Genomic DNA, 121896 nt, shown 5'->3' with positions numbered 1-121896 from the left:
TAAACATGAATTGGGTTGAAACCCAGTCCCAAACGTGGAATCACAAAAGGAAAAGGGTGCAGGTTGGCTCTGGATATCTAGCCAACCCATAGTCTCGGCCTGACTGGCTCTGGATGCAAGCAACTGGCTCATGAAAAGAACAAATTGTGTGTTCAACCAATAAAGCTGCAACCTTGTATGTCAGAGCAGATTGGGGTGGGGCGGACATGGGGCTCAACATGTTGCCAAGGTGCTTTCCCCGAAACTGCGGGAAATTTTTGACCGTTGCGGTGGGCGGGGTTAGTTACGTTGGGGCGTGGTTTTGTGTGGGAAATTTTTTTTTTCGATCTCGCAGCACTACAAACTTTCTCTATTCAGCTCCAGACTCACCCCCCTTTCCTCCCTGCACACTACCCTCTGCTACCCCGGAGTCTGAAAAGTAGTGAAACTGCGTCGCGGGCCGATCCCCCATTAGAGCGCTGAGGATTCTATTTTGTATCATTCCTTCAAGCCTCCAGTATATCCAACCTCCTTGAGCAGCAAGCACAGCACACCCTTACGAAGCGGGCGAGCTACGCTCAGGTGGGCAACCCTTCCGGCTTTACTCTTTACTCCGCCCACTCTCTGTGCTCTTCACCTTCTCATTGGCTTCATCCTGCTCTGCGCTCACCCATTGGCTGCCACCTCGGCCCGGCTTTTCCTGGAAAGGATGCGGGAAAACCTATCGCGGCTCAACTACTCGCATTCTGATTGGGTTGAATGGTGGCCGGGAGGCGTGCTTTGCCGGAAGTGACGGCAGGGGCGGAGCGGATGTTTGCTGAGGCCGGACTCGTAGCGGGACAGGAGCTGCTCAGCTGCACTGGAGTCGGGTCGGGTGGTGTAGAGCAGGCCTTACTAGGGGCGGCGGTAGTGTGCGCTGCTGTCCGGTGTGTATGTGCGTGATCTTCCGGTTCGGGTCCAGCCCGCGTGTGTGAGTGTTGATTTAGGGTCCGTGCATATGAAGTGGGGGAGGAGATGGTGTGTACGGGTCAGTCCAGGAGCTGTAAACACAGCTTAGGCTGGAGCTTGTCGGTAAGCAGCTGGGTCTCGTTAGCAGGCCGCCTTGCGCCTGGCCTCCCGTTTCGATTATGTGGCATTGCTTTTTAATAATCGCACATACGTTCCTCTGTTTACTGTTTCACTGCTCTAACGAGGAAAAGAGTGGCCAGGTTCGACCGAATTTATACCGAAAGCTTGTAGGTACACTTTTTGACTTGATTCATTACTGTTTATTCGTGAAAAGTTGAATCCTGTCCCTGCTTTCAGGGTTGTGAAGGAGTCGGTAACTTCTCTTCCCCCTTGTGTCCTTCTTCCAGTTTGTGACTCGGATTTAGACTAATCCAACTGAGACATTTTTCACTCTACTATTTGCGAACTGCCAAAACTTCACATCGTTAGGTATAAGATTATAGGCATGAAGCATCTTCCACTCCTTGGTCCTCATCTGACCTCTTCAGGTTACACTTAGACTGAGAAAGAAATGAACTCCTGCGTTTTCTTAGACTGATTCAGGCTATTCATTTCAGAATTCTTGAGATTTCACCTTGACGGGGACAGTAAAGTGATTTCAGGGATGGAAGAGATTAGAATGTAAGGGGGAGACCTTTGAAGTTTGCCCTACACAGAGTTGTTCAGATCACAGTCCTTTGTTGTTGTCGTTTGGATTTCTTTTGTTGAAAGGTTGGTGTGATCAGTGTGTAGGAAAATATTTCATAGCCTCATTTCAGTCCTCTTATTTCTTCCATTCAGGCACAGGTTGGGATGCGGACATGGAAATTGAGAGTTCCGATCTACAAAACCAAGGAGAGATGGGGTCCTCGGAGGAGCAACTAAACTCTCTTTCAGTAGGGGAAGGTGAGGAATCGGAAGGTTTTTTTTAGCAAGGGCCTTTCATGCCATTTTTATTTTCTTGTGGGCAAGGGTATGGAAAATGACATCACAAAACAGCCTAATCCTCTGACTCGGTTGTTAATGAGGTTGCAGTGAATGATATCGTGCATGCTGGTTCTGCTTGTTTTGTTCATTGCATGTACTATGTAAATGAGCTGGCTGCTGGTGTATGCACATGTATGATGTTTTTAGCACTCTTTTCAAGATGTCTTTCCTCACCAGCATGTAAACCTAGGATAAAGCAATGGGCTAGGACAAATATGTTAAGTCTGAATATGAATAAAACTAAGGTGTTACAGTTTGACATTTGATCAAGGAGTACCTTCTACAATACCATTAGATGATAATGAATGTTTTACTGTGGATTATGCCAAGGTTCTTGATATATTCTTAGACCCCGCTCTCTCTTTTGAACTTCACACGTATAGTATATTTAACATATTTCTTAGGCATACAGTATAAGGTGGCCCAAAGACATTCATTTGGCACATTATAAATATAGCAGTCCTTAACAATACATCATAATCCCGATTCTCTCATGCCCAGTAAGTGCTCCAGGCATCCAGGTATTTGTGCACTTTGGCTTATGTTTAAATATCTTTATTGATCCACTTAAAAGTGCAGAAAATATATATAATTAGACATCAAAAATTAAAAAAGTGTACATCCAAACGATTGAACAAAAGTGGTATATTATTTTATAATAAACCCCCAATCCTAAAATCCTGTCCTCTGTCCTACATATCCCTACCTCTGATATGCTCCAGTTTCAACAACGTTCCCTCCCTCCCTCTTCCCTACCAAATGGGAACATATTAAAGCTCCAGGTTATTTAATAAAGCAGATCGAACCCTCATCGTTAAGGTGTCCAATAAGGAGTCCAAAGGCTTAAAAACTTCTTGGTCGTAAGACCTGCCATTTCCAGTGACATGCACTCCATTTGCAACAGTTCATGCATTTGGTTATTCCACAGTAGCAAAGTAGGCGAACAATCCCTTATCCATTATAGCAAAATGCAGTGCTTTGCATAAGTAATATTCTTTAAGGAGTCTCCTCCATGCATAACGTCCAAGTGCCTCCAGTTATTCAAAAAGTTAAAAATAACTGGACATTCCCAGATAAAATGTTTAAAGGAGGCACTTGGTGCTCCACACTTTGAATAGTGTATTTAAAAAAAGCGTTTTTAAGCTTAAACATCTCAGGCTTCTTTGACATTTTTTTTGTTGACTATTTTGCTTTTAGTGCAATATTTATTAATGTTACAGTTGGATTATTGCAATTCCTTAAAGATCCAAATTGTATACAACACTGCTGCCAGCTCTCTGTTGCTGAAGTGTTTTCTGGGCAATTCACTTAACACTGCATTGCACCATGTACGAAATTTACCCCCCCCCCCCCTCCGTTCAAAGGCGCACCAGGTACGAAACTTCCCCTGTTTGAATGGGCTGTGTCAGCATTGCCGTGCGGCTTTGTAAATGGGGGGGGGGGGGTAGCCTACTAGGTACACAGAAAGTACCTGCATGTAAAAAATATATATATATATATATACACATCTCAAATCTTTGACCATTTAATCTTTGTGCTGTTACTGTAGCTTTTACTGCAACTAAAGATTTCTGCTCCACTCTCTAGGTGCCCGTGGAAATCTTACCAATGTGGAAGAAAAGCCTCAGACATCCTGTAGTTGTGGACCCCAAGAAACAAATGCAGGAGGGACCCTAGAGTCTTGTAGTCAAGATACCCAGGAAAGTAAAACTGAGCACTCATCAGTCCAGACTGTAACTATTGAAGGTGGTTTTTGCAGAGGTAGTCATACCTTGAGTCCTGTGTCACAAAAGTGTAAACTTGAAACTAAAGCAGATGATGACCCCCAGAACAATGGAATTGTGGTAGGAGATGGTGAATGGACCACAGCACCTCTTTGTAGTAGACCAGGAGAAGCTCAGTCAGAGGAAACTTTAGTATCTCATAATGATGAGGTGATGGAACTCAAGTCTGGAGGAACCACAGTATTCCAGGATAACCAGCTGGAGGATTTGGAGAGAGGGCCTGTGTCCTTAAATGAGTCTGAAGAAGAGGAAGTGATTCTGGTAGCCCACAATTGTAGATCTGAAGAAACCAAGGTCACTGGGGCACCTTGTCCCCAGATTAGCACACCTGAGGAAGCTGAGGTCACCAGTGCCCCCTGTCTCCAGATTAGTGCCCCTGAGGAAGCTGAGGTTACCAGTGTCCCAGTATCCAGTAACAGTGGGCCTAAAGTGGCTGATGTGGATGGCATCTTACCCCAGGAGCTTGTAGAGAATTTGAGCGAGACTAGAGACACTTCCAGTGACAGAGATCTGTCTGACTCTGCCTCCACAGACAACACTCTGGAGGATTCTAGTGAGTTCACCCAGCGCCCTCTGGTGGGACATGACAGCCTAAACCATGAACCTTCCCTAGTGACAGCATTGACACATAGAGATGATGATGTGACTGCTGAGGAATGGCGTGCCCACCGCAAACATGTTTTTGTCCTGAGTGAGGCTGGAAAGCCAATCTATTCACGATATGGGAACGAGGAAGCTCTCTCGTCAACTATGGGGGTCATGATGGCATTAGTAAGCTTTGTACAGACTGGGAACAACTGCATTCGGTCCATATACTCAGGTAATGTCCAACCTAGACCAAGAGAGCACCATGACCACAATGTACAACTCCATTGATTTACACAGCAGTGGCTACAGAATTGGGAATAGAGAGAGAACTATACAGCAGCAAGTACAGAAAAGGGAGTAGAGAAATTTTTATGTAACCAGGAGAAGATAATTCTTCTCAACTTATATACCTCGGGTACGTCTTTGGTGTGCCTTGATGGTGACAACCAGAGTCTTCGCTTTGCATGGCCTCATGAGGCTCTTGCCCCCATATCTGTTGGGAGAGTACCCCAGAGAACAGTCTTCTGCTTCCCACTATAGCTGTTTGCTCCTAGGCAGCATTTAGGAAACAAATACAGCAAAGAGCTAATGCTTTCTAATCTGCCCCTTCCCTCCTGCCATTCACAGGTAGGAGGGGATGAGTGTGACTGGTGGAGAGCAAATAAAAGTATTACTGTAGCTGCCCCAGCTGGGGAGGAAAGGCACCAGAAATTAGGAGATTGATGGAGAAGCAGCAGCCCAGTTTTAGGTGGTGGATAGCTGAGAGGAGCAAGTGTTGAGAGATCTGGGTATGATTGTAGATTCTAGTTTTGAGTGAGAAATTGCATTGGCACAAAATTGTAAAGGATGTGTTTTTTTTAAGCTGCAGGTGATTAGACATTTTAAAAAAATGTTACCTTTGCAAAATGTGTTTTGACTTTTGTAACGGTTTGTCACTTGGTATATCTAAATCTCAGTTAAAAGCATTGCAAACAGCACAAAATTCTGTTGCTAGAGTATTAGTAAGTGTTAATAGACATGAGCATAGTTCACCAGTCTTGAAATTTTTGCACTGTCTACCCATCGAATACCTTATTAAGTTTAAAACTTTGTTTATAGTATTTAAAATATTAACTGGTCAGATACCAGAAGTGTTGGCAGCAAAATTGCATGTGTATCAGCCTTAGAGAGCTTTGAGGTCTGCACAGAAGTTATATTTAGACTAGCCGTTAAGCCCGTTAAAACGGGCGAGATTTGTGTTTTGCAAACCATCCTGTCTCCCCTGGCCTCACCCCATCCACCGATTTTTTTTTTTTCCCCCCGTCCACCAACTCTGCCCTCCCCCCATGTCCAGCAACCCTCCTCTCTGCCCTGCTCTCACCCCATGTCCAGCAACCTTGCTCTCCCCCCATGTCCAGCTACCCTCCTCGCCGGTGCTCCCTCCCCCTCCGTGCTGGGCCCCCTGCACTGACCTGGCAGCGCCTCTCACCTCCGTGTGAAAGCGCTGCAGGCAGCAGCAGATCGCTCTGCTGCTGCCTGCAGCGCTTCCACACGGAGGTGAGAGGCACTGTCAGGTCAGTGAGGGGGGCGGGGAGGGTGGAGGTTGGTGCACGCGATGTTCGTTTCCAGGCGGCAGCGTTCGACAGTCCGACTCCGTTTCCCTCTCTGTTCCGCCCTCTGACATCATCACGTCTTGACGCGAGGGCGGAACAGAGAGGGAAGTCTCTACTGCACATTTGCAGGTGAGTCGGTCACTTGCCATTTATATGTTTGATGTACCGTCATATCGGGTTGAGAGATTGAATGAATATAGAGAAAGCATTTTGTATGTGGCAGGCTCTATTATATGAACTAGCCTATTGTTAAGGCTTAGAAATCTCCAGGAAGTAAAACAGTTTAAGTGAGATTTAAAGACCTATTTTTTAAAAAAAGCGTATGGGGTAACAGAAGATCAAAATTGAGTTGGATGAAATATTGTTATTTGAGTGATCAGAATGAAGCCTAAAAAATTTTTGTTTTGGATTTTAAATGTTTTAGTTTGAACTTTTATGTTTGTAAGAATTAATGTTTGTTTTTTAATATATATACATTTTGTTAAACACTGAGAACATTTGGATTGTGTGGTATAGAAATGTTTCAAGTAGAGGGTTGTAAGGTGGTAAAGGAAAGAAGCAAAAGAAAAGAGAAATGAGATTCATTTGTGACTGCATAAAGTTTGAATAGGTCATGCTGTAAAAGAGATTTAGAGAGATGAAAAAGAAAAGAGGAAGATGAGAGTAAAGGAAAACATTGGTGAAAGGGATAAAGGAAAAAGGGATGAAGGCAGATGAAAAAAATTGTAAAATGGAAAGGAGAGCAAACAGATAACATAATAAAAGAAAAACCAACCAGACAAAGGATAACAATTTTTTTTTGTTAGTATAGGGATCAGGATATGAAACAGTGATCTAATTCTATATGGCTGTTAAAGTAAACTGGATGCATTAGAACCCAGCTCAGAATTTTTAAACTCGATATATTGAATGGGGAAATAATTGGGTTGTATGTTTTGGGGTTTTTTTCCCTCACTTTTTTTTCTGGTACATACTTAAGGAGTGGCCTGGCCTAGTGGTTAGGGTGGTGGACTTTGGTCCTGAGGAACTGAGTTCGATTCCCACTTCAGGCACAGGCAGCTCCTTGTGAGTGGGCAAGTCACTTAACCCTCCATTGCCCCATGTAAGCCGCATTGAGCCTGCCATGAGTGGGAAAGCGCGGGGTACAAATGTAATTTAAAAAAAAAAAAAAACACTTATATTTGCACATTGCAAAAATTTTGCATTTTCAAGGTTAAAAAGGGTGGGGGACCTATATGTAAATTTACTAACTTTTCCTACCATCCAGTGTATCCCTGGTCCTGCTAGCAGCACGGCAAGCATGGTGTCCGCCTTCCCTTCCCCATGCAACTGCTTCCAACCATACCTCTTTCTGATGCTGTAAAGCAGTTTTAGCGTCTGCCTGGAACCTTCCTCCACATGCCTGTGCTGAGGTGCGTTGCTGGGTCACACCCTCTGCTCAACAGGAAGTGCATCACTGGAGCTTGACTGATGCACTTCCTGTCTGGCTGGCAGAGCGGATCTGGCAGTGCACGAGCACAGGCCTGTAGAAGGACAGGTATGGCTGACAGTCATGGCATGGGGACGTGAAGGAAGACACTCTGGGGCAGGGGGGGTTGAGGGGAAGGGGAAATGCTGGAACCAGTGTGGAGTGTGGGGGGGGGGGGGGGGGGGGGGGGAAGAGAGAGAGAGAGACTTGGTGAAGGCTAGGAGTGTCCCCAGAGTGCTGCTACCCTGGGTAAATGGAGCAACCTGTATGTAAGTCATCACATGAGCATTGAATTTAAGAGAGAAAGTAGGGATGTAACATAGAGGCAAATATGTACAGTAATTCTCTTGTCGGAAGATGTTCAAAAGACTTGGGACTGGTTTGTATTGAACTTAGAAAGTATTATGTGATGACCAATAACATTTTAACAGATGTGGTTTTAAGTACAGTTTGATTGTTGGTTGCACAATCCTCCCTCCCCCCCCCCAAAAAAAACAAACAAACTGCTCATTCATTGCTGGTATTACAGGGAGCATGTTTCAGGTTAATCTTCTTGTATTGTCCCTCCTTCCTTCTCACTGGCAGGAGGAGAGCAGTGCTTTTCTACTTCTTGTCGCCTTTCCTAGTTTGTCTGATATCAAAGCATGGGGTCCTGTAGTCTAGCCTGCTGGCTACATAGGTAAAAATAAAATGCTGCTGACTTTCTGCTGGAGGGAGGGAATGTGATTGAGGATCTCACAAAATATGGTTTGGTTTGCCATGACAATTGAACAAACTCAAAGGTGTGCTACAGAATAAAAACAAGGCTAGGAAATACTGCTTGTTGACAATTTCACAAGGGATTTTAATTTGTGGTAAAGTGGAAGTTTATGTTCAGCTGTGTTCTCCTTTTAAACTGGATCTTTGCTCTGCTGATGTCTTTTTTCCTTTCTCGACCTCCAGAGGACCGCAAGGTGGTGTTCATCCAGCAGGGTCCGCTTGTGCTGGTCTCGGTCTCCCGCACTCTACAGTCCGAGCAGCAGCTGCGCCGGGAACTTATGTATGTTTACTACCAGATCATCAGCATGCTGACACAAGCCAGCATTTCCCGCATCTTTGAGCGCAAAAAGAATTATGACCTTCGCCGACTCCTGGCGGGCTCTGAGAAGATCCTGGACAGTTTACTAGACTTACTGGAGAGGGATCCAGGTTTCTTGCTGGGAGCTGTGCAGTGTCTATCCTTGCCAGCCTCCCTACGGGACTCCCTGAGCACCATCCTGCAGAAAGCCATTACTACCAACCTGGTCTTCTCCATCCTGGTGGCCCGCTCCCAGCTGGTCACTATTGTGCAAGAGAAGGCAGTCATCGAGGACTGCAGGCTTGACCCTGCTGACCTCCACCTCCTGCTCAACCTCATAGGTGCTTCTTCTGCCTTCCAGGCTGGTGAGATCTGGACACCTATCTGCCTGCCTCGCTTCAACCCTGATGGTTATTTTTATGCCTACATCTCTTATCTGGACCCTGAGTGTACTGTCTGCCTCATCCTGCTATCCACGGACAAGGAATCCTTCTACGCTGTGTCCGGTTGCAAGAAGAGGGCAGAAGAGAGCATGAGGACTCAAGGCTCACTGCAGGCGCTAACAGATGGCCTGCAGAGACACTCCTACAGTGTTGCCATGGTGGGAGTTCCTGACCTGTGGCACTTTATGTACAAACCAATGGACATTCCAGATAACTACAGACAGCTCGCTCAGTTCACAAGGTGAGGCGTGGGGCAGATTGACTTTAAAGGGAGGCTGGTTAGCAGTAGTTTAATTTTCTTTCCGTAAAGACTTGGATAAGGTATATTTTCCCTAAAAGGGGAGCACAACAACATAATGCATTTTGGAGCTGCAGTTTTTAGGTAGTAGAAAGACCTGGGGCCCCGTTTACTAAAGCTGCGCTGTAGGCGTTCTAACATTTTTCTACGGGCTAATGCTAGAGACACCCATAGGAATATATGGGTGTGTCTAGCATTAGCGCATATTAAAAAGCACGCCTACAGTGCAGCTTAGTAAACAGGGCCCCTAGTTTTTAAATGTTCTCAGAATCTGGGATCTGCTGCATTGCTGATTCTCTTCTCTGTCCCTGCCCATGATTCTGTTTTTCATTAGCTGAGAATCAGCCCTGTTCATGGATACGTTTAAAATGTCTCTCTAAAGTACACGTTTTAAAATATTTTTTAGAATGGAAGGAAAACAAAAAGTGCACATAGTAAGAATCAATAGATGTGAGCAAAGATCGTGATTTGAGGTTTGGAGGGAGGAAGACTCTGAAAAAATATACAAAAATTTAGCCGTTAAGCCCGTTAAAACGGGCGAGTATTGGTATGTTCTATTTTGATGTCTAACTCCCCCCTCCCAGCTGCAAGGCCCCCTGCCCTCCCTCCCTTCCCTGCCAGTTCCAGGGCTCCATTCCCTCCCAGCTCCAAGGGCCTTCCTCTGTCCCTCCCTCCCAGCCAGCACCAAGGCCCCCCTGTCCATCCCTCCTAGCTCCAAGGCCCCCCTCCTTCTGACCTCCCATGTCCAGCATCCTCCCTCCTTCCCTGCCAGCTCCAAGGCCCTCTGTCCCTCCCTCCCAGCTCCAAGGCCCCCCTCCTTCCCTCCCAGCCAGCTCCAATGCCCCCCTCCCTCCCAGCTCCAAGGCTCCCCTCCGTCCATCCCTCCCAGCTCCAAGGCCCCCCTCTTTCTGAGACCTCCCATGTCCAGCATTTCTCCTGACCTCCTCTCCCTCCCCTCCCCCCAAGGTCGCCGCTCCCCCCTCCCCGGGCAGGGCCCTCTCCTCTCCATTAAACGTACAGTGCCTCACCTCCGAAACCGCAGCAGGCAGATCGCCTCCCATCGGCCTTCCTTCCCTGCCTGTGTCCCGCCCTCGTGTGACGTAACGTCGGCGAGGACGGGACACAGGCAGGGAAGGAAGGCCGACGGGAGCTGATCTGCCTGCTGCGGTTTCGGCGCTGTAAGTTCAATGGAGAAGAGAGGCCCTGGCCCGGGTGGAGGGGGGCTGGCGGCGACCCCGGGGGAGGGGAGCGGTAGCGACCTCTGCGGTTCCCTCCCCTTCCTTGTGGTGCACTCCTCAGCGCAGTTTCCCTCTTTGTTCCGTCATCATGTCTTGGGGCGGGGCAGAGAGGGAAGTCTCTACTGCGCATTTGCAGGTGAGTCGGTCACTTGCCATTTATATGTTTGATGGCCTTGAATTACTACTGGCAGATGATGGCAGTAGCCAGTACTATGACAGAATTTAAAGGTGTGGGGCAGGTACAGAGGGTGACTATGACAGTAAATGAGTCCATTAAGCAGCTGGATTTTTAAAATAGCAGAAAGTTAGCCTCTAATTCAGGGTCTTAGCCCAGTCCTTTGGACTCACTAAGCCAGTCTGGTATTCAAGATGTCCACGATGAATATGAATGAGAGAGTGCATGTACATTTATCTCATGCATATTTATAGTGGGTTTCCTGAAAACCAGACTGATTTGGTGTGTCTTGAGGACTGGGTTGAGAACCTAGTTTGATGATGATTATTCATTTCAGGGCCCTGTTCCTGACATCAGAAAAATTCTCATGTTAGAGTAATAGTTGTGACCTCTGTCTGTGATCATCCCAAAGTTAAAATCAGTTCACGGGAAGTCGAAGAAAAAACCAAGTTGGTTGAAGGGGTAGTGGTGTGAGAAAATCCTTCCATTATCAGTGAATGGTAGCACTGCCGTGGCATTACTAGTTTCATCCATCCTGATTGAGGCATGTGCCGATTTTTCTCTTGCGAAACAATTGGTGTCAGTATGTGTTTTACTCAGAGCTGCTAATACAGCATATGGTAAGATCTTGTTTGGCACACACTGCTCTACAATCAGTCTTAAAATACTTCTGTACTTAAACAGTCCTTCACATTATTCTTCATAGGCCCCTCTTAGAGACTTATGGGCTGTGGTTACTGTGCCAGTCCCCCTCCTCCTAACACTTGTCTTTTTTTTTTTTTTAATCATTTTTATTGAAATTTTTCAAAACTTAAACAAAATATATTTGCTAAGTAAAATACAGCCAATAGGAACAATTTATAACAAAATCAGCGACCATAACATATACTGGCTTCCTTAGACCCCTATAATAAAGGCGGGGGGGGGGGGGGGGGGGGGGGTGGGGGGGGAATAAAATTTAGTGAAGATTATAGTTCGAACATTTTATACATACATTGAAAGTAAATATGTTGCCGTGTTTCTCATTCTACTTCTCAATGTCTCTATCGTTGAGTCTAGGAAAGACTTAAGCTGTTCAGGAATATAAAATACATGCTTAACTTGATTAAGCCTCACAATACATTTACATGGATATGCTAGGAGGAAAGATCCTCCCAATTCTATTGTTTTTAATTTCGTAGAAAGAAACAGTTTTTTCTTCCGTTGAGTTACTTTAGTCCTATCCGGATAAAGCCATATTTTCTCACCACCAAATTTATGGTTCACTGATTTAAAGTAAAGTCTCATGATAGAATTCAAGTCTTGTTGAAAGACAAAAGATACAATCGGCGTCGCTCTTTCGGTGACATTGTTCTAGAATCATAGTAAGGTTATTCACATCAAGTGCATTTCCTGCTTCAATATTACTCTCTTCATCTGCTTTTTCAATTGTATTTGGTATAAAATATATTTTATTTAAAGGGGGAATTACCTCTTGCAGATAATTTAAATTCTCTTTAAGAAATCTAGTGAACATTTCTAAGGGGGAACCCCATATAATCTAGGAAAATTAAGCAGACGAAGATTCAATCTCCTATTATAATTCTCTTTGTTTGAACTTCCTTCTGATATCAATATTGTCTTTCACCACTGCATCTTTGAATTCACTTGTTTGTGCCATCTAATTTTGTAAAGTCTCAATTTTTGCAGAAAAATGTTGTTTAATCGTTTCTACTGAATCTTTCAGTTCTTGCATTTTAGAATTTAAAGCTTTTACCTCTCCCGAGGATTGTTGTAAGGTTTTATCCATATCTAGTAGTTTCAGCCATATCTTCCCTAGGCTGACCTCCGAGTCTCTCCCTGCAAGCGTAGATATTACAGCTGAGCCAGTCGCCCCATAGGGTCAGCCAATTTCCACTCTTCCGGTGTCCGTTGGGTTCACCTCTCGACTCGCTAACATTGCAGGGCTTGGAGGGATCATAGAGAGTGGCGGGGGGGAGAGAGATGTTTCACCTTCCAGCGGGGGAGTCGCTTCACCGAGTCCTCCTGCTAAGGAATCCACCCCGCTTACCACCTGAGAGAGAGCGGCAAAGAAGCGCTCCAGTCCCGTTCTCGCTGGCGTGGACGTCCTGGTAGGTGGGGGTACTACCCGCACGACCCCTTTTCTTTTCGAATGGGGCGTTATTTATTTATTGCATTTGTATCCCACATTTTCCCACCTCTTTGCAGGCTCAATGTGACTTACAATACATCGTGAGTAATGGACATATATCAGTAAATGGGCATTTAGTGTTGCAGCAGGATTTTGATAATGATAAATCATGGTATTAGTATAAGAAACAGTTATTGTAAGTTATTATGTAGCAAGAAACAAGAAAATCTTAGCGAGACTAGCTGGAGCTAACTCGCAAAGCATCCACTCTTGGCGCCATTTTTTACTCTCTTGTCTTTAAATTATATTAAAGATTTATTATAACCATGATTTATATAGAGCTGTGAAGTGTACACAGAGCTTTACGAGCATGCATAATAGCAGTCCTTACCCCTTGGAGCTTATTTTCTAGCAAGACAAAACATAAAGACAAGAAGGAACTTTGAGTTAAAACGGAGAAACCATGAGTGAGAAGATCTGAATTAACATGGGTTATAGGTGGGAATAATTGAGAGAGGAGTAGTTTCCAATGAGTGAAATTGCAACGACAGGGTTAGGATTTGGATTTAGCTTACACGCTTTTCAGATGTAGCTAGAGGTGAGTTAGATTCAGGTATATTAGGCATTTCCCTGTCTCCAGAGGGCCTACAGTTGAGGCTTATACCTAAAGGCAATGCAGGGTTAAGCGACTTGCCCAAAATCAGTGTCTGGGGGATTTGCACAGGGCAACCAAAACCATTTTTTAAGGTTTCGTCCAAAACTGAATTTGCAGCCAAAATTTTCCACTGAGTTTCAGCACTTCCCCTGCTCCTCCCACCCCCGGCCTGCCTTAAGATTCCATGGTGGTCTAGTGGCTAGTCGGGGCATGAGTGATCCCCAGTTGCTCTTGCCCATTCCTTCCCTGTCATCAAAATGGCTGCCATGAACTCCAGCGACAGTCTTGCAAGACTGCTGCTCAAGGTTGCGACAGCCATTTTGACGCTGGAGCAACTACTGGTGCCAATCTCAAAATGGTTGCTGTGTCTTCTAATGGCAGGCTTATGGTAGCCATTTTGACGGAGTTGAAGGTCTATAAAATCCTGAGTTGATTGGAAAAGGTAAATGCTAATTGATTTTCCTTTTTCAAAATGTTATAAAGACTAGGGAAAACGAAGTTACATAGTAAGAAAATAAGCGTTGCCATACTGGGATAGACCGAAGGTCCATCAAGGTAAAGAAACTTAAGCTAGAAGAAGGAGAAAATCTGGCTGCTGCAAAAAAGGAAGCTGAGATGGCAGCTGAGACCGCTACTGCATGCAAAAAGGTGGAATTAGAAGTGCTGTGGCAAGAGAGAGAAGCAGTTGCTATTGAGGTCCAAGTTAAGGTTCTTGAAGCAGCTGCAAAACAGGATGGTGGGGAGAGCCAGCTTAGTCACATTGCCTCCGAAGAGTCTGCGCAGCGAACTGAAGCATGTGTAACAGCTCATGCCTCTGCACGATCTGAGCCAGAAGAGCCCTCAGATTCTGAAGAAGCATGTCCTTCACCAGAGGCTGTCTTGCTGCAAGAAGCAGGCCTAAGGTGTAGAGTGCCATGCGGATGCACTATGTCACGAAACGCCTAGCCACTTGTCTGGGGCTACCCCATGGGCACTTAGAAAGTCTATCCCCAGCAAAGCTCGTCTGCCTGCACCTGCCACTTGTGCTGTACACTAGCACCCTCCACCCCACTGACTGGGTCACAACTGCTCTCGAATTATCCCCATTGATTTCTAGGTTACTGGAGGCCACACTCCCAGTGGTCCCACAGTTCCCAGAAAGCACTCACAGACCCAACCCACAAACTACCAGGATTCTTTATCAGCCCAGAACAGTGAAACAGAAAAAGTGCAATCAGCAAAACAATAACAGGTTACTGAAATATGGATCAACAGCTTTTACCACATTCTCTTGCAGTGAATTCCAGAGTGAAGAACTATCTTCAAACCAAACATAAATGAGACAATATCTATCTATATATAGATATAATTTATTTTTAACTCTGTGCATAGTTAAGCCCGTAAACTCATTGATGGGTGATATAACCAGCGTAGCCTGGTGCAGGAAGCACAACCCCAGTAACTTTTCTAGAAACCTTCTGAGTAGGTTTTCCATGTGTGCGCACCTGTCTTTGCTTACTGGTGTTGTGCAGGACTTCCTTATCTAAATTTTCCCAAGGAGCTAATATAACCATTTTCCTGTGTCATGGTCACCTCGGTGCCAGATTTTCCAATTTTCACCTTTTTTTTCCAATCTGTAAGTCCCGTTGCTGTTGTGTGGTTTACTTTCTGAGATTTCTTGGTAGTTCCTTAGGGGCCCTTTTAGCACATGCTAAGCCCATAGGTTTAAAACGGGCTTGTTTGGTATTTAGTTCATGCTAATTTTGTTAGCGCATACAAAGCTTTATTAAATGGGCCCCCTTTAGAGGTTTTTGTTAAAGTTCAAGGTTTGTGGTTTTTTTGTTTGTTTTTTTTAATGTGTGTCAGCTCGGTGTGGGTCCGTGTATAGGCTTCGAGCTTTCGGTCAGGCAATTTTTGTCAGTCCAATTTTGATTTTGCTGCAGCTATTTTTCTGGATATGTCCTAGAAGAAGACTTCAGTGGTTTCAAGAGATTTGTGGTGCAACAGGACCATATCCATTAGATACCTATTCCTGCTGCCTGCAATGTCTGGAGACTACTCAGAATCCCTCTTATTGTATCTTTTGTTCATAGATGTCAAAAGAAAGGGATTTGTGGCATAGAAATGCAGCGTGAAAAGTTTTTTTTTCGCAACAAGACTGATCCATTGTCATTGGAAACATTGTGTTCAATGGATCCAGGGGTTGTCTCAGGCTGGGGATGTATCAAGATCGAGAGGCTCTCGATCACCCTCAACATTGAAGATTGTTAGAGCCCACTGGGAACGCTTATTGTCCAATTCTCATCTGACAAAGAGGAAGCATTTGTGATCTGTGTGCAAGGGAGCCAGATGTAAGACATTGTGTGAAGGCTGATACTTCTCGGCATTGCTCACTATTAAATCATGGCACAGAGAGCACTGAAGCGCTAAGGTCGTTGTGTCAAGAGTGCTTTGAGGACACCAAGGACTATTCGTCCTCCATGCCATCTGAGAAAGTGCAACAGGTTTCAAAGACCTGAGACCCTGGTTCTAATACTGTCCAAGTGATTCAGGAGGATGTACCTACTCCTGCTGTGATACCTATTCCTTTGCAAATGGCAGCCTTCAAGGAGAAGCTCATACAGAAATTAAAGGAGTGGATGGAGCTTGACTTTGCTCAAAACAATGCTGCAGCTTCGAGGACAGCTGGAATCAGCTGATAGTCAAGACTTAGGCTCAGCGTCCTTACACTGAGGCTTGGAGGGGAATTGGAGTTGCAATCCACTACACTGATTTTTTTTCATTTCCATTGCTTTGTTGTGGAAAGCCCTGTTGATGCACTGGGAATCTTCGGCGTCTCAGTGCTACAGAATCCAGCAGTCAGTGGTGTTAGGCAACTTTGACTAATTTCTTATGCGAATCTGAGTCAGCGCACTTCCTGGATTCTGAAGAGGAGCCAGGGAGCTTATTGGAGGAGAGATCCACAGGTTTTCCTCGCTACCACATGAGAGATGCAAATCACCACCAGAGAAGCTCATGCTTTTTGGTTTTGTTTGGGAAATGGTTCAGGCTGTCCCACTTCAGTTAGAAACCTAGGAGGAGCCCAGGGCAGAGGCATTGAATATCCTTCAATTCTTTTACCCTCCCCCCCCCCCCCCCCCCCCACCCCAAGGAAGTTGTGACACCAATTCAAAGAAGCTTGGAGGTTGTACAGATGAGAATGTGGGAGACCTCCCTCTCTCTGTATCTTCTTCTCCCCCCCCCCCTTTAAATGTTTATTATTTGGTAACTCGAGCAACAATTCAGTGTTACATTTCCAAATTCACATTCAACACAAAAATGCTCTGACAAGAAAACAACCCCCCCCCCCCCGCCCCTAACCCTCCTTCCACGTAATCTACACGAGTGCAACTATTGTGGCGCTCACCGTGGTTCCTTCATTGCACATCTCTACTAGTTTAAAAAACAAAAAAAAATCCCCCCCCCCCAAACCCATCAGTTCTTGGATTTTGGTCCAGTCATCCCTTGTTTAGCAGAGACCTTTTTTGCTTGTCCATAAGTTGTTGTTTGGTTTTTTTTTGTTGTTGTTGTTGTTTTCCCCATTTCTAATAAAAGTTTCATCTGTTTCCATTCTGAGTGATGGTCCCCAGTCACTATTAATCTTGTTGCTATTTCACATTTTATAGCTGGCAGTATAGAGCGCTGTAAGCGACGTTGCCATCGCAATCCTTTTCTGATCCCTAATCCAAGCAAACAAAATTTGGGAGTGGAATCAAAACACATTTCTATCCAACCAGTTAGTGTCCTAGTTACTCCTGCCAAAAAATCTTTCAACTTTGCACATGACCACTACATATGTAAAAAGGATCCTACCTCCTCCCCACACCTCCAGCACAGACCTGAGACCCTTGGAAACATTCTTTTTGATTGCTCTGACATGTAATACCATTGAGTTAATATTTTATAAGCAGTTTCCTGGACTGATACATGAGGATGCTTTTTTAACTTCAACAAATATTTTTTTCCACTCTCCTGTGGTAACATTCCGTCCCCAAATCCTTTTCCCATTTTACCATAAAATTACATTTCTTAAAGTCAAAAACCCCTAAAGCAGGAGAGAGGACTTTTTAATTTTCCCAGGGCAACCCATACATTTTCTAGTCCCTGTGTTTTCTGGATCCTCTTTGAGCCATCAAATATTATAGCTGCAAATGTGGGGAAAAAAATCTCCCATTGATATATTGTAATACTCCTCCTGTAATTCTTTAAATTGTATTAACATCCCACAATCCACTAATTGTCAAAAGCACACTGTTCCTGCCCTTTTCCAGTGCACAAATACTCTTCTATCCCTGCCTTGAATGCATGTTCCCACCTTATGGGTGGTGTTTTGTATATGCATGATGCATGTTTTTGTTTAGATAATTTTTCCTTGCACGTTATTGTTTGTATACTTTAGCTGCCCTTGTTATACATCTAAGAAATTTGACTTGAACCATCTCACTTATACATATTGCGTTATATTGAATACGCTCTTCTATGAGTTCCTATGTGGATTGTCTTCCCCCTATTTCAGATCCCACTATGTCCTCCTCCTCATCCCCTAGTCCCCTGGACAGAGTCCTTAATTTCTTTCCCGCTGATAGAAAAGAACTTACCCGCTTATGTCAAACCTGGCATACCGGTTGGTCCGCTAAGGATCAAGGACTGGAATGGCCATCTAAGGGCTCATTTGATCAGGGCAAACTCCAAGCTTTGGTCTGCTACAATGAGTCCCACAAAACAGGAAAATCTAGGGATAAACATTTAGCTGCCATTAACAAATTCATACTTATTGCACAAAACCAGAACGATAGGAGTTTAGGTAAGTCCGATTGCGACCAAGCCCCCTACCAGGAGGCAGTAATACCTACTGCCCCACCACCTTATGATGCTGCTACCGCTGCAGGTACGACAAAGCTTCTACCATGTGCAGTGGGATATACCCCGATACCCCCAGGATATTGTGATAAACCGGTCACAAGTCCTCTGCTGCAGAATTCTCAAGGATCTCAGACAATGACACCTCCGCTGCCTGCGGTATCTCCCGCTCCTATGATATTTGACCCACCCACTACCGTGCACATTGCCGGTGTTGTTGATCTATCTCTTCCCTCATCACAACAAAACTCAATCCCAATATCTCAGGGGTCAGCACAAACTCAGACGCCCTTAACCCCTTCAGCAATACCAGTGGCTCAGACTGTTGCTCAGTCGCCCACGGTCACGACTGCTCCAACGATGCAAGTATCTACCCAGACCCAGACCCTTACTCCACAGACACGTCATGTCTATCGTACTATTGGAGGTAATGAGATTGACAGGCCCCCCCCCATTATTGAACATTACCCTTGTGTCCAGGACCCTTTGGTTCCGGTCACCATTCACCACCCGGCTACCAGTCAGATTGATGCGGTTGCCCAGACCTCCACCTGTCCTGTGCCAGGATCAGGATTGACCTCACACATGACTACTCAAACGGCTACCTACCCATACATGGGACATTCAACTCGGACATCACCTCCACCGCCACATTTGGACTCCTCTGTCCAAACTGGTTCCTTACCTCCCGCATCCCTACATTACCCTATCCTGTCTCAGTTACGACAGATGGGCTTCATTCCATGTAGTCCTGCTACACAGACACGGGCTATTTGTCAGGAACTCTATGATCGGGGTTTCATTAAAGCGCCCCCTGTTCCAGTGAACCCTTCCATGCCCACTCTAGAACCTGAGTGTTCTACTCCTCCTAGATGGGATCAATTGGGTGCGCGACCAAAGGCTAGACCCTCCCCATTAGACGAAGCATGGGCAGTTTTACAACAACAACTCCCAGCTAAATCTGACCTGGAGGATATTCGAAATGAACCTCCCCCTGTGCTAAATTTCTCCTCCTCGGTGGAAGGAGATTCATCGCACCTTGAACTACCCAAGACCCGTCCCCCTGACACTCACATTCCTTCAGGGGCATGTTGTATGCCACAACATGGCACCACATTGGCCAGTATGGGAGATGACCTCGCATTCGTTTCAGAAGGACTTCGTTCCTTACGTAAGTCCATTTCAGTACTCCCGGATACTATTGCATCTGCTGCATTAAAATCCAAAATACCCCAACAACATGATGTTATTTCACATCATACCAGACAACGCCACCCTCAAAGTTATCTTACTGACGAGGGATCTAGTCGCTGCCTTGCAGTCATTGGCGGTCCCCGTCACCCTACAGGTCTGAACATTGATACAGAACCTGGCTTATCTGGTCCACCTAGCACACCCGCCCAATATGTAGCATTACATGAAAATTCATGGTATTATGTCCAGCCATGGATTGATACTCTTGCAGGATGGTCTGAGGCGCTTCAGCCCCAGTCCGCCCTCTTCCCACGTGAAGGATCCTTGCGGTCTGACAAACTCTCACTAGTGAGAGATCTTATTTATGACCACCCTGACCCCCATTGGGATCAGAAAACAACCCTCTACCTAATCCAAGGTCTCCAGGTTTGGAAAAAGTACGAGAATCAATTTCCCCCAACCGCATCAATCGATCTCCTCACATCTTCATTGATTAAACCCTTTGAGAAAGTAAAACTCTTTCCCTTGTTAAATAAAATGTCAGGTGGTGTTCCTCATATGGAATACACTCCACTTTCAGCTGTTGAATTAAATAGCCTCATACTGCAACTCCCGGATATTGCAATGGGAGGTAACCGATGGTTACAAAACTAAACACACACCAGACACTCATTTGGTGCATAAAATACTGATAGATTCTAACAGACTATATGTGGGAACATAAATGGCCCAGAATATACTTAGATCCAGAAAGACAGAAAGCCGTAGTTATGGGAATTAGTTTCGAATTGCGGCTGTTGATGCCTGCCCAGACCAGACCCCCATGGGACTGGGTGACGATGGAAGTAAGAAAACAATTCAGAATCTTCTGGATGAACTTAGTACGTTCAATCCTCCATATGGAATAGCCCAAGGAGGACGAAAACGAGGTCAAACAAAACAGTAGCAAAACAGTGGTGAGCCCCGGTCGCTGAGCGTACTCGCTGACCTTCCCCCCCATTTGAACGCAAGAGGGGATGTTTAATCTGTGCGTTCAATGTCCTATGTTTTCTTTCTGTCACCTTAATTTTCTTTCTATTTCTCTCTCCTACTTTTCTGACCTATTTCCCAGTGGCCAGTATGGAGACTCCTCTACCTACCCTACTGTGGCTCTGCCCCTAGCCCCAAATTTCCATTAAATTGTAGGAAACTGGATTTATAAGACCCCCTCAACTTCACTTTGATAGCTGATTCCCACAGGAGGTGTTTCAACGCGAAAGAAGGTTGTGTTCTGTTTTAGTAGCATGAACCGTTCATTAATAATTGCATTGGTATAATGTTGACAAATCCCCAAGTAACGAATGTACTTGGAAGCCTTCCTAAATGAAAATGCTTGCACCAAAGACAACTCCTCCACAGATTTAGTAACTCCTACAAGTTCGGACTTGGCTATGTTGACCTTGAACCCCAATAGGATGCCATAGCGCTGAAGTTCTTTAAGAACAATTGCAAGAGTCAACATTGGCATTTGAATTTATATCATTGGCAAATAAAGCGATCTTATGCTCTACAGCCCCAATCCTAAAACCCCGTATATCCTGATTATCCAAACTGCCAAAGGCTTTATAGACAGAGGAGATAGCAACGGGGATAATGGGCAGCCCTGTCAAGTTTCCCATCTAATCTGAAATGGAGGGTACAACTGCCTTGATTTTCTCTCCTCACATGCTATTCTTGACCCATTACAATCTGGTTTTCGCCCTCTCCACTCAACCGAAACTGCGCTTACTAAAGTCTCCAATGACCTATTACTGGCTAAATCCAGAGGTCAATATTCCATCCTCATTCTTCTTGATCTTTCCGCTGCTTTTGACACTGTCGATCACAGCATACTTCTCGATACCCTGTCCTCACTTGGATTCCAGGGCTCTGTCCTTTCCTGGTTCTCTTCCTACCTCTCCCTCCGCACCTTTAGTGTTCACTCTGGTGGATCCTCTTCTACTTCTATCCCTCTGCCTGTCGGCGTACCTCAGGGTTCTGTTCTTGGTCCCCTCCTCTTTTCTATCTACACTTCTTCCCTTGGTTCATTAATCTCATCCCATGGCTTTTCCTACCATCTCTATGCTGATGACTCCCAAATCTACCTTTCTACCCCTGATATCTCACCTTGCATCCAAACCAAAGTTTCAGCGTGCTTGTCTGACATTGCTTCCTGGATGTCTCAACGCCACCTGAAATTAAATATGACCAAAACCGAGCTTCTCATTTTCCCCCCCAAACCCACCTCCCCGCTCCCCCCGTTTTCTATTTCTGTTGATGGCTCTCTCATTCTCCCTGTCTCCTCAGCTCGAAACCTTGGGGTCATCTTTGACTCTTCTCTCTCCTTCTCTGCTCATATCCAGCAGACCGCCAAAACCTGTCGTTTCTTTCTTTACAACATCCGTAAAATCCGCCCCTTTCTTTCTGAGCACTCTACCAAAACCCTCATCCACACCCTTGTCACCTCTCGTTTAGACTACTGCAATCTGCTTCTTGCTGGCCTCCCACTTAGTCACCTCTCCCGTCTCCAGTCGGTTCAAAACTCTGCTGCCCGTCTCATCTTCCGCCAGGGTCGCTTTACTCATACTACCCCTCTCCTTAAGACCCTTCACTGGCTCCCTATCTGTTTTCGCATCCTGTTCAAACTTCTTCTACTAACCTATAAATGTATTCACTCTGCTGCTCCCCAGTATCTCTCCACACTCGTCCTTCCCTACACCCCTTCCCGTGCACTCCGCTCCATGGATAAATCCTTCTTATCTGTTCCCTTCTCCGCTACTGCCAACTCCAGACTTCGTGCCTTCTGTCTCGCTGCACCCTACGCCTGGAATAAACTTCCTGAGTCCCTACGTCTTGCCCCATCCTTGGCCACCTTTAAATCTAGACTGAAAGCCCACCTCTTTAACATTGCTTTTGACTCGTAACCACTTGTAACCACTCGCCTCCACCTACCCTCCTCTCTTCCTTCCCGTTCACATTAATTGATTTGATTTGCTTACTTTATTTATTTTTTGTCTATTAGATTGTAAGCTCTTTGAGCAGGGACTGTCTTTCCTCTATGTTTGTGCAGCGCTGCGTATGCCTTGTAGCGCTATAGAAATGCTAAATAGTAGTAGTAGTAGTAGTAGTAGCCATTCATTCATAAATGAGCAACAGCATCTACATACATAGCTTGCACCCAGGTGTAGAATTTCTCCCCTAGTCCAGTCCTCTTCATGACAACCCATTGGAAAGTCCAGCTCACCCTATCAAATGCCTTTTTGCCATCAATTGCTTGTAACACCATCTTGGTTGAGCCAGGCTCCCCACACCAAGTGTGAAGTTTGCTGAACATTGTCCCCTACTTGTCTTTTAGAAATAATGCCAGATAGATTTGTGTCTTCCATATAGTGAATTGCTCAGGGACAGAAATCTTACCTGTCCCTGCAAGAATTTAATGGTATATAAAATAAAAAATTCTGTTTGGCTCTCTGGGTTTGAGCCACAGCACTGCAATCAAGGAAGGAACAGAAGTTAGAACTTGGGAACACTGGTGCACACATGTAAGACTTGTCTGATTCACTGGGACTGTGCGCTGAGAGGTTGCCACATGCACACGCCAGTAGGTCAGGTGACATCTGATATTTGTGCCTGTGTCAGAGCTGAGGTTTGCACATCAGCCTGGGAGCAGAGAGGATTATTAGTATATGACAGCAGATAAAAACCTGAATGGTCCAGTCTGCCCAATTCATAATTAAATCAACAATGAGTGTGATGATATATACTTGATTATGGTCTTTCTTTGGCATTTCTGGGACATAGACCATAGAAGTCCACTCAACCCTATCCTTATGTTCCAACTGCTGAATTTGCCTTCGAAGCCCACTTCAGCCTATTTGTCTTCTCATTTGCAGGAAACAGACTGTAAAAAGTCTGTCCAGCACTGTCCTCATGTTCCAGCCACTAAAGTTGATGTCTAATCCTTTTCTAGCCCATCCTAAACCAGATTGCCATATATGAGAGAGAGACCATATAAGTCTGCTCGGTATCGGCCCTAGTTCATGACAGCCAGAATCACCATCCAAACATCACTCAACACACCCACACACATGCAGCCATTTAAGTTTAGGTTTTTTATAACTTCCATTTTTTAATTAGAGATCCTCTGTGTTCATCCCATGCCTTTTTGAATTCCGCCACCATTTGTGTCTCTACCACCTCCTTAATGGAGACTTTCTGTGCTGTTACAGCGAGGAGGAGGAGACAGCACTCATAGAACTTGGTACTCGGTAAGTGAGAGGCTGGCACAAGTGCAGTGTACAGTTCCATGGGAACCCCGCAGGAACGGCTTCCGTCTCCGCAAACCCCGTTCCCGTGCAAGTCTACTTCCATACTGCCCAAATAGGAAAACATGTGCATCCCAGGGATGGGTAAATATGCTGTGATGACCGCTAAACATTTTGTTAACACTAGTAACATAGTAACATAGCAGATGATGGCAGAAAAAGACCTGCACGGTCCATCCAGTCTGTATTCCTATTTGGGCAATTGGCTGATCAAGTATGCAACTCAGGAAGGGGTGGAAAGATTCATTCGCTCAACCATTCAGGTGTTAGAGTTGTTAGGGTTTATCATAAATTATCCAAAGTCGCATCCAAGTTTAACAGAACAATTGTAATTCACAGGAGCCCTGTAAAAATGACTTGAACATCTGCCTTTTCGTCCACAGCAAAGGATTTCCAATTTCATCTCTTGTGCAAGAAATTCAGAAGAGTCAAATGTTGAGGATGTTGGGCCATATGGCGTCAACAGTTCTTGTTGCTCCAATGGCACAAGCTCAATAAACCCTATCCATTGGATTCAGGCCCTGGGGAATTTCCAGGACATCTTATCTGTCACCAGTCCTCCACAGGACTCTCTGTTCTGTTGGATTAATCATTCCAATCAGGTGAAGGGAATCCCCTTCCAAGTGCCTCTAGATTCAAACAACTCTTGATGACGTATCCTCAGATTGGGCTGAGGGGCTCATACTATATGGAAAGATAATGGAATCAGAACAAAACTTATTGTTGCTTAGATAGTAACTCCAGTAACTGGGGGGAAAAAGGCCAGTGACCACAATCTATTTGGTGTTTTGAATCCAACTCCATTCCCCTTTAGGCCCTTCTTTTCAGTTCCAGGCTGCTGCCTTAAACAAAAAAAACCCGGCTTCCTTAGCATCCCTCCGGACCGGACCAGGATTGGACTGTTGGGTTGTGTCCGTCTACCAGCAGGTGGAGACTGAGAAAAAACTCTGACTCTAGAGAGCCAATAGGAGCCCTGGCCATGTGACCTTAGCCTCAGTATTTTCTCAGTCTCTCAGCAGGTAGGAAGTGAGCCCATTAGTCTCTCTCTCTCTCTTTTTCTCTATAAGATATTACAGATATATTTATAATACTTCTTCTGTGCCTGGAATCATAATTAGAGGCTTGACAGGGTTTCTTTTCTTTCTTTGACAGCCTCTGGGGTGTTAAACTCGGGTGTCTCGAGTCCACCCCCCTTCCTCCCCATCTCCCTGGCTTAGCAGGGAAGGGCCGTCCCTTTCTCTGGAAAGGTGTACCGTCTTTGGGAGAGGCAGCCACTTTTAATAGGCAGCTGTTTTTAAAGAATTAAATCAAGTAAAAGAAAATTAAAAAAATTAATTCAAATGAAAGGAATTTAAAGGAAGTAGTTTTTGCTTTCCCCAGTCTTATAACGAGCAGGTAGCTCTTCTGTCTTATTCTGTTTGAAGAGTCTTTATTTTCTTTTCTGGCGGAGCTATTTAAAAAAAAAAAAAAAAAGTGAAAAGTCAGCGTCTGTGACTTTAATCGGTGGTTTTTTGTTATCTTCATTATTTTTCCTCTGCTATCCGGCGTTGTTAGCGGCGGTAGTTGTAAAAAAAAAAGAGAGGCGCGAACTGTTAAGCGCGTGCTCGCTCTTGGACAGGTCTGTATAGCTTGGGAGCTGTATTGACGGTTCCTGTCGGGCCAGAGGCTAAACCATGTTTTGTGCGGCATCGGAGGTTATCTGTTTTTCAGCGGCACGGATTTCCTGCTTCTTCGTCGGTCTGGTCAGTGGTTTTCTCCCCCAAACTTTATTCTTCTCATTTTGGCGCGCTTGGCCGCCATTGTTTTGCCTGCAGCTGCAATTTCCCTTGATGCGGCAGCGTTTTTCTGCTTTTACTGTGTTTGGCTGTTTGTGCAATGGAAAGGAGATATTGTTTCTCCGGTAGTTGGGGCGATTGGTAGTATATTTTCCCCGCAATTAATTTTTACATGTATTTTTCAAGCTATTAAAAAAAAAAAAAAAAAAAAACGAAATGTTACGATGCGAATGGCGCTCATTTTGTTTTTCCCTCTGTTTTTTCTCCGTCGGGGACTTTTTGGTTGCTAGCAATGTTGTGAATTAAAGTGCAGCTCAGTTGGCGATTTCTTTGTTCTTGGCAAGACTCTGATTCAAAGTGCAGCTCAGTCGGGAATTCTCTGTTTTAGACAATGGGGCGAATTAAATTATATCTCAGCTCCAAAATAACCAATTTCCTATTCCTTTCCCTTGTGTGTGATGTTTGGAGGAAAGGTCTTTGCTATTGTCTAGCGCAGTTTTTTTGGAGGTCCAGTGTGTGTCACTCTGTGTCTTTCTCATTTCCTGGTGAATAGGACTACATTGTCTAATAGTCAATTGACTAGTACTTTACAAATCTGGCCATAATATCTTAGTTCCTTTCAAGCATTTCCCTTCATGGCTATGATGTTATACAGTGTTTTAAGAACTTAACAAACATTTTCTATGGCATAGGCTATCTGGTTCAGGTGCCATTGTTTGGTACTTTACAGTGCTGGACATAAGATCTTAATTCCTTTCAGGAAATTTTCCTCCATGGCTATGTTCTTATACAGTGTTTTAAGATCTTAACAAATGTTCTCTAGAGCCTAGGCTATATGGTTCAGATGCCATGTGCAATGAAATACATTGTCTGATACTCAATTGTTGCGTACTTTGCAATTCTGGACATAAGGTCTTACTTCTTCAGCAATTTTCTTTCATGGCTATGCGTTCTCTTTGGCATAGCAGATGACAGCTGCATAGGCTACATGGTTCAGATGGTTCTCATATTCTAGGAGACTCAGTCCTGTCTACCGAGCACCCAGTTTTCTCAGATGCTTTAGAAGGCATGTTTTATTCACATCTTCTCTACTTTCCAACTGTCTTGGAGTTTCTCATGTGTTATCTTAGTTTTCTTCTAGGACTTACAAGATATATGTCCACTTAGGGAGTAAAGTTATCAGGTCAATTTGCATTTTCTCCCACTTAAGGATAGTGGGAGGTCCTCACGCCATCTACTTGTATTTTTGTTTCCTCTATCTATTCAGCCTGGGCACATGGTAAACATTCTGGTTTTGTCCAGTATGACCATCCATAACATCTGCTATCCCTTTCTCTTCCTTACAGATTTTAGGGTCTTGTTTCAAGCTTTCTTGACGTCAGGTACAGTCTTGTCTCCTGTGGCACAAATTCACCACCTTTTCCGTAATAGGTATTTTCCAAGTCTATTCCTTTTCATATTCATTTTATTCTTCCTCTCTCCAGAGTTTTTTTTTTCTCTTGGAAGGAGATTCACTCATTTTCTGTGCATTTTTTGCCATAAGGGCGTAAGTGTTGCCATAATGGGAAAGGCCAAGAGTCCCCATCCTGTTTTCAGATGGGGTCAATCCAGATTGCAAATACCACATTCATATCTTGTGAGTGTGCATCTGTTCATCTCTGTACATCTCAGTGAGGAAGGAGGCATGACATGATACGAGGTTTGGGGAGATCCGGTAAAATTAAAGGCCAGTGTGTCTCAGTCCACACTCAACATATGGTGATCCTTTCATTTTCATTCTATATGTCCTCATTCCAGACCTTCCTTTCAATTGGAAGGGGATTCTTTCACTTCCTGTGCATTTTTGCTATTAGTATATGAGTATGGTCATACAGGGAAAATCTAAGAGTCCATTAAGCCCAGCATCCTGTTCTCAGTTGTGGTCAATCCAGGTTGCAAGTACCACATTCATTTCTTATGGATGTGGGTCGGTACATCTTAGTACATCTCAGTATAGGAGGAGTAATGTCCGTGATACGAGGATGATAAGGTCCTCATTACCAGTTTTCTTGCCCTGCTCTTCGGTCTCGCGTCGGCTCCGCGCACTTTTTTCTTAAGTTATGGTTGTAGTAGCAGCGGCGCTCATGAAACTACAACTCGTTGTTTCATCCTTTCCATAGATGTCTGGTTCATTACAGACAGTCTTATTGGCAGAGTTGTCAGGTCAAGCAACGGGTGGTGCATTTCGGGCACACCCTAGGTTATGGGATGCATGTAGCCAGGTCTCTCATTTGAGCTCTCTTTTGAGCTCTCGTGTGATCTCATTAGATTTCATAGCATGTTTCTATTTTTTCTCTCTTTGTTTAGTCAAGTTGGCGCAGACTGTTTTTGTCTTCTCTACAAGCGTCCCACTTTCTGTTTTCTCTGGATGTTCTTGGGCCTTCGGCCATTACCTTGCTCTATTTTGCAGAGTAAAATTTTACTTTCTAGCTCCCAAGAAGGAATTTTTTCTTCATTCGCTTTAGAGTCTCGGTAGTCTTTTTTGGGCAGCTTTTCACTCTGTCAATTTCGTGACCATTGAAAAAAAAAAAAAAAAAAGAGTTCTCAGTGGATAGTACCTTAAGGGGAGGTCCCAGTTCTACAACTATTTCTTTTCGCTCTGACCTTCCATGTGCCTCGCTTACTCTCTTGCTAAAAAGACTTGTCAGCGGCAGAGATAGATGCCCTCTCGTATCCAGATATTTATCTCTGATGGAATCCCTCCGCTCAGTTGGCCTCTGTATTCTCACTAGTGGTCTGGTGGTTGAGATTGAGCATTCTTCCTGCAGGTATGCCGGGAGCATATACACAGTGACCAGTTTTTTGATGGCTGCATCTGTGAAAATATATATGTATATTTATAGTTCTACTACATAAGTACATATGTAATTCCACACTGGGAAAAGCTCAAAGGTCCTATTGAGCCCACCTTTCTGTCCACGGCCAATCCAGACCATGAGCACCTGGCTAGATTCCTAAACGTACAAACATTCTATACATGTTGTTCCTGGAACTGTGTAGTGTTTTATGTTTCTAACAGATGAAAGGTACTAACAAGTGTCTACTGTTGATTTATTCCCGTTTTCACTAATTGGGGTCTACAACAAGAGTCTCAGGTGATTGGCTTGCAGAGGCAACAGCTACAGATGATTCTTTCTCTCTCAGTTGAATTGCGCTCTGAGATATGTTTTTTTTTTGTTTTTTTTTTCATGTTGGGTAACTGCAGCGGCTGTCAGTTTATTTGGACCTTCAGTCTAGTTTGCAGCAAGGATTTAGGTACCTTCTTCTGCATAGTATTTAACTGCATTCTTGTTTTTACCTATTTAGCTTCTAGTGATCAGGTACTTTCTCACTGACAGGCTTTACATACTTCCAATCTGTTGCTAGGTCAGCAATAGTCTACAATATCTGGAGTATTGTACTTCAGGATTTCGGTTTCCACTTTCTCAGCTGAGGTAGATTCATTGCAGTTTTTTGTTGCCAGGCGGCTCTGCTTCTACCTTTGTCATCCTTCTTTCAGTCGTTTTTTCTCGAGTCTCTCTGTCCTTTGCGCTGCACTGATGCGGTAGGGGACAATATATAGTGGTCACTTGGTAGGGGACAATGTTCAGCGTCGCTTGGACTTTTCAGCTTCAGCTTCTTTGCTTTGTAGTCATTCTATTTAGTTTATTGGCGGTTCTTGGATCGTCAAGCTTTGGCTTCGTATTCATTCTAGTTTGGGTGTCTTCAGGGACTCTACCACATTCTCAATGTCTGTCCCTCCCGTAAGATTACTGCTTTGGTACTTCCCAACAGTCCAATCCTGGTCCGGTCCGGAGGGATGCTAAGGAAGGAGAAATTAGATCTTACCTGCTAATTTGCTTTCCTTTAGTCCCTCCGGACCGGACCAGGCCCCTCCCATGTCCTGTCAACTCTTTAGATTCTTTTATTAAGTTTGGAAGTGTATTCGTTCCTTTACCACATGTGGAATGTTTAAAAAAAAAAAAAAAAGACTTTGCGTGGTCCATACCACTTCTCTGGTGGTTGCTGGTGAGCTCGGTTGCTGGAATATATATAAAGCCTTAAATATGTCATACCACTTCTCTGGTGAGAGTTGCTGGTGAGTTCAGTTGCTGGAATATATATAAAGCCTTAAATATGTCATACCACTTCTCTGGTGAGAGTTGCTGGTGAGTTCAGTTGCTGGAATATATATAAAGCCTTAAATATGTCATACCACTTCTCTGCCGAGAGTTGCTGGTGAGCTCAGTTGATGGAATACAGTGGGGGAAATAAGTATTTGATCCCTTGCTGATTTTGTAAGTTTGCCCACTGACAAAGACATGAGCAGCCCATAATTGAAGGGTAGGTTATTGGTAACAGAGATAGCACATCACAAATTAAATCCGGAAAATCACATTGTGGAAAGTATATGAATTTATTTGCATTCTGCAGAGGGAAATAAGTATTTGATCCCTCTGGCAAACAAGACCTAATACTTGGTGGCAAAACCCTTGTTGGCAAGCACAGCGGTCAGACGTCTTCTGTAGTTGATGATGAGGTTTGCACACATGTCAGGAGGAATTTTGGTCCACTCCTCTTTGCAGATCATCTCTAAATCATTAAGAGTTCTGGGCTGTCGCTTGGCAACTCGCAGCTTCAGCTCCCTCCATAAGTTTTCAATGGGATTAAGGTCTGGTGACTGGCTAGGCCACTCCATGACCCTAATGTGCTTCTTCCTGAGCCACTCCTTTGTTGCCTTGGCTGTATGTTTTGGGTCATTGTCGTGCTGGAAGACCCAGCCACGACCCATTTTTAAGGCCCTGGCGGAGGGAAGGAGGTTGTCACTCAGAATTGTACGGTACATGGCCCCATCCATTCTCCCATTGATGCGGTGAAGTAGTCCTGTGCCCTTAGCAGAGAAACACCCCCAAAACATAACATTTCCACCTCCATGCTTGACAGTGGGGACGGTGTTCTTTGGGTCATAGGCAGCATTTCTCTTCCTCCAAACACGGCGAGTTGAGTTCATGCCAAAGAGCTCAATTTTTGTCTCATCTGACCACAGCACCTTCTCCCAATCACTCTCGGCATCATCCAGGTGTTCACTGGCAAACTTCAGACGGGCCGTCACATGTGCCTTCCGGAGCAGGGGGACCTTGCAGGCACTGCAGGATTGCAATCCGTTATGTCGTAATGTGTTACCAATGGTTTTCGTGGTGACAGTGGTCCCAGCTGCCTTGAGATCATTGACAAGTTCCCCCCTTGTAGTTGTAGGCTGATTTCTAACCTTCCTCATGATCAAGGATACCCCACGAGGTGAGATTTTGCGTGGAGCCCCAGATCTTTGTCGATTGACAGTCATTTTGTACTTCTTCCATTTTCTTACTATGGCACCAACAGTTGTCTCCTTCTCGCCCAGCGTCTTACTGATGGTTTGTAGCCCATTCCAGCCTTGTGCAGGTGTATGATCTTGTCCCTGACATCCTTAGACAGCTCCTTGCTCTTGGCCATTTTGTAGAGGTTAGAGTCTGACTGATTCACTGAGTCTGTGGACAGGTGTCTTTCATACAGGTGACCATTGCCGACAGCTGTCTGTCATGCAGGTAACGAGTTGATTTGGAGCATCTACCTGGTCTGTAGGGGCCAGATCTCTTACTGGTTGGTGGGGGATCAAATACTTATTTCCCTCTGCAGAATGCAAATAAATTCATATACTTTCCACAATGTGATTTTCCGGATTTAATTTGTGATGTGCTATCTCTCACTGTTACCAATAACCTACCCTTCAATTATGGGCTGCTCATGTCTTTGTCAGTGGGCAAACTTACAAAATCAGCAAGGGATCAAATACTTATTTCCCCCACTGTATATATGAAACCTTAAGTGAGTCATACCACTTCTCTGGTGAGAGTTGCTGGTGAGCTCTAATATGAATGGGCCATGCCACTTCTCTGGTGAGAGTTGCTGGTGAGCTCTAGTACTCGGTTTTGCCGAGGAATTTGTGGCTGCTAGGATTCCATACGGCACAGAAGTTCTTTCTTTCTTTCCTGCTTTGTTATTCAAATACTGAGGCTAAGGTCACATGGCCAGGGCTCCTATTGGCTCTCTAGAGTCAGAGTTTTTTCTCAGTCTCCACCTGCTGGTAGGCGGGCACAACCCAACAGTCCAATCCTGGTCCGGTCCGGAGGGACTAAAGGAAAGCAAATTAGCAGGTAAGATCTAATTTCTCCTTATTGCAGCTAGGGAAAAAAGAACAACAAAATTGGTATTTTTCTCTTATGGTGCCACTTGTTATATTGCTTTTCTGTTGAAGACAGCCTAAAGCTAGGGAGTCCAATAGGTGAGTATTTTGAAGACAACCGGGACTAATTATTTATTTGTAGCAACTGTTCTCCAAGGACTGGACATCCTTACAACCCTCTCACCTCCCAAGGAGTTGTATTCCTTTCACTTGTAATGGACTGAGTAAGTCCTGCGTGACAGGGAGAGGTGGAAACAGGTGCACATGCACAGTGAACCTATTCAGAGGCTTCTAGAAAAGGAAGGGCTGGGCTCCTCCATCAGTGACATCACCCATATATGAAGATTTAATATCTGCTGCCCTTGGAGAACCTGCTGCAGGTAACTTTGTTTTAGTGTAGCTAGGTTTAAAAAATGTTTGTACAGATTCCTGGAGGTAAAGTCCCCTAAACTGTTGCTGTAGACCTGGAAAATGCCACTGCTTATCATTAGGGGTAAGTAGCGTGGAATCTTGTACTGCTTGGCATCCTGCCAGGTACTTGTTACCTGGATTGACCACTGTTGCAAACAGGATATTGGGTTTGATAGTATGACAAAACTTGAGTACAATAGAATGCTTTCTAATACAGTCAGTCTCTTGGTTTAGTGTAGTGTAAAAAGGCAGGGACTGTGCAGAAGGGCTGGCTATCCAGTTATTTGTAGTTTTTCTCAGTCTGTCTCTTTTTGTTGTTATAGTCCTGAAACTGAAGGCCCGTATGCTAGGGAAGAGGAACGCCAGCGACTCTTCGACCTCTACCGGTACCTGCACAGTCGCCTCCACAGCACCTCTCGCCCCTTGAGGCTAATTTATCACATGGCAGAGAAGGAGACGCTGCTTGCATGGGTGAGGAGAGATGATGGCTTCTGAAACTCGGGCTCCACTTATGCTGCTTGCTGGTGATTGACACATCGTGCAATCTAATTTATCCAGATTGCTGCTGAGATAATGTTTTACTTAATGTGTCTGTGCTGAATAGTTCTTTTCTGGTTGTTAATCTGCAGCTGATGTGTAATAAGATCAGAGTGCTGAGGGAGGCCCTGCTTTGTGGGTGAGCCTGAAATGATGTCATTCTTAGCACTGCTAGCCCACAAAGTGGATCCTCCTTGTCAGATGTCTGATCAGCATATGCAGTCCTGCACAGCAGAAAGCCAGCATAGCTGTAAAGTAGTGTTGTTGCCTTAAAATTGGACACACTGATTCCAGCTTGAGGGAAAGACAAGTCTTTTATCAGTACGTACACAACTGTACAAAAAATCCCCATGTATAGCTGTGATTGCTGAACTTTTCTCTTTTGTCTCTTCCATCCTATTTCAGGTGACTAGCAAGTTTGAACTGTACACCTCCTTCAGCCCACTGGTGACCAAGGCCGGGGCTATCAGTGTAGTCACCAAGCTGCTACACTGGCTGAAGAAAGAGGAGGACCGCCTCTTTATCCGCTACCCTCCTAAGTACTCCAACACACCAGGCCCCAGCAAGAGCGCAAAGGCTGGCCGTACCAGCGACAGGACTGACACCAGCAGGGGCGAGAACAGTTTTTTTTTGGGTCTTTAGCGATGGGGCAGAACTTATTCAAGACCATACAATGGCACCTTTTTGCCACCTTGAATGCTATAGAGAGCAGTCGTGTTGGAGATTCTCTCTATTAATCGCTGCTGCTTCAACTTAGAGCTCTTGGGGCAGGAACATCTGATCTGTTAGGTTTCTCCACCTGCTGTGTCCATACCTTTCCCCATCCCCTCTTGGTCTCTCTGCTCCTTGGTATCTACCAGCCTGCCCTGATTGTCCTTTCCACTTTTTCTACTCCTTGTGAGCTGACTTGGTTAGGGTTTCCCCTGAACTGGTTCACTCTTTGTAACCTGTCCCCTTGCTACTCTCAGTTCCTGCCCCAAACAGCTCTGATTTCCTGAACAATGTTTCTGCCTGAAGGTGGATTTCAGGCTGAACCCGGTTGGCCTGTGCTTTACTGTTTAATACTAGCTTGTTTTCTTTTTTTTAATTATATGCACAGTTGTACAGATAGTTTGTACAGAGAGAACAGAAGTGTGTGGGATCTGACCGATGCAATGGAAGAAAACCCCAAACCTGTAACAGTGGGAATGGGTGGAAAAAAGGTAATTATTGTTTATACCTACACATAGGTTGAGGCTTCCAGCCCTCACCTGGTGAAAGCGCCTCTCTCTCCCTTCCTTTCACCTCCAGGATCCAAAACTGTTCCCTTTCTCCTTGCCCTCCCAGTGTACCTGCAAAAGTAGCTTCCACAGAACTGTGCCAGTGCCCTTCCTGCCCTGCCCCCTCTCTTACTCACTGTTTGGCAGGATGAATCAGAGAGAGTGCTCCAGGGCAGGAAGCAGGCAGCTTAGGAGGATTGCTGCTCTGCCATGATCAATGGAAGCTACTTTTGCAGGTACATAGGAAGGGAGCTGGAGATTAACAGGCTGAACCTGTAAAGCTGGTGGAGGGAGGGGAAAGTGAACAGTTTTGGTCCCCCTGAGGTGGAAGGGTGAGAGAGAGAAGTGCTGGCCTAGGTGAGGGCCTCATGAATAAGATGACTCTGATTTATTTATTTATTTGGGGGGGGGGGGCAACAACATATCTCGGCTTATAGTCGAGTATATGTGGTAATATTAAAATTGAAAGGCACAAGATGGGTGCCAGATTTTTCTGGATCAGTTTACACAAATTTATGTTGAAACTCTCATATCTTGAAAGGTGGTTACTATAAGCCATGTTCTTGGAAGACTGTGTATGATTTAATACTGCTAAAAAAAAAAAAAAAAAAAAAATTATGATCTGTGCCAAATAGTTGATACTGGCAGTCCCTGGGTCATTTTATCCTTACTTCCTAGTCAAACATCCATCTGTAATGTTTTGCTGGTTTCCTCTGTGGGGGTGGGTCTGTCAGCTAAAAAGTGATTGCGGACGGCCCTCCCTGTCCCCTTGGTATAACTGGCTGCCCCTATCTTCTTACAGCTGGCTTGCATGGCAGAGCAGTCTTTGGTAGCGAATGGTACATGCTCTCTGTATTTTATTCTAAATAAGAAATGTATTTATTTACAGATAAAGCTGAACACTCAAACTGGTGGAATTGTGCATTCCATTGTACTTTCCTTGCTCTATCATCAGCTTAAAACAGCCTTCTGTCTTTTTGGGGGGTTTTTTTGGAGGGGGGCAAAATTGGAGTATTGGTAATAGAAATTAAAGACAGAGGGTCGTCACAGAGTTGACTTTCTTGCCTCCTTTGTAAGGAGATTCTTTTTAAAAAATCTGTTGCACATCTTTTCAATAATCTTCTGATCCCTTCTTCAGCTCTGTCTCCCCTGTCTTTGTCCCTTTTGAACAACATAGCTCTGCTGTCCCTCTGGACAGGAGAAAGGAGAGGCCAGAGACTGATTCAGTTTTTGCCTAGTGGTGGAGAGGATTCTTCTGGCCTTTGAAACGGTGTGCCTCTTACCATAGTTGGTAAGGGGTGAGCTGCAGCCTCCTTAAAGTCTCAGGGGATGGGAGGTTGGTTTGTAAGGGTTTCTAAAGCTATTACACCTTATTTAATTTAACTGCCCCAGACTTCATGTTAAGTAGCCCATCTCCCATAAATTTTCCTGCTTATACTCTTTCCCTCCACTTTATCATGTGGCCCTGAGTGTCACAAGATAATTGAAGTACTTCCGTGTTTGTCTTCTGGTGCCTGATAATTTTATCAGATGGTTCCTAGGTCCAGACTGTGAGAGACAGTAAATGGCAGTTCCCTGTTTTGCAGACAACATACACCTCTCTTATTTCCCCCTTGATCTCTTCTCCAAACTGGGATCCTTTTTTTGTGGAAGTTTTAAATTTGTTTGTAGGAGTGAAATTTAATAATGTTTTTGTTTTGTTTTGCAAATTCTCCAACCTAACTACTTCCTCATTACAGGCTTAAGTATGTTTTTTTTCCTCCCTGGAAATCATATGGGGGAAAGAAGTGGGAGGGAGCAGGGGCAGAATACACGGAAGGCAATGTTTACACACTGCATGGTGTTTTAATGCTAAAGGGCTGGACAAACACTTGTCAGTCCTATCTATGAATAGTCAACAAATCAAAAACAAAGTTTATTTTTCTTGCTTGTATTGAAACTGGAAAATGCATATGAATGATGTTTCAAAATAAAAAAGAAAAAAAAAGTCATGTCAAGGTGATGGAGGTGGCATTCAATTTTGTTTTTTGTTTTTTGCTATGTGTGATGGCTCTGAGGTAGCTTCTTTGGGACTTAATGATATTGCCACTGCTGATCAGGGAAATCTGAAAACATGTTTCTTTTCCTCAGTATAGGGCTCTTGGTGCTTCTGTCTGCCATAGAGATAACATCACTATTTTTTGTTGCAAGGAGTGAGCAGGCAGGGCAACTGCCTGAGGCCTAAAGCTAGGGTGGAGAGAGGGAGGCGCCACACTCAGACAAGCTCATAAATCCAGAAGGGAAAGGCAAAGGCAACCCTTGCTCTATGCATCATTTTGTTTAACGTCTGCCCTGATGGTTCTGACTAATGGGGGGGCATACTTAAAAAAAGAAAAAAATATATATAATAATGAAAAGCAGTACAAAAGCCTTTTTTTATGTACTGCTATTTATTTTTGCTTGCTTTGCATTATATTGTAGTAGAAATGCTCAAACAGCAAAAGGTAAACCATGCAGTCTGGACCTTGCCGCACAGCTTAGTAAAGTGGGGGAATAGTATTTTAACATTCTTTATTTGCAATATTTTGTGTGTGTGTTTATATAGAATTCCCTGTTTCCATATCATCAAGCTGATCAATCCATAGACTGGTGGGTTGTGTCCATCTACCAGCAGGTGGAGATAGAGAGCAATCCTTTTGCCTCCCTATATGTGGTCATGTGCTGCCGGAAACTCCTCAGTATGTTCTCTATCTCAGCAGGTGGTGGTCACACACAGCAGCAGCTCTGGCTAGGCCTCCAAGCCTAATTTTTAGGTTTTGTTGAGTGCCTGGGGTTGAGGGCTTTAGAAATGATAAGTAGTAGTAGTAGTAGGGCTCTTCTTGAGCAAGTGCAAACCTGGTGGCGCCAGGTCCCTCCTTTTCTCCCCCCTCCCGCTGGCTCCGTTAAAAAAAAAAAAAATTTGGACGTCCTTAAAGGCGTTCTTACAATCCTCAGCTTTCATTCTGCTAAGTCTTCTCTCCCCCCCCACCCCCCCCCCAAAAAAAGCAGTCTTACTCCCCAACTTATCTTCAAACCCTCCTTTGACTTGATCTCCCTCGTCCCCCAATAAGTCCAACCTCTAGTTTTCTCTGTCCCCTCTCCAGGTGGACAGCCTGCAGCTTGTTTACTTTCTTTTGCCACCAAGACCCCCCTCCCAATTCTCTCTGCTTCTCTTTCTTTACCCCCCCCCCCCCCCTCCCCACACATACTCTGCTGTCTCTCACACTTCCCAGCCCTGATCCCATTGGTTTATTTCTGAAACCCCCCTCCAGTCTGCATCACACACACCTCTATAATGCACTCTCCATCCACTTACACCTCACCATCAGTGTTGCCAGGTGGGCGGTTTTACCGCCCAATTGGGCGGTTTTCCGCGACCCGCCGCGGGAAATTTTTGCCCGCGGCGGGTTGCGGTTTTTTGGGCTGGTTTTTGTGCTTCGGGCGGTTTTTTTAGGTGGCTTTTTCGGCCGCGGTGGGCGGGGTTAGTGACGTTTTTGGGCGGGGTTAGTGACGTGGGAGGCGGGGTTAGTGACGTGGGAGGCGGGGTTAGTGACGTGGGAGGCGGGGTTAGTGACGTGGGAGGCGGGGCCGATGACGGCGGGGGTGGGGTTGATGACGGCGGGGGCGGGGTGATGACGCGGGGGCGGGGGTGTCAGGGGCGGGGTTTGAGTTTGGGCGGGTTTTGGGCTGGATTTTGGGCTCCTTTAGGCTGGAAAAATATTTTCCACCTGGCAACCCTGCTCACCATAGTTCGCTCTTAAACTCCCTCCCAGCACAAATACCTCCACAGCGTGCTGTCATACTCACCCTCCATGGTTCTCTCTCCTGAATGTCACCAGTGGGACATACCCCTCCAGCTCTCTCTCTCCTTCCCTTCAGCACAGATCCTCATGCAGGATTGATGCCCCCACCCCCCTCTGAAGAGCAGAGTTAGGTTGCACTATGGCTGGCCTACTCTAACACCCCCCCTCCCAAACATCATGACACAAAATGAGGAAGAGAGTGGCTACAGTTTCGGCTATATCGTCATCGTCCTCCTCTATTACCCAGGGCCAACTGCTGCATCTGAAATGTGGGAGATACCCTAGACTCGGAGCCTCACAATTCAAATCTGGCAGTTGGGCCTTAGGTGACAGAAAATGAGGAGGATGTGGCACAACAGGAAGCTGCTCTCTACTTGTACAGTTAGGCTGGGTAGGGAGGGCTTAGGATTAGGGGAAGACTGGAACCTGAGTCTCTCCGATAGTGGTGGTGGCGGGGGTGGCTGCATATGATGGTATATGTGGTGAGGGAGCAATGCACTGACTAGAGGCTCCTGATTTTCTCCAGAGTAGAGACTAGCACGGGGATGGGAACAGAGTTTATGGGGGTGGGGACGGGGACAAACTTTGTCCCTGTGTCATTTTCTACTTTGAAGCCTGTTAATGAACTGGACTTTGTTTGACTGAAGCAGATGACAATATTTTGATTTTTTGGAAAAACAAGCAAACATGCTGGCCACAGCTAGCAAAATTTGCATGCGGATCCTGTACATTCCTGCTACCAGCACATCTTCTAAGAAGACAAGTTGTCTGTTTTTATTATTTTTTTCTATTTGTGATTTATAAACAACTAGTAAAAAAGGCCCGTTTCTGGAAGGAATGAAACGGGCGCTAGCAAGGTTTTCCTGGGAGTGTGTATGTTTGAGAGAGAGAGCCAGAGTGAATGTGCAGGTGTGTGACAGAGTGAGACTGTCTGTGTGACTGTGTGTGTGAGAATGAGAGTGTGTGACAGGGCCCCCTCCCCTGTTCCTAATGCCCCTCACCCCGTTCCCGTTCCCTCCCCTCCTTTTCCTCCTCCTTCCCACACTTTGGGTTCCTTAAGGCTTTCAAAAGTCTATGTACCCCCGTGGCCCTAATGCCCAGTATCCGGATAACCCACCACTTTCCTCCTCACCCCTCCCCCAAGATGTAATACTTTCACGTCCTTCATTTTTTAAAAAAAAAGTGTCCTGTCCTACCCTGTGTACAAATGCCCGGCATTCAGATTGTGTTCCTCTCGTAAATTTTCATTTCTTTCATTCATTCAGAACTTGCCCCCCCACTGAACACTTTTGGTTCCTTCAGTCTTTTAAAACTGTCCTATGTACCCTGTGTGCTAATGGCCAGCATTGAGATTGTTTTCCTGTCCCAAATTTGCATGTCTTTCAGTCATTCACAACTCCCCCCCCCCCCCTTCTCCAGTTTAACACTTTCGTTTCCTTCAGTCTTTTAAAACTCTCCTATCTACCCTGTGTCCTAATGGCCAGCATTCAGATTGTTCCCAAATGTTCATGTCTTTCAGTGGTTCAGAACTCCCCCCTCCCCCCATTTAACACTTTCGGTTCCTTCAGTCTTTTAAAACTCTCCTATCAACCCTGTGTCCTAATGGCCAGCACTCAGATTGTTTTGCTTTGCCAAATTGTCTGTCACTGATGTCACTTAGGTCAGAGCATGCCTGCCTAGCAGACCACTTCCGGCAGGCACGGTCCCAAGCACATCCTGTTGGAGGTGAGAATTATTATATAGGATAGTGGCACAGTATATTGTTCCTTTTCATACTTTAATAAAAAGATTTAAATATAAACTTATAAGTGTTCAAGGCTTCTGCATATGAGGACAAAGCCCATCGGGATGGGGTGGGGACAGAATTTACGGGGTGGGGAAGGAGGCAGAACCCATGGGAACAGGGACAAACTTTGTCCCCGTGTCATTCTCTACTCCAGAGTTCTGTGTACCAAGTGTAGGATCCTGCACAGCAGGGGACTTCTATGCAAAGTCTGCAATGCACAGGAGTGTGCAGTATTTCCACACACATAGTAATCTGTTCAGCAGCCATAACTAAAGCAGTTTAGTGCTTGGGTGCTGACTAATAAGAAGCTCAGTGTACTGTACAATGGAGCAGTAAGCCCCCCTCCCCCAATCAGCTATAGTGAAGTGGATTTTGTCAACTAATTTGTTTAGATAGGACCACAGAAAATGCAGTCCTAAAAAGATGACATCCATTTAAAATTAAGACTGCTGTTTATTCAGTCCATGTAAACAAGTGATTCTCGGCCTAGTCCTCGAATCATACCAGTCTGGTTGGCTTCAGCACTATTTTCCTTGACTCTTTCATAATTGTATGCAAATCTGTCTTATGCATATTGATTATGGATATCTTGAAAATCACTTTGACTGATTGAGGACTAGGTCAGGAATCACTGAACTTAACAGATGGTGCTATCCTAACATCAGCTATCAGTGCTATCTGCATAACTTTCAGCTTCACCCTTGGCCTCTTTTCTGCTTAAACACATACATTTAAATATCTCCAAAGATGGGGATTTTGGAGGGGGGAGTGGGGACAGTCTAGCAGTTGGGGGTGGGGGGAGGGATTGTACTTTAAAAGCCTTTGTCTTTCTGTTTTATTGGCTATGTGATATTTGGATTGTATGACTTTGTTGTTAATGAAACATATTTCCAGATAAATATCTCCAGATAAATATCTTCAAAGATAAATACACAGTGGGCAGACACCTCCAATTGAAAGGAAGTTCTGGCACGAGGAGTTACAGGGCAAAGGTAAAAAAGGATATATAGTGGAACACCATTATAATGTGATGTGTGGGATCCATAAAATATCATTGCGTTAAATGCAGGGTTGCGTTATATCGGGGTCAATGGAACCATGAACACAAATGAAGCAAAAATCGATCTGTTGCAAAAGATTTGCTAAAAATGGAGGCATTCATAGCATTGAGCATTATGGCTGAACTACTGTATATATACAACATTATTGAAACAGCGTACTGTACTAGTACAGGAACTTGTGGTCTGTTTTCTTAATGCAGACTGTTGGCTTCTTGCAAAATCAAGAAAGTTTTGTAGCTGTGACAGTTTGATGCTGTCCACATCCTAAGTTTCTAGCCATCTCAGACTTGCCTGAAGATGTTCTATAGCCTCTGACACTTTTGGTGGAGGAGCAGGAGGAACATGGTCATCACTAGCCACTTTTTTTTCCTATGTGATCTTGCTTCCTCTTTCAGATAATCTCTGTTTTTCTTCTTCTTTCCTCTACCCTCTTAGAGTAGATTCGTTAATGCCTAGCTCTGGCTAACTGAGTTTGTTGCTTACTAGACATCAGTTGATTGAGTGCAGATAACTTTTCTTGAGTAGTGAAAGACTTCCATTTATGAGATGGTTTCTCCATGGAGAGAACTCACCCCAAGTTGTGACAAAGTCCACCTGAACTTGTTTTCACACCGGGACTAGCCAAAGCCACGTTGAAAATTCCACCTGTTTTCGCACTGGATGTGGCCAAAGCTGTGTACACAGAGTTCACCCATGGTTGTTTTCACATTGGCACTGTTCACACTGGCACTGGGTGCAGCCAAAGCCACATTGAATGAGTTCACCCGAGGTTGTTTTTACATCAGCATCAGGAGCAACTTAAACTACATACATATAGTCCACCTGAACTTGTTTTCACACTGGCACAGACAGTGCTCACCTGGGGGTGGGGCCAAGCCCACCCCAACGTAGCTAGACATTGGCAGGAATGGTTTTCATGCAGGGAAGGGGGTGGGCAACACCCTGCTATAGCTAGATATTGGCTGGAGTGGTTTTCAAGCAGGCGTGAGGAGAGGGCATTGTCAACAAAGAAAATGTAAGTAAAAAAAAAAAAAAAGGAAGCCAATACACGGTCATGTTATGAGCGGATTCATGTTATTGCGGGGTGTGTTATAATAGGGTTCCACTGCAGCCTAAAGAAATATTTTTTTTACGGAAAGGGGTGGTGGTTGTTGTGAAATGGCCTCTTGGTAGAAGTATCTAACTTAAGAGTTGCCATGTTGGGATAGACCGAAAGTCCATTAAGCCCAGTATCTTCAATCTATCTACTTTTTATATCATCGAGCCAATTGGACACCTTGCAAACTAGCCAGAGCCTCTGTTCTTCCTTCAGATAAATGCTGGCATTCCTCTAAAAAAAAACAGGAACTCTACTCCATATGTTTTATGAATGTGACCATGTATTTAAGTTCTGGCAGTCAGTTTGGTCCACAATACAAAAAATTTATCGTTGGACTGTGCAATAACATCTTAGATAGTAATTCTCAAATCATGCTCACAACAATTAAACCTTTCATCTTCTCAAGCAAAATTGTTGGATATCTTGCTAACGATAGCTCAAAAGCACATTCTACTTAATTGGAAATCGGCTCATCTACTCAATCTTCATTTTTGGTGGAACTCAGTCCTTCAATATCAAAAACTGGAATTTTCTATTGCGGAAAAGCAGTTTACCATTCTCTCTAAAAAGAAAATTTGGAATCCTCTGGAACTCTATTTACAAACGCTTTAAAAAATACTCTGTTGTCCACTACTTTTTGGCTGAATATTGACAATTTCTTTTGATTGAAAGGGAGGGGTTCACTGTTCCTTTCTACTCTTAAAAATAGCATGTTGTCCTGAAAATAAGGCTGAAGGTCATTAAATAACAGCTTTACAAAACTGAGAACCATAAGACAGATGGGGGAGGGCATCCGATTACTGCACCAATATGTGTAAAGTCCACTGAAATACTAGGAAGGTTGTCCCAGTTGGTTTTGCTGACTCCTGCCATCCTCTGCTATGGCTGCCACAGATGGTTGTTGGAGGAGCAGGAAGCATGGCATTTTGTTTTATCCGAGAATGAAAATTAGGGCTGCTGAATTCTCATTTGCACAGCATGCTGGCCAAGTCTTCACGCTCCATTTCAAGCATTAGGTTAAACAGTCGTCCCACAGTTGCCTCATTTTTCACCTGGGGATCAGAAAATACCAGGCAATAATTAGCAGTGACTTGTAGGTAGGAGGCGTTAAAAATATCTGTTTCTCAGCCAGGCTGACAAGTAAGGGTAAAGTATAATATGAGAGTGGAGAGCTCGCCTAGGGGCTGCTACTCAAAACTAACGCCAGTGCTGAAAGGGAGTTAGTGCCAGGGGCTTAGCCAGACTGGTGGGAAGGGGGGTCCAGAGCCTGAGATGAGGGGGCACATTTTAGCCCCGCCGCCACCAACTGTTCCCCACCACCGCCAGGTACCTTTGCTGGCGGGGGTCCTCAACCCCGCCAGCCGAAGTTCCCTTCAGCGCCGGTCTCCGAATCCAGTGCGTTCGCTGATCTGGATTCTGTTTCTGCGAGTCCTGACATCCTGCACATTCCGTGCAGGACCTCAGGACTCACAGAAACAGAATCCAGATTAGCAACACGCTGGAGACCAGCGCTGAATAGGACCGGCTGGCGTGGGTTTGGGTCAGCTGCGGGGGTGAAAGCAGGGGGGCCAGGGCTAAATCTGTGGGGGCCCTGGTTAGCGCACACGTTATTGTGCACTGAATGCTCTAATGATTTCAGCATAGGCGCTGAAACCACTAACGCAGACCATATTTAAATGCGGTCATTATACACCCCAAACCAATGCTCAAAAAAAAAAAAAAAAAAAAGTTTCCCTAGCAGAGGTTTGGAGCAGCGTTGGAAAGGTTGGTAAAGAAGAGAGATGTCTAGCGGTACCCCTTCTCTCCTTCCAACTCACTGGTCCCCTCCCAATCAATGGCCTCCCTTCTTCCCCTGTATAAAAAAATATATAGCATAGTGGTCCAGTGGCCCCCTGTCACGTCATCCTGGTGGTCTAGTAGAGGCCCACTTCCCCCATTGCTGGTACCTTAAGTTGGAAGCAGAAGCAATGCCCTCCGGACACCTATCTAGAAAATGGTGGTGCCCTGTCCCAGGCAGTGCATTCTGGGAGGCACTGGGTGGGTCCTAACTACCATGTAAGCAGGGGTGGGCCTCAGACCACTAGGGTGATGAGATGAAGAAGGGCCCTGGGCCTGGCCCGGGGGAGGGTACTGGACTATCATGGCATGTGTTTTTTTTTCTTTTTTTTTTTTTCTTTAAATGTCAACTTTCCTGTCAGTGTCTGAGCAAATCACTGCTCAGGCACTGACTGGAAAGTTAGCGCAGAGCAGCAAATTACTGCCAGGATTTTAACCAAGTCCAAAATATCACAAGAAATAAGAGATCCCAATTTACTGAATTAGAGAATTCTATTTTTTTACAACTATCAGAAGGTAGGTAACTCCAATTATTTCACACTATATGTGTATATTTCCTCACCATTTATCCTCATTGATACTTTTGTTTCTTGTAATTAAAAAAAAAAAAAGTCAATAGCAAGAACATATCTTCATAATGACTTGTCTATTACTGCATCATAATCTTCATCGATAATCAAATAGATACTTTACTTATCTCAAACTTTTTTTCACTTTAAATTTTTATTGAAAATTTTGTTTTTAACCCATAACAAGAAGGAAAACAGATCAAACCCACCCTCGCATCTATCAGCAACACCCCACCCCAGCCCTACCATCCTCAGCTCCCCCTCTCTCCCTCAATAACCCCCCCCCCCCCCCCTCTGGTACACAGGTTCCTCCATACTAACAACAGTACCTAGTGTGATACCTGGAGATCCCAATCCAAGGACCAACCCACCACATTGCTCCTGCCCCCCTTCATTGTACCCTCAAGCATCCACAGTTGCTGTGAATTTGTTGTTACATTTGTACCCCGCGCTTTCCCACTCATGGCAGGCTCAATGTGGCTTACATGGGGCAATGGAGGGTTAAGTGACTTGCCCAGAGTCACAAGGAACTGCCTGTGCCTGAAGTGGGAATCGAACTCAGTTCCCCAGGACCAAAGTCCACCACCCTAACCACTAGGCCACTCCTCCCTGCAGCTCTTGAGTAATCTTGTCAAACAGGCAAATTTCCCAAACAGCCATCTGCCACCCCTGCACAGTAGCACCTCCCCTCTCATGCCAAGCTCTAGCTATACACATCTTGGCAGCCAGAATCAGCAAGTGTGAAATCCTTTCTGGGACACATGTTTAGGTCAGTAAGTCTTTTTTTTTTTATTAATTTCAATTTTAATATCAAGCAAACGCTTGTACAGAAAAGTAGTTAAATACAGAGTTACTTCTGCTAAGAAGAGTAACAAAAAGAAAATCACTTCATTGAGGATCATTATACATTTTTGTTTTTAACATACTCAAGTCCACTATATGTGATTCAAGATTTAGAAAAGTGGAGAAGCAGAAATATAACAAAGGTAATCAAATTAAATCTGTGTAGATACAAGGGAGTATACTTTTTCAAGACTTTTAGTTCTCACTTTCAATTCTCTTGGTTACCAAAAACTCAGTGAGCTGCACAGGTTCAAAGAAAACATATTTTGTTGAATGAAATCTAACTATACATTTACAGGGGTAATGGAAAAAAAAAGGATGCTCCCATCTGTAGCACTCCCGGTCTACTGAAAAGAAACTGACGTCTTCTTTTTTGGGTCTCTTTTGTCACGTCCGGAAAGAGTCTTATTTTTAATCCAAGAAATTCCTTATTCCTACTTTTGAAGAAAAGTCTCATCATCCACGCTTTGTCAAGTGATAAGATGACAGCAGCCATCAATTTAGAGGAAATAACCATTTCTGAATCAGAAGATTCTAGAAGTGCAGACACATCCAAAGGGGAGTCTGAGATCTCTTGAATTTCTGTCGATTTAACAGGTAGATAATATATCTGTGAAAATGGAGGTATTGATTCTTCAGGAATCTGAAGTATCTTTTATATAGCTTATTAACATTTCTTTAGGCGAAATTGTTTTGACTTTAGGAAAATTAATAAAACGAAGGTTGTCTTTAATCATTACTATTTGTGCTTTTTGCATTTTTTTTTCTTTCTGATCTTGACTTTGTACTTTTTCATTCAATTAACATCGTCAGTCATCTTTGCCAAATTATCCGTTAAAGTCTGAGTTCGTATTTCCAGCTGTTGAATCTGTGGGCATAAGACCTTACCAAGATTGGCAATCAAGGCCCACAAAGAATCTAAAGTAACTTCAGATGGTTTTTCTAAAAAAAGAATAAACCTGTATAGCTTGATTATTTTGTAAAGAAGTACTTATCTCGCTGTCCGTAACCAAGGGATCTCCCGCAGATGAAGTTTGTCTCGCAGCATCTTTGGTGTCCAAAACCTTGGAACTCCCCGAGTCAGCTCCCAGCTGTTCCCGTGCCTCATATCTACCCAGTTCCGCCATGGGTGATATCATCAATGGAGTGCTCGCTTTCTGGGGTTGTGGGGGAGGAGTCCTCTGGTCTGGGCTCAGAGAAACTTCCAGCACCGGTGTCGACTCTGGGCCTCCACTCACTCCAGTAGATGCAAGCGTGCCGCTCACAGACCTTCTCTCTTGAGTTCTGTACAAACGAGTCCATGGGTCCAATCATTGGGACGGTAAGCCAACCTGAGGCCACTGCGGAGGTCTATTTGCCCCTTCGCTTAGGCATTGCGAGGCCTAGGATGCGAGAGTAGAGAGCTCTTGCTACCATAGATTCAGTCCGATCCGCCATCTTGAATCACATGGAAATCAGTAACTCTTTCCATGTATGTCCTGTTATGTAAACCCCCTACCATTTTAGTCGCTTTTCTCTGAACTGCTTCGTCTTTTTATATCCTTGAGATAAGGCCTCCAAAATTGAACACAATACTCCAAGTGGGGCCTCACCAACAACTTGTTACAGGGGCATCAACACCTCCTTTCTTCTGTTGATTATACCCCTCCGCAGCCTAGCATCCTTCTGGCTGCGGCCACCACCTTATCGCACTGTTTCATCACCTTGAGATCTTCAGACACCATCACCTCAAGGTCTCTCTCCTGACTTGGCCAAGACTACCAATCTCTTCCCTCCTATCTGGTACATCTCTTTTGTATTCCTGCACCCTAAGTGCATCACTCTACACTTCCTGGCCTTAAATTTTAACTCCAGAACTATGCTCAGAGTACTCCTTATATACAAAAGCCTCAAAGGATACTCATAAATTGACTGCTCACAGAAGTACTATTAATGTGCTCAGTCCTTACCTATTCCAACCATTATATCCCTAAAGGAATTTGTGGCAGTGACATAGATGGAACCATCATAGCACATTAAGTGTTCCGCCTCCTTAAAAAATGTATGTACATACAATATGGCTCAATTTAACTCTTCCAAGGGAAATACTAGCTATTTTATATCCGATGTTATCACAGGCACTATATACATGTAAGCATACACAGATTGTATGTTAATGTACACTCCTTATAAGAATATTTTGATTAGCATATGTATAGCTTATTACATACCCATATCCTACATAAGAATACAGAGATGTAATCATACACAAACATAGGGAGATTTGCAGAGCAATTCTTAATTCACTAATCGACAGAGACACCTGCCCATTGTCAATATGTAGTTCCCTGTATATGGTGATGCAAATATGCTCATATCCTCTAATACAAACATGCACAGTTCTTCACAGCATACATACTGTGATGTTCCTGAAAATAAAACTGAGGCGAAAGAAAAAGCAAGGAAGGTGGAACAAAAAGATATGAAGGTACCCAAAGAGAAAAGACACCCCCAAATCACTAAAACCGAAACACATACTAGGAAATGTAGATGGAAAGCGATGACCACAAATGCTCGCAGTCTAAGCAATAAAGTTCATGACCTTCATGCCCTGATGTTGGAGGCAGACTTGGACATAGTTGCAATCACGGAGACATGGCTCAATGGTTCCCATGAATGGGATACAAACATACCAGGCTATAATCTTTTTAGGAAGGATAGAGGGGCGTAAAGGTGGAGGAGTAGCTCTGTATGTGAGAAATGATATCACAGCGACTGAAATGACAAGGAACTGGGGAAAGGAAGAAGCGATATGGATCACCTGAAAAAGAGAGGATAGAACCTCTGTCCACGTGGGTGTTGTCTACAGACCCCCGACACAATTGGAGGAACTAGATAAAGATCTGATCGCTGATATTCAAAAGTTGGGGAAGAAAAGAGAGATGCTGTTGTTGGGAGATTTCAATCTGCCGGATGTAGATTGGAAGGTTCCGTCTGCGGAATCGGAAAGAAGTAGAGAGATCGTGGATGCTTTTCAAAGTGCTTTGCTCAGACAAATGGTGACGGAACCCATGAGGGAGGGAGCGACACTAGATCTGGTACTCACAAATGGAGATAATGTGTCAAATGTCCGAGTGGGTGCCCACCTAACAGTTTGGTTTGATGTGACGGCTGAAGAGGAGGGTGGCTACTCAAAACTCAAAGTCCTGGATTTCAAGCATGCTGACTTTAGTAAAATGGGGGAATACCTGAGGAAGGAGCTGATGGGATGGGAGGAAATACAAGAAGTGGAAGGACAGTGGTCCAGGCTAAAAGAAGCTATAAATAGGGCCACAAACCTTTATGTAAGGAAAGTAAATAAAAGCAAGAGAAAAAGGAAACCGATATGGTTCTCCAAGCAAGTGGCTGAGAAAATAAAGGCTAAAGAGTTGGCGTTCCAGAAATACAAAAAAACTCAAGAAAAAGAGCACAAGGAGGAATACCGGATGAAACTGAAAGAAGCCAAGAGAGAGATACGTCTGGCGAAAGCGCAAATGGAAGAACAAATGGCTAGAAATGTAAGGAGGGGTAGCAAAATTTTCTTCAGGTATATTAGTGAAAGGAGAATGACTAAAAAGGGAATTGTGAGACTAAAAGATACTGCGAACCGCTATGTGGATAATGATGAAGAAAAAGCAAATTTGCTAAATAGATACTTCTGTTCTGTTTTCACAGAAGAAAATCCTGGAGAAGGACCGCGATGGACTGGGAAAAAAAAAGTACAAATGAGATTGAAGTGGATAGAGCACCGTCCACGGAAGAGAGTGTGTATGAACAACTTGAAAAGCTAAAGGTGGACAAAGCCATGGGACCGGATGGGATCCACCCTAGGATATTGCGGGAGCTCAGAGAGGTTCTGGTGGGTCCTCTTAAAGATTTGTTTAATACATCCTTGCAGACGGGAGAGGTTCCGAGGGATTGGAGAACAGCGGTGGTGATAGGGAAGAAGCTGGAAACTACAGGCCGGTAAGCCTCACTTCAGTAATTGGAAAAGTAATGGAGGCGATGCTGAAGGAAAGGATAGTGAATTTCCTGGAAGCCAATAAGTTGCAAGATCCGAGACAACATGGTTTTACCAAAGGGAAATCATGCCAAACGAATCTCATTGAATTCTTTGATTGGGTGACAGGAGAATTGAATCAGGGACGAGCTATGGACGTAATCTACTTAGATTTCAGCAAAGCTTTTGACACGGTTCCCCACAGGAGGCTCTTAAATAAACTGGATGGGCTGAAGATAGGACCCAAAGTGGTGAACTGGATTAGGAACTGGTTGACGGACAGACGCCAGAGGGTGGTGGTGAATGGAATTTGCTCGGAGGAGAGAAAGGTGAGTAGTGGAGTGCCTCAAGGATAGGTGCTGGGGCCGATTCTGTTCAATATATTTGTGAGTGACATTGCCGAAGAGTTAGAAGGTAAAGTTTGTCTATTTGCGGATGATACTAAGATCTGTAACAGAGTGGACATCCCGGAGGGAGTGGCAAACATGAAAAAGGAGCTATGGAAGCTAGAAGAATGGTCTAAGGTTTGGCAATTAAAATTCAATGCGAAGAAATGCAAAGTGATGCACTTAGGGAGTAGAAATCCACGGGAGACGTATGTGTTAGGCGGGGAGAGTCTGATAGGTACGGATGGGGAGAGGGATCTTGGGGTGATAGTATCTGAGGATTTGAAGGCGACGAAACAGTGTGACAAGGCGGTGGCCATAGCTAGAAGGTTGTTAGGCTGTATAGAGAGAGGTGTGACCAGCAGAAGAAAGGGGGTGTTGATGCCCCTGTATAAATCGTTGGTGAGGCCCCACCTGGAGTATTGTGTTCAGTTCTGGAGGCCGTATCTTGTTAAGGATGTAAAAAGAATTGAAGCGGTGCAAAGAAAAGCTACGAGAATGGTATGGGATTTGCGTTACAAGACGTATGAGGAGAGACTTGCGGACCTGAACATGTATACTCTGGAGGAAAGGAGAAACGGGTGGTATGATACAGACATTCAAATATTTGAAAAGTATTAATCTGCAAACTAACCTTTTCCAGAGATGCAAAGGCAGTAGAACGAGAGGACATGAAATGAGATTGAAGGGGGGCAGACTCAAGAAAAATGTCAGGAAGTATTTTTTCACGGAGAGAGTAGTGGATGCTTGGAATGCCCTCCCGCGGGAGGTGGTGGAAACGAAAACGGTAACGGAATTCAAACATGCGTGGGATAAACATAAAGGAATCCTGCTCAGAAGGAATGGATCCTAAAGAGCTTAGACGAGATTGGGTGGCAAAGCCGGTGGTGGGAGACGGAGATGGTGCTGGGCAGACTTATACGGTCTGTGCCAGAGCCAGTGGTGGGAGGCGGGACTGGTGGTTTGGAGGCGGGGATAGTGCTGGGCAGACTTATATGGTCTGTGCCAGAACCGGTGGTTGGGAGGCGGGGTTAGTGCTGGGCAGACTTATACAGTCTGTGCCCTGAAAAGGACAGGTACAAATCAAGGTAAGGTATACACTAAAAGTAGCGCATGTGAGTTTATCTTGTTGGGCAGACTGGATGGACCGTGCAGGTCTTTTTCTGCCGTCATCTACTATATGTTACATGAAGTAGTTAGGAAAATACATAAAAGTTCTTCTTCCCTTGAGGATAGGTTGTACTTGAATTCAAACTTATCGTATATTCCTTTCTCCCAACACCATGTTCACAGCTTCAAAGCTTCATTTCCCTTTTACTCTGGCTGAATTTCGCATCCGCACGGATGATGGGGGGTGGAACCCTGACTTGGACCCATGTGAGATTTGTGGCTGCGACAGCGTTTTCAATTATACTTTTGGTTTGGCTGATTCCCTTTCTGATGACGCGGGTATAATCTGTCTTCGGTGGCACTTTCAATTGGGAGCTGTAGACAGCGTTTCCCGCACATCTTCACTATTATCGGTTCCTGCAGGGTTGTTTTTTTATAGACCAAAATGGTGTCACCACTGTGGAAAACTGATGTCTTTTGCAAATCCATCTCCACAATGCTCCCAGGGGATGCAAGATCACATAGAGGCTCATTTTCAAAGCACTTATCCTCCCAAAGTTCCATAGAAACCTATGGAACTTAGCCTCCCAAAGTGCTTTGAAAATATGCCTCATAATCTTTCAGTAGTTTGGTGGAACTCCTGCTGCAGTGTACAGAAGACAACTGAAGTGGCTTTAGTAGATAGCCTAGCCTCAAGCTGTGTGACTGAAAAGTCATGGGTGCCTCTTTACTATTCATTAATATTATGGCTATACATAGATTACAATTGTTAATCGTATTATTAATAGCATGATCCAAATGGGCACTATGCCCCTCACCTATCTCCTCCTTTCTCTTCCCTTCCTCTCCACTCCACTCCATAGGCACCATCTCCTCCCCTCCTTCCATGGGCACCATTTCATCCCCTCCCTTACTCTCCCCTCTGCCATGGGCACCACCTCATCCCCTCTATGGGCACCATCTCCTTCCTTCCATTACTGATCACCATTGTATCCCTTCTCTTTCCTCCCCTCCTATCTTCCTTCTTTGATCCTTCAATCCTCTGTTTCCATCATCTTTCTCTGCCCCCTCTGCATCTCTTTCCTCTTTCTCCCGCCCCACACCCATGGTTCGCATCTTTCTCTGTCTTTTTTTTTTTTTTTTTTTCTGCTTCCTCTTTCTCCATGGCCCCACCTCCGCCATGGTCCCTCTGTCTTCTTTTTTTCTGCTTCCTCTTTCTCCCGTGCCCTCTTTCTTTCTGTCCGGCACCTCTTCTTACCTCTCCTGGTACAGTATTCTAGCAGCCTCCCTCTCCTCTGCGGCTCCTTCTCCATGCTCCTCATGGCTGCACCGAAAACAGTGCTGCTTCTCACCCGGCCCAAGGTATCTCTCTCTCTAACGGGAAGTTCTGAGGCGGAACTTCCTGTTACAGAGAGATGCTTTGGGCAGGGTGAGAAGCAGCACTGTTTTCACTGCAGTGGTAAGGAGCAGAGAGGGGAGGGCCGCTGGAGTGAAGTGCCAGGAGAGGTAAAAAGAGGTGGTGGAGGGATAATGACGTTAACGAGTTCAAAATTTTAATGTGAATTGTACATTTAATGTGTTAATCGCATTATTAACACGTTAAATGTACAGCCCTAATTTATGTCTCATAACATACACTAGTCCAAATATCTGAAATTTAACAATCCCAAACCTCCCTGGTCTTTTGGTGTTGGGATATACGATAGATAATCCGGCACATTTCCCTTGCCATAAATATTTTTGGACCACCCTCTGTATTACTACTTTTTAAATATTTAAACATCTGTATAATATCCCTATCCCTTCTTTCCTCTAGGGTATACATTCAAGTTTTCCAGTATCTTTAAATACGTCTTGTGGCACAAACCCCATACTATTTTTGTCATTTTTCTCTGAACAGCTTCAAATCTTTTAGGGCCAGATTCTATAAATCTAAAGTTGCATGTGCAAATCTTGCTTGCGCTTTTCCCCCTAGTTTTAAAACTTGAACTTTGCACCACAGCGTTAACAGCCTCTAGCAGGCACAGCAGGGCCTAGTTTAGTCTTAGGGGAAACAAAAGAGAGATGCAAGCATTATTAACTAGTTTCCATAGTGTGCAACCCTTTTCCCATAGTTTTAAACTGAAACTTTCTCTAGAGGTAGAAACTTAACAGCCAAAAAAACATTAAAAAGGACAGTAGCAAGGCTCAAAATTTGTTCTAAAAGACAGTTATTTTCTGCTCTTTGGCTGCTGGAGCGGTGGCACTGCTACGGACCTGAATAAGGTGTTAATTAAGGTGTAAGGAAGTAAAATATTTGCAAAGGTTTATTAAGGGCAATCTGATTACTTAGGCCCAGATGCACAAAGGTCCCTGTCAAGAATCTGTGTATTTCCAAATTGTTAAAAATTACAGATTTGGAAATTGAGATTCCCAAAGCAAATTGCATGCAAATGAGCTGCTTGCTGCTTTTGCGAACGGGGCTTATTTGCATGTGATAGGGGGGGAAGCCAGTTGGTCAGCTGAGCATGTTCAGAGCAGCCAATCGCTAAGCTTGGCTGCTCTGTGCATGCTTCAGACGTCTGTCATACATGCAGACAAGCTGCGTGAATGAAAGAAGGTTGTAGCTGTTTTTTTTTTTTGTTTGTTTTCTGCTGGATCTTACCTATGCCGCCTGCAACAAAAGGAATGGACTGGCTACAACACACCAGAGAGAGGGGAGGAGAGAAGAGGGTGGGCTACATTGTCTGACCTCGTCCCTGCTATAGAGCAGTGACAAGAGGAACGGCCCCACCTCTTTCCTGGTTCTCCTCTTACCTCTCACTTCATTCTTTCAGTGTTCACTCTGGTGGATCCTCTTCAACTTCCATCCAGCTTTCTGTTGGTGTGCCTCAGGGTTCTGTCCTTGGACCCCTCCTTTGCTCCATCTATACCTCTTCCCTTGGTACCCTGATTTCAACCCATGGCTTCCAATACCATCTTTACGCTGATGACTCTCAGATCTACATCTCCACCCCTGAAATCTCAACCTCGATCCAGGACAAAATCTCAGCCTGCTTGTCCGACATTGCTGCTTGGATGTCTCAACGCCATCTAAAGCTCAACATGACCAAAACTGAACTCATTTTTCCCCCTTTCTCTATCTCTGTTAATGGCTCTCACATCCTCCCTGTCTCCTCGGCTCGTAACCTTGGAATCATCTTTGATTCCTCTCTCTCCTTCTCTGCGCATATTCAACAGATCGCCAAAACCTGTCATTTCTTTATCTACAATATTAGCAAAATTCACCTCTTCCTTTCTGAATACGCTGCCAGAACCCTTATCCACACCCTTGTCACCTCTCGCTTGGACTATTGCAATTTACTTCTCACTGGTCTTCCGTTCAGCCATCTCTCTCCTCTCCAGTCTGTCCAAAATTCTGCAGCACGACTTATTTTCCGTCAAAATCATTATGCCCACTCCTCAAGTCACTTCACTGGCTCCCTGTCCGCTTCTGCATACAGTTCAAACTTCTCATACTGACCTTTAAATGCATCAATTCTGCTGCCCCCCACATTACCTCTCCACTCTCATCTCTCCCTACATTCCTCCCCATGAACGCCGCTCGCTGGAAAATCTCTCTTGTCGTCCCCCTTCTCCTCCACTGCTAACTCCAGGCTTCGCTCCTTTTCTCTCACGGCACCTTATGCCTGGAATAGACTTCCTGGACCTATACGTCTAGCTCCATCTCTACCTGTTTTCAAATCTATGCTGAAAACCCACCTTTTCACTGCTGCTTTTTAGCTCCTAGCCCACTACTCAATTGCCCTCCCCTTGTCCCTTCCTTCCTTCTCACCCATTACTTCCCTCACCCGTAACTGTCTTGGCTGTCTGTATTATTTAGATTGTTAGCTCTTTTGAGCAGGGACTGTCTCTTTGTATCAGGTGTTCAGCGCTGCGTGCGTCTGGTAGCACTATACAAATGCTAATAATAATAATATCAGGCCTTCCACTTCCTCCTCACCTTCTTCGCAATCTCAGCAGCAGCAATACAGCCGGTTCACACGTCCAACCCCTTGAAGGTTTTGCTGGCCAGTTCTTTCAGGGCACACAGTGGCGAGGTTGGGGAGAGGGAGTTTCAGCCGTGGTCTAGAGATGAGCTGTCCCGCAGACGGTTTTTGTATATGGCTTTCGTACATGCAAAGAGGCTGCATGTATGAAAGCCGATGTAGCTTTTTTTTTTTTTTTGTGCTTGGGGCTGCTGAGACTGCTCGCATATAGCCTAGGAGGTTACAGAAAGGGCACTCGGCTGTAGGGCAAAGACTTTTCTGCTCTTGTTCCCTCTCCCTCTCTTCCTCCTCTCCTTGCTTTTCTCTTGAGGAGGTGTGCTGTAGGCATGGATCGCTGGACTGTTACAATAATGTGTTGCAGCCAGTGGTGTGCTGGAGCCGGCTCGCACAAGCCGGTTGTTAAATGTATTGGCATCTTGCGCGCCGGTTGTTGGCCCCTGCGAGCCGGCTCGCCTCTGCTCCCCCGGTCGTCCATCATCCGTCTGCAGCTCTGTGAGTCCCCGATAGCCGTTTCCTTCTTACGCCGCACCCCTACCTTTAAAAATTTTATTTTCCCTCGAGGCGCGCTGGCGTTGAAGGCTTGAAGCGAAGGCAGCAGGCTCAGCTTGGTTCCAGGCCTTCCCTTCGCATCATGGCTCCGCCCTCGCCTGACGTATTTCCTGTTTGTGCAAGGGCAGAGCCATGATGCGAAGGGAAGGCCTGGATCCGAGCTGAGCCTGCTGCCTTCGCTTCAAGCCTTCAACACTGGCGCGCCTCGAGGGAAAATAAAATTTTTAAAGGTAGGGGTGCGGCGTAAGAAGGAAACGGCTATCGGGGACTCGCAGAGCTGCAGAGGGCATACAGATAATGGACAACTGGAAGAAGGCAGATGGAGGGGAGGAGTGCAGGGGGAGACGAGGGTGGATGGATCATGGAGGGCAGGGGGAGAGCAGGGTTGCTGGACATGGGTGGGTGGATGGAGGGCAGGGTTGCTGGACATGGGTGGGTGGATGGAGGGCAGGGGAGAGGAGGGTTGCTGGACATGGGTGGGTGGATGGCGGGCAGGGGAGAGCAGGGTTGCTGGACGTGGGTGGATGGAGGGCAGGGGAGAGGAGAGCTGCTGGACGTTGGTGGATGGAGGGAAGGGGAGAGCAGGGCTGCTGGACATGGGTGGGTGGATGGAGGGGAGAGGAGGGTTGCTGGACATGGGTGGGTGGATGGAGGGCAGGGGAGAGCAGGGCTGCTGGACATGGGTGGAGGAGAGGGAAGGGAGAGAGAAGAAATGCTGGACATGGATGGAGGGGGAGGGAAGAGTGAGGAAGGAGATGGGAAAAGGAAGAGAGGAGAATAACTGCACATGGATGGAGAAAATAGGCACAAGCTGAGGACCAGAAATGAAGAAGAAAGGAGGAAATAAATAAATGGAAAGGAAGCCCTGGAAACGGAGTTAAGAGGACAGATAGCAGCAGAATCGGATACTGGGCCAGCATGATCAGAAAAACAGTCACCAGACAACAAAGGTAGAAAAAAAACTCATTTTATTTTCATGATAGACAGTGTTTGGAATATGTTCACTTTGAGAATCAGGTGCTCAACATTAACAGTTTATATTTACTTATTTATGGCATTTTATCCCACATTAAACATGAATTAGATTGGAACCTGGGATCATTTAATAGTTTTTCCCTGGTGAGAGTAATGCATTGCCCCCCCCCCCCCCCGGTTATAGCCAGCTCTGCAATTTTGGGGGGGGCACCGAGGTGGATGGGGGGGCGCCGAGGTGGACCGGGGAGAGAGCCTGTTAAAAATTTACCAGCATACCACTGGTTGCAGCCTTTGCTGACATTCTACAAGGGAGTTATATAGCACTTTGCTGTCACGTCTTCTGCACAAGAAGAACATATGGCTGTGGAGTACTAGCAAGAACTATCAGGACTGACTCCGTACCGCCCGTTAAATTTTCACCATTTAAAGGTAGGGGCTACTTCTGTGCATCGGTTGGAAAATGGCTGTGCATCACTTTGCATGCTCATTATAATAGCTTTACATCCAACTTTCATTAGCTGTTACCGTGACAGAAAAAGAGCTCAGAGAACCCTTTTGTGCATGTCTAGTTGTACTCCTTGCTCGCTAAACCGGCTAGAACTGGTGTAAAAACCACGTTGCTGGCTCGTTAGATTTTATTTATTTACTAGTAAATCAGGCCCGTTTCTGACACAAATGAAATGGGTGCTAGCAAGGTTTTTGTCAGAGTGTGCATGTTTGAGAGAGTGTGTGTGAGAGTGTCTGTGTGTGAGAGAGAGAGAGAGTGAATGTGCGAATGTGTGTGTGTGACAGAGAGAGTGTGAGACTGCTGGGTGTGAGTGTGTCTGCTCTGTCCCCTGCAACCCCTCCAGCCACCCAGCAATTCTCCTCTTTCCCCTGCTCCACCTCCAGCAACCCAGCGATTATCCTTTTTCCTTGCCCCCCCCCCCCATATGCACCCAGTGATGCTCTTCTCTCCCCTGCCCCCCCCCCTCTCGCCACCCAGTGAGTCTTCTGTGTCCCCTGCTTTCCCTCCAGCCACCCAGTGATTCCCCTATCTCCCCTGCTTGTATGTGTGTGAAAGGAGGGGGGAAGTTGATCTGAGACTGGGAGGCTAAATGGCAGATGACGTTTAATGTGAGCAACTGCAAGGTAATACATGTGGGGAAAAAAGAACCCGAATTATAGCTACGTCATGCAAGGTTCCATGTTAGGAGTTACGGACCAAGAAAGGGATCTGGGTGTCGTCGTCGATAATACACTGAAACTTTCTGCTCAGTGTGCTGCTGTGGCTAGGAAAGTGAATAGAATGTTGGGTATCATTAGGAAAGGTATGGAAAACAGGTGCGAGGATGTTATAATGCCGTTGTATCGCTCCATGGTGCGACCGCACCTTGAGTACTGTGTTCAATTCTGGTCGCCGCATCTCAAGAAAGATATAGTAGAACTGGAATTGGAAAAGTTGCAGCGAAGGGCGACGAAAATGATAGCAGGGATGGGACGACTTCCCTATGAAGAAAGACTAAGGAGGCTAGGGCTTTTCAGCTTGGAGAAGAGACGGCTGAGGGGAGACATGATAGAGGTATATAAAATATTGAGTGGAGTGGAACAGGTGGATGTGAAGCGTCTGTTCACGCTTTCCAAAAATATTAGGACTAGGGGGCATGCAATGAAACTACAGTGTAGTAAATTTAAAACAAATTGGAGAAAATGTTTCTTCACCCAATGCATAATTAAACTCTGGAATTCGTTGCCGGAGAACGTGGTGAAGGCGGTTAGCTTAGTAGAGTTTAAAAAGGGGCTAGACAGTTTCCTAAAGGACAAGTCCATAAACCACTACTAAATGGATTTGGGGAAAATCCACAATTCCAGGAATAACATGTATAGAATGTTTGTACGTTTGGGAAGCTCACCAGGTGCCCTTGGCCTGGATTGGCCGCTGTCGTGGACAGGATGCTGGGCTCGATGGACCTTTGGTCTTTTCCCAGTGTGGCATTACTTATGTACTTATGAGAGGGTGTGGCAGGGTGCTTGGATGGGTGTCAGTGTTTGTTGTGGAGTGGGTGGTTCAGCCGTGTTGGTGCTGGCTCGTATTAGTGTGGTGCTGTTGGGGTTTTTTTTTTGGGGGGGGGGGGGGGGTTGGGGGATGTCCCGTGCTGTCAAAGTGCGATGAAGTGGTGTGTGGCTTTGTGGGTGGTTACTGTTGCAGGGATGATATATAGAGAGAGATAGATTGAGTGTGTATCTATCCATGTTGTGCATCAGTGTATGTGTTTTTTTGTGGGGTTCTGAGGGGGAGGGGGCGGTGGTTGTCTGTGTGTGTTAGTGAAACTTCATGTGTGTCACACAGCTACATTGTGTGTGTGTGTGTCACAGAGAGAGTTTGTGTGTGTGTAAGTGAGAGAGGGTGTGGTGGATTGGGAGGTTGGTGCCGAGTGTCTGTGTTTTTGTGTTGTTGTGTGTCTCACAATGAAAGGGGGGTGGGGGGCAGGGTGTGTTGATCTAAGAGGGTTTTGTTTTTTGGGGGGATGTCTCGTGCTTGCAAAGTGGGATGATGTTGCGGTTGGCTTTGAGGGTGGTTTTGGTTGCATAGGTGATATAGATAGAGAGAGTGAGTGTACATCTCTCCATGTGCTGCATCAGTGTATGTGTGTGTGTGAGTTTTTTAGTGGGGTGTTGGTGGGGAGGGCGGCAGAGGTTGTGTGTGATAGTGAAAGATCATGTGTGTCACACATGTAGTTTGTGTGTGTGTGTGTCTGTGTGTGTGTCAGAGTTCGTGTGTGTGTGTGTGTCAGAGAGTTTGTGTGTGTGTGTGTGTGTGTGTGTGTGTGTGTGTGTGTGTGTGTGTGTGTGTGTAAGTGAGAGCAGTTGGGAAGCAGTGGGAGGATGGGGGCAAGTGCCTGATTTTTTTTTATATTGTTTGTCTTAATTTAAAGAGGGAGGGGGTGGGGTGGTGAACTGAGAGTGTTTTGGTTTTACAGGGGGCGGTGTGTTGGTGGGGGGGTTGGGGGATGTCCCGTGCTGGCAAAGTGGGAGGAAGTGGCAGTTGGCTTTGTGGTTGGTTATTGTTGCAGGGGTTAGATTATCAATCACTAGCCCAGGCGTGGAGTATGGACCTGTCAATTAAGATAACACCACAACTACTCAACGATTACATATACTCGATCCAGAGATCTTCAAAATTGATAGCCTACAGTGAAATGGAATACAAATTTGCGTTACGAACATATATCCCGCCAAGGAGGGCATTCCATATGGGGGTCTCCCCGGATGGGGCATGCCCCAAATGTGCAGCTCCTGGAGCACTCTTGGGCCATATATTTTGGTCCTGCCCACCAATTCAGCAGTTTTGGAAAACACTTCTGCACGCCATAACAGCAATGTGGGGTGCGACATGGCGAAGAGAAGCTAGGCTGTTGTTCGCACAAGTTACAGTGATTAGACCCTATCCAGCAGGATTTAAGAGTTTTACACACAGAGCCACAGTAGTGGCGAAGAAGATTATTCTCCGAGAGTGGATTACAAATAAAGCGCTTACTTTACAGCAATGGCGTAGCTGCATGATGGATTTTATGAAATTTGAACGACGATTGGCAGAGCTCCAACAAGACTCCAGTTTCACAGAGAAAGATTTCTCTAGAATTTGGCACCCATTTTGGCAGACAATACCTAAGGGGGGCAGAAATCGTATTCTCAACCTCTGACTGGCGACTAGAGACATTAACAATGAGTTAGTCTAATCAATCTCCCGGGGTGGGGTAGATAGAGGGATGGGTCTTGGGGGGGTAAGAAATAGGGAGGGGGGGAAGGGAGGGATTGATGTGGGGTAATGGTTGTACACAGTTTAGTTTGGTAGGTTACAATACAGGTTAGATAAGGTGGATTACTTCTTAGCAATTTTGCTGTCCACAGTATATAAGTAGATGAGATCGTCAGTAGACTAATCAATGGGCGAGTTATTATGTTTGTACAAAGCAACAATGTTTCAATTAACATGTAAAACCACCTTTACCACATGTAAGATGAATGACAGCACCTAATAAACAAATTTGAAAATAAATTGTTGCAGGGGTGATATAAATATAGAGAGAGTGAGTGTGCATCAGTGTATGTGTGCATTTGTGTTTTTTTGCGTGGTTTTGGGGTGGAGGGGGGGGGCGGTGGTTGTGTGTCTGTGTTTGAGACTGAAAGATCATGTGTGTCACAAAGCTAGTTTGTGTGAGTGTGTGTGTCACGGAGAGAGTATGTGTGTGTGTGTAATTGAGAGAAGTGGGGGGGGGGGGACTGGGTGTTTGTGGACGAATGTCTGTGGATTTGTGATGGGGGGGGGCGGGGGTGGTGGTGAAGTGAGAGGGTGTTGCTGGGGGCTTGAAGGGGGTCAGCGTTTGTTGATGTGTGAAGTGGGTTTTGCCCGTGTTGTTGTTTGCTCATATTAGTGTGTTGATGTTTTTTTTTAATTGTTTTGGTTTTTGAGGGGGGGGGTGGGGGATGTCAGGTGCTGGCAAAGTTTGAGGAAGTGGTGGGTGGCTTTGAGGGTTGTGGAGCCAGCACAGGGGGAAGGAGGCTAGTGAGTTCACCCGGACCACAGGGAAAGCCCTTCTGCCGTCCTCAGGAGCTACAATCCCTATTGGGAGGGCTGCACTAACTGATAAGCCGTTGGGCACAGGAGGGGACTGGAGCCCTTTCTTGTGCTCTGGCTCTTTAAAACCTCCACGGTCCTTGATTTTCTGTCGGCCGAAGCGTCTGTGCCCCGAAGCACCTGCACCCTTAATTACACTGTCTGTCTGAGAGAGCACGCAAGTGCGTCTGGTGGGTGGCGTCACGGGCATCAGGGAGCGCACGCCCCGGCCGGAGCTATAGTACTGCAGAACAGCAAAGTGAAAAAAAAAAAACAGAAACTGCAGCAGCGCCGGCCTGGAGTCCAAATCCCAGTGCAGACATGTGAGTGCTGAGGAAGGGGATAAAAATCTACTATCAGGAGGGAGTGGGCGGGAGAGCCATAAGGACAGTGTCTGTCAATGCAATATCCGTGCAGGACGGGGGTTACTGCGGCAGTGCCATCCCATGTAAGGGAGAATGGAGGAAACGGGTGGTGCCATCTCGAGTGGACCTGGGGGAGTGAGGGTGGGCTCCTCTTTGTCCAGAGTCATCATGGGAGGGAGGAGAGTATGGGGGGCTGGGGGTTGTACGGCGACGCGGGAGGGAGTCGGTCAGGGAGGAGGGGGAGGGGGGTTGTTGTGGCTGAAGAGGCTTTCTCGGCGTTACCGGCAGTTTTTATGCCGGCTGTTTGTTGTTGAACTTCGCACACACGGGTTGGGCTGTTTGTTTTAGTCTGTTCCGTTGGTGTGTCTCGTGCTGCTTCCTGTGGTTGGTCACAGCTGCTTGTGACGTACCAGGAAGTATTGACGTCAGTTAATGAGATGGATAGCACGAATGCCTCAAGGTTTAAGTGCCACGCAGTCACCTTCAGAATGTTGGAGGTGCTTTTTATTGTATAGGATTTGGTGCATTTTTACCCCACATTTTCCCACAAGAGCAGGCGCAATGTGGTTTACATGAATTCAAGAGGTAACAATACAATACAAATATGACTCAGTTACAGACTGTGACAGGCTGGGAAAGGAACAGGGGACAACACGGGGTGAAAGATATGGGCAAGCAACATTTTGTGCATCTGGATCTGAGTTACTTCTGCCACAGTCTAAAACATTAATAGAGATAGCCTCTAGAAGGCACCGTAGGACTCGTGTTCAGTCATGGTCCACAATTTATTGCCAGATTCTGGAGAGCTTTTTTTTTTTTTCTTTTTTGGTCTGATACAAAGAATCAATCAAGATCTGGAGCAACTCCTTCAATGCTTTGTGTTGACCCACTAGACAGAAGAAAAGCACAAGGGACCTTAAGAATTGGCATGAGGTTTTCCTGGAATTGTACCTTGTTTTTTCTCTTATATTGTGGACTTGAAATGGATGAGATAAAGTAATTACCTTATATTTTGATTTTCCTATGAAAAAGATGTATATTTTCTTCCATTTTTTCATTTACAAGTGTTCTTGTAATAATTTGTTAAAACTTATAAATAAAATAATAAAAAAAAAAAAAGAATTGGCATGAGGAACACAGACCCGACACAGGCAAGGAGCCTACGTCAGGGGTCAGCTAGAATATTGTTCCTGCACATAAAAAGCAAGAGTACTCTGTATGCATTAAATTCTGGTGCTACAATGAGCATGTGTTAACAATGAAGAATAACAGCTGAAAAGGCACTCCTTTCTGCCAAAGTGTGCTCGGCTCAGTTGCAGTCTGAGAAACCTGCACCTCTAGGACATCTGGAAGCAGGTGAACTGCAAGATGGAAAGACTACGGCACAACAAAAGTTGGTAGAGAAGCAGCACAGCCAGGACTGTCCAAGAGGAATATGCATCTGGAATTCTCATTTACTGAACTTGTTCCTAGATTAATTGGTCCTATTGTCGTCACAGAAAAGACAGACTCCCTTCAGCTATCCTCCACCTTCCATGGATTCTTATTGACACACATCATGCCTGATCGTTTTAGAACAGGTGCTCCTGGTGGATGGGCTGTCTGAATCTGAGGTGGTAGAGATTTTGGACTCCAGAGTATTCTGCCAGAAGACGCAAGACGTAGTACACTGGAGGGGCTGTGGTTTGGAGGAGTGGAAATGGGTTGATTTGGCTGATCTTCATGTACCTGCCTTCCTAAAAATATTTTTGGCAAAACATCTGCTCGGTCATCTTGAGACATCCATGAGAGGGGGAACAATGTGAGGTTCTGCTACTAGCATACAGATAGCTCAGTTCTTAAGGAAACCTTTCTGGGGTGAACCTCTAATTTCCAATCGGCAGGTGTCAGTATGCCTCACCTGGCTAGTTGCTTCCATATCACTTCTTCTCGGAAGCCATCTTATTCCTTTTTTGATAAATATACAAACCCAGTCTTTGCTTGGTCTTTTTGCAGAACCTATTCTTCATCCACTGTAGCACAGTCTTGCACTTTTGAAAGCTCACTCCAGAATAAGTTCCTCTGCTGCAATTTGGCCCTGAACCTGTGTTGAAATCTCTTGGGGAGTGTCAGCGCAGCCTACCCCAGATTCCAGTTTTGTGTATCTAAGGCTGGTTGCTGTCAGGGCCGCCGAGAGGAGGGGACGGGGGGGGGGGGAGGGGACAAAATTCCCCAGGCCCGGGCCTCCAGGGGGACCCGGCGCTGCAGTCCCACCCCCCCGTCCGTCGTCAGGGCCGCTCAGCTTCTTCGCCGCAGTCCCACCCGCCCTCCGTCATCAGGGCCGCTCAGCTTCTTTCCTTCCAGCCACCCTACATTTAAAAAGTTGCAGCAGTGAAAAAGCAGGCTCGCCTCTCCTTTAAGCCTGCCTTCGTCTTCTCTCTCAGCGTGCACTGATGCAATTTCCGGTTTCTGCGAAGGCGGCACAGTACAGTGCATGCTGAGAGAGAAGAGGAAGGCAGGCTTAAAGGAGAGGCGAGCCTGCTTTTTCGCTACAGCCGCCACTGCAATTTTTTAAACGCAGGGCGGCTGGAAGGAAAGGAGGGCTGTGGTGGAAAATTGAGGGCACAGAGTAAGATTGAACCAATCGTCTTTGAATGCACCAATAAATGGACTCCAGAGGATACAAATAGCAATGTATTGATGTAGGTCAGAAGAGGAAGCCCTAAAAGAGTACCAACAAAAAAAGTTCATACAATAGTCCTACTAGAAGCAGAAACGTAAACTCAGATGAACTCGACATGAAGTCTGCATTAGAGTCTATCTCAATCCTTAGTGAGTTCATCTGACTTTACATTTCTGCTACTAGTAGATTATTGTATGAACTTTTTTTGTTGGTACTCTCTTTTAGGGCTTCCTCTTCTGACCTACATCAATACCCCCCTTTTCACCCCCCCCCCCCCCCGAGTTTGTAAGTTGGGGCCTGGGGCGAGTCACTGGACATGGAGGGGAGGGCAGAGGAGAATCGATGGACATGGATGGGAAGGGAGGGGAGGACAGGGAGAAAAGGAGAATCACTGGGGAGGGCAGGGGAGAGAGGAGAGTTGCTGGACATGGATGGATGGAGGGGAGGGCAGGAGAAATGTTGGACATGGCTGGAGGTGAGGGAAGACAGGAAGGAGATGCACATGGATGGAGGGGAGAGAGGAGAGGGCAGGGGACAGAGGAAAATCACTGGATGTGAATGAGAGGGGAGGACAGGGGGCAAAGGAGAATCACTGGACATAGATGGGAGGGGAGAGCAGAGGAGAATTGCTGGATATGGATGGGTAGGGAGGGCAGGGGAGAGAGGAGAGTTGCTATGGATGGAGGGGAGAAGAAATGCTGGACATGGATGGAAGTGAGGGAAGACAGGAAGGAGATGCACATGGATGGAGGGGAGGGAAGAGAGGATATGAGATGAACATGGATGGAGGGGAGGAGAGAGAGAATAAATTCTGGACATGGATGGAGGAGAGGGAAGAGAGAGGAAGGAGATGCATCCTGATGGAGATGAGGGAAAGGGAAAAGAGGAGAAAAAGTGCACATGGCTGGAGAAAATAGGCAAAAGCTGGATCCACTCTATACCTCCTCCAGTCAAGTCCACAGAGGACCCACCTTTTACCTATGGATGTAGGGCAAGAAATGAAGAAAGGAGGACAGTAAAGAAATAAATGGAAAGGAAACCCTGGAAGTGGAGTTAAGGGAGCAGATAGAGAGCAGCAGAATCAGAAACTGGGACCAACATGATCTGAAAAACAGTCACAAGACAACAAAGGTAGAAAAAATCATTTTATTTTAATTTTAGTGTTTAGAATTTGTCCAATTTGAGAATTTACATCTGCTGTCTTATTTTGCAATGTATAGCAATGTTCTGTTTTTCTGGTATTGTGCTACATGCAGAATCTGTATGCTAATTTGGTGTCATTTTGGGTATACTGGAGTGGGGCTGGGGCTGGGGGGGCCCCAGCGAACTGGTCTGCACTGGTCCCTGCAGTTGCTAAGACCGGCCCTGTCTGTCGTCGACTGTCTGCCACCGGGCCGGGCCCCCTGCACTGAAATCACAGCGCCTCTCACCTCCATGTGAAAGCGCTGCAGGCAGCAGCAGCAGATCGCCTCCCTTTGGGCTTCCTTCCCTCCCTGTGTCCCACCCTCACGGAAGTTACGTCAGACGAGGGTGGGACACAGGGAGGGAAGGAGGCCCGAAGGAGGGAGGCGATCTGCTGCTGCCTGCAGCACTTTCACATGGATGTGAGAGGCGCTGTGATTTCAATGCAGGGGCTCCGGAGGTGGCCTTGTCCCGGGCCTGGCCCAGTCTCTCGGCGGCCCTGGTTGCTGTCAGCACTAGAGGGCTAAACTCAGAGGAAGGCACTGGCTACAAGAAAACCACACCTACCATCCTGGATCCAGGGTACTATATTAACTGGGTCATCTTGTTTGTGGGCTTCAGGTCATTCATTATCTCTAGGTTCCTCTTACTGATGAAATGTTATTCCTTTGCTATTATCCAGAAAACTGGACAACAAAGAACACTTATCTGTACAATTTATTGCAGGTAAAGCTGACTGTGTATACTTAAAAAAACAATAATGTTATTTCTGATTTCTAAATACCTGAATACATGATCCAACATTACTTGTAAACTACATTGTAAACTGATAGAACTCTGTACTATTTCTTCCTGTTTGTACAGCTTGTGAAAATATCTATAAAAAGTGTACCGAGGAAAGAGACTGTAAAATTACCTGCCAAGCTCTCAGGACCTCCTCAGCAGGATTCCTGTAGTGTTGTTGCCAGTTTTCAATGTACATGAGAGGAATGTCAACTTTCTCAGCAAGCTTGCGCCAGTCATGACCTGCATATAGATGATGACATATTTTGCCATTTAGGGGGTGGGGGGTGGGAGGCAGGATCTCTGTTTCACACCATAAAATTCATAGCAACTTCTCAAGGCCACACCTGGTTATTTTATAATGGGATGAAAACAATTTCACCACCACCAAGGGAAGAGTGGGGGAGGTGAAAGGGGTGTGAAATGTAAATGACAGGCTACTCACCCAGGGGATGCCGTGTGCTGAGTGCGATCGTGAATTTGAGTCTCTTGCTGTGCATCATATTCCTCACAAAAACCTGTTCATTCAATCTGGGACCTGTAGAGAATCCATTTTAATTGACTGTAATGTTATCGTATAAATTAAAATCTGCGTTTCAAAGATGTAGTGCCTGAAATTTTCTTTAAGTTGCTCACCCTTTGGGATCCCTGGGAGCAGCTATGTTTGGAACAGGGGCCAAAAATGACATCATGGGCACAGTGGTAGCTTACATCTGTTTCTGCATACATTTCAGACCTACAAATGTATTCACTCTGTGGGTCCTAAATTTTCTCTCCCTTCTTCATGAATACCATTCATCGGGTGGCAAGACACCACACTCTGTGCCCTTTCTCCTCCATGGCTAACTCTCAGCACCACTCTTTCAGCCTTGCTGTGTCCTTTGCCTGAAACAGACTTCCTGAGTTGCTCCCTCTCTAGCTATATTCAGATTTAGACTAAAAACTCACACACATTTTGAGCAGAAGTTGTTCTTACATCTTGACCACTGCTACTTAATCATGGTATTATTTTATTTGGATTTTGCTCACACCTTTTTCAGTAGCAGCTCAAGGTGAGTTGCATTCAGGTACACTGGATATTTCTCTCATAATCTAAGTTTGTACCTGAGGCAATGGAGGGCTAAGTGACTTGCCCAAGATCACAAGGAGCAGCAATGGGATTTTAACCGGCCACCTCTGGATTTCAACACCGGTGCTCTAACCACTAGGCCACTCCTCCACTCATTAAAATCTCTTGTTTGTCTTGATCAATTGACAATCTGTAAATTCTAGGTATAATTATAGACAAACATTTAACATTTGATACTCAAGTTTCCTCAGTAATCACAAAATCTTTCTGGTCTCTTTGGAAACTAAAAAGGACCAGACCCTATTTCTCATCAGAAACATTCAGACCATTGGTACAATCATTAACATTATCCCAATTCAATAACTGTAATGCCATACATGCTGGCTGTAAGGAGTAACTGTTGAAAAAACTCCCAACAGCTCAAAACACTGCAGCCAGGTTCATATACAAAATCTCTTGTTTTGAAAGTGCCTCCCCTTTATTAATCAAATTACACTGGCTTCCCATCAAAGCAAGAATCACTTTCAAATTATGTACCTTTATCTTTCGAATACTAAATAACACAGCGCCAGACTATATGGTACCATTTAATAAACTTACCTCAAAGAAACACTAAATATGAGGCAAGCAATTATCTCAGACGACACCTCCCAAATTGCAAAAAAGTGATCTACAAAACTGTCCACTCTACAGACTTCACCTACCTAGGAACAAAATGGTGGAACTCTTTACCACCCAAAATAAGAAATATACAGGAATATACTAGAGTCCGCAAAATCCTCAAATTGTTCCTATTCAAACAAACCCTCACAAAGAACAACCATATCTCAAACAATTAATTATTACCTGAATTGGTTATTACTCTATTTACCATTAACTTTCTCTTTGCTTCATGTACAATTTCTTATTCATAATAGATTTTCTAAATGTTAAACATCCATAGCTATCCCAGTATGTTTATGATACTGTAAAATTGGATTCTTACAACAAATTACTTTCTTATACATTATTCTTTATGTATCCTATACTGTTTATTGTAAGTCACATTGAACTCAGACTTGTTTGGGATAATGTGGGATATAAATGTCACAAATAATAAATAAATACATTGTAAGCTTTATAGAGCAGGGTCTGTCTCTGGTTGTGCATTAGAAAAGATAGGTAGGAAAGTCTTTGGTTTGATCCCTGAGTTGGGTCTTCTGGAGCAAAGAAAGATGTGGAGGGAGGGGGGGAGTACAGGGAGTTGTGGTCATTGCTCAAGAGTGACACCTAGTGGCTGGACTGAAGTATGGGTACCTGACTAGGTATGATGGGGAGAAGGGATATAAAATAGAAGGGAAACAAATTCTTGAAAAGTTGTGAATGAAGGCTCATGGCATAAGATCCCAGCCCTGATTCTGACAGATTTGGAGGCCAAAAAAGCAGGAATAAATTGCTGGGTTAACAAAAGAAAAAGAAATAGAATGAGAATTGATGTGGAAAAAGAAATAGAATCCTACACCGTATTTTGCCTGAGCTGATCCATGTTGACCAATCGGGTTTTGTGGTGGGGAGACAAACTTATGATAATGTGTATAGGGTTATTCAAGTTATACATCCAGCTACTCAGACTAGAGTCCACCTGCTCTTATTATCCCTAGATGCAGAGAAGGCCTTTGACAGGGTGCACTGGCCCTTTCTGTTCACTCTTTTAGACACCTTGGGCTTTTTGGACCAAATTATTACCTGGTTACACCAGATTTATGCTAAACCTGAGGCCTGCATTAAAATTAATGGCACCTATACTGAGTCTTTTCGATTGCATAGGGGAACGAGACAGGGCTGTGCCCTCTCACCATTGTTATTCGCTCTGGTGATTGAGCCATTGGCACAGATTATTATACAATGCCCCAATGTAACTGGGTTTGAGTGGGATGTGAATCATTATAAATAACTTTTTGCTGATGATGTGCTGCTCACTCTTACAAATCCGGCTCTCTCTCTCTGCTGGGCCTGTGGGAGGAGCTTAGGTGATACGGGACCTTACCTGGTTTCAAAATCAACATGACTAAATCCGATATCTTAAATATTACCTTGGCCGCAGAAGCAGTATCTGCTTTGAGGTTCCAATTCCTGTATCACTGGGCTCCTCAATCCATCCGTTACTTAGCAGTCAATTTGACACAGAGCATAGAGGATTTTTACGCACAGAATCTTTCCCCTAAACTGCAAGAACTCCTTGGGGATCTGGGCAGATGGGAGGGCTTAACAGTTTCCTGGGAGGGACGGGTTAGTGCTATTAAAATGCTGATTTTGCCAAAGTTGCTGTACCTGTTTATGGCTTTGCCTCTTCCAGTCTCCCAAACGTTTTTTCACTTGGCTACATAGAAAGATATTTCACTATATTTGGAACAATTATATTTATAGGGCTTTAAAAACCTATTTGAAAAAGCTTTTTTTTTTTTTTTTAAATTACATTTGTACCCCGCGCTTTCCCACTCATAGCAGGCTCAATGCGTCTTACATATTATATACAGGTACTTATTTGTACCTGGGGCAATGGAGGGTTAAGTGACTGGCCCAGAGTCACAAGGAGCTGCTTGTGCCTGCAGTGGGACTTGAACCCAGTTCCCCAGGACCAAAGTCCACCACTCTAACCACTAGGCCACTCCTAGTGCTGTTTATAAAGAGAAATCTAGTGTCATTTATTAGAGAAAACCACTCAGGAAATGAAATATGGTTTATTTGAACTGGGAATATATACCATTTTAAGGTAACAGCATTACTTGATGTGATATGTGTGAGTGATATATGTAATTGGTTTGTTCTCTTTGGTATGAAAGTTTCATTAGAGCTGTCCTATTAGAAATGGATTTCTTTTATGTTAGAATATTGTTGTATGTTATTTGTATTTTAAAGATGGAATTATATGTCATTTATATTTTAAGAAGATGTAAACCTTCTGAATTGCTATGTAAGAAGTAACAGTATGGTAAATAAACGATAAACGCTATCATCCCAGAAAAAAAAAGAGCAGAATGGCAGTGTCTGACTTTATCTATATTATCGGGCAGTGCAACTCTGAATTCTGGTGGAATGGCTTTCCTGCTCTCCCAGGGTGTGGGTGCGCATGGAACAATGCTGGATAGGATCTTTACCACGGTGGGTGGTTCCTTGGCTTCCCTTTTCCCACATTCTTGAGTACATCAAAAGGGTAGCCGTGAATATAGGAGGCCCTTTGAAAACCTGGTATGATATTAGGAAACAATTCTCTCCGGAGAGGACTTGTTTTTTTGCAAATGGCTATACAATATGCTCCAGGATTCCTGCCTGAAAAAACATGTAGTATCTCTCATCAGTGGGCAACTAAGAGGTTACTAAGACAGGGGCAGATTTGGGAAGAAGGGGAGTTCCTTACATACCAAGAGTTGGTGGAGGAATATGGACTACCTCCACATCAGCAATTTCATTATTTGCAACTTAGAAACTTATATTTTTTCTGGATAGCACATAAGGAAATCTGTTTTGAAGAGACTTTATTAGAGCGTGCAATGAAGGGGGGGGGGGGGGGGGGGTAGAGGTTCTGTTTCCTGCCTTTATTTAGCTTTAATCTTGGTTCATTCCCCCATAGACTATTATATACAGCACTGGGAGAAGGATTTGGGGATTACCTGTGAATGGAAAAAATGGGAACTTAGTTTTAAATATCTCTTTAAACCTTCGGTGAGCAGTGCGTTGATGGAGAATGTACATAAAATGCTCTACCATTGGTATTATACACCACAGAGACTTAGATGTTTAAATCTGGTACTGGCATTTGTTGGTGTAACTGTGCAAGCCCAGGGATACATTTCATGTTTGATGGACTTATCCTGTTGTTCAGCCTTATTGGTGTGGTGTTATTGATTTGGTACAGCAAATACTGCAGATCCCATACCCCTTGAAGGCGGAACATTGCTTACTTCATCATAAACCCGTGAAGGTTAAACCTGCTCAGCACAGGTTGCCATTCATATCTTTACAGCTGCCCTATTGGCTCTAGCTGCGGATTGGAAGCAGCCATGTGTCCTTGCAGAGGCTAGATCGTTATGTAAGCTAAATTACTTCCACTTGATGTCTGAATTGACGGCCTTAAAAAATGGACACCTTACAACATTTCATCAAACCTGGGCTTGCTATCAAATTTGGGGATCTGCTACAGTTATCTGACATCTCCTGATTTTGCTTTTCATATTGTTTGCCTGAAGAAGTGATAAACCCCTCAATCACCCAAGACTTTCGGGGGCAACCCCCATGGGACTATGTTTGGGGGGGGGGGGGAGTGGAATTCTGGGATATTTGTTGAGCTGTTGGCTATAATTATTCTGGTGCTTCCGTTTCTTTTTTTGCTATGTATTTGGCACAAATGTTTGACAACTTTAACATTACTGATACATGTGGGACACACACAGATATAATACACGCACATGACACGTTTCACACACGTGCAGATACTATTAAAAAATGCAAGCAGACTGCTCCATTGAGAAATCACCCTTGTGCAATGACAGCTCCAGACCTGCTGGAAAATTTTGAATATTAAAAGGTAGGTGCTCTTTTCTGTGCATTACAAGGAAACGTCTGTGCATTGCTGTAACTTTTGGAGGGAAGTTCAGGGAGGTGCCTGGTCTTCCTTCCCTAGAAGGGGTCTGGCAAGGAGAGATGTAGAACTACAGCAGGTGGGTTACCCCACTCAGGGGCACATCTCAGCTTTGGCTCCCTGCTTTGGGGCTAAGGAGAAAGCACAGGGGCTGCCAGTTTGGTACACAGCTGTGCCCTTGTGCAAGCTGAGAGTGGCCTGTTCCCAAAGAGACTAAACTGATCAGGGACTGCCAGACTGATCCACAGCTGTGGCCTGAGGCACAGAGTCATAGAGAGAAGAGAAGGGACAGATTAGCAGAAAGACCTGATCCAAAGGGGTAAAAGGAGCACTCAGGGATGACAAGGCCATAAAGGAGAGATTCAATTAATTATTTGGTTTTCACCAAGGAAGATGTGGGAGAGACACTAGGGCCAGAAATGGTATTCAGTGCTGATGAGTCAGAGAAACAAACAAATCTCTGTAAACCTGGAAGAACAGTGGAGCAATCTGACAAACTGAAGAGTAACAAATCGCCTGGACTGAATGGTATACATCCCAGAGTATTGATATAATTTAAAAATTAATTTGCAGAGCTATTGCTAGTAATATGTAATTTATCTTTAAAATCAAGCATGGTACCGGAAGATTGGAGAGAGGCCAATGTAACGCCAACTTTTAAAAAGGGTTCCAGAGGTGATCTGAGAAATTATAGACTAGTGAGCATGATGTTGGTGCCAGGCAAAATGGTAGAGCCTATTGTAAAGAATAAAATTACAGAGCATATACATAAGCATGGATTAATGAGACAAAGCCAACATGGATTTAGTCAAGGGAAATCTTGCCTCACAAATCTACCACATTTCTTTGAAGAGGTGAACATGGGGATAAAGGTAAGCTGGTCGATACTGTGTATCTGGATTTTCAAAAGGCTTTTAGCAAAGTACCTAATGAAAGACTTCAGAGGAAATTATAAAGTTATGGGATGTGAGGTAATGTCCAACTGTGGACTAAAAACTGGTTAAAAAGATAGAAAATAGCGAGTAGGGTTAAATGGTCAGTATTCTCATTGGAGAAGAGTAGATAGTGGGGTTCCCCAGGGGTCTATGCTGGGACTGCTGCTTTTTAAAGTATTTATAAATTAATAAATGATCTAGAGATGAAAATAATTAGTGAGGTAATTAAATTTACTGATGACAAAAAATTATTCAAAGTTGTTAAATTGCAAGAGGATTGTGAAAACATTGTAAGAGGACCTTACAAGACTGGGAGACTGGGCATCGATATGGAAGATGAGCAAGTGCAAAGTGGTGCATGTGGGAAAGAGGAACCCAAACTATAGCTACGTGATGCAAGGTTCCACATTAGGAATCACCGCCCAAGAAAAGGATCTAGGTGTCATCATTAATGACATGATTCTCAGTGTGCGGCGGCAGCTAAGAAAGCAAATATAATGTTAGGAATTATTAGGAAAGGAATGGAAAGTAAAAATTAGAATATTATGATGCCTTTGTATTGTTCCATGGTGCAACCACACCTCGAATACCGTGTGCAGTTCTGGTCTCTGCATCTCAAAAAAGTTATAGTGGAATTAGAAAAGGTACAGAGAAGGGTGATGAAAATGGTAAAGGGGATGGGGCGACTTCCCTATGAGAAAAGGCTAAAGTGGCTAGGGCTCTTCAGCTGGGAGGAGATATGACAGAGGTCTATAAAATACTAAGTGGGGTGGAATGGGTAGAGGTGAATTGCTCATTTACTCTTTTTTCAAAAATACTAGGACTAGGGAGCAAGCAATGAAGCTAAGTAATACATTTTCTCCAGTTTGTTTTAAATCTTTCTTCATTCAATGTGTAATTAAGCTCTGGAATTCTTTGCCAGAGAATGTAGTAAAAGCAGTTAGCTGAGCAGAGTTTAAAAAAAGGTTGAATAATTTCCTAAAAGAAAAGTCCATAAGCCATTATTAAGATGAACTTGGAAAAATCCAATGCTTATTTCTAGGCTAAGCAGCATAAGTACTACCACGCTGGGAAAAGACCAAAGGTCCATCAAGCCCAGCACTCTGTCTCCGACAGCGGCCAATCCAGGCCCCAAGAACCTGGCAAAAAAACCAAAATTTAATAACGATCAATGGACTTTTCCTTCAGGAATCTGTCCAGACCCCCTTTAAACTCAGCAAGGCCAGCTGCCGTCACTACCTTCTCCGGCAATGAGTTCCAGAGTCTGTCTACGCGCTGAGTAAAGAAAAACTTTCTCCGATTTGTTTTAAACCTACCACATTCTAATTTCATCTTGTGTCCCCTGGTTCTATTATTGTTAGAAAGCGTAAACAAACGTTTCACATCTGTCCGCTCTATCCCACTCATTATTTTGTAAACCTCTATCATATCACCTCTCAGCCGCCTTCTCTCCAGGCTAAAGAGTCCTAGCCGTCTTAACCTCTCCTCATAGGGTAGTCGTCCCATCCCTTTTATCATTTTTGTCACCCTTCTCTGCACCTTCTCCAATTCCTTTATATCTTTTTTGAGATGAGGCGACCAGAACTGTACACAATACTCCAGGTGCGGTTGCACCAAGGAGCGATATAACGGCATTATAATATCCTCATGCTTGTTGTCCATACCTTTTCTAATACTCAACATTCTGTTCGCCTTCTTAGCCGCCGCAGCACATTGAGCTGAAGATTTCAGCGTCCTATCCACAATGACTCCCAGATCCCTTTTTGGTCCGTAACTCCTAACGCGGAACCTTGCATAACATAGCTGTAATTCGGGTTCCTCCTTCCCACATGCATCACTTTGCACTTGTCAACGTTGAACTTCATCTGCCATTTGGATGCCCAATCCCCCAGTCTCACGAGGTCTTCTTGTAATTTTTCACACTCCTCCCGCGATGAGACGACCCTGGATAACTTTGTGTCGTCTGCGAATTTAATTACCTCACTAGTTACTCCCATCTTGAGGTCATTTATAAATATATTAAAAAGCAGCGGTCCCAGCACAGACCCCCGAGGGACCCCACTAACTACCCCTCTCCATTGAGAAAAAAATTTGTTTTACTGTTCTGGGTTCTTGCCAGATACTTATGACCTGGATTAGCCACTGTTGGAAACAGGATACTGGGCTTGATGGATCTTTGGGTTGTTCCAATATGGCAACGCTTATGCTTTATGTTCTTATGATGCCAAGGGTAACTCATCCCAAAGCTAGAGATTTACCACTGCAATGCTGGAGATTTAAGGCCAATGAGTGAGATTTCTCTTGCAGACCCCTCATGTCTTAAACCAGCTGTAAAATATGTATATTCCGAAAGCTGACATATTCTAATCAATAAATTGACAATAAAACATTTTTCTACCTTTTTTTTTCTGGTAATTTTACTTTTCTAATTGTGTTGATCCCAGTCTCTGGTTTCTGCTTTCCTCTGACTTCTTTAACTGTCCTGCCAGGGTCTCCTTGTCCATTTGGAACTTCTTTTCTCTCCATGTCCACTATCCATCTTCTCTCTGTATCCCTATCCATCCTACCCGGCATCATCCCTGTGTCCTTGCCCCTATCTTGCTGCCATGTTGAGCATCTTCCCCCTCTATGTTCTTATTCTTGTCCTGTCCAACATAATCTTCTGTGTCTCTATGGCCACCCCCAACATGCCAGCAACTCTTGCAATCCCTCATGTCCCCTGTCAGGCCAGCATCTCTCCCTCTCTACCCTCCCCATGGGTCCACAAGTGCTCCTCTCTCTTCTCTTGCTCCTGTTCCACCTCTCCTTTGGAGGTCCAGCACCTCTCCCTCCTTTTGTCACCATCCTGGCATCTCTTCCTCCTCCCCCCCACCCCCCATCTTGGTATTTCTTTCTTCTCTCTCCCCCTCTCACCATCCTGGCATCTCTTCCCCCCCCCCCCCCTCCAGTCCCCAACACCATCCTGGCATCTTTTCCTCTCACCTCCTCCTGATACTTTCTCCCTTTCCTTCCCCAGTGGCCCAGCCGGCATCTCCCACTTTCCTGGCTCTTGTGATCTGCCAAACTTGCTTGAAGTCGCCGCTGATAGAGCTGAACAGATACTGCTTCTGGCCAAAGCGGGGTCTTTCTTATGCTGCTTCCACCTCCTCTGATGCTACTTCTAGGCAGGAATGGCAGAAGAAAGGCCTTGCATTGGCCGGAAGCAGCATCTGTTCAGCGTTACCACCAGCAGCTTCAAGCAAGTGTAGCGGACCACAGGAACCAGGAAAGTGGGAGATGCTGGGCCAGGCTGCGGGAGTAGGGGCAGGAAACGGAGAGAGAGATTGGCAATGCATGAGATTACCATAGTTATGCATATGAGCTGGAGAAGGAGCCCAGCTGCATATGTCAAATGCATGTGACTTGGCATACCTGTGATCCTCAGAAGAGACAGAGTGAAGTTGCTGATAGCCTACACTCTGTGATGGGAAAAGAACTGGATGTTGGGTAGTAGTGGAGCTCGTGAGTACAGGAACCATGAAAAAGTAGGAGGTAAGGCCCAAGTCTTGGGTGTTTCCTGACCTGCCTGATCTAAGTGAAAGGGAGCACTGAGGAACACAGTGCCAACAGAGAGAGTGTGCAGAGGAGTATGGTTGGAGCAAGAAGGAAAAATTAGGTCTTACCTAATAATTTCCTTTCTATTAGTTCTTCCCACTATTCCAAAACTTGTGTGGATAGGTATGTCCTTCAAACCAGCAGGTGGAGATAGAGAACTGAAAATTGAGCTGAGACATATCTCTCTTGGCATCCAATCCAGCTCCTCAGTATTTACATAGACAAAGAGTAAGGATAAATTCTGAATAAACACAACAACTTTAAACAACTTGCTAACCTAACACTAACCAGATGAGCAAACCCATATGGACTTCTTTTATCTCTGAACAACTTGTAGAGAACAAGAGATATGCAAGAAGAACCATACAAGGTGACAGTTATTATATGAACCATTACTTCCCACTGACTAAACATCTCAGAAACCTCGGGCGGGCCTCTGGAATAGTGAAAAGGACTAATAGAAAGAAAATGATCAGGTAAGACCTAATTTCTCCTTCCATTACTTAGCTTCCCACTATTGCAGAATCTGTGGGATGTTTAAAAGCAGGGCCTGCTCAAAAGATAGTTGCGGCCTGAGCCCCCCCCCCCCCCCCCCCCCCCCATTGTATCACTTCCGGCACTCCCTCCCTCTCCCCATGGGTTCAGCATCTCTCCATCCCCCTGGGCCAACCTCTCTTTCCCTCCTCTCTTTCTCTCCCCACGGGCCCATCAGTGCTCCCTCACTCCTCCACAGTCCTGTAAAGTTTATGCTGGTCACCAGGAGCAGCAGCAGCATGACAGGCTGCCTTCGGCCAGTCCCTAGGTCTTCCCTCTGCCATGTCCTGCCTCCTCTGATGCAATTTCCTCTGGATGGGATGCAGTTGAGGGAAGACCCAGGGGTTGGCTAAAGGTAGCCTGTCCTGCTGTTGCTGCCACCATCAGCAAACGACAAATTTTGCAGGACGTGGGCGAGTGAGAGAGGTGAGGGAGCACTGCCAGACCTGTGGGGGAGGGGAAGAAAAGGCTTAAACTGTAGACCAGGTAAGGTCAGTGGTTGGGTATTTTGGAGCCCTTAATAGCTGGTGCCCTGGACCAGAGCCTCACCTGGTCCAGTGGTTAAGCTGGTCCTGTTTAAAAGCAATCTCTAGTGTGGGTAGGAGCCTGGTGCTGCCATCCTGAGGACTGAAACACCAAAACTGGCTTCCGAGCATGCCACAATGTCCACCCTGTAGTGCTTGGCAAAGGTGATTGCCTTGCAAATATCTGCTGCAGACAGTAAGGTAGTCCATCAAGCCCAGCATCCTGTTTCCAACAGTGGCCAATGCAGGTCACAAATACCTGGCAAGGTCCTGAAAAAAGTTCAATTCATGTTATACTGCTTATCCCAGAAATAAGTAGTGGATTGTCCCCAAGTCAATTTAATCATGGTCTATGGACTTTTCCTTTAGGAAGCTGTCCAGTCCTTTTTGAAACCCTGCTAAGCTAACCGCCTTTACCACATTCTGTGGCAACGAATTCCAGAGTTTAATTACATGTTGAGTGAAAAAAAATTGTCTCCGATTCGTATTAAATTTACTACTTTGTAGCTTCATCGCATGCCCCCTAGTCCTAGTATTATTGGAAAGAGTAAACAAACGATTCACTTCTACCCATTCCAATCCACTCATTATTTTATAGACCTCTATCATATCTCCCTTCAGCCGTCTTTTCTCCAAGCTGAAGAGCCCTAGACGCTTCAGCCTTTCCTCATAGGGAAGTTGCCCCATCCCCTTTATCATTTTCGTCACCCTTCTTTATACCTTTTCTAATTCCACTATATCTTTTTTGAGATGCGGTGACCAGAATTGAACGGTCGAACCATGGACTGATACAAAGGCATTATAATGTCCTCACTTTTGTTTTCCATTCCTTTCCTAATAATACCTAACATTCTATTTGCTTTCTTAGCCGCCGCAGCACATTGAGCAGAGGGTTTCAACGTATCGACAACAACGACGCCGAGATCTCTTTCTTGGTCGGTGACTCCTAACGTGGAACCTTGCATTACGTAGCTATAGTTTGGGTTCCTCATGCATTGATTTCAAGACGTTTGGTAATGCATTCCATAGTTGTGTGCTTATATAGGAGAAGCTGGTTGCGTATGTTGATTTATATTTTAGTCCTTTGTAGTTTGGGTAGTGGAGGTTTAGGTATGTGCGTGCTGACCTTTTTGTGTTTCTGGTTGATAGATCTACTAGGTCTGCCGTGTAGGTCAGAGTCTTGCCGTGGATAATTTTGTGGACCAGGGTGTAGATTTTGAATGCAATTTGTTCTTTGATTGGGAGCCAATGTAGTTTTTCTTGTAGGGGTTTACCGCTTTCATATTTCGTTTTCCCAAATATGAGTCTGGCCGCGGTGTTTTGGGCAGTTTGGAGTTTCCTCTTAATTTGTTCTTTGCATCCGTCATAGATTGCGTTGATAGAACTGAAAAATGAGCTTGCGGAGCTACTGTTAGTGATATGCAATTTATCCTTAAAATCGAGCGTGGTACCGGAAGATTGGAGGGTGGCCAATGTAATGCCGATTTTTAAAAAAAGGTTCCAGGGGAGATCCGGGAAATTATAGACCGGTGAGTCTGACATTGGTGCCGGGGAAAATGGTAGAGGCTATTATCAAAAACAAAATTACAGAGCACATCCAAGGACATGGATTACTGAGACCAAGTCAGCACGGCTTTTGTGTGGGGAAAACTTGCCTGACCAATTTACTTCAATTCTTTGAAGGAGTAAACAAACATGTAGACAAAGGGGAGCCGGTTGATATTGTGTTTCCTTGTCATCAAGCAGATGAAGCCATTACATATGGGTTGTGTCCATCAACCAGCAGGGGGAGATAGAGAGCACTCAACTTTTCACAGTGCCTCATGGCCAGCCAGCTCCACTGCCTCTTCAGTATTCTCTATCTCCCCAAGCAGGGTGGCTGCAGCTTCTTCAAGCTCCATCAAAAATCTGCCTGGGGGTGGCTCCTGGCTTGCCAGTTGTTAGCCGGGGTGTTAGAGGCTATAGCAGCTTCACTTTGAAGGCACATAAGTTAACCCTTTCCCTGCCTTACCCATGCCCCCGTGGATGTGGACATATTAGCTTGCTTTTCCCTGTCCTTTCCCACTCAGTGGATGCAGGCACATTGGTTCGCCTTTCCCTGCCTTTCCCACTCATCTGAGCCTCCGGAGTTCTTATTACCTTTGCTTTCCTCACAGCGTTAAAAAGAAATAAAATAAAAATGGAACAGAGGTTTTCCTTTGATTCTTCTATGGGACCGGAGCTGTGATACTCGGTCTGGTGAGGTAAGAGTGTTTTCTAACTCCTCCGGGGTGGGCCCGCGATCGGGGCGTTTTTGGCGCGAAAACGCCATTTTGAATTTTCCCGCCATTTTCGGCGATGGCTGCAAAGAATGTAAAGCGCTGTTCCCGGTGTGGCAAGTGCAAATCAGCAGCGGGGCTCTGTAAATCGTGCTGTACAGGTGTAAGAGCCGGCCCGAGCATGGCGAGCGATGATTCTTTCTGCTCAGAGCTGGCAGCGGGCGCCATTTTGAATTCTTCGCATGGCGCGGCCTCTGTAGAGATGGAGAGCCCTGATCCCGGGGGGGGGGGGGACCTCGAATTGAGGCTATTCAGGGAGCGGCTAGCCCCGGACGGGATCTGGGTGCCCAGGGCGAGTTTTTGTCCCCTGATTTTGTGTTATTATTGCATAAAGCATACATGCTGAAAAGAGCTCTCCCTCAAGGGTCGTCTGAGGCCCCTTCTATTGTCCCCCCCCCCCCCCCCGGTGGATTCTGGCCTGGGACTGCCTGCTGAGGCTATTTTCCTTGATAATTGCCATAAAGAAAAGCGTAGAAGGGCTAATTCCCCTTCAGATTGTGGTGCACCTCCTCCCCCCCCCCCCCCCCCCCGTGGTCGGGCTATGAGGATTCGGAGAGTTCTGGCAGGCCTTCGTGGTCTGAGGAGCCAGAGTCAGGTGCAGAATTATCACAGGATCTGGATGATCCCTCCGCAGTGAGGATTTTCCACCATGATGAGCTGCCAGCGCTTATTTCAGATGCCCTACAGGTCCTTTCTATTGAAGAGCCTGACAGTGGCACGGCCTCCTCTGTGAATCCTAGGATGGCTAGTACCAAAAAGCCTGCTTGAGCCTTTCCTTTGCATGACTCCATCCAAGAGCTTATTTCCGCTCAGTGGGCTGACCCCGAGGGACCTTTGAAAGTTTCCAGGGCTATGGGGCAATTATACCCTCTGCGTGAGGAGCATTTGGCTCGCTTTGCAATGCCTAAAGTAGATGCCCTAGTCACTGCGGTGACAAAGAGAACTACCCTCCCTGTGGAAGGAGGAGTTGCCCTGAAGGATATACAAGACCGTAGGCTGGAAGCAGCACTTAAACGGTCCTTTGAAATTGCAGGTCTTACTGTTCGGGCATCTGCATGCAGTTGTTATGCTGCTAGAACCTGCCTGGCGTGGTTGCAACAGGCAGTGGAACAGCCCGGAGATGGAGCGGAGCCCTTCTCGGATGTGGCTACGCGGCTGGAGTCGGCCTTGTCCTTTTTGGCTGATGCCCTTTATGATATTGTCAGAGCTTTGGCTAAACAAATGGCAGTAGCAGTGGCGGCTCGCCATCTTATTTGGCTACGACATTGGGCAGCGGACATGGCCTCTAAGCAAAGGTTGGTGAAGTTGCCCTGTCAAGGCTTTCTCCTATTTGGTGAGGAGTTGGAAAAAAAATTGTTAAAGGCCTGGGAGATCCTAAACCCCAGCGCTTGCCCGAAGATAAGCCGAGGCCTTCCTCCAAGGGCCAGGCAGTCCACTCCTCTTATAGACCTCGCTTCTATGAAGCTAGAAGGTACCGCCCGGGGCGTTCTGCTGGGTTCACTTCTCGTGCCCGTTTTTCAGCAGAGGAACTCCTTTCACTCGGACAAGCGTTCCGCAGCCACCGGCTCTAGGCCTGGAGTTCAGGGGCGACCCTCTCAATGATGGTGCGCCGGCCCCCTCTTCGCTTCTTGTCATCGGAGGATGTCGTTTCCTCTTTGCCGAGGAGTGGGCCAATATTTCCTCAGATCAGTGGGTTCTGGACCTGATCAGAGATGGCTACAGAATAGAATTCAACGCCCCAGTAAGAGACGTGTTTGTGGCGTCCCGATGCGGTTCTGCCGCCAAACGGGCGGCGGTAGAGGAGACTTTGCAAGGTCTGATTCAGTTACGGGCCGTGTCCCCAGTACCTCCCGCCAAACACGGCTACGGCCGATACTCCATTTACTTTGTAGTGCCGCAAAAAGGTGGGTCTTTTCGCCCTATTCTGGACTTAAAAGAATTAAACAAGTCCCTGAGAGTGCGGCATTTCCACATGGAAACCCTGCGCTCCGTCATTGCTGCGGTACAGCCAGGAGAGTTTCTCACGTCTCTAGACCTGAAAGAAGCTTACTTGCACATACCAATTTGGCCCCCGCACCAGACGTTTCTGAGGTTTGCGGTGTTGGGAAAACATTTCCAGTTCCGGGCCTTGCCTTTTGGCCTCGCCACAGCTCCCAGAACCTTTTCGAAGGTAATGGTGGTAGTAGCTGCTTTGCTCAGGCGAGAAGGTATCAGGGTTCACCGGTACCTAGATGACTGGCTCATCAGAGCAGACTCTGTAACAGAGAGCTATCAAGCTACAGCCAGAGTGGTCTCAGTACTTCAATCTCTAGGCTGGGTCGTCAATATGGCCAAAAGTCACCTGACCCCCTCGCAATCTCTAGAATATTTGGGGGCCAGGTTTGACACAGACTCGGGCTATGTATACCTACCCGAGCTAAGGCGGTGCAAGCTTCAGAATCAGGTCTGTCTGCTCCTGAGGATGCCCCGCCCGCGAGCTTGGGACATTGTCCAGCTGCTGGGATTGATGACAGCCACATTGGAAGTGGTGCCCTGGGCGAGAGCGCACCTGAGACCTCTACAGTATTCCCTACTTCAAAGATGGTCTCCAGTTTCTCAGGATTATCAATGCAGACTTTCTTGGCTCCCTGCAGCCTGATTCAGCATGGAGTGGTGGCTCTCAGACAGCATGCTGCGGCGAGGAATGCCGCTGATGCTCCCCGATTGGTGTCTAGTAGTGACAGATGCCAGCCTGAAGGGCTGGGGCGCACACTGCAAGGGGAAGCATGCCCAGAGTCTATGGACACCCGAGGAGTCGGAGTGGTCCATCAACCGCCTGGAGTTGAAAGTGGTGTTTCAGGCACTTCTGGCCTTTCAAGTGACCCTGGAAGGATTGGCTGTCAGAGTGATGTCGGACAACACGACAGCAGTGGCCTACATAAATCGACAAGGCGGCACTCAGTGCAGAGCACTGACCGCGCAGGCCAAACAGATTTGCCACTGGGCCGAGCTGCATCTTCAGTTTCTGTCGGCAGCTCACATTGCAGGTCAGAGCAACATGCAAGCCGATTATCTAAGCAGGCATCAGATCGATCCAGCAGAATGGGAACTAGCAGACAAAAGTATTCCTGCAGATATGTGCCAAATGGGGCAAGCCCGTGATAGATCTTATGGCGACAAGTTCAAATGCCAAAGTCCCTTGCTTCTTCAGCAGACAGAGAGATCCTCGCTCGGCAGGGTTGGATGCCTTGACTCAGCCCTGGCCTCCGGGCCTACTATATGTGTTCCCTCCGTGGCCCTTGATAGGGCGCGTGCTCCTGCGGATTCGGCTGCACCCAGGAGAAGTGGTCCTCATCGCCCCGGATTGGCCCAGGAGGCCTTGGTATGCGGACCTCCGACAGATGCTAGTGGAGGCTCCCCTTCCTTTACCTCTGGTACCGAACCTGTTGTCACAGGGCCCGGTAGCCATGGAGGACGCCTGCCACTTTGGTCTTATGGCATGACGATTGAGAGGGCGCAATTGAGGGACAAAGGCTATTCAAACAGTCATTTCCACTCTCCTGCAGGCCCGCAAGCGTTCCACTTCCGTGGTTTATGCCAGGATTTGGCGCCAGTTTGAGTCTTGGTGTGCTTCAAAAGTGATCACACCCATGCGGGCTCCTGTCTCGCCGATTCTGGACTTTTTGCAGGATGGTGTACAAATAGGCTTGGCCTATAATTCCCTGCGGGTGCAAGTGGCAGCGTTGGCCTCCCTTCGTGGTAAGGTTGAAGGCGTGTCTTTAGCTGCTCATCTAGATGTGGCACAGTTTCTTAGTGGGGTGCTTCGGCTCCGGCCTTCCATGCGAGCACCCTGTCCAGCTTGGAACCTGGGGCTAGTTTTGATGGCCCTGCAGGCTTCTCCTTTTGAGCCGCTTCGGCGAGCATCGGAGAAAGATTTGACACTAAAGGCCGTTTTTCTTGTGGCCATTACTTCGGCGAGACGGGTGTCAGAGCTCCAGGCGCTGTCCTGTAGAGACCCATTTCTGCAATTCTCAGAGTCCGGGGTCACAGTTCGGACCGTGCCTTCCTTCATGCCTAAGGTGGTTTCAGCGTTTCACCTAAACCAGCCTATTTTCTTGCCCTCATTTGATAAGGAGGAGTTTCCAGAATCTTTTGGGCAGTTGCACCTGTTGGATGTGCGCAGGACTCTGCTGCAGTATCTGCGAGTTACTATCTCTTTCAGGATCTATGATCAACTGTTTGTTTTGCTATCAGGTCCTCGCAGAGGGTCTCCAGCGTCTAAAGCCACTATTACCTGCTGGCTCAAAGAAACTCTCTTTTCAGCTTATCTGCTTGTCGGCCGGTCTCCGCCTGTAGCCTTTAAGGCGCATTCTACCAGAACGATTTCTTCCTCTTGGGCTGAAACTGGAGCACTCTCTCGTCAAGAGATATGCAGTGCAGCAACATGGGCTTCTAAGCTCTCTTTTGCCCGACATTACAGGCTGGATGTGGCTGCTAGGAGGGATGCGCGTTTTGGAGCACCAGTGCTAGCGCGTGGTGTGACCTGTTCCCACCCTATATAGGGATTGCTTTGTTACATCCCATACGTAATGGCTTCATCTGCTTGATGACAAGGAAGGAAAAATTAGGTTCTTACCTTGGTAATTTTCTTTCCTTTAGTCATAGCAGATTAAGCCATGAGCCCTCCCTGTACGATTGTCTGTATGCTGTGAATCTGTTTCAGGTTCTGTTCTTGTTTCCTGAAGTTCCTTCCTTGGGAGAAAGTTGGAAAACAGTCTTCAGGATTCATGTTCACTTATAGGAGGATGAGTCCATTCCCTCCAGTTTATGTTTTGGGAGGATGAGTTTATTCCCTCCAGAAGGTTGCGTGTATCCCCTCCAGTTATACAATAAGGAGGACAAGTTTATTCCCTCCAGGAGGATGTGTTCATTCCCTCCTTTTGAGTTCATGCCCTTGTTAAGGGGCCATCATTCGCTGTGAGGAAAGTTCATGTTATTCCCATTGCAGTTTGCCATACTGCTTTGGAAGCTTCAAATACTGAAGAGGCAGTGGAGCTGGCTGGCCATGAGGCACTGTGAAAAGTTGAGTGCTCTCTATCTCCCCCTGCTGGTTGATGCACACAACCCATATGTAATGGCTTCATCTGCTATGACTAAAGGAAAGAAAATTACCAAGGTAAGAACCTAATTTTCCCATCTGGATTTTCAAAAGGCGTTTGACAAGGTACCTCATGAAAAGCTACAGAGGAAATTGGAGGGTCATGGGATAGGAGGAAATGTCCTATTGTGGATTAAAAACTGGTTGAAGGATAGGAAACAGAGAGTGGGGTTAAATGGGCAGTATTCACAATGGAGAAGGGTAGTTAGTGGGGTTCCTCAGGGGTCTGTGCTAGGACCGCTGCTTTTTAATATATTTATAAATGATTTAGAGATGGGAGTAACTAGCTAGATAATTAAATTTGCTGATGACACAAAGTTATTCAAAGTCGTTAACTCGTGACAGGATTGTGAAAAATTACAGAAGGACCTTAAGAGACTGGGAGACTGGGCAGCTAAATGGCAGATGACGTTTAATGTGAGCAAGTCGATAATACACTGAAACCTTCTGCTCAGTGTGCTGCTGCGGCTAGGAAAGCGAATAGAATGTTGGGTATTATTAGAAAAGGTATGGAAAACAGGTGTGAGGATGTTATAATGCCATTGTATCGCTCCATGGTGCGACCGCACCTTGAGTATTGTGTTCAGTTCTGGTCGTTGCATCTCAAGAAAGATATAGTAGAATTGGAAAAGGTGCAGCGAAGGGCGACTAAAATGATAGCGGGGATGGGATTTATTTATTTTGTTACATTTGTACCCCGCGCTTTCCCACTCATGGCAGGCTCAATGCCGCTTACATGGGGCAATGGAGGGTTAAGTGACTTGCTTCAGAGTCACAAGGAGCTGCCTGTGCCTGAAGTGGGAATTGAACTCAGTTCCCAGGACCAAAGTCCACCACCCTAACCACTAGGCCACTCCTCCACTTCCCTATGAAGAAAGACTAAGGAGGCTAGGGCTTTTCAGCTTGGAGAAGAGAAGGCTGAGGGGAGACATGATAGAGGTATATAAAATAATGCGTGGAATGGAACAGGTGGATGTGAAGCGTGTGTTCATGCTTTCCAAAAATACTAGGACTAGGGGGCATGTGATGAAACTACAGTGTAGTAAATTTAAAACAAATCGGAGAAATTTTTTCTTCACCCAACGCATAATTAAACTCTGGAATTCGTTGCCGGAGAACATGGTGAAGGCGGTTAGCTTAGCAGAGTGTAAAAAGGGGTTAGACGGTTTCCTAAAGGACAAGTCCATAAACCACTCTAAATGGACTTGGGAAAAATCCACAATTCCAGCAATAACATGTATAGAATGTTTGTACGTTTGGGACGCTTACCAGGTGCCCTTGGCCTGGATTGGCCGCTGTCGAGGACAGGATGCTGGGCTCGATGGACCCTTGGTCTTTTCCCAGTGTGGCATTACTTAAATTGATTGTACCAATCTGCGGAATATTTCCCTCGGGAGGAAAAGTTTTACTCGTTTAAGTTTCCACTTTGAATGGAACATTTTCTTTGTTGTATTTTTCGCCTGGCTTTCTAGTGTTAAGTTTCGGTCGATGGTGACTCCGAGTATTTTCAGGCTGTCTGAGACATGTAGAGTGTAGTCTGGGGTGTTTATACTAGTTGGTTTGTTCATATTGTATTGTGATGAGAGGATGAGACAGTGTGTTTTTTCTGCGTTGAGTTTTAGTTGAAATGCATCCACCCATGAGTTCATGATTTGAAGGCTGAGTTTGATTTTGTTTGTGATTTCTGTTAGATCGTGTTTAAACGGGATGTAAATCGTAACATCGTCTGTGTAGATGTATGGGTTGAGGCCTTGGTTGGACAGGGATTTGGCTAGTGGGGTCATCATTAAAGAGGGTTGGTGATAGTGGTGAGCCTTGGGATACTCCGCATTCTGACTTCCATGGTGGTGAGGTATTCACATGTTGTAGCATGTAATTTAAGTGTGATGTGAGGTCTGATATGACTTTGTTTTAACTGAACCTCTTCAATCATTAGCAGCCGTCCAAAATAAGCTCATACAGTATGGACATATATCCGGCTTTACGGTTAATATCTCAAAGTCAGAACTGCTTAATCTTACTGTAGTGGAACTTCAGTTATCAGTTTGCACAAGCGCTTTCACTACCGGTGTGCCCATCGAAGTATACAGTATTTAGGGGTTCAGATCCTGGCTGACTTGGATCAGCTTTTCAATTTAAATTATCCTCCTTTGCTCTCCAAGGTATTGGATGACCTTAATCGATGGGATGGCATTGGGGGTTTCATGGTTAGGCTGCATTAGTGCTGTTAAAATGAATGTGCTCCCAAGATTTCTCTCTCTCTTTACTTGTCTTCCTTTGCAGACTCCTAAGCCTCCGTGAATGTGCCGGGCCCAATGCATGCTGATCGGGAGCAGGGAGGAATGGGAATCCCTGAATTTGCTCATTATTATCGAGCGGCACAGCTGACAGCTCTTTCTGCTGAACACCTTTGGCTGAAATCCCGTGCCCTTGCTGACTTCATACATTTCAAATTCTTGCTGACCTCCTTCTAGTCTGCTCTTTTACTTGCCAAATAGGACTATTACATCCAGTTGACAAATTCTCTTGGCTCAAACCCTCAACGTCTCTTTGCCACACTGAACTCTCTCCTCAAAGTGCCTTAATCTCCACCCCCCCCCCTTCACTTTCCCCCCACACTCTGGCTGAGTACTTTCATGATAAGGTTCACAAGATTAAACTTGAATTCTCAACCAAGTCACCTCCACCTCTCCTTCCCTTAGTCCATTCTCTCAACCCTCCAACCGCTGCCTTCTTTTCTTCCTTTTCTGAAATCACTGAAGAGGAAAACTACACATTACATTTGTATCCCACATTTTCCCACCTTTTTGCAGGCACATCTTATTTCCTCCTCAAAACTAACTACCTGTTCCTCTGATCCTATTCCCACCCATCTACTTAACACTATCTCTCCTACTGTCATCCCTTTTATCTGTCATATCCTCAATCTTTGAAGGCAACTGTTCCTGATGCCTTCAAACATGCCATAGTCACACCACTCCTTAACAAATCTTCATTGGACTCTACCTGTTCTTCCAACTATCACCCCATCTCCCTCCTCCCTTTCCTATCCAAGATACTTGAACGTGCTGTTCACCGCCGTTGCCTTGACTTTTTCATCTCAAGCTATTCTTGATCCACTTCAATCTGGCTTTCGCCCCCTTCATTCAACTGAAACAGCGCTTGCTAAAGTCTCCAATGATCTGTTCCTGGCCAGATCCAAAAGTCTCTATTCTATCTGTTGCTTTTGAAACTGTTGATCACAGCCTACTCCTTGATACGCTGTCCTCACTTGGATTTCAGGGCTCTGTTCTTTCCTGGTTTTCTTCGTATCTCTCCCAGCGTACCTTTAGTGTATACTCTAGTGGATCCTCCTCTACTTCTATCCAACTGTCAGTTGGTGTACCTCAGGGATCTTTCCTGGGACCTCTTCTTTTCTCATTCTATACTTCTTCCCTTGGTACTCTGATCTCATCCCATGGTTTTCAGTATCATCTTTACGCTGATTGACTCCCAGATCTACCTCTCCACACCAGAAATCTCAGCCAAAATCCAGGCCAAAGTATCTGCCTGCCTGACATTGCTGCCTGGATGTCTCAGCGCCATCTGAAACTAAACATGACCAAGACTGCGCATCTTATCTTTCCCCCTAAACCAACCTCTCCTCCTCCCCCATTCTCTATTTCTGTGGATAACACTCTCATTCTTCCTGTCTCATCAGCTCGTAACCTTGGGGTCATCTTAGACTCCTCCATCTCCTTCTCTGCACATATTCAGCAGACTGCTAAAACCTGTCGTTTCTTTCTCTATAATATCAGCAAAATTTGCCCTTTCCTTTCTGAGCACAGTACCAGAACTCTCATCCACACTCTTATCATCTCTCACGTAGACTATTGCAACTTGCTTCTCACAGGTCTCCCACTTAGCCATCTCTCTTCAATCTGTTCAAAATTCTGCTGCATGACTAATATTCCGCCAGTGACGTTATGCTCATATTAGCCCTCTCCTCAAGTCACTTCACTGGCTTCCTATCTGTTTCCGCATACAGTTCAAACTCCTCTTATTAACCTATAAGTGCACACACTCTGCAGCTCCTCAGTACGTCTCCACTCTCATCTCTCCCTACATTCCTCCCTGGGAACTCCGTTCACTGGGTAAATCTCTCTTATCTGCACCCTTCTCCTCCATTGCTAACTCCAGACTCCCATTCCTTTTATCTTGCTGCACCATATGCCTCGAATAGACTTCCTGAGCCAGTACGTCAAGCTCCATCTCTGCCCGTCTTCAAATCTAAGCTAAAAGCCCACCTTTTTGATGCTGCTTTTAACTCCTAACCCTTATTCACTTGTTCAGAACCCTTATTTTATCATCCTCACTTTAATATTCCCTTATCTCTTGTTTGTCCTGTTTGTCTGTCCTAATTAGATTGTAAGCTCTGTCGAGCAGGGACTGTCTCTTCATGTTCAAGTGTACAGTGCTGCGTACATCTAGTAGCGCTATAGAAATGATTAGTAGTAGTAGATTGGATCACATCCCCAGTGAAACGCTGGGTGCAATTTGAACAGTCTGTAGTGGGGAAGATGCCATTAAATTATTTGTCCTGTCTTCCATTATCGAAGTTCCGTACTTGTATGGAGACAGCGCCATATAGTATAGCATGTGTACTTGTTGAATGGTATGCAACTAGGAAGGCGCTGTTTCCGAAGCAGTTATTTTTTTTTTACACTCCCATTTTGCACTCCGGGTTTTTTTTTTTACCACCTAATCTTACAGGAGTGTTTAGTAGATGGGAAGCCAAGGACTTACGGACCTTGGGACAATTGTTGGTAAAATAAATTTTTATCTCCTTCAAGGTCCTGCGGGATCGATATGGGCCGCTTGATGCTGACTATTTTTTCCTATTTTTCCTATTTATAAAAAAGTACTGCCAGATTGGCGACAGGGGGACCAGGCTGTATTGAAGCTCTTTAAACGGGGTGGGAAAGGGGTTGATATCTAGTTTATATAAAGCCTTGTTGTATAGCAGACCTATTACTCAAAAGTATGAACAACGCTTGGAAGTGCTTTTGGGAGTACCCTTATCAGCTTCTCAGTAGCAGCTGATTTACATAAAACTTACTAAAGTTACAATTGCTTCAAATTACATAGAGTACGGTTTTAAGGTGCTCTTTCAGTGGTACTATACCCCTGCACAATTGAAAATTCTGTTGGAGAAATTATGGATTTGAGGGGACTTTCAAGCATATCTGGTGGACTTGTCCAAAAGTCCAGAAATACTGGGAAATGGTGGCGCAATTTCTACAAGTACTATTGGAGTTAACAACCCGTCTTCCATGCTCATTTTTCTGCTTAATGGCTCTTCTCCCTCAGATGTGGGAACTACCCGGTTGATACATATGGTGGTTACTGCTGCAAGGTTATGTCTGGCTTCTGCTTGGAAAAGTTCTGATGTGCCCAGAAAAGATCAGTTGATGTCGAAATTGGACTCTCTCTATTTGATGTCAAAGTTAACCACCATTAAGCATGATCGTATGGGTTCCTTTTACGCAGTGTGGACCCCATATAGGCAAATGTTAGGTCTTTGTTGATATTAAGATGTGTAATCTATTAGTGGTGTTGCTGCTCACTGGAAAAATGTCAAACTTTTTTTCTTCTTCTCTTTTCTTTGGTGGGGGGGGGGATAGCTGAAATTTGGAGTTGTGTGGTCTGGAGTACAAGTTGGCACTCTGCCTGTGTATACGTTGATATTAATAAAGTTTATTGAAATTTAAAAAAATATCCAGATACACAATATCAACTGGCTTGCCTTTATCCACATTTTTGTTCACCCCTTCAAAAGAAATGTAATAGATTGGTGAGGCAAGATTTCCCTTCACTACATTCATGTTGGCTTTGTCTCATTAATCCATGCTTTTGAATATGCTCTATAATTTTGTTCTTTATAATAGTCTCTACCATTTTGCCCGACACCAATGTCAGGCTCACCGGTCTATAATTTCCCGGATCACCTCTGGAATCTTTTTTAAATATCGGCGTTACATGGGCTACCCTCCAATCTTCCAGTACCATACTCGATTTTAAAGATAAAGTACATATTACTAACAATAGTTCCGCCAGTTCATTTTTCAATTCTATCAGTACTCTGGGATGAATACCATCCGGTCCAGGAGATTTGTTACTCTTCACTTTGTCAAATTGCCCCATTACATCCTCTAGGTTTATAGAGATTTCATTCAGTTTCTCCAACTTGTCAGCTTTGAATGGTATCTCTCCCAAATCTTCCTTGGTGAAGACCGAAGCAAAGAATTCATTTAATCTCTCCGCTATGGCTTTGTCTTTTCTGATTGCCCCTTTTACCCCTTGGTCATCTAGCAGTCCAACCGATTATTTTGCTGGCTTCTTGCTTTTAATATACCTAAAAAACAACATTTACTATGTGTTTTTGCCTCCAATGCAATCTTTTTTTCAAAGTCCCTCTTTGCCTTCCATATCAGCAATTTGCATTTGACTTGACATTCCTTATGCTGTTTCTTATTATTTTCAGTCGGTTCCTTCTTCCATTTTCTGAAGGATTTTCTTTTAGCTCTAATAGCTTCCTTCACCTCACTTTTTAACCATGCTGGCTGTAGTTTGGTCTTCCTCCCTCCTTTTTTTAATACACTGAATATATTTGGCCTGGGCTTCCAGGATGGTATTTTTGAACAGCATCCACGCAGAATATAAATTTTTGACCCTCCTCATTTTATTATAGTCTCCTTTTTGAAAGTTAAATGATAACGTATTGGATTTCCTGTTTATACTTACTTCAAAGCTAATATGAAATCTGATTACCATTACCTCCCACCCCAGATCATGTGCTCCACTAAGGACTAGGTCTAGAATTTTTCCTTCTCTTGTTGGCTCCTGTACCAGCTGCTCCATAAAGCAATCCTTGATATTGTCAAGGAATTTAACCTCCCTAGCATGCCCTGATGTTACATTTACCTAGTCAATATCAGGGTAATTGAAATCACCCATTATTATCGTGTTGCCCAGTTTGTTAGCCTCCCTCTTGTTAGTCTGTTCTTCTTGAAATTGATTACCCATCAGAAGATGGACAACTTTGTCCATCACCACCATGCTGTCTGAATAGATGATGCATGAATGAACCAGTCATAGAGATATGATGAGGGGCAGCTTTTGGCCCTTGATTTTTGGATTGCCTTCCTGGTTTGTCGTCTTTGGGATCATTTTCCGGGAGACCTGGGATCTGCTGTGTATATGAATGTGTTGTGAAGACTTATTTGCTTTTTAGCTTTTCTTTTCTGTCAGTTATTGGCATTCTTTTCACCTTTTTTTAAAAATTGATTTTAGTATTGTATACCGCCTAGGGTTTTTTTTTGAGTGGTATATTAAATTTGAATAAACTTGATAAATTTGAACTCTGATTCCCTTGCACCAACAGAAGGCTGCCACCACCACCACCACCACCACCATAGCCTTGGTAAACATTCTTGATGCCGTGGCGAAACCAAAGGGCAATGCCCTGAACTTGAAGTGACGGCCCAGCACCGCAAAATGTAGAAACCTCTGATGCGGCAGCCATATGGGTATATGCAAGTACACCTCCTTGAGAGAGAGGGCATCAAGAAATTCTCTTGTTTGAAGCAAGGCTATGACTGCTCTTATGGTTTCCATGCAGAAGCAGGACACTTGGAGGCAGCGGTTTAGACCTTTGAGACCCAAGACTGCCAAAGATGCCTTCCTTCTTTGAGACAATGAAGTAGACAGAGAATCTGCCTTGTCCCTATTCGGCCTGGGGAACTGGAACAATGGCCTGGAATGCCAGCAAGAATCTATGGTGGTCTGAACCTTGACTTCCTTGGTTCATTGTCAACAAAGAGACTGCAAGAAGAGAGGAGCAACTGGGTGGGAGAACTCCAACTTGTAACGTACTGTAAGAATATCCAGGACCTGCTAGTCTGGCGTGATTTTGGTCCACTCCTCCCGAAACTCCTGAAGATAGAGTGCACCAGCCTCACATCATTGCAAAGCTCAGGAGGCATTGGGTGCTCTAGCTGACTGAGAGGAGGACTTCCTATCCACACGAAAGGAAGACTGGCATGCCTGAAAGCCGGTACCATCTGCTGTCTCAAAATTGAAAGCCCCTGAAGACGGACAACCAGAGGCTTTTAGCCACTGTGGCTTAGTTTCCCCCAGTTCTTTCACCAAGTTACTGAGATCTCCCACTTGCCCTGAAAGGGCAGTTTAATTAGACGTGACTTTGACACTGCATCCGCTGAGTTGCCCATATGTTGTGACAGCCAAAGACATACTGTAGGCCATAACCCATAACATTATAAATAGCATCCACCAAGTAGGCCAACTCCACTTCCAGCTGGGCATTATGGCGCCCATCTTGCATGACAGACTGCGAATGCCACTTCAGGCATGCTCTTACCACAAATGAGCTGCACACTTTCGCTTGAAGGCCCAAAGTGGCCACTTCAAAGGCTTGTTTCAGTGAGCCTTCTGGCTTCCTATCCTGTAGGTCTTTTAGGGCAATGCCCCCTTCCACTGCCCAGATGATCTTCTTAGTCACTGCTGTAACAAGGGAGTCTACCCTGGGAAGCTGCAATTTATCTTTCTCCTCCGGAACCAACGGGTAGAGGTGAGTCATGGCTTTTCCCACTCTCAGCCCTGTGTCCAATGAGACCCATTCTGCTGTAATCAGGTCCTGACTGTCTGGATGCATCTGGAAGGCCTTAGAAGGACCTCTAAGACCCCTCATTGACCAAGATGGAACCCCTGATGCTGAAACAGAAGGCACCCCAGTGCCTCAGAAATAAGAGTACTGAGCTCCTCTTTATGAAACAATTTCAGTACTTTAGGATCATCCCCCTCCTCAGGAGGAAACCCTCCGTCCTCTAACAACTCCTTCTTTAACAATGGCTCCTCTGAACAGACTGAGGCCACATCAGATAAGGAGGAAGAAGCAGAGATAACCTCATCTACCCATTGCTGGAGGTCTAAATGAGGTCTCTTAGGAGCCGGAGGGGCAGCAATGCAAGAAACTGAAGCACCTTGCAGCAACTTTGACTGGCCCTGCTTCAGTAAACAGAACTGGTGTAAAAGCAATATAAACTCTGGAGAAAACAAAGATCCCAATGCAACTGAATGCTCTGTCGGGCCCTGAAGCTGTAAAATGGCGGCTGTGCTCTGCGTGTGACCAGACTGGCTGTTACTGCCAGTCAGCCCCAACAAAATGGCGCCGGTTCCTGCGCTCTCCTACATCAAACTGTGCACTGGCCCTGCCAGAGAGCCCAAAGTCCCCAGCATATTTGGATGCTGCGTCAAATCTGAAGATATGCTGCTGCCAACCATTTCCTCCATGTCCCGTGAGATTCCTAGCTTGCACGCACTGCAACATTCTGATGCTGGCAGATCCCACAGTGGGAACAGCACTTAACTGCTTCCGTGGGAGTTGCCATTCACCCTGTCAGAAGCGCAGCACAACACGGTCCCAAGCGGTTAGTCAGGATCCTTCCCCTGCACCAAGTAGAACTTGCAGCCTTCCAAGCACTTCCAAGTCAAACTGTATTCAGACTTACTACTGCTGGCTGCTCCCCCTACGCTCACAGTCTACCAGATGAGAAAGGATCAGGACCTGATACTCTGTCCCACGCTCTCCAATAAACCTCTTTCCTTCTCCTTTTTTTAAGGTTTTTGTGCTGGAAAAAGGAGCCACAGGAAACAGGGGAGAGGTGAAGGGAGGGAAGAAGTACATTTGCGGGGCACCAGAACCAGGGATCTGAAGACCTCCAGATATGACTCTGCAGACTCATCAAGCCACCTGCAAAGTTCAGCTGGGGACCAGCTGACCAACTGGACCAGGAGCAAATCACTCAACCAGAGGCTGAAAAATGTGTCCATCCACCTACAGGAGATAGAAAATACTGAGGAGTGCTGGACTGGATGCATTGACAGAGACGTCTCAATTCATTTTTCAGTTCTTTGTCTCCACACCTGCTGGTTGATGGACACACCTATCCCACAGGTTCTGGAATAGTGGGAAGCTATGTAATGGAAAACTCGTTTGCCTTCCAAAAAGCAAGGCGCAGTGCCCCACGGGTGCACGGAGCCACCTATAACATGGCGCTGTGCCCTGATAGGCATGCGCGCTGATGCCAGCGGGGTGCGAGTGAGGTGTGGCGGGCATGTTCCCGCCGCCAAGGGCACCCCACTGGTAAGTGTGGAGAGCGAGAAGGGGTTTAAAAACCCCTGGGCGGAGCCCGGACGATCTCTTCAGGCGTCCGGGCCCTAGCCTGCAGCACGGCGATCCGGACGACGAATAGTGCACCAACCCCGTGGAGCACATCAGCCTACAGCACGGCGACACCGAAGGCAGATCGGCACCGGTCTTCTGACAGAGGCAAACGGGTGCCCAAGTGCCGGAGAGAAGCTCGTTACCAGCTGTGCCATGAGGCGTCTCGTCTCCAACGTCGCGAGCCCGCGGTTGATTTCTGTCCCGCTCGGCTGGGACTAAGTGGAGCTGGTGAAAGTGTTTAAAGCAGCGGTCGTAAATCGGAGGGGCCCGGCCCAAATCTCAAGGAGCGCAGTGAGTAGAGGCATTTCGTGCTGTGGGGGGGCGTCGGGTGGGATTTAAAAATCTAAGCTGTTGATCCCCGATCATGCCACAACCAATTCGTGGGAGGCGCCATGCAGTCGGGGAGTCCACCCAGCCCCTACCAGTGCCTCAACGTTGCACAGCTCTCCCTTTAAAAAAAAAAAAAAGGAAGTTTCATTTAATTGTAAACCGGTTCCTACCTTCCAATCCCTCTGTAGGCAAAGGGGCTATCCCAGGGGAGTGTAGGGCCTCCTCCTCCTCCTCCCCTCCCTTCTCCCTCCTATGCCGGTCTTCTCCAGACTATGATCAAGAGATGGCCATACTGCAGGACAGGAGGTAGCCATCTTGGATAGAGCATTTTATATATAATCAAGACAGGGGCGGCCATATTGGAGGGTGCAGATTGAAATATTGACCTCTGGCAGGGGATTATGAGAGAGAGGCGGCCATGTTGGAGAGGGCAGGAATCTGTTAGCAGGCTCAAAAGGTAGGTGATGGCCATCTTGGTAAGGAATAATAAAGAAATTGTTTTCAGGCTCGGGAAAAAATAAGGTAGATCAAACAGCCATTTGAAGTACAGCACAACTTTGAAATAGAATCATGGTTAATTCCCCCCCCCCCCCCCCCCCCCCCCCAAAAAAAAAAAAAAAAAAATAACGTAAGGGGTTTTTAATTTGTTCATCTGGCTATCTTTTAAGTCTATTTAGATTCCTTTGTATGTCAACACTATTACCCTCCACTCCCTCGCCCAGAATGGAAGCGGCAGCAAGTACGGATGTCGTAGAAGTGTGCCCCACCCAAGAAATCGGAGCGGAAGAGGGACTCAGCACATCACGCATGCAGTCAGACACGGCAGCGGCATATGAGGAAGACTTGATCAACGACGCAGCAGTGAAGACGCGACCGGCGAGCATTTCAGACAAAGGAAAAGGCCAAAGAAAGCAAGCCAACAAGAAAGCAGCCGGTCAAGCCGCCCCCACAGCAGTAGAGAAGAGCTCGATTAAGAAAGGAACCAAGAAGAAAGCCTCAGGACGTCAAGCTGTGGTGGCCGCCCCTACACGCACAGACTGGAGCGGGTGCCCCCAGGTCAGCGAGCAACGCAGCTGACATTTCAGAAAGCCTCCCCCTACAGCCGAGGCCGGGCACACCAGGATGCTGGCCGCACCCGCCGACACGCGCGGGATGGACACCACCGCATTCAACGGTGCAGGGTGCTGTAACTCAGGCGACGGACAGTCCGGGGCCAGTGGCGGGGCTTGCTGGACTGGATGCATTGACAGAGACGTCTCAATTCATTTTTCAGTTCTCTGTCTCCACACCTGCTGGTTGATGGACACACCTATCCCACAGGTTCTGGAATAGTGGGAAGCTACGTAATGGAAAACTTGTTTGCCTTCCAAATGATGAGAGGAATGAATGCCTATGCCCAGAAGCTAGAACAGTGAAGAACTAATAAAGGGAAGAGAGGCTGCCAACTACCTGGAAAGAGCAAACATGCATTTACAATGGAGCAATACCTGCAACACCCCTCCAGGCAGCCAAGGGTTGTGAAAGAAGCTTGAGAACAGAGGAGAGAGAGCAACATGCAGAGTTATAAATCCTTTGGAACTTTTTGCAGCTATTTATGCTGATTTGCTTCATGGATTTCCTATCCTTTCTTTTATATATATTTGTAATTGTTTTGGAGAGTCCAAATAAATGGCAATTTTATTATATATAACAGCCTTCCTGCTCCATTTTCTCCCATGGCTTTACTGTGCCCATTTAATACTACTTTCTAATATTAAAGCCTACCATTGGGGGGGCCCTTTGTCCATCTGTGTGCATTGAAATTGTTTGTGTGCTGGCCTCAGCACTAACTGTCAGGATTCATGCCGCAACAAGCCTCCCTGTGAAAAAGCAGTATTGTAAATATTATACCAGTCCACAAAATATCAATCTACTTCTTACTGGTAGCTACAGATTGGGAAGCACAAGAAATTGAATGGCTGTTGATCTCTACACATGTTAGCAGAATCCCTCATCTTGCTCGCATGCACAGAATGCAGACCACCACAACAGGGAGAATAAGTGAACACACATAAGAAACAAACATGTAGCTAAAATTTGTACTGGAAACTCCAAGACGTCAGACTACTACTACTACTTATCATTTCTATAGTGCTACTAGATGTACGCAGTGCTGAACACGGAACATGTAAGAGACCGTCTCTGCTCGACAGGGCTTACAATCTAATCAGACAGACAGGACAAATAAGGGATAAGAGAATTACTTAAGGTGGGAATTATAAAACAGACATGGGTACCGAACAAGTGAATATTTTTTTTTGTTACATTTGTACCCCGCGCTTTCCCACTCATGGCAGGCTCAATGCGGCTTACATGGGGCAATGGAGGGTTAAGTGACTTGCCCAGAGTCACAAGGAGCTGCCTGTGCCTGAAGTGGGAATCGAACTCAGTTCCTCAGTTCCCCAAGACCAGAGTCCACCACCCTAACCACTAGGCCTCAAAAGGTGGGCTTTAAGCCTAGATTTGAAGTCAGCCAGAGCTGGAGCTTGAGGTACTGATTCAGGAAGTCTGTTTCCAGACATATGGTGCAGCATGATAAGAGTTCCCAGTGGAGGATAAGGATACAGATAAGAGATTTACCCAATGAATGGAGTTCCAGGGGAGTAGTGTAGGGAGAGATAAGAGTGGAGAGGTAGTGAGGAGATGCAGAGTGACTGCATACAAGTATAGAAGCAAACAATATTGCATCTTACTGCCAGACCAAAAACGCAGAAACGGCAGATTTCCTGCACTTGGCCGAAAACGCCTGCTTTCATAGTTCATTTCCTACAATCCCACTCAGGCAGCCAGACTCCCAACCAGTAGCCAAGCCCATTGCAAAGGGTGGGCATGATGGGCAGCTGCTTCAGCAGATAGCACCAGCCACAGTGCCCTCTCTTGCCTTCAAGACATGTCCTGGCTATAGCCCTTGTTAGTAGGACAGAGGCTTGAAACACGTGCGGTGCTTTTCTGTTTCTGGCTGCTTCCATTATTTATGTGGGGGATCTCTAGTTTTCATTGATGGAGGGAGGTTTGTCAGTCAGCATGCCCCGTTACCCTCACATGAGTGTCTCCACAGCCACCTCTTTAAATGTGGAGAAGGGAGGCTGGAGATAAGCCCAGGTTCTCCCTGTGCTGCCCCACTCTCCATGGTTTCCGCTCTGCTGGGACTGGGTGTCTTGCAGGCTGTGAAACAGTGCATGATGTACTGGGGAGGCTCCCAGAAGCTTCTTGGTTACATTATTTTCTGAAAACAATATGCCTGGAGCAGAGTGCTCAGTAAAAAAACTGACAGCAAATTTGCTCAAAGCTCAGGGAAAATGCTTCCATCTCTGTCAAATCTAGTCCAACCCAGCTAGTAGCCCAGCCAGCCTGTTTGGCAACAAACAAAAAATAGGGGGGCTAGCCAGCTGAAAAGAAGATGCATCTTCAAAGAGAGACAGCCAAACAGGTAGCCCAGTCAGCTAGCCGGTCTGTCCAGAAAGACTGGGAGAGAAAAGGGTTGCACCATCAGAGAGAGACAGTCAACCAACCAACTCACCCACCAATCTGGAGAGGGAGAATCAATAGAGTCATGCAGTCCATCCTAAGAGAGAGAGAGTCAGCCAGTCCCTCTGGAAAGCATGAGTGTGCCAGCTAGGTAGTCTGATTGCTGGGGGGGAGGGAGGGAGGGTACACAGGGGTGTATGGTGGCAGGAGTAATGTGGCAATGGCTTGCTGCAGTTTGACGGGTCTGGTGCCTTTGACACCATGTATGACACCCTGCTCCAGGGGTGTACCCAGACCGGCGGGAGGGGGGGGTCCAGAGCTTGAGGTGAGGGGGCATATTTTAGCCCCCCCCCCCCACCGGCGCCGCCGACACCTCCCCCCCCCCCCCGCCTACCTTTGCTGGCAGGGGACCCCAATCCCCACCAGCCGAGGAGGTCCTCTTCTTCCCGCGAAGGCTTCGTTCTGTTTCTGACGTCCTACACGTACAGGGAAGAAGAGGACCTCCTCGGCTGGCGGGGATTGGGGTCCCCCGCCAGCAAAGGTAGCCCACGGCGGGAGGGGGGGGGGTCAAGAGGGTCGTCGGCAGGGGGGTCCAGGGACAAATCTATGGGGGCCCAGCCCCCCCCCGGCCCACGTAGCTACACCACTGCCCTGCTCTTAGGCTGAATGAGCTTGGATTTATTAGAACAGACTTGAACTGGTTTAAAGGAATTTTTCAATAACAGACAGTACCGTGTTGAGAAGAATGGAACATTTTCCAATAGTTGCAGTCCAATTTTTGGTGTTCCACATGGTTCACCATTGTCACACCTATACTGTTTAATATTTTAAGGAGTTCCTTGGGGAATTTTTAAAAAAATTCTCCTTCTACTATGTTGCATCACATGCTGATATTTTTATTTTATTACCACCTGTTATTAATAATATAGAGAGAGTGACTGGTAGCACTATAGAAATGATTTATAGTAGTAGTAGTCATTGGAAAGACACATTTTTAGGCACCACAAAATTTGTTAAAACTCAATACAGCTAAAACTAAATTGCTTTATTTCTGTACTTCCCTAGTCAATGTTTAAAAAATGTTACTCTTAAGACAGGGGAGTGGTTGGCTTTAGAAACTTCATCTAGTGTTTTGGGTTTCATATTAGATTCACAAATAACAATGGAAAGTCAAATTAATAATTTAAGCAGGAGGATATTCTTTCAATTAAGACAGCTTAGGGCAATCAGATCATCTTTTTTTCCCCCTGCACAATTTAGAGTATTGTCTCAGGCTATTATTTTACCACCTATAGATTACTGTAGCTCCCTATATGCTGGTATCTTTGCAGAATTGTGCAGCTAGATTAATATTTAGCTGTAAAATGTTTGAGCATGTTACTCCTTTACTGAGGAATCTGCACTGGCTGCTAGTTAGGGCTAGAATAGCCTCCATCTGCTCGCCATAACAGAAACCTGGCTCTGCCCTAATGACTCTGCTTCAGTCGCAGCCCTCTGCCATGGCGGTTATCTTTTTTTCACACACTCCTCGCCCTGCTGGTCAAGGGGGCGGTGTTGGACTACTTCTCTCTCCCTCCTCCAAATTTCAACCCCTTCTTCCACCTCAATCTCACTGTTTTTCCTCCTTTGAAGTCCACTCTATCCGCCTTTTCTCTCCTCTGCCTCTTCGAATAGCGGTCATTTATCGTCCCCCTGATAAGTCCCTTTCATCCTTTCTCAGTGACTTTGATGCCTGGCTTGCCTTCTTCCATGATCCTTCCTCCCCCTCTCTCATCCTTGGTGACTTTAATATTCCTGCTAATGATCCTTCCAACTCTTATATTTCCAAGTTACTCGCTTTAACATCCAACTATGCTCCACCTCCCCCACTCATCAAAATGGTCACTGTCTTGATCTCATCTTCTCCTCCAACTGTTCACCCTCTAGTTTCCTTGCCTCTGATCTTCCCTCCTCTGATCACCATCTTATAACTTTCACACTTAAATCTCCTCCCTCCCAGTCCCGTCCTATCTTATCTAATTTATCTAGGAATCTTCACGATATTGACCCTTCATCTCTATCCTCCCGTGTTTCAAACCTCCTCTCTACTGTGGCACCATCCACGTCTGTCAACGAGGCTGTTTCTTCTTACAACAATACTCTATCCTCTGCCTTAGACACTCTTGCACCTTTGATGACCCGCCCTACAAGGTGTACAAAACCCCAACCTTGGCTGACTTCTAATATCCGCTACCTACGTTCCTGTACCCACTCCGCCGAACGCCTCTGGCGGAAATCTCGGGCCCTTGCTGATTTCTTACACTTTAAGTTCATGCTGATCTTCCAATCTGCTCTTTTACGCGCCAAACAGGATTATTATATCCAACTGACCAACTCTCTTGGCTCTAACCCCCGACTTCTCTTCACCACATTGAACTCTCTCCTCAAGGTGCCCCCTCCCCCAACTCCCCCTTCATTATCTCCTCAGACCCTTGCTGAATTCTTTTACGACAAGGTTCAAAAGATAAACCTTGAATTCTCTACCTCGCCACCTCTCCCCTCCACTAGTCCGTTCCCCTCTCTCTCCTTCTCCTCATTCCTTTTCCTCCTTTCCTGAAGTTACTATAGAGGAAACTACACTTCTCCTTTCTTCCTCAAAATGTACCACCTGTTCCTCTGATCCCATTCCCACCCACCTTCTTAATGCCATCTCTCCTGCTCTTATTCCTTTTATCTGTCACATTCTCAACCTCTCACTTTCCACTGCGACTGTCCCTGCTGCCTTTAAACATGCTGTGGTCACACCTCTCCTTAAGAAGCCTTCACTCGACCCTACTTGTCCCTCTAATTACCGACTCATCTCCACCCTCCCTTTTCTCTCCAAATTACTTGAGCGTGCTGTTCACCACCGCTGCCTTGATTTTCTCTCCTCACATGCTATTCTTGACCCACTACAATCTGGTTTTCGCCCTCTCCACTCAACCGAAACTGCGCTTACTAAAGTCTCCAATGACCTATTACTGGCTAAATCCAGAGGTCTCTATTCCATCCTCATTGTTCTTGATCTTTCTGCTGCTTTTGACACTGTCAATCACAGCATACTCCTCGATATCCTGTCCTCACTTGGATTCTAGGGCTCTGTCCTTTCCTGGTTCTCTTCCTACGTCTCCCTCCGCACCTTCAGTGTTCACTCTGGTGGATCCTCTTCTACTTCTATCCCTCTGCCTGTCGGCGTACCTCAGGGTTCTGTTCTTGGTCCCCTCCTCTCTTCTATCTACACTTCTTCCCTTGGTTCATTAATCTCATCCCATGGCTTTTCCTACCATCTCTATGCTGATGACTCCCAAATCTACCTTTCTACTCCTGATATCTCACCTTGCATCCAAACCAAAGTTTCAGCGTGCTTGTCTGACATTGCTGTCTGGATGTCTCAACGCCACCTGAAATTAAACATGACCAAAACCGAGCTTCTCATTTTTCCCCCCAAACCCACCTCCCCGCTCCCCCCCGTTTCTATTTCTGTTGATGGCTCTCTCATTCTCCCTGTCTCCTCAGCTCGAAACCTTGGGGTCATCTTTGACTCTTCTCTCTCCTTCTCTGCTTATATCCAGCAGATCACCGAGACCTGTCGTTTCTTTCTTTACAACATCCATAAAATCCGCCCCTTTCTTTCCGAGCACTCTACCAAAACCCTCATCCACACCCTTGTCACCTCTCGTTTAGACTACTGCAATCTGCTTCTTGCTGGCCTCCCACTTAGTCACCTCTCCCCTCTCCAATCGGTTCAAAACTCTGCTGCCCGTCTCGTCTTCCGCCAGGGTCGCTTTACTCATACTACCCCTCTCCTCAAGTCGCTTCACTGGCTCCCTATCCGTTTTCGCGCATCCTGTTCAAACTTCTTCTACTAACCTATAAATGTACTCTGCTGCTCCCCAGTATCTCTCCACACTCGTCCTTCCCTACACCCCGCTCCATGGATAAATCCTTCTTATCTGTTCCCTTCTCCACTACTGCCAACTCCAGACTTCGCGCCTCCTGTCTCACTGTACCCTACGCCTGGAATAAACTTCCTGAGCCCGTACATCTTGCCCCATCCTTGGCCACCTTTAAATCTAGACTGAAAGCCCATCTCTTTAACATTGCTTTTGACTCATAACCACTTGTAACCTCCTCTCCTCCTTCCTGTACACATTAATTGATTTGATTTGCTTACTTTATTTTTTGTCTATTAGATTGTAAGTTCTTTGAGCAGGGACTGTCTTTCTTCTATGTTTGTGCAGCGCTGCGTACGCCTTGTAGTGTTATAGAAATGCTAAATAGTAGTAGTAGTGATTGATAAGATTTTTTTTATGGTTATTGCCCATTGGATCACACATTTTTAGTGTCCTATCCATCATCTCGTCGGCCCTCTAGGTGTAATTACTTATTGAAGTTAAGCCTTATTGAAGGTCCGTTATAAATGCTTCTATGACAGTGTACGTCTAATAGCGCTTTAGAAATAAGTAGTAGCTATTTTAGCTGTTTTGATCTCAATTCAGCTCCAAGATTATTTCCAGTTTAGAAGAGCCTTGAAAAACCTTTTTATTTGATAAACACTTGCTCTATGAAATTTTAAACTGTAATTGAATTTTTATTGTAACCCGCTATTCTATTCTATGCATAACTTATATTCCGCTATATCTCCCAAAGGGATTCATTGCAGATTACAAGAAAAGAAGCATCTCAAATAGATGGAATTACAACTTAATACAAAAATAAAAACTAATCGGAGTTTATATTTAAAAACCATAGAGCCTTCAACTTTTTTTCTTGACAATCCTGTTGGAAATTTGCAGGATATAAAAGCTGGGAATGGAATGGCTGGAGTGGTGGTATTTGTTGAAATTCTCGCTCTTAAAACTTGATCCTTCCTGGCTACTCTGTACTATGGACAGGCACTAAAACCCAGAAAGTGTCCCTGTTAATTTCTCTTTCTGTAATCTGTTCTTTTATATTACTGTTATTAGCACTATTATGTACTTTTTTTTGTATTTTTATTTTCACAACTTCCGGGCTGAGTTTATAGTAGGGTGCCTATGTGAAATGTCCAAAAAGACGCCTCTAAGCCCTATTTTATAAAGGTAATGTATTTACTTAGGCTCCCAGAAATATCCCCAACTGCACACAAATTTACACACACAAATTCACACCTGCTATGAAGATGATGTAATATATGTGCCTGTACTTGTATATTTTATAAAGTGTGCATGTACATAGTAACTCCACCCATGTTCTGCAGAGCTTCCAGGTGACCCAGCTTTAGAAGGGACAGTTTAGGGCAGTCCTGGATTTCTGACATCCTCATCATAATGCATTATGGGTCCTGCAACACTGATTTCAATGGCTAGAATCATGGACTACAAATACCTTACTGCTTTGGGAGGTAAGTTTAAAACCAGGACTGCCAAAAATGTCTCCCTCTTGGAACTTGGTCATTTGGCAGCTCTAGCTCTGGGAACACCTACAAACCACAGCACATGTTTAAGTATGTACCATCTTGTTAGGGTGCATACTCGCACGTGCATAACAGCCGTGAAATTATATAAAAGCTATTTTCTATGTGTCAAACAGGCTTTACATGAGGGAAAACCTTTATAAAATTATCCCCTACCCCTCTGTTATTTTGGCAACATATAAGCACATTGTACTGCCAATAAAGTTATCTCCATTTGAAAACCTCTTTACCACAGGAAAGCAATTTGACTGGCTTACCTATTAGAAGAGATAAATGTGTTCCAGCAAGCTGCCTATCACTTCTTTCCTCAAAATCAGCAGTTGTGTTGGAAATCTGCAAGCTGTACTGGCTAGTGGCTCCATTTTCAAACCTGCCCCAGCCTGAAGGGTCTTGAGCAGGATATCCAGACTGAAGATTTGCATCTGGAGGCATAGAGGAAAGGGGTGAGATTTCAAGTCTGTTTTCAAAAGCTGCTACCATGCTTTCCATGCAGGGCTCTGTTAGATTGGAGTTTTCCTGAGGTCCTCCTGAATCCACCATGGCACTGGGTGTGACTTCAAGGGGGCAGCCAGCCTTTGGCTGACATTGGGACGAGGAGCTAACCCCTGCTGCAGAACCAGAGGCAGCCTGAGAGTTGTGATGATGCCCTGGTGATTCTGAAGGAGAGGCGACAATGGGATTTCTAGCAGAAACATAACCACCATCCCTCGTCTGTTGTGCTTGCCCAAGACAGAAAGAGGTAGTGTATTCATTCTCCACTGGCCCTCGAACTGACTCCAGATTGTTTAATGAAAAGAGGTCCTGACCAGGACTGAGGTTAGAGTCTACTGTGTTCCTACAGTTCAGCTCAGAAGAGTCAGGAACCTGGTGGCTTTGATGGATGACAGATGTATTCTCCACCATGGCCAGTGGGACTCTTCTGGGATTGTTCACAGTGGATGCATCTGCTGGAACATCAGTCCGAGAGCCATTGCTGTAAGCTGTCAAAGAAACAGAATGGGAACATTTTAAATATAAACTCCACTAACATGAATGTGCTTGTTATGGTATAAGCCAATCAGAATTAAATGTGTAGCATGATGTTGTGTTGGATCAGATACATATACATATATATATATATATATATATATTTTTTTTTTTTTTGTGCAGCTTTTAAAAATACACTGCAGCAGAACTGGCTTTCATTCCAAAAGCCCTCTTCCCTCTCCCTTTGGGGAATCTCATTCCTTAAACAAAAGACTTAAGACTGCTTTAAAGTTTTAAATTGACTCTATTCCTCTGATCAACACAACAAAGATTGGACCTAACCAGTAGAGGCAAGGAGACAAGCAGGTGGGAAAGGTGTGAATACCCCATTGAAGACAAAGACTTCAGAGGGGAAACCATAAACAGGACATTTGCTTGTCAAGGTATACCTGCCCCTCCCATCAGCTTTCAGACATGTGCAGAAAGGAAGGACTTGTAATGTGTATCTGCTCCAGAGACTGAGCAGGAAGCCTTTTCACATCAAAAGACCATTTGTCAGCAAGATCCAGACAGCAAGTCTTGTGATGTCATAAGACATGAGACCAAGATACCACAATGCTTTGCAAATGCCCAAGGGTCGTGTGGAAACCAGGAAACCAGGACAAAGATCCACATAGCATATCCTCCTGTAGCTTGCAAGATATAAAAGCAAAAGCTGTTTCACCAAGATTCAGATTCTCTTCAGCTGCAAGCAACTCAGATCCACTCACCACTGATGCCTTGCTCCTGAAACATGTGCTCATCAATCAGCTGGACCACAGCATGCTTGTAACAAGGACTTATAAGTAACATAACTTTTGATCTAGACCTGCTACCTTGCCTTACTTAAGCACAGATTATCTGTAAAGATCTCTTAAAACCTACCTCTCGTGTGCAATTGTATATTAAATCAACCTTTTTGAAGCTAAAAATACGTTCTCTTTGTGTTCTGAGTATATGGTATCCTTTATATATACTTAATTTATTTAATTTATTGCAATTATCACCTTTGGTGATTGGTGGAGAAATTAATATCCTAAAACTTATAAATACAGCACCTGCTCTTAAATTATAAACAGTAGCGAGTGCTCTCTAGAGCTCTTTCCCCCCAAGATAAATCATTTCTTGTAACATGCTAATTTACTCCTATTCCATTAACCACAGTGCAACTTTTAGGAACGGTGCAGAAAAAGAACGCTAACTTAAGTCAGAGGCCTTTGAGAATGGCCTAGCATGTTATCACCAAAATGCTTGAAATGGCACACACAGAGGATCCATTACTGATTACATTTTGTTTGTTTAAAAAAAAATCACATCATTCCTACGGGGTTCATATTCAAAGCAATTTAACTCTCTCCTGCCTGTTTAAATCGCCTGTGTGGGGCTATGTTTACTGATTATTCAGCGGTCTTTATCCGGTTAGTGCTGCTGCATATCACCACTGACTGCTAAATGGAAAGCCGGCTATTTTGTGCATGGTCAGGGGGTAGAGCACTGACACTGAATATCCGGGTTTATGCGGTCAGCTGTCTTTTATACAGTTAAGTGTGATATTCAGAACTTAACCACCTAAGTTAACCAGACAAATTGGACCACATAAAACACAGTCCTATTTGTATCCAGTTTCACTTAACCATACAAAAGATAGTTATATCCTTTGACTAACCCATCTTCCATAAATTGTAAAACCCCTTTGTTAACCTAGTCAGCATTGCCAGTTTAGCTTTCACCACAAAAACAAAACAAAAACAGACTTCCGCGTCCTGCGGACATTCTCTCTCCCTCCATATTCCACAAACTTACTCTCTCAGGTCTGGTCAGGCTGCCCAGGGGATTTAGTTAGCCTGCTCTGCAATGGAATACATGAACATATTCATTGGCTTGTGCTCCCTCACAGCCCGTCACTGCCATTACTGCTGGACTCAGGACTGGCCATGCTTCCAGAGCAAGAAGGTGTGCAGGTTAGGGGAATGGCATTGCAACATTGAGCCTGCAAATTGGTGGGAAAATGTGGGATACAAATGCTACAAATAATAATAATAATTATTATTATTATTATAGAGAAGAGGCAGAAATGAGCTGTAGTGGCTAAGGGCAGAGTTGGAGGCATTGAGAAGTGTCTGCTCTGTGCTAGGGAATGCAGTGCACACTATAACTGCAGAAATTACATTTACAATTTAAGGTTCTGTCAGTTCTCCTGTAACCTGAATCCATTAAATACTGACCATTTGGCAACAGGGCCACCAAGAGACTGAGCCGGGCCCGGGGCCCCTGCCGCCCCTCCCAATCACCTCCATCTCCTGCTCTCAAGTCGCCGGCACCACAGTCCCCGCTCTCCACCCGCCCACCCCCAGCCCCGTCGGCAGCCCTTCTCCGTCCACCACCGGGCCCCCTGCATTCAAATCGGCAGTGCCTCACCGTGTGAAAGTGGCAGATCGCCTCCCTCACTGTGCCCTGCCCTTGCAGAAACAGGAAGTTACATCAGACGAGGGCAGGACACAGTGAGGAAAGGCCCGAAGGGAGGCGATCTGCCGCTTTCACACAGAGGTGAGGTGCTGCCGATTTGAATGCAGGGGGCCTGGTGGCAGACGGAGGGGGGCTGTCAACGGAGCCGAGGCAGGCAGGTGAGACTGGGGACTGCAGCGCTGGCGGCCTGGGAGGAGAGAGACCCTGGTGCCAGCCCCCCCCACCCAGAGGCCCGGCCCGGGGAATTTTGTCCCCCCTGCCCCCCCCCCTCTCAGCAGCCCTGTTTGGCAATGCTAAATCTAGTTTTACCTATGTCTATTGCAACAGAACAAGGAGGTTTGATTGACAGGAGATGGCGTTTCGTGATAAGGATGAAGCCGTCTACACCTAAGGAGGTTTAATTGCTTCCCTATGCAGCAGACACCATCTTGATACACTCAAAATACATTACTTTGTATGGTGGCAAGCTCTGCCTCCTGGCTTCAGGCCAGATAATGGTCCAAGCACGCTCCCGCTACCTCCTGCCAATTAAACCTCCTCGCAACAGATAATGGGCCTGATATTAAAAACGATTTAAACAGCCAGAAGGCTCCTGGCCATTTAAATCACCTGTCCTGGGCTAACCAGGCATATTCAGTGGCACTAGAGTTGCTGAAAACGTCTGGTTACTGCACAAGCCAAAACCAGCTATTTTGGGGGCATTCCAGGGGGCAGAGTCAAATACTTGGTTAGTTAGGCACTCATATTCAGCACTTAACCAGCCAAGGTAATCGCATCAATAGGAAAGCATAAAAGTCAGTCCTATCTTTAGGCGCTTCACCAGAGCTGGTTAAGTGCTGAATATGGCACTTAACTGGTTATGTTTTTGCCAGTGGCATAGCTATGTGGTGCCACGGTGGCCTGGGCCCGCCCCCCCCCCCCCCCCAAAAAAATTGGGCCCCTGTTTGGTTGGCGGGGGAAGCTTTGTCCAGCGCCGGTTTCCGGCACCGCTGCATTTCCTGCCCTGCCCTGCCCGTCTTCCCCTTACGTCCTACACGCTCCTTTTAGTGAAACATGCTCAGTTTCACTAAAAGGAGCATGCAGGACGTGAGGGGAAGATAGAGCAGGGCAGGCAACGCAGTGGTGCTGGAGACCAGCACTGGACAAGGCTTCAGCTGGCAGGGGTTGGGGATCCCCGCCAGCCAAAGGTATTTGCTGTGGCAGTGAGTGGGGAGCGGTGAGGGTGGCGGGGGGGTGGAGGGGCGGCTGACCAAAATGTGCCCCCCACCTCAGGCTCTGGCCCCCTCCCACTATGAGGTCTGGGTACGCCCCTGTTTTTTGCTGCCCCGTATCCCTGAAAATTCAATGCCAGAGCCTGAATATGCCCAGCATTGAATTTCTGGGGATAACATTAGCTGCAGTTAGCAAAACACTGACCTTGGGCCCAATATATAGATATATATATATAGAGAGAGAAAGATGAGTGAAGTTAAATTGTACTCCACCAGGAACCTCAAATACCATATCTAACTTATACATTATGACCCTTATTTTATTTTATTTATTTATAGCATTTATACCCCGCTCTTTCCCGCGCGATAGCAGGTTCAGTGCGGCTTACAAAGTATCACAGAGATAACACATGATTTACACATGTATATACCGGCATTTACATGTGTATATCATATACGCATTTAAAACCCAATTTTTGAAAAAAGGCAGTGTTTACATGTGTGGATTTGAAAGGTGGTGTGGTTTGGGTGGGGCTTCTCCAAAACCAAAATCTGCATGTGTACTCCCCATTTCAGGAAGGGAATCCATGCGTAGCAGTGGCGTAGCCACAGGTGGGCCTGGGTGGGCCAGGGCCCACCCACTTAGGGCTCAGGCCCATCCAACAGTAGCACATGGTAATGAAAATGCTGCTGTCCACAATACTAGCACCATCGCATGCTCAGTTTTCAGCGCATGCCTGCTGCAGACTACCAAGGTGGAGACTGGAGAGAAGCATTTTCCCACCAGCTGAGATATTTTTTTGGTGTGGGGATGGAGGCGAGAACATTTGGTGCCCACCCACTTCTTGCCTAGGCCCACCCAAAATCTGCTGTCTGGCTACGCCCCTGATGCGTAGACCCCAATATAGCCACACTGGGATTTACAACTGCTCCCGTGCATGTGTAGATTTGTAAAGAGTACTAATTTGGGCCAACCCTTTACAGGAAAGATTAAGGGAGTTTCCCCTCCACCACTAACAAGAAAATAAAGATTGCAGCCTCTGTTAATTAGTGGTATGTGTACAAAGAATTTGGAAACTGGCAAGCATACATATGTAACTTACACATTGAAATAGTTTATTCATAGCTTACAAGTGTAATTTATAAACCACCTACTTGCGTGTGTAATTTAAATTGCCCAGTTTTTAAACATGTATCAATGTTTTGTTTTGTAATTGGCCTTGGTTAAAGGCGGAATAGAAATTAATGAATTAATAAATCTTTGTGAAATTACTTCTACTGCACATGCTCCCGTGTGTATTTTACAAAATCCTATGATGCAGATTATTTTCTAAACTATACTTACGTGTGGTAGCCATGTTAGTCCACTTTTAAAGGTAATAAATAGACATAGTAAACATAGTAGGTGACGGCAGAAAGACCTGTACGGTCCATCCAGTCTGCCCAACAAGATAAACTCATATGCGCTACTTTATATGTATACCTGATCTTGATTTGTATCTGCCATTTTCAGGGCACAGATCGTAGAAGTCTGCCCAGTACTAGCCCCACCTCCCAACCACCGGTGCTGCCACCCAATCTCCGCTAAGCTTCTGAGGATCCATTCCTTCTGAACAGGATTCCTTTATGTTTATCCCACGCATTTTGAATTCCGTTACCGTTTTCATCTCCACCACCTCCCTCAGGAGGGCATTCCAAGTATCCACCACTCTCTCCGTGAAAAAATATTTCCTGTCATTTTTCTTTAGTCTGCCCCCCCTTCAACCTCATTTCATGTCCTCTAGTTCTACCACCTTCCCGTCTTTGGAACAGGTTCATTTGCAGATAAATACCTTTCAAATATTTGAATGTCTGAATCGTATCACCCCTGTTTCTCCTTTCCTCCAAATTTGGGTGGGCCTGGGCCCAAGATGGGTGGGCAGAAGAACTGCACCTTGTCACACAGGTGATTTGGTCTCTCCCTCTCTCGCTTGTATACCATATGGTCTCTCAAACATCCCCCCCCCCCCCGCATATCTTTTAAATAGCATATTTTCACCAGCAGTGAGCAGCATCTAATACACACTGCTCATGTTGGCACCACAGCATATATCAGTTGCTGCTTGCTGCAGGCAAAGATCTGCTATTTACAAGGTATGCAGGAGGGACAGTTTTGGGGAGTTTTCAGCTGGTAGGGCTTGGGAATCCCTGCCAGCCACATCATAGGTGTGCTGCTACTGGGTGGGCCTGGGCCCACCTGGGCCCACCCTTGGCTACGCCACTGCTCCAGGGTATACATGTTCAGGTCAGCAAGCCTCTCTTCATACATTTTGTAACGCAAATCCCATACCATTTTTGTAGCTTTTCTTTGCACCGCTTCCATTTTTTTTTTTTTTACATCTTTAGTAAGAAACAACAAACAAAACAAAAAAAGAATTCTAGTCAATCGGCAGAGAAACAGGAGTGGAGAGCCTGGTTTTTTTGCACTCTTAGTTGTGAAAGTGAAACAGAGTGAGCAGGTGATTGCAGGATAACACAGAATAATTGATTTAAAAGAAGTTTCTTACACAGTGGGACCTGCATTGCAGAAGGACCTGGATGGAAAAACAGGACAGGCCCCAAAAAATGGATAAGGGGCAAAGAGAACAAAAGGAGAAATTAGGTCTTACCTGATCATTTTCTCTCCATTAGTCCTTCCCACTATTCCAGAACCTGTGAGATAGATGTGTCCATCAACCAGCAGGTGGACATAGAACCAAAACTAATCTTAAACACATCTCTCTTGGCATCCAGCCCAGCTTCTCAGTATTTACGTAGACAAGCAATAAGGATAAACTCATAATAAACATCTTGCTAACCTAACACTAACCAGACGAGCAAACATATATGGACCAGTGGCATAGCCAGACAGCCAATTTTGGGTGGGCACAAATTTTTCTCTCTCCCCCCTCTCCCCAAAATTGGCTGTCTGGCTACCCACTGCCCCAACGCCCCCCCCTCAAGCCACCGCTGCAGGTTTCTCCGGCACCACCTACCGGCACCCAATGGGCCTTCTTCCCCCTCCCTCCGTCGGGCAGCGCCAGCCTAACTGTACAACAAAGCTGCATGGCACCGGGTCCGTCAGCATGCTGCCGCTAGCTCCTACCTTGTCATATTTCGGCAGAGGTGTTAGTTCTGCTGCTAAATATGCAGTGGATCCACGCGGTGCCAGGGCTCTCTCTCTGTACGCTGCTGCGACTGCTTCCTCTGCGCTAGCCCCGCCTCTTCAGAAAGAGTATCGGAGGTGAGGCGGGGCTAGCGCAGAAGAAGCAGTCGCAGCAGCGTACAGAGACACAGCCCTGGCACCGCGTGGATCCGCTGCAGATTTAGCAGCAGAACACCTCTGCCGAAAGATGACAAGGCAGGACCCTGATGGCGAACCTATGACACGTGTGTCAGTACTGACACACGTAGCCATTTTCGATGACACGCGGCCGCATGTGGCCGCATACAGAGAAGCAGCGGCGTTCCTTGCTGACACCCGGGCGGATCGCTGATGCGCCCCCCCCCCCCCCAAGGTGCAGCACGACCTCCCCCCCCCCCCGGCGAAATCACCCCCCCCCCCCCCGGTGCATGTTTACCCGTGTGCGCTCCTATTGGCTCCCTCCGAGTCCTCCGCTCGTTCCCTCCCTGCTGCTCCCTTGCCCCGGCTCCTGCACGGCCGTTTGACCTCACGTCCGGCCGGCGGAGAGCAGCGGAATGCCATGGGGGACGCATCTCTGAGGGCCCTGTGATCGCCATTACCAGCAACCACATAACCACAGCAACCATCATCCAATCTACTGTTCTGGGGTGTCGTGGATTTCTAATTGACCATCATTACTGAGATAGGTGAGGGGGAGGCTGGGAGAGGCGAGGGCATGTGCTATGGGTGCCGTTTCCCGCCATTAGAAATAGCGGCAGCCATCTTAATTTACATAAGGTGGTCAGTTAGGCTAGTTAACCACTAATTGCCTGCAGGGCTAACAGGCTATCTATAATTCTATCTTCTGTCACTGCCCCCCTGATGGAGAACCCAAAAAATAAAAAACCAAGGTTAAGTAAAGGAAGTGGTAGTAGCAGTAGCCGACCCTTTCAAGAGACATGGACCGAGATGTATGGCATTATAGAAAAAAATGGCAGATCATTTTGTGTTCTATGTACTGAAACAGTAGTAAGCAGAACGTGGAATATAAATAGACATTTTGAAACTAATCATTCCCAGCTCTTGAAAAAAAGTGAGGATGAAAGGAAGGAATACATTTCCAGGCAGCTACACTTTTATAAGAGCCAATCTAATTCCATCCTTACATTTGTAAAAGGTTCTACAAATTTAACATCTGCAAGTTTGAGCATTGCTCACTCCATAGCTCAGCATGGAAAAGCACTCAGTGAGGGAGGAGTTATTAAAGAAACTCTCCTAAGATGTGCACCAGTTCTATTTCACGATATGCAGAATAAAGATGCAATTATTAAGAGAATATCTGAGTTACCAGGAAATTTGGAGTGCCTGGATCCGATTACCAGACACTTTTAGCACCCTGAAAAATATAGCAATGGCTTACTCACAATTTTTCCCTCTACGTACTTTTGTGAAACCTTATTCTCAGCGTTAAATAATATCAAAACCAACAAAAGAAACAGATTGAAAGATGAAGTTAGTAGCGCTTGAAGTGTACAAAATACCAACCTTCAATTGAAGATTTAGCCAATGAAATTCAGCAACAAAAAAGTCACTAATAGGCAGATTAGTTAAAGAATTCCCCCTCCCCCTCACTTATCTTAGTTCACGGCACCCCACACAAGTTAAATAATATCAAGACCAACAAAAGAAACCGACTGACAGATGAACAAAGAAGTCACTAAGCAGGTAAGTTAAATAATTAGGTTTTGGTTTATTAAATACAGTTATATATTACAATTATACATTTTTGTTATTTAAACTATAAATATCGTGAAATTATGGTTTTTTTCTCGAAGTGACACACCACCCGAGTTATGCTCGGTTTTTTTGGCGAATTTTGACACACCAAGCTCAAAAGGTTGCCCATCACTGAGGTAGGAGCTAGCGGCAGCATGCTGATGGACCCGGTGCCGTGCAGCTTTGTTGTACAGTTAGGCTGGCGCTGCCCGACGGAGGGAGGGGAAAGAAGGCCCATTGGGTGCTCCGTTGCTGGGTGGGCCTGAGCCCAAATTGGGTGGGCCCAAGCCCGCCCAGGCCCACCCGTGGCTACACCCCTGATATGGACCTCTCATCTCTGGAAGCTTGAAGAGAAGAGATATGCAGGAAGAACCATGCAAGGTGACTGATGCTATTTGACCCATTACTTCATACAGATTAGACATCTCAACATCGGGTGGGCCTCTGGAATAGTAGTAAAAGACTAATAACAAATTATAGGAAGCGTTTGTAATTACAAAAATGCGTGGGATTAAGATAAAGGAATCCTGTTCAGAAGGAATGGATCCTCAGAAGCTTAGCGGAGATTGGGTGGCAGCACCGGTGGTTGGGAGGTGGGGCTAGAACTGGGCAGACTTCTATGATCTGTGCCCTGAAAATGGCAGATACAAATCAAGGTCAGGTATACATATAAAGTAGCGCATATGAGTTTATCTTGTTGGGCAGACTGGCTGGACCGTACAGGTCTTTTTCTGCCATCACCTACTATGTTACTGCTGCTAAAGGTGGTTTAACAAGTTATTAAGCTTAGGAAGCAGTTATCACACGGGCAACACAGGTGTTGGATAACTTTGCTCCTTAAATAAATCAAGCAGCAACTTCATAACCTGTTTGTTTACACAGGCTCCCTTCATTGTGACATATAAGCAATGACAGGGGAAATCAGGAAGGGGGATCTTTTCACATTACTGTTATGCTTTATACTTAAATATCTTGGGATTTCCCCTAAGAAAAAGTACAGTATCGAATGCATTACGTTTTGGGCCTAATATACTGAAAAGAGCCTTCCAGATGTGCCAATTAAAATTACCATGAATGGAGGAGTAAATTGTTAAAGCAGTGGGCTGAGAACCAGGGAAGCTTGATTCAAACCCCACTACAGCTCCTTGTGATCTTGGGCAAACCACCCAACTCACCACTGCCTCAGTTCCAAAACAGAAAAAATACCCACTGTACCTGAATGTACACTGCTTCAATAGCTTGCAGACAGTATTTGAGAAATAAAAATTAAAACATAAATACAGTTTAAATGTCACACAGTTGCCCAGTTGTCTGGAGACAGATTATCAGCCTTTGATGGGCTGTAGGACATACATCTGGAAAAAGATTGCTTTCAGTTCAGTATCAAGATTAAAGGGACGGGAATGGGATGGGATGGGACTTAATATATCACTTTTTTGTGTTTACAGTCAAAGTTGTTTAGATATTATTTTGTACCTGGGGCAGTAGAGGATCAAGAGACTTGCCCTGAGTCACAAGGAGCTGCCCTGGGAATCAAACCCAGTTCCCCCATTTTTCAGGTCACTGCACTAACCACCAGACTACTCCTCCACTCTTTCCAACAAACAACAATCCTTAGCTTTTGCTGGCCCATCTCACACTCTGTGGTAAACAGTAGCAGTCAACAACCGCTTACGCTACAGTTTAATTGTAACAAGTCTTCTCTCTTGCTGCCTAACCTAAAATAAGATTTGTGTCTTGTTTATACCTTGACTATGCTGTAGTTCCATGTTCTCTGAACAGTCATCTACCAACAATGCCATCTCTGGTGGGATATAGATCTTCATTAACTATCCCATAAAAAGCAGTACATTAATATAGTTTGTGGACAGAAATTACTCTCTAGATTAAAAAAAAAATCATATTACACCCATTATGCAGCAAAACACAATAGTCACAGCCACATACTAAGAAAACTCATTACTGCCCTAAAATCTTCAATTTAAGAATGCATCATTCTTATTTAAGCCTAGTTATTTTATTTATTAGGATTTATTTACCACCTTTTTTAAACAATCCACTCAAGGCTGTGTACAGTATGACTAAACATAAGCGATAGACAATTACAAAAGTAAAAATATTCAAATACTAGACATTAAAAAGACAATAAAATAAGATGAGACGTTTTTTACTGGACTAACCATATGGTTTTTTTAATTAGTTTTGGAAGGCAATACCTTTTTCAGATCAGATCAGTTCATTTCTGATCTGAAGAATGTAATGCCTTTGAAAACTAATCAAAAATGTATTGTTAGTCCTATCATCTAAGGTTTATTTCTTGGGTTTGTTTTATTTCTATTCGTTACCTAAAATATACTGCAAATGTTCACATCCTGACCTGGACATACAAATTCTGATTTCTAGGTTCAGTCTAAAATGGGGCTGCACCTATCTTGGGAACAGTCTGTGACAATACATTTCACAGCTTAATTATACACTGGATAAAGAAGCGCTTCCCTTTTGTTTATTCGTAATCCTGCTATTTGCCAATCTCAAGCATGGGTGAACACAAATGGAGAAAAACGTGGATCTGTGCACTGCAGCAGTGATTCTACAAACATCACTCCTCACCTAACAAACATAGCTATAATCTTCTCCGGCCCTGAATCTGGTGTGGAAGTAGGTCTCGCTCCTTAACTCAGAAAACAATGGACAGAACGTCATAAAGCCTAATCTTGGAAGGCAGGATGATAAGGAAGAGGCTGCCCTGAGAGACCGTCATTGAGAGGATGACTAGTGAACCGAGCCCAAACACTACTCACCTTCTTCAGCAAGCTCTCTCACTTCCTCCTCATACTTTCGGCAGAGTCTGACCCCTTCCTTCGCCCCCACTTTCTCCAGTTGCTCTCTCAGCACGCTGATGTCTTTCAGGGAAATAAAGTCCATGTCCAACAAAGCCACCATCAGCTGCTCAGCGGTCTCCAAGGCCTCCAGTTTGCTTTCGGAGATTAATTTTGAACAGTAACTTTTCAGCTGATTATAGCTCCTGGCATCCAAACTCCTGGCTACGTCTGCAGCCAGATTGTTAAACAGATACCTTCTCAGCCCTGGCGACTGCATTCTTTCAGGCTTTCCTGAGAGATAACACTGACAAAACCCAAATAGCAAGCGGGAAATGCTGCTGGCGGTAAAGAAAGCAAAACCAAAAATATTAAGGAAGTTGCCAAATGTGCGAGCACTGTACAACACAGGAAATCCTAGCCTTTTATGGACCGCTAATTATGCAGGAGCCCTTCTGCATTCAGAATCAGATCAGTTACCGGTTGTCCTATTGTCCCAGGTGATCTACGTTTCTAACCTGATCACCTTCACACTTCATCACCCTCTCCCGCAGTCCCGTCCACTACTAACCACCACTTCCAGAAATCTCCAGGCTGTCGACCCTCCCACCCTTTCCTCTCAAATCTCCAATCTCCTCCCGCTCCCGTCCATCATGTCCTCCGAATCTGTTGACAAGGCTGTCTCTACTTACAACGCCTCTCTCTTCTCTGCCCTGGATACCCTTGCCCATCCATCTCCCGCCCCACACGACATACTAATCCTCAGCCCTGGCTGACCCCTTGTATCCAATACCTTCGCTCCTGTGCACGATCAGCTGAACGCCTCTGGAGGAAATCTCACACCCAAAGTGACTTCTGTCATTACAAATTCAAGCTATCCTCCTTCCAGTCCTCCCTATTCCTTGCCAAACAGGAATACTACACCCACCTGACTAATTCTCTCAGCTCCAACCCTCGTCGCCTCTTTGCCACCCTTAACGCCCTCCTCAAAGTGCCCTCCCCCCCCCTCACTCTCTCCTCAATGTCTAGCCGATTACTTCCGCGACAGGGTGCAAAAGATCAACCTTGAATTCGCTACCAAGCCACCTCCTCCTCTTCTCCCTTTAACCCACTCCCTCAACTATCCAACCCAAGCCTCGTTCTCCTCTTTTACTGATATCACCGAAGAGGAAACAGCCCAACTTCTCTCCTCCTCGAAATGCACCACCTGTTCCTCTGATCCCATCCCCACCAATTTACTTAACACCATCTCTCCCACTGTCACCCCCCCCCCCCCATCTGTCATATCCTCAACCTCTCTCTCTCCACTGCAACTGTCCCCGACTCATTCAAGCATGCTGTTGTCACACCGCTCCTCAAGAAACCTTCACTTGACCCTACCTGTCCTTCCAACTATCGCCCCATCTCCCTCCTACCCTTCCTCTCCAAGATACTTGAACAGCCGCTGCCTCGATTTTCTCTCCTCTCATGCCATCCTGGACCCGCTTCAGTCCGGTTTTCGCCCTTTACACTCGACGGAAACGGCTCTTACTAAAGTCTGTAATGATCTGTTCCTTGCAAAATCCAAAGGTCACTACTCCATCCTCATCCTCCTTGACCTATCCGCCGCCTTTGATACTGTTAACCATAATCTACTTCTTGACACACTATCTTCACTTGGGTTCCAGGGCTCTGTCCTCTCCTGGTTCTCCTCTTATCTCTCTAACCGCACCTTCAGAGTTCACTCTCATGGCTCTTCCTCCACTCCCATCCCGCTCTCTGTTGGGGTTCCTCAAGGATCTGTCCTTGGGCCCCTTCTTTTTTCAATCTACACCTCTTCCCTGGGCTCACTGATCTCCTCTCATGGTTTCCAATATCATCTTTATGCCGATGACACTCAGCTTTATCTCTCCACACCAGACATCACCGCAGAAACCCAGGCCAAAGTATCGGCCTGCTTATCTGACATCGCTGCCTGGATGTCCAACCGCCACCTGAAACTGAACATGGCCAAGACTGAGCTCATTGTCTTCCCACCTAAACCCACTTCTCCTCTCCCTCCACTCTCTATCTCAGTCGACGGCACCCTCATCCTTCCCGTCTCATCTGCCCGCAACCTTGGAGTCCTCCCTCTCCTTCTCTGCCCATATCCAGCAGACAGCCAAGACCTGTCGCTTCTTTCTCTACAACATCAACAAAATTCGCCCCTTCCTCTCTGAACACACCACCCATACTCTTATCCACGCTCTCATTTCCTCTCGCCTTGACTACTGCAATCTGCTCCTCACTGGCCTCCCACTTAACCATCTATCCCCCCTTCAATCCATTCAGAACTCGGCTGCGCGTCTCATCTTCCGCCAAAACCATTATGCACACATCACCCCTTTCCTCAAGTCTCTTCACTGGCTTCCGATCAAACACCGCATACAATTCAAGCTCCTCCTACTAACCTACAAATGCTCTCAATCTGCAGCCCCTCACTACCTCTCCACCCTCATCTCCCCGTACGCCCCTACCCGTAACCTCCGATCACAAGGCAAATCCCTCCTCTCGGTACCCTTCTCCACCACCGCCAATTCCAGGCTCCGCCCTTTCTGCCTCGCCTCACCCTATGCCTGGAATAGACTCCCTGTGCCCATACGCCAAGCATCCTCACTGTCCATCTTCAAATCTCTACTCAAAACCCACCTCTTCAATGTCGCTTTCGGAACCTAACATTGTACCTAGTAACCTAGACTGTTCCAACTATTGATTGTCTACTCCAATTATTGCTTGTCTGCTCTCCTTGACTGTCTTGTCCTCTAGATTGTAAGCTCCTTTGAGCAGGGACCGTCATGCTTTGTTTATTGTACAGCGCTGCGTAACCCTAGTAGCACTCTATAAATGTCAAATAGTAGTAGTAGTAGTAGCGTGAACAGACGCTTCACATCCACCTGGAGTGGAACAGGTGGATGTGAAGCGTCTGTTCACGCTTTCCAAAAATACTAGGACTAGGGGGCATGCGATTAAACTACAGTGTAGTAAATTTAAAACAAATCGGAGAAAATATTTCTTCACCCAACGTGTAATTAAACTCTGGAATTCATTGCCGGAAAATGTGGTGAAGGCGGTTAGCTTAGCAGAGTTTAAAAAGGGGTTGGACGGTTTCCTAAAGGACAAGTCCATAAACCGCTACTAAACGGACTTGGAAAAATCCAAAATTACAGGAATAACATGTATAGAATGTTTGTACGTTTGGGAAGCTTGCCAGGTGCCCTTGGCCTGGATTGGCCACTGTCGTGGACAAGATGCTGGGCTCGATGGACCCTTGGTCTTTTCCCAGTATGGCATTACTTATGTACTTATGTACTTATGTAGTAATGCATTGTGTCTCTACGGAAGGGTGGCTATCAATGATGTACAATAAAATCTAGCTACCAGACAGGTTTATCCAGTGCTATGCACCAGAACATACAGCAGTGGGAGAAGAAAAGTGCAAAACAATTATTTCAGTTGTTAACCTCACCCTCCCCCCTATATTCTGGTGGAGTGTTTCCTGGCATTCAGTAACTGCATCCCGTCATCGCATTATGCACTTTGCGGGAGTTTCCTCTGACACTGTCTCAGCCTGGGACACAAACTACTCTAGAGTTTGCTGAAATCTGCAGCATATACATCAGAGATTTTCAATCTTTTTCATCTCACGGCACACTGTCAAGCTCTAAATTGTCAATGAACACACCATCAGATTTTTAAGGATCTATGTTCTCTCCATCCTCTCTCCACCTCTTTCGAGTTGTTCCCCACTCCCCACACACTTAAAAACAAAAAATAACCCACACACGACATACAAATTTAAGAGACTCTAAGAAATTAGGACACAGAAACAGGAAGAAAAGTTGGGCAGTCAACTTCAGGAAAAAGAGGCTTCAAGCATAGCTATGAATGGCACTTCACTTATCCTGACCTAGAAAAGATAAACAGTTTTTGAGCAAAACCCAAAAGAATGAAAGAGAGCTCTTTTACTCGCTGTATTACTAACTGCAGATTCAATGTGTACATTAGACAAATATAACAAATATTAAAATATGTATTCACAAACTGATTCGATCAGAACTAACTCAGAATTTTATTCATTTGCAACAAACTGCACTGCCATTAAAAGCTTCCAAATTCAAATATTTATTTATTTGCTGCGTTTGTATCCCACTTTTTCCCACCTATTTGCAGGCTCAATGTGGCTTACATTGTTCCGTCATGGCGATCGCCATTCCGGAGTAAGAGATACAAGTTATATTACATAAAGATAATGAATGACATACCAGCTTATAATCGAAACTTTTCGCCGGCGATCTTCCGACACAAATCGGGAGATCGCCGGCGATTTTGCAAAAGCATCTAAAAGCGTATAATCGAAAGCTGGCTTTTTTTTTTTTATTTGAAGTTTTTATTATTATTATATTTTTTCATTAACATTATAATTTTCCATTTATATTTTGTCTAAGAAATGGTTATTTCTCTTTTTTATAACCTTTTTTTTTTTAATAATCATATTTATTGTTTTCGAAACACAGTGTTTACAAACAACATCTCATGCTACAACCATGTATGTTAACACTTCATATTCAACTTTCCCAGATTTTCCCCCTTCTCCTCCCACCCTTCCCCTGCTTCCCCTCTCTCTCTCTCTCCCCCCTCCCCCAGTTCAAGCATTTAAAATTTTGCTCCTAGCAACTGGTGTCAGGGTGTCCCAGTAGGGGGACCAAATTTTGCAGAACAGGTCTCCTGCCTCTGATGCCAGGTCCGTAATGCTGTGCCGTTCCAAAGCACACATTTGTATCATCAGCGATCTCCAACAACTGACTGTGGGTTGCTCCTCTGTCAGCCACACTTGTAGAATTGTTTTCTTCCCCATCAGGGTTGCCCTCTGGAGGAACGCCCTTATGCCAGTCGGTGCTTGACCCTGAACAGTGAATACATGGAAAAGTTGTTTGGGGAGAGTGGTGCCATCGAATTCCCCACATGTCCGATACATGCTCCGCCAAGTTTTTCCAAAAACCATGTATCTTTGGACAGGACCAGAACATGTGGCCCAGGTGTGCATTTGTGCGGGCACATTTCGGGCAGGAGTCAGTGTCTCTCAGCGTGGCTCTCTACGCTCTATGCGGTGATATGTACAATCGAAAAATAAATTTATATTGAGTTTCCCGCCAGCACACATTCTCAGTTAATTTATAGATCCGCTTAATGCACATTTCCAATTGCTCCTGTGTGAGTTGTACTCCAAGTTCTGCTTTCCACTGTTGTAACACCACAGAATAATTTGCTAGTTTAGTATGCTCTCTCAAATGCGCATGGAAATATTTCAGCGGGACTTTAGCCTGCGCGTCCAAGCCTAGTAGTTCATTGTATTTCTCCCATGTTTCCATTGTCAAAGTTTCTCTAGGCAAGGACCGCACATAGTGCTGTAACTGTAAGTATGCAAACAAGTCTGCCTCATGTAGT

The 121896-nt window shown here is 45.5% G+C and overlaps 2 protein-coding genes across 7 annotated transcripts; one reads left to right on the top strand and one right to left on the bottom strand.

Annotated features, from left to right (window-relative positions):
* Positions 1-491: 491 nt before the first annotated feature.
* LOC115463458 (vacuolar fusion protein MON1 homolog B-like) lies at positions 492-36012 on the top strand. Of its 5 annotated transcripts, none has more exons than XM_030193972.1 (6): positions 492-561; positions 1768-1872; positions 3541-4557; positions 8328-9126; positions 32548-32695; positions 33167-36012. In XM_030193972.1, the coding sequence occupies exons 2-6, from the start codon at positions 1788-1790 to the stop codon at positions 33401-33403; spliced, it is 2286 nt and encodes a 761-aa protein (XP_030049832.1). In that variant the 5' UTR covers positions 492-561; positions 1768-1787; the 3' UTR covers positions 33404-36012. The 5 variants fall into 5 exon arrangements, with proteins under 5 accessions (XP_030049832.1, XP_030049828.1, XP_030049830.1 ...); XM_030193968.1 differs by lacking the exon at positions 492-561 and adding an exon at positions 752-913; XM_030193970.1 differs by lacking the exon at positions 492-561 and adding an exon at positions 815-905.
* Positions 36013-39941: 3929 nt separating this feature from the next.
* On the bottom strand, positions 39942-116810 carry LOC115463457. 2 transcript variants are annotated; one of them, XM_030193966.1, is made up of 5 exons: positions 116416-116810; positions 104272-104994; positions 66136-66228; positions 65824-65933; positions 39942-42839 (listed from the first exon to the last, which is right to left on the bottom strand). In XM_030193966.1, exons 1-5 carry the CDS (start codon positions 116711-116713, stop codon positions 42753-42755), a joined length of 1311 nt encoding a protein of 436 aa, XP_030049826.1. In that variant the 5' UTR covers positions 116714-116810; the 3' UTR covers positions 39942-42752. The 2 variants fall into 2 exon arrangements, with proteins under 2 accessions (XP_030049826.1, XP_030049827.1); XM_030193967.1 differs by lacking the exon at positions 65824-65933 and having other exon boundaries at positions 42751-42839.
* Positions 116811-121896: the final 5086 nt, after the last annotated feature.

The sequence above is a fragment of the Microcaecilia unicolor genome, chromosome 2 (genome assembly GCF_901765095.1).
Source record: "Microcaecilia unicolor chromosome 2, aMicUni1.1, whole genome shotgun sequence".
Classification (NCBI taxonomy): Eukaryota; Metazoa; Chordata; class Amphibia; order Gymnophiona; family Siphonopidae; genus Microcaecilia; species Microcaecilia unicolor.
Note: the sequence above shows the minus strand (reverse complement) of the source record. Positions and strands in the feature narration are given on the sequence as shown.

Bases quoted from the DNA above. Each gene is read 5' to 3' on its own strand.
- LOC115463458 (XM_030193968.1), top strand. From the start codon at position 790: ATGTTTGCTGAGGCCGGACTCGTAGCGGGACAGGAGCTGCTCAGCTGC. The intron at 914-1,767 runs GTGCGTGATCTT...TCTTCCATTCAG, and splicing joins CGCTGCTGTCCGGTGTGTAT to GCACAGGTTGGGATGCGGAC. The intron at 4,558-8,327 runs GTAATGTCCAAC...CTCGACCTCCAG, and splicing joins CATTCGGTCCATATACTCAG to AGGACCGCAAGGTGGTGTTC.
- LOC115463457 (XM_030193966.1), bottom strand. From the start codon at position 116,713: ATGCAGTCGCCAGGGCTGAGAAGGTATCTGTTTAACAATCTGGCTGCA. The intron at 104,995-116,415 runs GTGAGTAGTGTT...TTTCTTTGACAG, and splicing joins GAGAGAGCTTGCTGAAGAAG to CTTACAGCAATGGCTCTCGG. The intron at 65,934-66,135 runs GTGAGTAGCCTG...ATCTATATGCAG, and splicing joins CAGCACACGGCATCCCCTGG to GTCATGACTGGCGCAAGCTT.